This window comes from Phyllostomus discolor, chromosome 7 (genome assembly GCF_004126475.2).
Source record: "Phyllostomus discolor isolate MPI-MPIP mPhyDis1 chromosome 7, mPhyDis1.pri.v3, whole genome shotgun sequence".
In the NCBI taxonomy this organism is placed as follows: Eukaryota; Metazoa; Chordata; class Mammalia; order Chiroptera; family Phyllostomidae; genus Phyllostomus; species Phyllostomus discolor.
In genome coordinates this window covers 66,902,680-67,046,858 of record NC_040909.2, presented here as the reverse complement: position 1 = coordinate 67,046,858, position 144,179 = coordinate 66,902,680, and the positions used below count along the sequence as shown (strand labels likewise).

At 38.9% G+C, this 144,179-nt stretch overlaps 1 protein-coding gene and 1 long non-coding RNA gene across 2 annotated transcripts; both read left to right on the top strand.

Annotated features, from left to right (window-relative positions):
• Positions 1-41,332: 41,332 nt before the first annotated feature.
• On the top strand, positions 41,333-134,981 carry LOC114501732 (RING1 and YY1 binding protein). The gene is made up of 5 exons (XM_028518466.2): positions 41,333-41,480; positions 42,194-42,319; positions 130,297-130,473; positions 130,568-130,666; positions 131,106-134,981. Exons 1-5 carry the CDS (start codon positions 41,449-41,451, stop codon positions 131,356-131,358), a joined length of 687 nt encoding a protein of 228 aa, XP_028374267.1. The 5' UTR covers positions 41,333-41,448; the 3' UTR covers positions 131,359-134,981.
• Positions 120,337-123,801, top strand: LOC118501670. The gene is made up of 2 exons (XR_004904304.1): positions 120,337-121,297; positions 123,120-123,801. It is a non-coding gene; the product is annotated as an uncharacterized LOC118501670 (long non-coding RNA).
• Positions 134,982-144,179: the final 9,198 nt, after the last annotated feature.

The following is a 144,179-nucleotide window of genomic DNA, read 5'->3' as shown; positions in this document are numbered from 1 at the left end:
ACTTGGATAGTCTCCAGATTGGGCTGTGTAAGAAGCCATGTACTTGTTAAGAACCATAGGCAGCTGCTTTATAGAGAACTCTCAAAAAAGCACCTGGCTTGCCCCGGGGTGATTTAAGCTGCACATGACCAGAGACTGAGTGACCAAGTGGAACTTCCCAGCCGAGCTTGACTCGAGCTGTGTGCCCAGAGACTGGCAGATTTGACCCTGGAAATCACAGAAGACCTGGGCCAGAGGCTGGGCAACTGCGAATATTGTGGCCCAGACCTGGTCACCATTCTCTCAAAAACTTGGGAAGGGAGAAAAGCGAAGCCCAGCCCCCCTCTTCCTGTGCCATCCAGGAACACCAGCAGAACTCACTCAACTGGTTTGAAGTCAACAGGAGGCTTATATTTTTTCCTCTATCTTTTTTTTTCTTTGCCAAGTGAAACAATAAGACCTGGAGGAATGAAAGGTCCAGAGAAAGATCCAAAGGCAGATCACAAGGCTAACCCCCCAAACTGAGAAACTGAGGCAAATGTCACTTTGCTATCCCATAAAGCTGTCAATTTATTGTTTATTTGTATTATTATTATTTTAACCATTTATTTTATTAGTATTTTTTAAATTTTTCTTCCTTATGTTTAGTTTTTCTCATTTTATTACTCTGTTTAATTGCATTGTTTGACTGGTTCTCCTTATTCTCTCTTCATTGTATTTTAATTTTCCTTCTTTCATTTCACTCATGTTCTAATAACACACTACTCTTGATCAAATACATTCTATTCTGGTTATCCAAACCATATATTTCTTGCCATATTATTGTTGTCCCAATACTATTGTAAATAACTATTCCATACAATTGTACATACTACACAGCAACCCTCCCTGATCCTACCCACTTCACTATTCCTGAACATTATTATTGTTGTGGTTAACTTTATCCTCTCGCACACTGTGCCTACTTCCTGTCTTTACTCTCACTATATCACATCACCTAACCTTGCACAAGTGCTCTGTTTTCTGGATTCAGCTTACAATCCTCCCCTCCTCTAACAAGAGTCTTATCTCTCTTTCACCTTTTACAAAAAGTGGCTAGTTGGGTGAAATATCACAGTTAACACCATACTTATCCAAAGAATATCCTATCTCTTCTCTACTTGATGGTGCATTAAATCCCATAAATATTTTCCCAATGTCATAACATATTTTGCCTACCCCCTGCCACTGATCACATACAAGAATAGGTGGGAATTGCAAATATCAGTATACTTGCTGGAGGAGAGACACCACCAACAAAGGAACAATCAAAAAGTAAAAACCCAAGTAAAACAGGAGAGCCCATACAAACAGAAGAAACAGCATACTTAGAGCATCCAGACAAGGAGATCTAAGAGACCACACCACTGAACACCATTGAATAACTACCACAGAAGTGCACACTACAAAGACAGCTATCAAAGCAAAATATCAGGACTGCAGAAACAGACAAAAAAGGTCACCTAAAATGGGGAGACAAAAAAAGAACATGCAATCAAAAGAAATGGAAACTCTCCACTAAAAGGTAAATAAAATGGAGGTAAGCAAACTATTAGGCATATAATTAAAAATAATGCTTTAAAGATGCTCAAGAACTCGCAAACAAGTAAAAGAAACTAAGTGAGAATTACAATAGTATGAAAAGGAACTATAAACCATAAACAAAAACCAGGAAAAAATGAACAATAAAATCTCAGAAATAAACACCACACTAGAATGAATTACAAGCAGGCTGGATGAAGCAGAGGATCAAATCAGCGAGCTGGAGGAAAAGGTAGAAAAAAACACCCAGATAAAGCAAGAAAAAGAAAAGAGACTCAGAAAGAACAAATGGGTGGTAAGGGAACTGCAAGACAACATGAAACATAATATCTGCATAATAGGGATACCAGAAGGTGAAGAAGGAAAGCAAGGGATAGAAAACCTGTTTTAAAAAGTAATGATGGAAAACTTCCCTAATTTGATGAGAGAAAAAGTCACACAAATCCAGGAAACACAGACCATCCCAATCAAGAGGAACCCAAAGAGGCCCACTTCAAGACACATCATAATTAAAAAAGCAAAATTCCAAGACAAAGAGAGAATCTTAAAGGCAGCAAGGGAGAAACATGAAATAACATACAAGGAAGCCCTGATAAGGCTGGCAGCTGATTTCTCAATGAAAACGCTCTGAGACAGAAGAGAATGGCAAAAAAAATATTCCAAGTAATGAGAACCAGAGGCCTGCAACCAAGAAGACTCTATCCAGCAAGGTACTCATTTAAAATGGAAGGCAAAATAAGGATCTTCCCAGACAAAAGAAGTCTAAAAGAATACACCTCTACCAAACCAGCTCTACAAGAGATGCTAAATGGACTGCTTTAAGGAAAGGAAGAAAAAGAGTGAGAGAGAGAAGATGATAGGTATGAAATAATGGCAATGAATAAGTACCTATCAAAAATAACCTTAAATGTAAATGGATTAAATGTTCCAATCAAAAGACATAGATTAGCTGAATGGGTAAGAAACCATGACTGACATATGCTGCCTACAAGAGACCCTCCTCAGCGTGAAAGACCTACACAGACTGAAAGTGAAGTGCTGGAACCAAACATTCCAAGCAAATGGACAGGAAAAAAAATCCAGGGCAGCAATACTCACATCAGAAAACATAGACTTCACAAAAAGGGCCATAAAAAGACACCTAGAAGGTCACTTCCTAATACTCAAGGGAAGAATCCAGGAAGAAGACATAAACATTCTAAATATATATGCACCCAACATAGGAGCACCCAAATACATAAAGAAAATCTTGGAAGACTTCAAGAAAGATATTGAAAGCAACACAATTATACTAGGAGATTTCAACACCCCACTGTGAAATATAGATAGACCTTTCAAACAAAATATCAACAAAGATATCGTGGCATTTAACAATGCCCTAGATCAAATGGACTTGACTAATATATATACAGCCTTTGATCCTAGAGAAGCAAAATACACATTCTTTTCAAATGCACATGGAACATTTTCAAAGATAGACCACATGATAGGACACAAAACAAGCTTCAACAAATTCAAGAAAATTGAAATCAGACTTCCAGCAAGATGGAGGAATAGGTGGACGCAACATACCTCCTCACACAACCAAGATTAGAACAACAATAATTTACAGACAGAATAACACTCAGAACTGATAGAGGGTTTATCTGAATGGAAGTCGGACAGCCAAGAAGTTGAAGTAGACCCGTACATCCAGACCTGTAGGAGAAGACGAGCCGGGCGCGTGCGGGGCGGGCACGGGGCTGGTGTGGGTTGGTGACGCGTGGAGGTCAGGGAAAATTTGGTGTGAAAACGGCGCAATGGCCATCCAGGGCACAAGAACGCAGCAGTGATCCCTGAGTATGCAAGGTGCAGCTGGCAGACCCAGTGAGGCAGCGATCGTGGACCAGGGCAGAGCTCGCAGCCCAGGATCCCAGAGAAGGGTCTGAGCCCAGGAGAACAGAACTACCGCCATTGTTCCCTTCCATCCCCGCTTCCGCCCCCACCCCCACATATAACGTCACAATCTAGCGACTGGGGTGCCCAGCCCCGGTGAACACCTAAGGCTCTGCCCCCCACCATAACAAGAGCGACCAGACCAGGGGAAAAAAAAGGAGAGACAGGGAAAGATATGTTTCCAACAGAACAGATCAGTCCCCCAGGACTCATCCTTTTGAGCAACCAAGAAATAGCCAATCTATCAGATGCACAGTTCAAAACACTTGATCAGAAAGCTCATGGAACTGGTTGATTTTGGACGCAATTTAGATAGAAGGATGCAGGTTACCATAAAAGAGATGCAGGAAGATACGCGGAGGAGAGCCAATAGTGAAAGGAAGGAATCTGAGTCTCAAAACAATACAGTGGACCAGAAGGAAGATAGAATCAACCAAGCAGGAAAGCATGATGAAATAATTCAAAAAATTGAGGAAAAGCTTAAGAGCATCCAGGGCACCTTTAAACGTTCCAAATCTGAATTATAGGGGTACCAGAATGGGAAGGGGAAAAGCAACAAATTGAGCACGAATTTGAACAAATAATAAAGGGGAACTTCCCCAATCTGGCAAAGGGAACAGTCTCCCAAGAAATCCAAGAAGCTCAGAGAGCCCCAAAGAAGTTGGACCCAAGAAGAAACACACCAAGGCACATCATAATCATATTAGCCAAGGTAAAAATGAAGGAGAGAATCCTAGAAGCAGCAAGAGATAAGGGGACAGTAACCTACAAAGGAGTTCCCATCAGACTGTCAGCTGATTTCTCCAAAGAGACCTTACAGGCAAGAAGGGGCTGCAAAGAAATATTCCAAGTCATGAAAGACAAGGACCTACATCCCAGATTGCTCTATCCAGCAAAGCTCTCATTTAGAATGGAAGGGAAGAAAAAGTGCTTTTCAGATAAGGTCAAGTTAAAGGAGGTCATCATCACCAAGCCCTTATTTTATGAAGTGCTAAAGGGACTTATCTAAGAAAAGAAGATAAAGAAATGACATGTATAGTAAGAGGACAGCAGACTCACAATTATTAACAACCACACCTAAAGCAAAACCAAAAGAAACTAAGTAAACAACTAGAACAGGAACAGAACCACAGAAATGGAGGGCACATGGAGGGTTAGCAGCAGGGGGGTGGGAGGAGGAGAGAGGGGGAAAAGGTATAGAGAATAAGTAGCATAGAATGTAGGTTGAAAATAGATAGGAGGAGGACAAGAATAGTACGGGAAATGTAGAAGCTAAAGAACTCATAAGTATGACACATGGAGATGAACTAAAGGGGGGGAACGTGGGTGGGAGAGGGGGTACAGGGTGGAGGGGAGAGAAGGGGGGAAATGGGACAACTGTAATAGCATAATCAATAAAATATATTAAAAAAAGAAAATTGAAATCATAGCAAGCATTTTCTCAGACCACAAGGTACTGAAACGAGAAACAAATCTCAAGGAAAAATATCAAAAACACTCAAAATCTTGGAGATTGAATAGCATGCTATTAAACAATGAATGGTCAAGATTGAAATTAGGGAAGGAATCAAAAACTTTCTGGAAACAAATGAAAATGAACTCACAACAATCCAAAACTCACGGGACACAACAAAGACAGTCCTGAGAGGGAACTTCATAGTGATACAGGCCTACCTAAAAAAAGATAGAAACATTTCAAATAAACCACCTAACCCTACATCTAGAAGAACTGGAGGAATAACAAAAAAGACAGCCCAGAGCAAGTAGAAGGAAAAAGATAACCAAGATCAGAGCAGAGTTAAATGACATAGAGACTAAAACCACAATTCTGAGGATCAATACAGGAGCTGGTTCTTTGAAAAGATAAACAAGATCAACAAGCCTTTAAGCAGACTCATCAAGAAAAAAGAGAGAAGACCTAAATAAACACAATCAGAAATGAAAGAGGAGAGATTACAACTGATACCATAGAAAGACAAAGGATTGTAAGAAATTATTACAATAATATTTTTAAAAATTTGAAAACCTAGGTGAAATGGACAAATTTCTAGAAAAATATAATCTGCTAAAACTCAAAGAAGAAGAAGCAGAAAGCTAATAGACCAATAACAGCTGTCAAAATTAAACCAGTAATCAGAAAATTCCCAATACACAAAAGTCCTGGACTGGATGGTTTCACAGGAGAATTCTACAAAGCATTTAAGGAAGAGCTAACCCCTATCCTTCAAAGATTATTCCAAAAATTCCAAGAAGATGGAAGACTCCCAAATTCTTTTTATGAAGTCAGCATCATCCTAACCCCAAAACCAGATAAAGACACAAGGAAAAAAAAACTTCAGGCCAATATTGCTGATGAACATAGGCACTAAAATCCTCAACAAAATATTGTCAGGCAACATCCAGCAATGCATTAGATACATCATACACCATGATCAACTGGGATTCATCCCCAGGATGCAAGGCTGGTACAATATTCGCAAACTAGCAAATGTAATACATTACATTAAAAAAAAAGACAAAAATCACATGATCATATCAATAGATGTGAAAAAAGTATTTGATAAAATACAGCACCCATTTTTAATTAAAACACTAAGCAAAGTCAGAATTGAGGGAACATTTCCCAACATAATAAAGGCCATATAGGAGAGATCTACAGCCAACATCATACTCAATGGGGAAAAATTAAACTCTTTCCCACTAAGATCAGTAACAAGACAGGAACAAGACAGGTTGCCTACTTTCACCACTCCTATCCAATATAGTATTGAAAGTCCTAGCCACAGCAATCAGACAAGAAAAAGAAATAAAAGGTATCCAAATTGGAAAAGAGGAAACAACACTGTCATTGTTTGCAGATGACATGATAGTATATATAGAAAACCCTACAGACTCCACAAAAAAAACAAAAACAAAACAAAACTACTCAACCTAATCAATGAATTTGCCAAAACAGTAGGATACAAAACCAATTTCAGAAATCAAAGGCATTTTTATACACCAACAATGAAATATCACAAACAGATACCAGGAAAGAAATCATATTTGATACAGCAAGAAGAAAAATAAAATACCTAAGGATAAACCTAACCAAGGAGGTAAAAGACCTGTACTCAGAAAACTACACAACACTGAAGAAAGAAATTAAGGAAGATAAAACAAATGCAACCATGTACCATCTTCATGGATTGGAAGAATTAACATTATCAAAATGTGCATACTACCCAAAGGAATTTACAGATTCAATGCAATACCTATTAAAGTACCAATGGCATATTCCAAAGATATAGAAAAAACACTTCAAAAATTTATGGAACCATAAACGACCCTAAATACCTGTAACAATTTTGAGAAAGAAGAACAAAGTAGGAAGGATCACAATATCTGATATCAAGTAATCAAACTGTATTACAAGTAATCAAACAGCTTGGTACTGGCATAAGAACAAACACTGTAATCAAAACAGCCTGGTACTGGCATAAGAGCAGACACATAGACCAATGGAAAAGATAAGAGAGCCCAGAAATAAACTGAAGTTTATGTAGTCATTTAATATTTGACAAAGGGGGGCAGCAGCATAACATGGAGTGAAAATAGCTTCTTCAACAAATGGTGTTAGGAGAGCTGGACAGTTACATGCAAAAAAAGAAAACTCTATCACCAACTTACACCATACACAAAAATAAATTCAAGATGAATAAATGACTTAAATATAAGTCATGACACCATAAAAGTCCTTCAGGAGAGCATAGGCAGGAAAATCTTAGATGTTCCACTCAGCAATATTTTCATTGATATGTCCCCAGAGCAAGGGACATAAAGGAAGGAATAAACAAATGGGATCTCATCAAATTAAAAGCTTCTGCACAGCTAAAGAAAACAGCATTAAAAGGAAAAGAGAACCAACTGTACGGAAAAACATATTTGCCAATGATAACTTGGAAAAGGTTTTGATCTGCACAATGTATAAGGAACTCACATGACTCCACTCTAGGAAGAAAAGCAACCCAATTAAAAAAATGGGCAAAAGACTTGAATAGACACTTCTCCAAGGAGTACATACAAAGGGGCCAGAGACTTATGAAAAGAGAGTATCGCTAGCCATCAGAGAGATGCAAGTGAAAACCACAATGAGATACCACTTCACACTGGTGAGAATGGCCATCATAAACCAACAAACAACAAATGTTGGAGAGGATGTGGATAATGGGAACCCTGGTGCACTGTTGGTGGGATTGCAAACTGGTACAACCACTATGGAATACAGTATGGAATTTCCTCAGAAAACTAAAAATGGAACTATCTTTTGACCTGGCAATTCCACTGCTAGGATTATATCCTAATAACCCTGAAACTCCAATCCATAAGAACCTATGCACCCCAATGTTCATAGTAACACAATTTACAATAGCCAAGTGCTGGAAGCAATCTTAGTGCCCATCAGTAAATGAATGGATCAAATATGTATGGTACATTTACACGATGGAATTCTACACAGTAGAAAGAAAGAAGGAGCTCTTACCTTTTGTGACATCATGAATGGAACTGGAGAGCATTATGCTAAGCCAGATGGTGAAAGACAAATATCATATAATCTCACCTTTAAGTGGGACCTAATCAACAAAACAAACAAGCAAGCAAAATATGATAAAAGTCATTGAAATTAAGAACAAACTGACAGTAACCTGAAGGGGGAAGGAGGGGATAGTGAGGGGGATGTGAAGGGTTTACAGGAACAACTATAAAGGACACATGGACAAAAACAAGGGGGTTGGAAATAGGGGAGTGAGGTGGGGATGACTGGGTGGTTTGAGGGATGTGGGGAAACAGCAGAAAACTGTTCTTGAACAATACAATTCAAAAGTACTTAATAAAAAAAAGAGGGTAGTTTAAGCAGCCTCTGGGACAACTTCAAGAGGTCCAACATTCATTCGCATTATAGGGGCACCAGAAAGAGAAGAGAAGAGCAGGAAATTGAAAATCTACCTGAAAAAATAATAAAAGGAAATTTCCCTAATTTGGTGAATGAAATAGACATGCAAACCCAGGAAGCACAGAGAGCCCTAAACAAGATGAATGTGAAGAGGCCCCCTCCCAGAAACATCATAATTAAAATTTCACAGGTTAAAGATAAAGAGAGAATCTTAAAAGCAGTAAGTGAAAAGAAGTTAGTTACCTACAGGGATGTTCCCATAAGACTGTCAAAAGAAACTTTCTCAAAAAAAACTTTGCAGGTTAGAAGGGGTTGGCAAGAAACATGCAAAGTCATGAAAAGCAGAGACCTAAAGCCAAAACTTCACCCAGCAAAGCTACCATTTAGAATTGAAGGACAGATAAACAGCTTTCCAGACAAAAAGCTAAAGGAAATTATCATCAGAAAACCATTATTATATGAAACATTAAAGATACTTATTTAAGAAAAAGAAGATCAAAACTGTGAACAATAAAATGACCAAAATATACAAATCTATCAACAATTGAATCTAAAAAACAAACTAAGCAAACAAGAAGAACAGAGACAGAATAATGTATGCACAGAGTGTTTTGGTGGTTGCCAGATGAGCTGGGGGTGTGGGGGAATGGGTGAAGAGGTGGAGGAATTAAGAAGAACAAAGAGGTAGTTACAGAATAGCCATGGGGTTGTAAAGTACAGTACTGGAAATGGAGTAGCTAAAGAACTTATATGCATGACCTGTGGATATGAAAAATGGTCAAGAAAAATACACATGACATAAAGACAGAAGATTAGCCTGAGAGAGTGGGGGGTGCTGTGTGGATGGGGAGCAAAGGGGGAATAATCAGGACAAGTGTACCAGCATAATCAATAAAATATAATTTTTAAAAAAGAAATGAAAAGCACTGGTCTAGAATTTACATCCCCCTCCCCACCCCACCCCTGACTTCTTTGTCATTATTATTTCAACCTGAAGGGTCTGTGACCCTCTGAAGTTAAATTTAACCCAATCTCAACATTTAATTTTCAAGGAGTCCTGGTGTCATTACATAGCACAGTTTCCTGGTGGAAAATATTTCTGCCCTGTTTTCATTTTTTTCTTCACCTTATTTAAAGTTCTAAAAAGAAAAGCCTCATTAATGGAGCCTTCTTTATAATGGACAGGAGAATCCATCACCACCTTGAACTCCTAGCAAAAATGTTATGATAGATAGACATTTAATAAACAATCATCTGGGTGGTGATGTGTATGTGAAAACACAGAGTAAATTCTAAATCTGGACAGAAATGTCACTGATTATAATTCCTTAGTTGTAGGAACACAGAATAAGATTCTTTGTGAGCTCATTCAGGGCAAAAATCTTTCTCAGAAATACAATATAAAACTAAAAGTTTTTAAATTATTCTCATTTTATTGATATCTGAGATAGAATAGTGGTTATAAACATGACTATACATTAAAATAACTTGGGGAGCTTTATTTTAAAATGCCTCTGGCCATACCTCTGGCCATAGAGTCTATTTCTTGAGGTTTTGAGGGTTGGGGCTGGGCAAAGGTATATTTTTAAACACTCCCAGGTGGTTCTAATACACAGTAAAGTTGAACTGCTAAGCTGGAAAATTGTTACTTCCAATTAGAAAATTTGGGCTTTAGCCATATCATAAATATGGACAAAATGGTCACCGACATATATATGTCCAAGTTTAAATATATAAAAAAATATAAACATTATATATTTATATACTTAAATATACAAATATTTTATATATTATAAATATATTTATATTATATTATACATTTTATTTATATTATATATTAAATATGATAAATTTACATATACATATTTTTACATATTTTTAAATTTGGACATATACATGCCAGTGACCATTTTATCCATATTTATGATATGGCTAAAGCCCAAATTTTCTAATTTCTAAATCTAAATTATAATCAAACTACCAGGAGATATAGCCTGAATTGAAATATTAATGGCTGCTGGTTCCAAGTGGTATTACCTTTGTAATGACCATTTCATTCATCATTAATTCTTTCATGTTAGCCAGGTAACATTCACAACATCACGGAGTAACCTAAAATCCTGATAATATATTTGTGTACAGGCTTGTACCCATTACATGGCCACTATTACAATAAAAAACAGAAAATAACAAGTGATGGTGAGAATGTGGAGAAATTGTAACCCATGTGCACTGTTGGTGGGAATGTAAAATAGTGCAGCTGCTATAGACAACAGTATAGAGGGTCCCCAAAGATTAAAAATAGAATTTTCATATGATCCAGCAGTTCCACTCTTGGGTATATATATTCAAGAGAATGAGAAGCAGTATCTTAAAAAGATATTTGCCCATCTGTGTTCACAACAACACTATTCCCAATAGCCAACTGGTAGAAGCACCCAAATACCCATTGACAGGTAAATGGATAAAGAATCTGTGGTCCACACATACTTGGAATATTATTCAGATATAAATATTGATAAGGAATCCTATTACATATAGCATGGATGAACTTGAAAACATTATACTAAGTGAAATGATCCAATAACCAATAAATATATAAATACTCTAAGATTCCACTTATATGACATACCTAGAGTAGTCAAATTCATAAAGACAGAAAGTAGAATGGTTGGTTGCCCGAGACTAAGGGTAGGGGGAATAGGGAGTTGCTCAATGAATATAGAGTACTGTTTTTGCAAGATGAGAAAGTTCTGGAGATCTGATACACAACAATGTGAGTGCATTTAACACTACTGAATTGCACACTTAAAAATAGTTAAGATGGTTTAAAAAGAAAAAAGATTGTAGTTTCTGTCTCAGTTTCTCTCTCACTCTCTTGGTATGCTCACTCTCTGTTGTTGCTCTCTTTCTCTGGCTCTCTTTCAGATCACTCATCCAACTTGGAGGTGAATTTCAGAGACCTGCCAACATGTAAATAAACCCAGAAGTATATCTTTAACTGCCCTGGCCCCCTGCCCCTGGTCAATGAGGCCCCCTTCAGATGAAACTGTAGCTGGATAGACTCATGAGAGACATTGGGTTCAAGGTACACAGCTGAGCTGTATCAGATTGGTGACACATGGAAGATTTGTTGTTTTGCTGCTAAATTTTGGGGTAATTTGTTATGCAGCAATAGATAACTAATACAGAATTACTTACATTTTGCTCAGTCAGACTAAATGCAATGCAGACCCCAACAGGGATCTGGCTACATCTCTGGTTCTCATGATATATAAGTGTATTTTATATATATATATATATATATATATATATATATATATATATATATATATATATATATATTGTGGCAGGCCAAATAATGGGCTTTCCAAAATGTCCATATTCTAATTAATTTCTGGGACCTGTGAATATGTTATGTCACCTGGCAAAAGGGACTTTGCAGATGTAGTTAAGATTACAAACTTTAAATAGGGAGATTATCTTGGATGACCTGCCTGGGCCCAATCTAAACACACGAACCCTAAATGCACAGAATTTTTTCTGGATTATGGTAGGAGAGATTCAAAGTGTGAGAGGAACCCACCCTTGTTGAGGAGGGCAATGCATACAGCATGAGAATGCATGCAGGAACCTCCAAGAAAAGGGAACAGGTCTGGCTGACAGCCAGAGAGGAAGCTGGTACTTCAGTCCTACATCTGTAAGGAACTGAATTCAACCAAAAAACCTGATGAGCTTGGAAGCTGCTCACCCCAGAAGTTTTCAGAAAGGAATGTTGACATCTTGATTTGGCCTTCTGAAACTCAAAGCAGAGAAATCAGTCCAGCCAACCAGGACTTCAGAGGTATGAGACAAAAATTTGTGTAATTTTAAGACACTAAGTTTGGAGTGATTTGTCATGGCAGCAGTAGAAAACTAATATATTTATATGTATATAATGTTTATTGATTTTCAGTACTTTCCTACCAGGTATCACAGCTATGCAGATGGTGCATGGTGTTATCATTTTCTACTCTCTTTCCATGTAGTACCTCTCTGCACTACAACTGAGTGTTCTATGTGTTGTTTTCCAAGGATCTCTATGAAAGAGATCTTTGTTTGGGAGCCTGGCATATGGAGAAGACTAAGTGCCAGGTGCCTTTTTCTCTGAGGCTACTAATCAATATTTACCATTATGACAACTCCATGCATCACTAAATTCAGGCCTCTGTGACCCAGAGCAGTCCCAAAATGCCAACCGATATATAGACAATATGTATATTCCTCAAGTACAATACTTGTTTCATGTACTTCTCTGAATTTAATTTTAGAACTTTGGCAATGGCACAATAATGTTGTTAATGATGTACCAGCCAGCACAGGGTATTCAGAAAGGCTGGGTGGATGGAAGTAGTTGTGTTTATGTTTTGTAAAAAGGTATTTTGGATGGACATTGTGTTTGGATTGTTGACCAGCTTCTACACAAATGGGTGATGCTGGCATGAAGTATTCCTTAAGCCAGCCATGAAAACAAGTACATACCTGGGTGTCCAAGGCCTGAGAGCAAAGCCGGCCTAAAAGACTTTAAAGAACTTTAATTGCAATCTCTTTTATCTACAACTTTATATTTTTTACTTCCCCAGAGTATGTATTTTTCAGGGAACACTTCATAAAGGTCTACCATCACATAAAATGGTGTTGCTCTAAGTAAAAGGTGGTGATAGCCCTGTTTTCCTGGAATTACTCAGATGGTTTCAATTGCCATATAGTTGTTTGAATTAAACACCAAATAGTTAATCTAGTCAGGCTTTCAAGAGGCAGTTATTCTGATTTAAAAAATCATATCCGAATGGCCTTTGGCAGCTTTTTATATACAATTAGTGGGTCCCTCACACTCAGCCCTTCTTAGGAACTAGGGGCATTGATTGCTCAAATACAAAGGGGCTTATTAGAAGGGGAGATTCATGCAACCTCACTGGAAAAAGGGTAGGTCAGCCTCATAGGAACTGAACGGTCATTAGGAACCAAAAAAAGGCTACTGCCTCCATCTTTTCTCATCTCTTTCTGGAGCTACCTGGCCTCTCATCATTTATTTCCTCTGGAATTCTCTGCTTACTAATTGGCATGATCAAGGTGAGAATTTCATCACTTTTATTTCTGTACCCACCATTATGACTAATTTCATCCTGAATCTGCATTTTAATTCATTCCATTTTAAATCCCCAAGGGAGAATTTGATTGGGTTGGTATGGTAAGGTCCAATTAGCTGTACTCGGGATGAGTCAGGGATCAGAAGACACGGAGGGCTGGCCTTTGCAGGTGACAGATGGGGCAGAGAGAAAATGATACATATTTCCAGAATATTTTCTTAACTGATAATAGCAGATGGCTCTTTGCTACCTGTTTTTTTTTTTTAACCAATATGCAAATTCCTTAAGGGTAAGGAACTTCTTCTCATCTTTATCTTTACACCATTCTTACCTCAGTACCTCATATATAGAAGATGTTCAGCAAGTAAAAAGATAAAGCTGGTTGTGTCCATGTCTAGTCATACATACCTCTAATGGTTCTTACCATGATGGCTATAACCCATCTCAGGGTTGAGGCAGGAAGAAGAGGGTGAGTCAGAGGAGTTAGCACTCCTTACTGCTTCCTTCCAGCACTGCTTAGATTAGTGATAGCTTTCAGGCTTTATCCATTTTCCAAGGGGCAATCATAATGTAAAGTGCTTTATACATCATTACCCCATTTATCCACCAGGATAACCCTATGACGAAACTGGAACTCAGAGAAGGTAAGTAACTTGCCCAAGGTCAAAAAGCTCCAAAGTATTGCTGACAGATCTAACCCTAAATCTGTAGCCCAGCCCTCTTAAGCATTGTACTTCTTCCTGTGTTATGAAGGGTTGGGAATGAGGCTGAGAGATGAGGCTAAGAGGAAAGACGTTGGTTGGGCCAATGCCAGTTTTGTGAACTAAATGAAATTGTTGTGTGCTAACAATTTTTTTAAGCTTTTTGAACATGACCATGGGCCTTTCTTTCACAGCTCTGACGTTTTCCTAAACCTCTTCTTAACTAAGTCATTTCAGGCTAAGCTGCAGGATTTAAGTAATTCAACAACACACAAAAAGTTCTCAGAATTTCACTCCTTTACCTTTAAGCTGGGTCAGAATGTATCCTGCAGCTTTCTGCTTTCAAGTCTTAGAAAACATTCTGGGACAAGACCTGGGTCAGAGCTGCCATTCTTTATTGTGCTTTGCACAGTGAGGGCTGACATAAAGACTGCCTTCCACTCACCAAGGCCTGGCCGCAGAGGAAGACGGGCCATATTGAACTCATATCCTAGGGCACCCAATGGGGTCACTGTGGGCTAGAGGCAGCCTAGGATAGATATAACATCATCTCAGATTCCCCCTGCTTTAGGTTTTTATTATGACTTATGATAATGTCATTTCTGGGTAATACCTCTACCAGGGGTGTCCAACCTGTGGCCCACAGACTATATGCAAGAAGAAGAAGAAGCCACTCAGGGTGGCTGTGAATACAGGCCAACACAAAATTATAAATTTACTTTAAATATTATAAGAGTTTTGTAATCACATGTCACAATGCATTTAATGTGTGGCCTAAGACAACTCTTCTTGCAGTGTGGCCCAGAGATGCCAAAAGTTTGGATATCCCTGCTGGCAAGAGGAATTCAAATTCTGTAAGTCATTCTGAAGGGAGAGAGGGGTTGATATCAGTGACTGGAACTGGCTTTCCACATGTTGGTGGAAGGGTGGGTCTCCTCCTTGTCACTTCCTAGCTTGTCCCTCACTTGTCTACCCATAGCCCTTAATCCAAGCCCCAGAAGGCAATCTTAACAGTTTGGGGAATGGTGAAGAAAGAAACTGGAACTTAGTTAGCAAAATGACTATATGAAAACCTAGCCCAGAGCAGGCCAATATTATTCCAAGAAAGGTGGGAATTGCTTTAGAGCTCTTCCCTTCTGAATAAACTGAAAGGCCCTTCACCCAAAACCATAAGATACTGTGGGTGTAGCTTAGCTGTTACAATGTATGTATGATCGATCTCTTTACTCTTGTTTCTAAGTACTGTTAAGTACTCTAACCTGCTGCCATGATTTTAATTATGTATGTTTGCTCATCCTAAAATATATACACCCTGGAATATATTTGGAACAGAATCAGGATTTGAAAAAAAAAAAAAAAAACAGAAGAGTTATGAGTTTCAGGATCTCTCTTCTGCCTTACCCCAGGCTCATTCAATACCTGGAGATATTACTGAATGGGAGTACGTAGGCAGTAAAACATAGGTTAAAAACAATCAGTCTGGAGGGACAGTCCAGGTGGGTTCAGATTTCATCTCTGCCTTTCAGTAGCTGTATAATCTTATACAAATTCCTTAAACATTCTAAACCTTATTTTCCTCATCTGTAAAATAGAGATAATAAAAGTTTCTTCTCCATAGCCTCTTTGTAAGGTTCAGTGAGATGATGCATGTGAATTGGTGAGCACAGAACTGAAAGCATATCACCCATAATGCTGGCTCTTCTTCTCATGTCTCAAGATATGAATCTAAATTCCAGTAAAGAATTTGTTGAAATTTCATGAAAGTTTCTGTTCTCTCTTGTTGAAGGTTCCCTCTTCCCTCCATGTGAGTGCCATCAGAATGTGATCTTTGTGCCCAAAATGTTGTCTGTGTCACTACTATTACCAGAAAGAAGTTCCTAGTGACCAAAATGGGCACTTGGCCCATAAGCACACTTAACTACCTTGTTCTCTAGGTCTCAGAGGTGCAATGCAAGACCAGTGAGCTTGTTAAACAAAAGTGCAAAGCTTGAAGGACCAGCTGTCTGTTGGATGTGCTTTAGTTGCAAAGTTGTGTGGAATATGAAATGCTGAAAACTCAGGACACTGGTATACAGAATGGTCATGGCAGCAAGTTTTTCATTCTTACATGCAATTTCCTCTACCTCTGGGCATAATAAAACTTCCCAGTGGCTTCTTTTTATCTGAAAAGGTAATAGAGAGTAGTCAGTAATAGAGAGTAGTCAGTAATAGAGAGTGCACAGACTTTGGGATGAGGCAGCCCAAGGTTGGCTGCTACTAGCTGAGGGCCTCCAGGCAAGTTATTGACTCTCCACACACTTCAGTTTTTTCCTCTACAAAATAGACATATCAATAGCATCTGTCTGTCTCACTTGGTTTGAGGATTAATTGAGACAATAAATGTAAAGTGTCTGGCACAAAGTAAGCACTCAATAAGTATACTTTATCACCAGCATCATCATCATAATTATTACCTATACCTTGATGTTGCTGAGATTATGATATAAGATCTATAAAGCATCAGCCTTTTTCCCAAAATTCACACTCAGTAAATGGTGGATGTTATCATGTCTTTGTTGTAAATATCAACTCTAAAATCTAATCATCCTTTTCAAAGCTCTCCAAGAGATTGTCCCAGGCTGTAATGTCTTTGTTTCCTCCCTACTCCCCACCCCATGGCTACAAAAGGATAGGAAAGGATGATTTCCTATGGCAGACACTGCTGGCTGCCACCCCAACTGGTAGTCCTCCTTCTTCCTTGTGCTTAGCCCCAGGAGAGGAATCATGATTGGTACAAGTCAATTATGGCAGTTCCATTTACCTTTAACTGTTTTAAGGGAAGGCATGTGATTGAGCTCTGACCAATGGTATATAAAGAGTATAAGTCTTCCAATGGAATGACAAAGGAGTATGAGGTGAGCCTTATATTGGTCTCTGACCTCTTTCTTTCTACTTTAGGTACTGTCTAGTGTCATGTGAGGATATAATGCTTGGAGCTTCAGCTGACATTTTGTGACCATGTTGTTACCAGGATGACATGTATAAGATAGCAGAGCAGGAAAATAGAATGAGTCCAGATTCTTAATGGCATTGCTAAGCTGCAAAATTGAATGTTGGGCTGCTTGCCTCCAAAACTTTTTTTTTCAGTACATAAAAACTCTTCTTATTGTTTGTCTTATAGTTAATCTGGTTTTCTGTACTTTATTGATATGCTCTTTTTCTGTTTGGAAAATGACTGCTATTCAAATTCTGCCCAGATATAAAGACATTCAATCCCCATTTTTTTCCTCCACCTTTGGGTAATCAACATCTTTAAATAAATTCCACAGTCACCATTATAGTGAAACTGCTCTTGAAAAGGTCACAATGACCTCTTGATTGATGTGTCCAACAGGTTCTTCTAACTTTGCATCCTGCTCAACCTCTACTTCACTGGACAGCTCTTTCTTATTCTTAAAGTGAGTCCCTCTCTTGGTGGGAGTACTGCTCTTTCTACCACTCTGCTTCTGCCTCTGTGGTCTCTTCTCTTTCTTCCCCTTAATTGCATATGATCTGTTGGGAACTGCCCTGACTGGTATCAGAAGCTGAAACCCCCACCTAGGCTAAGGCTAAGGGAACACCCTTGGAACCGTAAGCCAGCAAGGAGACAAAAGCTTATCTCCCTGGAAGGAGTGCTGCTTCTGCTGCTTCATTTATAACTGACCCCCAAAGCTTGGTCAGTTAGCTAAAGATGGGTAAGATTCCCCAAGGGGGGGACGACCTAAGACAGGCAAGATGACGTGGGAGGCCCCCCAAAGAAGGACTTTGGGGGCTACAGCAAAACGGGGTGATGGACCCTCGCTCCTCGGCTTTGACATAGCCTGAGTTCTCATTGTCTGGGAGAAAATCTCCTTATCTCTTGGTTGCCTTAGTTCCCTTGCTCCACCTAAGCCTGAAACAATGACAGGGTGGTGCAGCTCTGTGCTGAAAAGGGCGGATTCCCCGGGTGATCAGGCCTAAGAAAGAACATGTAAATTACTGTGAAACCTTCTTTGTTTAGAATGCTCTCAGTTGAATGAGAAGGGTCCAAGGAGGAAGTTAGTTTGTTCCTCAAAGTCTTACAGCTCTTTGACCCTGACTCAAAATGGACCTGCAGAGTTCCTTGTTATCTATTGTTCCTTACTTCCCCCTAATGAGTACTGTACTTAGACTGAATTATTATGCAAAACAAGCCCAATAAAAGTGGGTTTGTACGGTAAATTGGTGTGCTCCCCACTAGAGGGGGTGGACATTCTGTCCCTACTTCTCCACAGAAACTAGTCTGTCTCTGTGCATGTTTTTTCTTGTGTTTCGACGAGCCATCCGAAGTGTTCCGTGATCACTGCTGGCCGGTGACCCACGCATCAATGATCCCTAACTTTCTGCCCTTTGTCTTCTCATCTCACATTAAACTTTTTTCCTGAATGCTTTCTCCATATCCAAGACTCTGATCATTACCCATGGGTCCCAGTGATCCCCATATCCACATCTCCAGTGCAAATCTTCTCTAAGCACCAGATTCACCATTTTCTCTGTGAACAGGGCATATCTACTTGTATATCCCCACAGGACCATCAACACCATATTTCTAAAGTGAACTATGTCCCCTGCAAATTACTTCTCTTCTATAATACTTGTCACCACTCACACTAGCCCTCAGCTGGAAACCTCAGAGTTATCCTAAACAATTCCTCTCTCCCAACCTCCAATTAATCAACAAGCATAAATTGTCTCTGTTCTCATGAATCTGCTGCAGCTTCCCCATATCCACGGCCACTGCCTGCATTCGTCATCTCTGTAGTGCAGAAGGCTCTCACATGCCTTCCATCTCTTCCTTTTTAATCATATGCATTGCTGTTAGGGTGAATTTTATAAAAACAAATTGAATTGTATCTCTGGATTTAAAATTTGCCAAGAGGGTAGATGTGTGTGTGTGTGGCGGGGGGGGGGGGGGGGGGTTATTAGCCTGTCATGCCTTCCAAATAAAGTCCACACTTCCTAACATGGCACAGAAGACCCTCTAGTCATTTTAAGTACAGGCTAGAATTTGTGCGTCATCTCCTACCATATTCCTTCCCACCTTCCCTGCATCCTGTGCTCAAGCTCCTGCAAACTCTTCTTTCCCTCAACTACTCTCTCTGATTACATGCTTGACCTCTTACTCCCTAGCATTCTGAACTCCCAGCTCACTCCAGTCCTCAAGTCAAAATGCACTTCTTCCCCAAAGCATTCCTTGAGTCTAGCACTAGACCAAAGTTTCTCCATCTTGGCACTATTGACATTTGGGGCTGGATAATTCTGTGTTGTGGGGGCTTTCCTGGGTAATGCAGGATGTTTAGAAGCATCTGCCAGTCACCCTCCTCTCCCAGTTGCAACAACCAAAAATGTGTCCAGATGTTGCCAAATGTCTTCTAGGGTAGGCAGAATTGTCTCTGGTTGAAACATTGAAGTAGACAAAGTCCTCTTCTCATCACCTCATAGCTTTCTGTTCTTCCCTGATGATAACACCCATGGCACATTTTTTCCATATTTTTTTTAGATTTTATTTACTTATTTTTAGAGAGAAGGGAAGGGAGGCAGAAAGAGAGGTACTGATGAAACACTGTACCATCAGTGTTAACACTGATGATAACACTCAGTGAAAGAAACACTGATGTGTGAGAGATACATTGATTGGTTGCCTCTCGAGTGCCCCCAACTGGGGACCTGGCCTGCAACCCAGGCATGTCCCCAAATTGGCAATCCTTAGGTTCACAGGTCAGCACTCAATCCACTGAGCAACACCAGCCAGGCCATGGCACATTTTTGAAGTGACTTGTGTAATAGTCTCATCTGTTTCAACAGACTATTATCTCCAATAGGGCATCTCCCCAGGTCTGGCACCCAGTATGCATGCATTCTAGTGTCACAAAAAAGTGAGATCCACAGTGGGAATGATATCTGACATCTGTATAGTGCCCAGTCCAGTACTAGCATGTAATAGGGCTCCATAAATATTTGTTCAGTGAAGGAAAGGTTGATCCCATTCAAACACTTCTTCCTCTGTGAAACTTTTGTTAATTATCTTAGTCAAGATTAGTCTTTTCTTCTCTTTACCCCATAATATTTTGCACATAGCCCTGTCTTCCAGAATAATTCAATTTGATAATAATTATAACCAATTTGTTAATAAATGTTTGTGAAAATTAAATCATGCTCTATCTTCAGGCTTCTCTCTAGAAACAGAAAAACTAGATCCCATCTTGTGACCAGGACTTTCATGGTCTACCTTTTCCTTATGCTGGCCCTGGCTGCTCACAGCCACACCTGCCACACATGCATACCCATCCATTTTCCTCAGCTGATTTCACAGAGAAGGAATGTCTCAGAGCTGCTGAGAACTAAGAACCCACTTTCACTGCATGCTGCCATGTTGCCTTGCTCTTCCCTGACTGTGCTCCCAGCCCTGGTACTGAATTCTGAGAGGCCTTAATAGCATCTTAATAGCACAATGTGATGTCACTCATAGAATCTCCCAGGAATGGGAGACCCACTTCGACAGTGTGCCCAGCACCTGATGATTTGAAGTGCAAGAGGCTACAGTGGTCTCCACAGCAAAAAAGAGCCATAACACTATTTTTTTTATTTAAAAAAAAAGCACCTTTAAATTTTCCCTGGCTGGGTGGCTTAGTTGGTTGGAACATCATCCCATACACCAAAAGATTGAGAGTTTGATTCTGTCAGGCATGCACACAAGGCAACCAATCAATGTTTCTGACTCACATCCATGTTTCTCTCTCTCTAAAATCAATTTTAAGAATCCTTGGGTGAGGATTAAGAAGAAAAAGAACTTTAAATTTTATTTTTCAATTACAGTTTACATCCAGTATTATCTTGTACTAGTTTCAGATGGAGACGTGATACTATTAAAGTGAACAAACATTCAAACTTGTTTTCAGAAGAAGAGTTCAGCACTCAGAGAAGAGCCAGGTAGCTGTTTATGCCCAGTAGTTGGGTCACATGCATCCTTTACACAAAGGCCTATGGGGAGAAGATGCTGAAGTTAATATTTATATTTGGTGTGCAACTCTCCACATAAATAAGCCCAGTGTTTGGTTTGAGGTTGACTCTGTAAACAGCTAGGCCAGGTGCAGACACACATGCTGGACCTTTGAACTCTGTGTCTTGCAATCCAGATGTTTGGTGTTCTCTTCTACCATCTTCCATGGGGAGCTCTGGACAATAGACTTGGCCCCAAGCCCACTTTCCTTGCCAGAGTCAAGAAACAGTAGCAGCTGCAGCCTTGCTAGTGTTGAGGGATCAACCACTTCGGAGTTGAGCCAGCTGGGAGGGGAAGTGAAGAGCAGCAAGGAGGTCATGACATTGACCGTGCTTAGCCCCTACCTATGTTTCGATTACTTGCAGGGATTCTGCAACAGAAAAAAAATATTAGGCTTTTAATGACAGCCTGGACAAACATGATCTGTATGACCAAAGTGGTCTCAAAGGCAACTACTATCATTTATTAATAGAGGATTTGCTAAATTGTCTGGTTCTTCTAGGATTTTCCTATTCCCACACTTTGCCTCAAAAGTGTGCATAGAATAAGGATTTGAACTTTTTTAATTTAATGTGAAGCACATATGTTGTTTGGGTTTTATTTGTTTTTACGGTTGCAAAATATGTAATATAAAAATGATCCACATAGCAATAAAATGATAATGTAAACACAAACCCTCCAAAAGGATAAAGGATATTTCTAATGAAAGAAAATAGCCACCTTTGGTTTATCCACAAAATAAAAATGATGCAGAGGAGCTAGTACATTCACATATTGTGGAATACTATTGTTTACTGTTCTACAACTGCGTATTTTTGAAGCATCTCTTAAAACGGGAGTTTTCAAAATGAAGCAGCTCCTGGCATAGTGAAGAGGACGTTGATGTTTGCAACTTGAATTTCCATCTTGACTCTTGACCCCAGCTTCCTGACTTCCAGCCACAATATCACTCAAAGTGTTCTTGTCAAGGGTACCAGTGGCCTTCTAATTGCTAAATCCAAAGGGCACTTTTCAGTCTACTTCTGACCTAACCTGTCTTCAGCAGAAGGCATACTGCCAACTCTTTCCTCTTAGAAATCCTTTCACCTGTGCTTTCAATAACACCAGATGCTCAGGGCTACTCCCAGCTTTCCCCCTCACTCCTTCCTAGACCCTCTGTAGGTGGCTCTCTTTCTTGACAATAGCTATGAGAAGCTGCTGTGGGCTGAAGTCAGGGGAGGTTTTGTGAGTATTTTCTTATTAACTCTTTCCAGCAACCCTGGGAAGTAAGACTTAGTGGTTCCACTTTACAAATAAGAAAAGTGAGGCTCTGAATGATTAAAGGGATCCTCACCCAGGTCATACTGCTAGCAAGTAGCAGAACTGGAATTCCCAATCACATCCATTTGAATTTATAGTCAGGTTCTCAGCTATTTCATGGTCATTTCTCTTCTTCCGGTAGCCCTTTAAATAGGAGTGATCTCTGGAGTTCTGTGTGGCCCCTTTTTCTTCTTTCTGCCCCTGTCCCTATTGGTTCTCATCCTTCCTTTCATGCACCTCTCTGATATCTTCAGCCAAAATCTATCATCTGATCCTCAAATCCATCTGTTTCCAAGTTATCTCTATTTGTGTGTAACACCGTCACCTTGTCAACTCCCCCACTGTCAGTCCGTTCCTGATGATTGACCAAAATCATGAGTGCTTAAGGCGTGGGCATGTGGCCCAGTTCTGCAGTCAGACATGATGGGGGAGACTGCTAGGAATGTCTAGAAGAGCTTTTTCTCCTTCTTAAAAAGATACATTAATTTTTTACAAAAACATTAGTTTTTGTTTTGTCCTCTAGATGTTGTGATATTGGAGGGGTGACAACCATTTGCACCACTGAGGGTTAAGTTGAATGCAATAAGTGAAAGAGCTTGGATCCCTGATGACAAGCTAGTTGTATCTTATTGAAAATAGGGCCTTCATACTATGTTAAACAATACATTTTTTCATTGTCTTATGGGTTTTTATTTTGTAGTTGATCTTCCTTTCAGTCAAAAGCCTCCTAAGTGACACATCAAATTCATCATATCCACACCTCAATTCCATATCTCCTCTTCTAAACAGCCTCCCCTCCTATGACTCTGTATCTGTTAATGTTATTGTGATTGACTCAGCAACCATCAACAGTCTCCTTGTTCTTTGCAGTTCTTTGCCACTTTTACTGGTCTTCTGCCCCATTCGCATTCTGACCCCAGCCACCACCATCTACATTGCTCCCAAAGATATTTTAAAAACTCAGTACTAATCCTGCAACTACCCTGCTCAAACCGTGTCCATAAGCTACCCTTATCTTCAAGATAAAATCCAATGGACCCGAATGGTTTGTAAGCTGCTTTAAGACAGAGTTTACCTCTCCAGCCCCTCCCCTCCACCACTCCACGTATACGCTAAGTTCTAGCACACTGATATACTTGTGGTCTACCAGCCACTACTCCTTAATGTTACTGCAGGTGTGGTGCCCTGTGCCAGGGATGCCCTCTCTGACTAGTCTCCCTGGACAATCCTGGCTGACCAGTACTTTTCAATGCACCTTGGTTTGCCTCTGGTACAACACAGCAGGCATAAATTTCAGGCATGCCAGAAATATCTTTCCTTATTTTTATCTCCCTCCCCTTGATTTTTATTTTGAATTCCCTTCTCATCTCACAGTCAGTTTGGTGCTTCCCATGTCTCCAGTGGTGTATCTAAGTTCTAGACTCTCTAGTGTCAGCTTGCTGAGGGCAGTGTCTGTCTGGTGTCAGAGCCTCTCTTCATCACAGATTACCATAGGACTGGTTTCTTTTTCACGGCTCCTTCAAGTCCAGGGGTCATCTCGACAATGCCCATTCTATGCTGGGTCCCTGGAATCATAAATATAACCCCTCATCACTTTTTTTTTTTTAAGATCTTTTTTTTTTTTAGAGAGAGAGGGGAAGGGAAGGAGAAAGAGAGGGAGTAAAACATCAATGTGTGGTTGTGTCTTGTACCCCTCTACTGGGGACCTTGCCCACAACCCAGGCATGTGCCCTGATTGGGATCGAACCAGTGACCCTTTGGTTTTCAGGCCTGTGCTCAATCCACTTAGCTACACCAGCCAGGGCATCTCATTACTCTTGCTTTGAGGGCTTGCCACCCTTTTTGGGCTCTATTTGCTGACAGGCCATTCTGCTCTCTGTTCCTCAGCCCCTCCTTCTCAGTACCTCCTTGCCTTCTCACTGACCCCGCCAGCAGCTGGGAAGACTTTTCTTGTTCAGAAAAAGCACTCCTTTCCACTTCCTTCTTCCAAACATCTGTCTGTCCTCCACTTTCTCTAAGGAGGGATTAGGATGATGGAACACAAGAGGCAAAGACTGAGAGGACTTTTTGATTCCATTCTAAAATGTTTCTTCCTTAAGACAGAGAACACAGGCCCAGTACACTGCTTGGGAAAGGGAACAATACCAGGACACAAAAGAACATAGAGGGATGATTGCCAACCCCTAACCCTCAAGGCCCTCTCTACCCTGCTGTCATTATCTGCTTATGTGCCCATTTCTCCCAGACTGCATTCTAGGGGCCAAGGCCTGCTGTGTTCTTTATCTTAGTATTATTAGCACTTGGTATCTGGCACATAGTCAGTGCCTCACAAATAGCTGTCAAAATTAAAAATAAAAGTAAGAAAACAGTGGACTTTGACCTGAATTCAAGGAGACCTCAACAAATACTGCCAAAATTGCCTTCTTGCCCTGCCTTGTGTGGCTCAGTGGATTGAGTACTGGCCTGCGAACCAAAGAGTTACTGGTTTGATTCCCAGTCAGGCACAAGACTGGGTTGTAGGCCAAGTACCCAGTAGAGGTCACGCAAGAGGTAAGCACACATTGATGTTTCTCTCCCTTTTTCCTCTCTCTCTAAAAATAAATAAATAAAATTAAATTAAAACAACAACAACCCTGTCTTCCTAGTTGAATGACATGGGGCAACATGAGGAAAGGATCCCAAGATGAGGGGAGGGACACAGTGCTTGTCAGAGTTCTGTCATTTGTCCATTCCCCTCTTCCTAGCTTTCCCAGGTTCTGGCTCAATTTTACCATCCCCCCTCACTCTTCAAGTGGCCCAACCTTCTATATCAGATGCCCCTGCAAATTCATTTTGTGTGTACACAGATTTTTGCTCTTAGCCCACCAGGTGTACTCCCTCCTTCCCTCCAATTAATAGTTTTTTAGGATTCTTGAGTTCCAGGGATTCAGTATGTGATTAAGTACAAAGAACTGAAATTATGGTTCCATCCCACCATGACTGTGGGATGTTGGACAACTATCTGAGTATCAGTTTCCTTACGTGAAAAACAGGAAAAACTAACATTATTACATTTTTTAGAGACTGGGCTCAGGAGCCCAGGTCTCCTGGGTTCAAATCCCAGACCTGTGACTTTCAATGTTACTTGCTCAGGGCAAGTAACATTTTTTGTCCTACTTTCCTTATTTATCAAAGAGACCTCATTATAGAACGTACCTCACAGGGTTGGTTATTGTTAGTATTCATTGAGTTAAAACACCTTAACTGTTTAGCACTTTGCCAAAGTAAACACTCCATATATATTGGTTATTATTCCACAGGCAATGTCTCTTTAGCTATACACAAAATTTGGAATATGTGTATTAATTTGCTTGGGCCGCCATAACAAAATACCACAGACTAGATGGCTTAAAAAACAGAAATTTATTCTCTCACAGTTGTAAAGGCTAGAAGTCTAAGATCAAAGTGTCAGCAGGGTCAGTTTCTCTTAAGGCCTCTCTCCTTGACATGCAGATGGCCACTTCCTTGCTGTGTCCTCACATGACCTTTCCTCTGTGCATATATAGCCCTGGTTTCTCTTCCTCTTCTTATAAAGCCACAGTCAGATTGGATTAGGTCCCACCTTAGTGGCCTAATTTTAGCTTAGTCACCACTTTACAGGCTCTATCTCCAAATATAGCCACATTCTGAGTAACTGGGGGTTAGGCCTTAATCAATTTAAGGGGGAATTCAGTCCATGACATTAGATGTTCCTATAGGTGACCATCTTTCTTAATCTAATTAATTAATGAATCCCAGGTTTTTTGGGTTCTAGGAATTCTATTTGTGGTAATAGTAGAAAAAAATCTGGAATCAGAAAAGTAGGTTTTGAGCTCAGTTTTTAAGCCTGAGTTTCAAACCTGCTCAGAGTTCTATGACCTTGGGCCAGTCATATGCCCTATTGGAGCCTCAGAAACTGTCCTCTTCCTGAGGAAGATATGGCCACTTAAAACAACTGTGGCTGTGAGGGTAACGGGCAACAATGTGTGTGAAAGCATTCCATAATCTCCACACCCCCGGGTTTTTGCCTCTGAACTCAAAGCAGAAAACTAGATGAATTGTCTTGCCTCTCCTTTCCATCCTCTGAAAGTCTATGACTCTGATTCTAAGGGTGGAAATTCAAGTATCAAGAACCAGCTACTAGGTAAGGAATTTCTGGGCTCAAGGCATCAATAGGTATTATTGAGTCGATGAAAGAAATCATGCCATTATAGGAAACCACGCCCCCAACTCTTATATATTCCCAAGGCCCAAAATGGAGCAATGCCCAAGTGTATCATTCATTCCCTGTGTTCTGCCATATGTGGCATGTCTACTTTGGCAAGAACTCACAGTACTATGGACTTAAAAGCTAGGTGTGTGTGAGCCAGCAAACCTCCCTATGTTTAAGAAGACCCTGGGATACTGTATCGGAAAGGACCCCTTGAACTTCCCTGTCTGCTCACCTTTCTCAGACACTCTCCAAAACTGGCTGATTCCTTTTCAATAACAGTGTGCTTTAGAAGTAGCATAGTGAAGAGAGAGTTTAGGGATGAAGTTGGGAAGTCAGATGCTGAGAATGTATTCAGATTTTGACCCTGATTCTGGGCAAATGACTTCACTGACTCAGTTTCCTAATCTATCAGATAGAGTAGGGTAACAAGGGGTTTTACTCACTGAGTCATTTGGGGTAATATATATAAAAGTGCTTCATTCATTCTACAAATAATTTTTGTGTTCCTGCTATGAGTAGGAACATTTACTATACTGTTCTATTTACTAGAGATACAGAATGTCACAAAACAAAATTGCTGCCCTGATAGAAATTAAATTCTAGTGGAAAAGTCAGGCAAAAATAGTAATAATAATAATACATCACGAAATGCCAGGTCATGATAAAATATTAAAAAAATAAAGTAGAATAAGGAATGGCACTGACTAGGAGTGATGGAACATAAAATGTCTTAGTCAGGAAGTTCTTCCCTGAAGAGGGAGCAGGTTAACAGATGTTTGGATGAGGAGAGAGATGTGGTCATGAGAATTTCTGGGGGGGAACAGGTGGAAAGGCCCTAGGTGTGGCCAGGCTTGGAAGAACACCACCCTAGGTCAGTGTGCCTGGAACTGACCAGTGGATCTTGAAACTGAGGGTCAAGATTTTGAATTTTAATCTAAGTGTTATGAGAAGTCATTAGAGGATTTCAACCAGGGGAGTGACTTTGTCATATACATCTTAAAAGGACCCTGTGACTGTATGAGGGAGAGATTTTAAAGAATCATAGTAATAACAAAACCGATGGCCAAATATTTCCAGCTCTCCAACTCCAGGGCATATGGTGGGCTACACTTTCTGTTGCTGAGTGGGAACATGTAACTTTGACCAATGATCTATGAGCAGATATCACAAGTGTCACTTCCAAGCCAAGCAGTTAATTGTCAATGTGAAATCATCCCAAGCTCCTGTTTCTGGTTTCCTAGTTACCAACAATGTTCAGGTGGAGGCTGCTCCTTCAGCCTGGGTGTCACGGGGAGGAGATATGGGACAGAGCTGTAGTTGGCCTGCAGTGAACATATCACTTCAGTGAGAATTCAACCTCTTCAAGGAAAATCAAGAATATTTTGGAGTCATAACCATAACATAATCTAAAATTTCCTATCAGGTTCAAGGAGCAGGAGAAGCAGGGAGGCTAACTAGGAGACTGAAAGATGATCCTCACCTGGAATGCAGTGACAGCAACAGAGATGAAAAGAAGAGGTCAGATTCATTACACGCATGTATAGTGAAAGCCAAAAACAAAAGATTTGCCAATGAACTAGATGTAGGGTATAAGGGAAAGTGAAGAGCCATGGACTCCAAGGTTTATGACCTGAGTACTGAAAAGAACACTCAGAAAAGTACAGAATTACCCACAGTGCTGGAAACTACAAAATGCTAGCTCTTGTGGTTATTACTGTTAAGAGAGCAGGCAATATGGAATATAGAAGCTTGGGGACCTCTTCATCCAGAATGATTAAAAGTCAGATTTATTAAAGTGCGATTTATATACAGTAAAATTTCTTTCTTGTGGCATATAGGTGTAAGATTTGACAAATGCATTTTGCCTTGTAACCACCTCCAAAATCAACATGTAAATTCTTCCATCATCTCCCCAAAGTCCCTTCTGCTGCTCCTTCCTTTGTAGTCAAAGCCTCTCTCCACCACCCCTCACCTCTAGAAACCACTGATATGTTCTCCATCCCTATAGTTGTGCCTTTTCTAGAATGTCATGTAAGTAGAATTACAAACTCTGTGACCTTTTAAGAGTGTCTTCTCTCACTTAGGATAATGAATTTGAAACTAATGTGTGTTGCACATGTCAATAATTTCTTCCTTTTTCTTCCAAGGGATGGATGACCCAATTTTTGTCTATCATTCACCACCAGAAGGCCATTTGGATTGTTTCTAGCCTTTGGTGATTATAAATAAAACTATAAATATATGAATACAGGTTTTTCTGTGAACATGTCTTTATTTCTCTTTGTAAATTTCTATAAGTGGAATTACTGGCTCATGTGATAAGTGTATGTTTAACTTTACAAGAAATGGCCAAACCATTTTCCCAGAGGAACTGTACAATATTGCACTCCCATCAACATTGTGGTGACTCCACATCCTTCTCAGTACCTAGGATTGTCAGGATTTTTAAAAAATATTTTATTTATTTACTTTTAGAGAGAGGTGAAGGGAGGGAGAGAGAGAGGGAGAGAAACATTAATGTGCAAGAAACACATGGATCAGTTGCCTCCTGCACACCCCCAACTGGGCACCTGGCTCACAAACCAGGCATATGCCCTGACTGGGAATCAAACCAGCAACCTTTCAGTTCATAGGCTGGCACTCAGTGCAATGAGCCACACCAGCCAGGGCAGGATTTTTTAATTTAAGCCATTCCAAACTGCAGTAATATCTCATTGTGGTCTTAATCTGTATTTCTCTAATGAATAATGATGTTGAGCATATTTTCATGTGCTTATTAACTATTAATATATATTTTTTTGTGAACAGTCTACTTAAATCTTTTGGTCATGTTTTCCTTAGATTGCTTGTCTTCTTACATTCTAGATATGATTCCTTTATTAGATTTGCATAAATATTTTGCAAATATTTTCTCTTAGTTTTTCACTTCTCTTTTTCATTTTCTTAACAGTGTCCTCCAAAGAGCAGAAGTTTCTCATTTTGATGAACTCAAAGCTACCAACTTTTTCTTTTATAGACTATGCTTTTGATTGTTTAAATTTTTGTCTACCCAAGGCTACAGAGGTTTTTTTCTATATATTTTTTTTCTAGAAGTTCTATAGTTTTAGGCTTTACATTTAGGTCTGTGATCTCTATTTTGAATTAATTTTTGTAAATGGTGTGAGGTACAACCCAGGACAATCTTGACTGGTGATATTTCTCACTGTGCAAGAAGCAGATCAATAAAACTTCGAATCTCTGATAAGCATGTGCACAAGTGGCTTTGCAGCTGGTTGCAAAACCTGGTTAAGATTCAAACCCAGATGGTCAAGGAAGCTCCACCTCTCTTTGGCTCCAGGGCTGCTTCTTTACAAGTGACTTCTACCTTTACTGTCTGTCTGCAGAAGTCTCCAGTGACACTAACACAAACCTGAGTCTCAGTGATATTAAGCACAAGCCAGATTCTTTTTTTTATTTTTAAATCATTTTTTCAGTTAATGTACATTATTATATTAGCTTTAAAAGTACACCCCAGTGATTAGACATTACATAACTTACCAAGTGATCATCCTGATAAATCTTCCACCCAACTGACATCATATATAACTACGGCATTATTGACTATATTCTCTATGCTGTACTTCACATCCCCATGACTATTTTGTATCAACCAACTTGTACTTCTTAATCCCTTCACCTTTTTCACCCACTCCCCAACCCTCTCCCACCTGGCACCCCTCAAAATGTTCTCTGTATCTATGAGTCTATTCCTTTGTTCATTTATTTCGATTTTTAGATTCGTTGATAGATATATATTTATTGCCATTTTATTGTTCATATTTTCTTCTTCTCCACCGTTGTCTTCATCTTCAAGAAGAAGAACCTTTAACATTTCACAGAATACTGGTTTCGTGGTAATGAACTCTTTTAACTTTTTCTTGTCTGGGAAGCTCTTTATATGTTCTTTGATTCTAAATGATAGCTTGTTAGGTAGAGTAATCTTGATTGTAGGTATAAGTTTCTGTTGACTCATAAGCTGACAGTCTAACCCTTCTTGGTAACTAACTACATTTTTCTTGCTGCTTTTAAAATTCCCTTTTTGCCTTTAACCTTTTGCATTTTTATTATGATGTGTTTTGTATAGGCCTCTTTGGGTTCATCTTGTCGGGGCTCTCTGCGCTTCTGGACTTACGTGTCTATTTCCTTCATCAGGTTAGGGAAGTTTTCTGTCATTTTTTCAAATAGGTTTTCAATTTCTTGCTCTTTCTCTTCTCCTTCTGGCTTCCCCATAATGTGAATGTTGGTGTGCTTGAAGTTGTCCCAAAGGCTCCTTACACTGTCCTCATTTCTTTGGATTATTTTTTTCTTTTTGCTATTCTGATGGGGTGTTTTTTGCTTTCTTTTTTTTAATTTTTTTTTATTTTAATCATTGTTCAAGTACAGTTTTCTCCCTTTTACTCCCAATCCAGCCCACCCACCCAACCCTCCCCACTTTTTTTGCTTTCTTATAATCTAAATCGCTATTTGATTCTTGGCTTTATCTGCTCTACTATTGATCCCCTGTAAATTATTCTTCATTTTAGTTAGTGTATCCTTCATTTCTAATTAGTCCTTTGTTATGCTATTGAGGTTCTCACTATGCTCCTTGAGCATCCTTCTAAACAGTGTTCTGAACTCTGCATCTAGGAGATTGCTTTTTCTGGAGGTTTGTTCTGTTCTTTTATTTGGGCCATGTTTCTTTATCTCCTCATTTTCACAGCCTCCCTATGTTTGTTTGTGTGTATTAGGTAGACCTGCTGTGTCTCCCTGGCTTGGTAGTGGCCTAATATAGTAGGTATTCTGTAGGGTCCATAACACAGCCTCTTCAATCACCAAAGCTGGGCACTCTAGTTGTGTCCCACTATGTGGGCTGTGTACCACCTCCTCTTATAGTTCGGCCTTGACTACTATTGGCATTTCAAAGAGAGGATTTACCCCCAGGCTGATCAGCTGCAAGGACTGGCTTCCATCAAGGACCATTGACCTCTGACCACCCTGGAGGGTTAACTGTATAGAAGCTCAGCCCATGGAGCAGGGCTTATTTCAGTGAGGCTCTGGCACCTGCTGAGTCCACCCCTTGAGTGTGTCTTTTGTGGAGGTGGTTGGGTGGTGATGCTTCAACATGGTGTGAAACTGTCCACAGGGTATGCTGACTCTGGGGCCTCCCAGGAGGTACAGCTCAAAGTCAGCTGCTACCTGTGTTCTGCCCGGGACTACCCATCATGAGCTACAAAGCAGTATGCAGATGGCTGCTACTTGTGCTGGGCTTACATGTGCCAGGCAAGGCCAAACTATAAACCAAAGCCAGCTGTTACTAGTGCTGGACCTAGGGCCACCTAGGGGCACTCTGAGGTCAGATGCTGCTTGTTTGAGAGATTTTAGGAAAATCTGAAGCATGAGCCAAGACAGGCCATTTATATGGAAAAGCCATTGGAAACAGCTTGGGGGGCGATACACAAGTTGGGTAGGGACAAACCTGATTCTTGAAGTGAAATGACCTAGGTTCTCCCCAGTTCCTTGGATACTCCAGGTAGATAGTTGCTTCAAGAAACAATGTTCTCTGTTAAACCACTGAACTAACATTCAGTACAAAGCCGGGCATTAACTGTTAGCAATTAGAATAAAAATCTTAAAGATTCCTAGTTACTGTCCTTCTTGGGTGGCTTTTTTAGCCACCAGATGATAATATTTTCACCTTCCTCTTACCCTCAATAACACTGGCTCTAATATTTAATTAAAATTATTTAGATCTTGGTTACTTAAAACTTGAAGAATGAAATTGGTAAGGCAAGAGAATGTGAGGAAGTCAACACGGAATTACCAATGTGTGATTTGGCCAATTGAGTACATCTTAAGAAAGACAACTACCATCTACTATTGCCATCACTCCATTAAAAACGTGGCATTTAAATTACTCAACCATCTTGGGGGATGTTCCCTCTCTCTCTCTCTCCCTCTCTCTCTCTCTCGCCTATGCCTTTCCCCAGTCCTTTCTTTCCCAGACACATTCTCCCTGGAGTACCTGCACCTTTCCCAATCTCCTTGCTCCAGGTTGGTTCTTTGCCCTCATTTCTCCTAAGCTCCCAGGGCCCTACTTTCACCTCTGTAACTTGTTTCCTGAGTTCACATTGCTCAGCTGGCTCCTTTCTTCTATGGCTCGCTTATTCTACCTCTGTGACTTTCTAAATAAACTTTAATTTGTATTTGAAAAAATAAAAATATATATATAATTATAAAAAATAAATTACCCAACACTTGAAGAAAAGAAAAATATAGGGGAGGACATAATCTCCAAATAAAAGTATTTCCCAAGAATCAACTGTGGGTAATTTACTTGTATGTAGGAAAGTATTTATACATTTATGCATTAGTTTTCTCAATTTGGGCAGATTGGTAAAAATGCCACCCCAAACTACATTTTGGTACTCAGACCAAAAGAAGATGTAACATGGGTGGGTTGCATAAGCCCTGAGCTATTTGGAGAAAGCCTTTTTACTTGTTAACTTTATTGGGTTTTCCTAAAGTTCAAATCCAGGTCTTAGTGAGCCTTTCTGTTTTCTGCCTGGGAGTAGTACTTGCAAATTTAAAGTCAGGAGGAAGCTGAGTTGATAGTGATCCACACCCTTATTTTGGTAGTCATTAGTAGGTTTTGCCTTCTTGAGTAAAAGAAAAGAGGGAAGCCCATGCAAGCTGCACTTCCTGGTCTATTTCTCTGGCCAATATAAAGGTTCTCTCACTGCAAGGGGTCTGCATTCTCCCAGCATCTCATTCACTAAGGCAGACCACAGACAGTACAAGGTAGACAAATATTCTTGGGAAACTCATCAATGGTGTGAAGGAAAATGTGGTGTTGTAATAAATCATAAATTTCTAACTGGGCAGTAATACCCCAGGCCTATAATTTCTTAAGTGAAAAGTTTTTAAATCAGCTCTGTCCATTTATTGTTCTTGAGCATCTAGGTTAACACACCTTTGAAATGTCAGAATACCCCTCAAGAATATATAATTTTAACTATCTTGTCATCCAATCCCCATCTTGCTTTTTCTCACTTCCACATACTCTTTCTTATGTTCTCACCTTAATTCCAAATGCATAAAAGAAGCTGTAAACTGTTATTCTCCAGAGCATTTGAGATCTTGCTTCCAGCAACTGCTGTCATTTTGGGCTCAAATAAAGTCATAAAAATTCTCTACAGGTTTAGATTTTTCTTACTGAGACAATGGCTTCCATGCATTCAGGATCAAGATCGAATTCCCAGCTAAGCCTACCCTCCCACAGAATCTAGTCAGAATCTACCTCTTCAGCTTTATATCTCCTTTCCCTCAGGGCTCTGGTCACAGCTACTTGCCTTCAGCTCTTCCCAAAACACCACATCTGGAAGCAATCTTCCCTTCCCTTCTCCTATGCAATCTTAATTTTCCCAAGGATCCCTCCATCCCTTACAACCCTCATGACTTTCTAGTAATTGTCATGATCATAATTAATTAACTGTATAAAGTTTGGCTTCTCAACTAGAATGTTAACTTCCAAAGATTAGGAATCAAGTCTGTCTTGTTTATCTGATCTTCTAGTACCTAAAATGGGGCATTGCACCTAGATGCTACTCAATAAAACACTATTGTATTTTTAAATTATATTTTATTGATTACGCTATTGCAATTGCCCTAATTTTTCCCCTTTATCTCTCCTTCACCCAGCTTCCCCCAACTCCCAAAGGCAATCTTCACACTATTATTTATGTCCATGGGTCATACGTATAAGTTCTTTGGCTCCTGCATTTCCTATAATGTACTTTACAACCCCATGGCTATTCTGTAACTATGAATTCATACTTCTTAATCCCCTTACCTCTTCATCCATTTCCCCACACCCCCCTCCCATCTGGCAACCAACAAAATGCTCTCTGAATCTATGATTCTGTCTCTGTTCTTCTCGTTTGCTTAATTTGTTTTTTAGATTCAGTTGTTGCTAGATACTGTATTTTTAGGACTATAAGACGCACTGAACCATAAGATGCACCTAGGTTTTGCAGGAGGAAAATAGGAAAAAAATTTTTGAAGCAAAAAATGTGGTAAAACACTTAATAACCTGTGACCCCGCTCCACCACCACACCCCACCCTCCCCCACACACAGCAAGCCAGGTAAACTACATTTGGACTATAAGACACACTCCCCTTTCCCCCAAAATTTGGGGGGAAAGTGCATCTTATAGTCTGAAAAATACAGTACTATTTATTGTCATTTTAGTGTTCATAATTTTTATCTTCTTTTTCTCAAATAATTGCTTTTAACATTTCATATAATAATTGTTTGGTGATGATGAACTCCTTTAGTTTTTTCTTGTCTCATAAGCTCCTTATCTGCCCATCAATTCTAAATGATGTCTTTGCTGGGTAGAGGAATGTTGGCTATAGCTCCCTGCTTTTCATGACTTTGAATATTTCTTCCCAATTCCTTCTAACTTGCAACATTTCTTTTGAGAAATCAGCTGATAGTCTTGCAGGAACTTCCCTGTAAGTAAGTTCTTTTTCTCTTGCTGCTTTTAAGATTCTCTCTCTATCTTTAACTTTCAGCATTTTAATTATGACATGTCTTGGAGTGGGCCTCTTTACATCTGTCTTGTTTGGGATTCTCTGTGCTTCCTGAACTTGCATGTCTATTTCCTTCACCAAATTAGGGAAATTTTCTTTCATTAGTTTTTCAAATAGATTTCCAATTTCTCGCACTTTCTGTTTTCCTCCTGGCACCCCTATGTTGGAATGTTTGAGGTTGTCCCCGAGGCTGTTTACAATATCCTCATTTTTTTAATTCATTTTTTCTTCTCATTGTTCTGATTGGTTGTATTTTGCTTTCTTATGTTCCATATCATTGATTTGATTCTCAGCTTCGTCCCCTCTACTGTTGTTTCCCTGTAAATTGTTCTTTATTTCAATTAGCGTATCCTTCATTTCTGATTGGATCTTTATGCTGTTGAGGTCCTCACTAAGTTCCTTAAGCATCCTTATAACCAGTGTTTTGAACTCTGCATCTGATAGATTGTTTACTTACATTTTTCTTAGTTCTCTCTCTCTCTCTTTTTTTTTTTAGAGTTTTGATCTGTTCTTTCATTTGGACCATGTTTCTCTGTCTCATCATTTTGGCAGCCTCCTGAGTTTGTTTCTATGTATCAAGTCAAGTTGCTTTAACTCCCTGTCTTCATAGTGTGCCCTAATATAGTAAGTGTCCTATAGGATCCAGTGGCACAGCCTCCCCTATAACCCAAGCTGAGTACTCAAGGTGCACCCTTCATGTGGGCTGAGTACACACTTCTCTTGTACTTGATCCCTGATTGCTGTTGACAGGTCAATGGGAGGGATTTACCCAGGCCAGTCAGCTGTAAGGACTGCCTGTGGCAACTAAGCACCAGCCTCTGCCCTCTATGGAGAATCATTTATGCAGGGGCAGGGTAGTGGTGCTCTGATGTGGTCTGTAGCTGTCCACTGGTTTTGCAGGCTCTGGAGTTTCCTGAGTAGTACAGGTCAAGGATAGCACCTCATCTGTGTTCTGTCTTGGGCCACCCTGCCTCAGCTATAAAGCAATCTGAGATAGCTACAACTTGTGCTGAACTTGGAGATTCCCAAGTGAGGTTAAGCTGTGAATTTAGGGTAGCTACTGTGGTGCCAGACCACTACACTTAGCAAGCAGTTTGGGGATCTGGGGGTTCACTGAGGCCAGCTGTTGCTTATTTGGGAGGATTTAGGAAGTTGTGAAGCATTAACCAAGACCTGCCATTCATATGGAAAAGTCACTGTTAACAGTTTGGCTGTTGTTGGTAAGTAGGCTGGGATGGAGTCTCAAGGTAGGGTAAACAGTGTCAGCCAGGTTGATGGAATCTCAGCTATGGCACCTACCTGCCTGTTCCTTGGCTCTGTGGGGGGAGTATTCATATAGAGGACAATGGCCTCTACCCACCTTTCTGTCTATGAGAAAGCTGTCCCTCAGTTCTTGCCTTGATGCTAGACACTTCAGTTCATCCCTGTATGCCACTGGTGCCTTTCAAGCTGCTATCCTGGTGCTGGAGCTCAGAGAGAATAAGTCTTAGTAAGTTCACTGGTGGGTTCTTTAAAAGTAACTACTTGGGATTCCAGAAGTTTCTTCCTCCAACTCAGTCCCTGCTGGTTTTTGCAGCCAGGAGTTATGGGGACTTATCTTCCTGGCACTGGAACCCAGGGCTGGAGTGCCTGATGTGGAGCTGGGACTCTGCACTTCCAATATATCCTCCCCAAATTTCTATCCACCACACATGGTTGTGGGTCCAGCCTGTTCCTCATCTCTGACCCTTTTACCAGCCTGGATAGATGTGGTTTCTTTAACTCTGCAGTTGTTGGACTTTCATTCAACTAGATTTCTGATGATTCCTGGTGATGGTTGTTCTACATTTTAGTTGTAATTTTGATGTGGTTGTGTGAAGACATGAGCTGTGTTTACCTATGCTGCCATCTCGACTGGAAGTTCCTAAACTGCTATTGTGAAATGAAAATATTTCATTTTGGGGGTGGAATGGAAAGAGAGAAAAAATCCTTGCCATTTATGGAGCTTATGTTCTACTGGGGCAATTCTGCTAAACAATGTAAAACTCTATGGTGTGTTAGATGGTGATAACTGGTAAGGAGAAAAAAGTAAAATAGTAAAGGGGGACATGAGATATTAGGCTATGGGCTGATGTATAAAATTTTTGTACTGGTTGACCAGGGCAACCACACTGAAAATGAGGCTTTTGAACAAAGACCTGAAGGAACTGAGGCAGGTAAAAACGTGGTTATCTGGGTAGGGGGGGTGGGGGTGGGGGAGAGCATGTCAGGCAGACAGAACAGCCAAGTGTAAAGGCCCTGAGGTAGGAGAGCAACAGTTTGAAGAATAGCAAAGAAGTCACTGTGACTAAAGTAGAGGGACTTGGACAGAATGTGGTCTTTAAAAAAATATATTTATTTATTTATTTATTTTTAGGAAGAGGAGAAGGGAGGGAGAAAGAAAGGGAGAGAAGCATCACTGTATAGTTCCCTCTCCTGTGCCCTTTACTGGGGACCTTGCCCACAACCCAGGTATGTGCCCTGCTTGGGATTCAAACCAGTGACCCTTTGGTTTGCAGGGCAGCACTCAATCCACTGAGCAACATCAGCCAGGGCAGAATGTGGTCTTTTAATCTGGGGTATGTATCAGTGGAATCACTCACATGAGACACTTCTTGGGTAGCACTTCTAACCAGCATCTGTTTTTAAACCATGGGTTTCAAATAAGTTTTAAAGCAGTAGAAACCTGCCTTCAAATGAAACATGAAGTTGAAGTTCAAGATAGGATTCAGAGGAGCAAGGGAGGGGCTCTCTGTCAACTCCCACTCATCTCTGCACAACACACTGGTTCAAGGCAACACTGTAGAGGGTTTGCCCTCCTCCCTCAGCTCAGGTTGAAACCATGACTCTAAGAATCATAGTCTGCTGTTCTGCTTAGAGCCATGCTATTCTGCATCACACTGCTTCAGAAGTAGTCCTGTCTGGCTTCTGCCACTATAAGGAAACTTTCAGTAGATGATTTACCTCCAACGTGCAAATGAAACGAAAGCCTCTACAGTTACAACCACATGGTAATGTGTGTGTCCAATGTGTTCCTAGAAATTAGTTCTCTATACTGGAACTTCTTTTTTCCCTAAAAACATTTTTTTAAACTATGTCTTTCTTTGAAAAGGTAAAACAGGCCACAGATTTAAAGACACACTAGAAAAGTCAACTTCCTCTAAATGAGTAAATTAGCTTGTATTTGAAATGGAATTCTAGACACTTAAGCAAACAAACAAAAATGAACTACTGATGTGGACAACAATATGGATGAATACCACAATTATTACGTTGAGAAAAAGGTGCCAGCCTTATGAGTACATGTTATATAACCTGTATATATGACATACAAGCAGGCAATGCTAGTCTTTGGTAATAGTTAAAATAGTGGTTACCTGCAGGGAGGGGATAAAAGGATGAAAATGTTCTACATTTTGATCTAGGTTGTGGGTACCAAGGTGTAGTAGATACATATGGGCCCAGCACACATAATGCCCCATTTTTATTACAAAATTATAAGCATGTAATTCTGTAACATAACAATATCACACTCAAGCACACCATGATATTTTAGGTGAAATGTTCAAATTAAAACTATAAATTCTTACACCCATATTATTACCCCACCAACTACATTCAAGCAGGTGTTAGTTCTGCCACACCCTGTATGTAAGCCCTGGCTGAGTAGCTCAGTTGGTTAGAGCATTGTCCTGTTACACCAAGGTTGCAGGTTTGATCCCTGGTCATGGCACATACAAGAATTAACCAACGAGTGCATAAATAAATGGAACAATAAATTGATGTTTCTCTCTCTCGTCAGTAAATAAAAATTAAAAAAAATTCATGGGCCTTCTTGGGTAGCTTACTTGGTTGGAGATTTGTTCACTAAAAAGGTTGAGGTTTGATCCCTGGTCAAGGGACATACCTAGGACGTGGGTTCAATTTCCCCTGTACCTTTGGTGCATCTGGGAGCCAACTGATTGATGTTTCTCTCTCACAAGGATGTTTCTATCTCTCTTCTCCATCTTCTATGTTCCTCTCTCTCTAAAATGATTAACCATATCCTCGAGTGAGGATAAAAAATTCACAGAGCTGCAAATGATTTGTGCATTTTACTCTACATAAATAATAATAAAGTCAATCTTTTTCCCACTACCTGTAGTTCCCAGCTTCACAGTTCCTCTCCCCAGAGGCCACTCCCACAGCTGGGATTTTTTACCACCCCTTTTATCTCAGTACCTTCACATCAGGGGAGGCATCCTGGGAGCATGCCATGCAGATATGAGAAGCCAAGGCTGTGGGCACTGGAGCCATGGCTTGTGTGGCATGCTCCTTGGCTTTCTCTGGCCCCTTTGGCTCTTTGCCCCATGTCTGCTTCCTTCTCTTTCTCCTTTACTCCCTCCCTTTCTGAGAAGACAAGTGGCAGAGAGAGTGTCCAGGGGGGCTTGTTGACCCTTACTGAGTAGTGCTGTCCCTTCTGGTCCTCTAGGGTGTATCTGCTTATGAAGGACAGCAAGTGCTAATCAAGCTTAGAGTTGACACATCCCCTCCCTCTTTTTATTCACTGGCTTCTGATCCTTGGACTGATCCTAAGACTTTTGGCTCCCTGGGCACTCAGTGTCAGCGAGCTTCCCACTTTGCGTTTGCTTATAAATCAGGCTTATCACAGTGAATGCTGAGGACCAGTCTTATCTTCCCTCTACACCCTTCTCCCCACCCTCAACCTCAGGAAGCATTCTTTGACCCTTTCCCTACCTTTACTCAGGGCTTCACCCCAGCCAAGCCTTTTATCTTATCATCTGTGGTCCTGCTCCTACTAGGACTCCCCAGTGCCTAAGGGCAGAGGGACCTGAGCCACATTTAAGTCAATTTAGTAACCATTTTTGGAGCAGGGAAGAAAGGATCTGCACTTTCCTTGTCAAGAATCTTCTAAAGTCGAGGAAATGGTGCACAACCCAAGCCCAGTTATGGCAGTTCTCAACCCAGTATTTTGTATTGGTCCTTCCAAAGTGTCAGGCACTGACCTGCATGCTTTTCGTGCATTATGTCTCCAAATTTTCCAGTCCTAGAATTGTTTTGAAGATGAAGGAACTGAGGCCCAAGGTTTGACTGCTGGCACGTGGCTGCCAGGAATCCGACTACTTCCCTACAGAAACGCCCTATTTTGGCTCTGGGTGGGCTACAGAGGGAGTTGGCGCGCTGGAGCTCAGGGTCCAGCCTTGGGAAACCTTTACTTGTGCTAAGCCCCTCTGCACAGTTCCCTCTAGCGCCAGGGGCGTGGGTGGGGCTTTGGGCTTGAGGCGGTGACTTAAGGAGAAGCAGATACAAAGCTGGGCCTGGCAGAGGAGCTTAAGGGCCCAAGCGAACACAGGCCTACCCAGCCCTGCTGGCTCGCCAGCACTGCAAGCCTCGAGGCGTAGGAATCAGCGCGATTATTGCAAGCCCTAGAAGCGCACGTAAACTGCTGGGACCTACTTCCCTGGGGCGACTTCGGGGCCGCCACACTAGGCCACCCTGCGGTTTCAGAAGCCCACCACCGGCTCCCGGGCTTGGCCACGTGCTCCCAGCCAGGCTCGCACGCTCCACCGCGCCGGACAGCAAGGAAGCCAACAGCAACGCGCGCCCTCAACGAGCACACACTCCAGGGCACGCACAAACACAACCCGGCCCAAGTCCACCACGCCCCGCCCTCACCCGCACCCCGCCTTTGCCCCGGCGACTCAAGCTGCTGCCTTCTCATTGGCCGCACGGAGCGTGACGCGAGGCGCCCGGCCCCGCCCCTCGTCAGTCACTCGGCGGAGGCGGCGCTGTCGGGGACTAGTCTTGTCCGTGGACTGGCGGCGGCGGCGACGGCGGTGGCGGCGGCGGCGGCTGGAGCTTGAGCCCCAGCGGCTGAGGGCGGGTGCGCGCGGGGGAGGGAGGGGGGGTCGGTCAGCGACGACTTCCCCAGACGGCGTTTCTCCTCGGAGCGGCGCCGGTTTCGACTTTGTGGGGGCGGGGGTCCAGCCCATCCATGACCATGGGCGACAAGAAGAGCCCGACCAGGTACCTGCTTCAAGCCAAGGGGCGGAAGGGGAGGGAGGACTGGGGGCGGCGGGGGCCTACGACGACTAGGCCCCGGAGCCACCCTGGGCGGGGGGGGTGGGGGGGGGAGGCGCTGCTAAGATGGAGATCTGGGGGCGGGGGTAGGCGGCCACCGCAGCGGCGGGAGGCGGTGTCGCTTCGGCTCGGGGCCGGCGGCTGTGCGCCGCAGCCATGGCGGCCCTCCTCCGCGGCCCTCCGCTGCCGCCGCCACTCCTCCCAGACAAAGGGAGATTTAACCAGGTGGGGAGGGAGGGAGGGCGGGCGCGAGCCTGGGAGGGGAAAAGAAGAGAAGCGACCGGCCCAGTCACCCCTGCCGGCCTCGGCGGCCCCTGCGCGCCCCCTCCAGATCTGGCTGCGGCTCCTTCCCGGCCCCCCCTACTCCCCACAAGGCCCACGCTCTAGTCCACAAGTCCGCCCGCTTCCTGCGCCCGCCGCGGCCCTTCTCCAGGAGCCGCCACTGGAGGCCACGCGGCCCAGAGGTTTCGAGGGGCCGGTCGTGGCCCCAGTCCCTCTTCTAGTTACAGAAAAGGGAGGGTGGGTGGTCATCTGAGCGAAGTTTCCAGCTCTGCGAAATTAAGACGGCTCACCAGCGCTTGTGATTTGTTATTCCCCCTTTTTCCTGCTCCTGTCTCTTCCCTTCCCCTTTCTCCTCCTCACTACCCACTCCTCCGAAGGCCAAAAAGACAAGCGAAACCTGCCGCAGATGAAGGCTTTTGGGATTGTAGCGTATGCACCTTCAGGAACAGCGCGGAAGCCTTTAAATGCAGCATCTGTGATGTGAGAAAAGGCACCTCCACCAGGTACCTGAAGATCTGTGTTACCTTTTGTTACAGGACTTTTTTTTTTTTTCCTCTTAGAGTGGGAGAAAGGGTAGCGGGCTATTCATTTTGCTCTCTTCCCCACTTGTTGATTTTGACTTTTTCTGCATTTCTGGGGTGGGTGATGTGTGGTTTTGGTTGTATTTGGTGTTGGGTGCAAAGCCTCATGTTGAATAAATGTGGGAGGGAATTTTTTCAGGTTTTCGTCGTATTTCAGTCAGATACTGAATTTATTTTATACTTGTATCCATTGGCTCACTGGTACTGGCTCAAAAAGAGAGGAAGCAGTACTTTTGCTGTGGACAGTAGGACAGAAGACCTTTTTGCCATGCACAGAATGTTTTTGATTTGCCTGTCTTGAATTATTTTTCTCTTTTGAGAAATTGAGTGATGGTTTTATAGTAATGCTGGTTGTGTTTTTCCTGTCTTGAGCTGCAAATGTCCGTTATTTTCCTGCACTTGAAAGTAAACGTTGAACTTTGATTTTTAAAAAGTGCATTTTTTGGAAGGCTGAGCTGTTTGTCTTTCCTGATTAGCTTATGGAAGATGATTTTGTAAAATTGTGAAATGAATAGCGTGACTATATTGAAGTTTGTGTTTAAAATTTTACTTTAATGAAAATAATGAACATTTCATTTTGGTGAAGGGAGTAAACTGCATTTGGTATCAAAGTGAGATGTACTAGAGTAATATGTCAAAGCTCATTTTGTAGTCTTTGAATCCTCTTAACATATCTTGAATTTGTTTCATTGATGATAGAGTTTGAAGTTAAGCTATTCTTGATGTCATATAATGTTCAGATATTGGTGTGTGTGTGTGTGTGAGAGAGAGAGACAGAATGAGTAAATTCCTTGGTTTATCCTTGAATACATAATTTTGATTGCCAAAATTCTCATTTCATCAGGTACTTACTTCTATTTGAATTGGTGGCATTTCAACATGGCTGTTAGTTTTAACTGGGTATTGTTTTTTTTACTAAATGAATGTGCCTGTTAGGATATCACTGCTTTATTTATACCTAGGATTAAATATGATATTGGGCAACCTAAGGATTATAACTCAGAGATAAGTTATATTGGTTCAGTTACTGATGGAACAGTTCTGTAAATTCCACTACCTCTGTAGTAATGAGATCTTTGAATAAAAATACTCAAAAAGTGAAGATACTTCACCATAGTTTCTAAAGTAAATTCATGTCAACTTTTTAATTATCATAAGATAGACTAATTTAGTTAAAGTAACACTCATTGTGGCTTAATTGATTCTGTTTTGCTGTCCAAAACAGGGAATTCCATTAAATGGCATAGAAGTTTAGAAATGTATGTTATTAAAAGCAATAGCAGTTATATTTTATTTATGAGTAATTTTTTGTTTTTACATGTAGAATCCCTCAGAGGCCATAACTTTTTATTGTGGTTTTGCTTTGAGTGTTACCGTAGATAATATTCAAGTAAATGACTATGAAACTCCTAAGAACTTGAAAACTTCACTGGTGAAAGGAAACTTAGGTCAAATTCAAAAGTTACACATGATGTATTGCTGGGAACAATTATGTCATATAATGAAATGCATTTCAATTTTTAAATATTAAAAATCTGACTCAACTTTTTGTAAGCACGTGGTAGATTTTGACTTTAAAAACAATATGATTAAAGTTTTTTCAGAGTCTTATGATAGTGAAATTGTCTTTTAAGCAAACATTAAATGCTTAATGAAAATATTTTAAAGTCTGTTCAGAAACAGGATAGTCACTTAGGGATCTTTTTGTAATTTTTTGGTGTTTGTTGTTGAGTAGGTTTTGAACACAGATTTAAGAGCTCTGATAACTTAAACTCTTTATCAACTTATGATGCCTAGACTAAATTAGTATCAACCTAAATTTGTTTTATTTTGGTTATTACCAATATTTTGGTATTTTAGACCCATTCTAGAAGTCATCAATAATTGAAAGGCAAATGACATTTGTGCTTCATGCAGAAAGGTTACTTTCACAGGTTTCCATTTGTCTTATCCAGTCTATTGGTTAATTTCTCTGCTCCTAGTTACTGCTCTCTTCTTTTCCTGGGCCCTTTTATAATTTTCCCTACCTCAAAGGTTTGACATTTTTTGGCTTGTAAAATGTTTTAATGAGACCTGGTACTGATGGCAGTAGAAAGCTTGTTGCTGGGTTTTGGGTGGTGGGTAATATGCAGAAATTTGTGATTTTTAGAATAATATCTAAATACTAAAAGGATTTTTCTAACCTGTTGACTACCATAGGAATTGGATTTTGTTTTTTTAAGCTGGTGTTTGGTATTAGAACAGTGTAGCTGGTTGGCTAACCAGTGATCATTTTTGAGGTAGTTCATCATTCTTGCCATAATTATTGCTATCATTTATCAGTCAGCCAAAGAAGTCAGCGTTGAATTAGTAGTAGTCCAGTAGGAGACACAACTGTACTTACCCTCTGAGGATAGAATTAATATTCCTTAATTTGTTTAGGAAAATATTGCCACCTATCCAAAGAACATTTTTAAGTTCCCAAGATGTGAAAGCCACTACTCAAGACATCGGGGAGGGAAAGAGGGCGTTAAAGGTTGGTAAGAAATGTACCAAAATGATCACACTCCAAGTTACAAAGTCCCTAAGAGGGGCATAAAGAGATGTGAGAGGTTGGCACAGTTTGGCTTAGGGATCAGTTCGGAATGCCCCTCCCCCTATTTCTTCGGGACAGGACAATTGATTTCTACAGAATAACTTGCCACCTCTTCAGTACTATTGCTGTGTGTACCAAATACTTTTAATTCTATAGGTGGAATCATGAAAGAGATTCAGGAGGTGTTTATTCTTCCTTTTGGAGCAGCATAGCAAAATGAAAGGAAGGTCAGAAACCCTTAAAGAACATATTAAAGAAAGAAGGAGGGAATACTTAATAGGCTACTTGGAAGTTCAGTGGAAAGTAGAGATCTCATATTTTGGATGTATTGTGTCAATTATGTGTTAGGTATCTATCTCTTGCTGGTTATATTTTTATAGCTTTATTAAGGTATAATTTATACACCACAAAATTCACCAATTGTAAATGTATAATTCAGTGATTTTTAGTAATTTTAAAGAGTTGTGCAACCATCCCTACAAATCAATTTAGAACATTTCCATCTCATCATGTGATTTCCTCTTGCCTGTTGTGTGATATACTTTTAAGTATTTTTAGCACTAGTACATGGAGGAGTCACCTGCAGTTGGGAAAGTTGCCTCTACAACCCCCCACCCCCATGCTGCTGTACTCTATGCTCTTTCAGGCTAAAAAAATAAATAAAGGAAGTGTGTATGTAGGGTGGCAGTAGGTGGGGAAGAAACACTATCCCTTCCTAGGTAATAGCTAGTAGTATTTCCCAGCCCACTTGCCAATTTCATGAAAGAGGATACCAGCTTTTAAAAGAAAAACAACCCACAAATTTATCAGTTTATCTAATCATTAAGTTGAAGTTCTGAGTGTTAGGCAGAATAACTTTTAGACTTGGTGATAAATATATTTTACTTTTGGTCTTGTAATTTCTTTGAATGCAGTGATGTCTTGATAAAATTACCAAGATGTTGCTGATTAATGGTTCTTTGGTAATAGTGCTGCATCTTGACCTTCAGCTACTGCTTAAATTGCACTCACTTGAAAAATTGGAGATATTTTGCTTTGGGTAATTACCATAGATTTAGAACTTTTCACCTCTAGATTTTGTCATGGTGTTGAGTTGAAATCATGTTTTATTTAATCCCTGATTATTTGAATACTATTCTTCTGAAAAGTGGTCTCTTTTTAGAGATTTTCCAGACAAGTAAAATTGAAGAATTTACTTTAGATGTGTAATAAATATAGCTTAATCAGAAAGTTGGTACCTAGGATGTTGAATTGGAAGTTGATGCTCAGTTGTTTTGTGTGGAAAATATTTCCCTTGTTCCCTGATTCTTTGCAATTGAAACTCTGGACTGTTTCTCCCCTTAAATTCACATACCTGTACTGACAACTTAAAGTCTCTTTGGTCATGAAGTGCTTTGGAAGTTATATGGGAAGACACACATAATTATTAATAATGTCAAAGTTTGGATTTTTGCTGGAAGCCTCAAAAGCACATCTTCCTGTAATACTTTTTAGATTAGGCAAACTCCCAGAAAGCAGAGGGAGTAGATACCTAGCCTGCAGCAGAGACAGGCCTTTTCAAGGTCCTGGGTCATCCACCACTGTGCTTTTGCTCCTTAGGTCATAGTGATGTTTTTTTTAAATCCTCATCCAGGGATATGTTTATTGATTTTTTTTTTTTTTTTTTTGAGGGAGAGAAATGATGTGGGGGATATCGATGTGAGAAAGGAACATCAATTGGTTGTTTCCTGGATGTGCCCTGACTGGGAATTGAACCCATAACCTTTTCTTTTTGGTGTAGGGAATGATACTGAACCAACTGAGTCACCCAGTCACACGTTCAGGGCCATATTGGTTTTGTTATAGTGTTTGTCTTTCATATAATTTCTTTATAAAATACATAGAAAATTACCTGTCTTGCAAAGTATCAAACCCTTCAGCCTCAAAACTGTTACAAAAGCTGGATCAATTACTCTGACCCAGAAACAGGGTGATAATTTATTTTGTACTTGCTATTACATTGAACCTACTGATTTATTGGTACTGACTTGATCTTTTGTATACTTGGTGACCTTAAAGTAAATTACCTGAGTAGTTGTGGTTATTTGACAAGTTTTTATTGAGCACACAGCCATGTGGGTTATGGCTACAGTGGTATAAAGACAGATAAGGTCTTGTTCTCACAGAGCTTGAAATGCTATGGAGACAAAGAAAACATAAATGAGTAAACAAAAACTAATTTCAGCTGGTGAAAAGTGCTACAAAGAATTTTTTACAGCAGCATGGGGAACTTTAGAGTAATGAGAACTGGGTGGAGTGACTGCTTTATAGATTGTGGAGATACACGTTTGCCTTTTTAGAAAACACTAATGCTGCTTTCTTTTGGAACAAGAGAATAGTTATTTTTGTAAGGTTTTTACCTGTACCATTTAGCTTATTAAGAATGGATTCAGTTACATATTTTTTAATGTGACATAAATTTACTAATTGCTTCTGTAGATGTTGAAGAAATTTTAAGATGAATTAAAAACTTCCTTAAGTAGCTATAGTTTACCAAAATAGTTAATCAGCACTGATTCAATTCAGTAGTACTTTAGGTGACTGTAGGTCTCTAAATGTCTGCTTTTCATCTTGATCTACTAAAACATTCTGCAGTCTTTTTGGCTCTTATTTTCTCTTTTGCCCTATTACCAGGGTCTTTTCACTTTGTGGCATCTTTCTTTATAGTCCTCATCACTGGTGCTCCCCTCCTCTTTTTTGCCTGGTGATATTTAAGTAAATGTTTTGAAATGTAGCATACTTAACAGAGGCAAATAAATTGTAAGGCTTGAACTTGCACAAAGTGAGTACTCATGTGTAACCAGCACCCAGATTAAGAAACAGAACATTATGAGAACCTCAGGAGGAGCCCCTTGTGTACTCTGTAGACACTCCCCCTACCCCAGCTACTCTCTTGACTTCTAACTGCAGAAATGAGTTTTGCTTGTTTTTGAACATTATGTAAGTAGAGTCATATGGCATGTATACTTTTTGGTTGTACGGCCCATCTCATTGTGGTTTTTGCTTATTTTACCAGACCTGTTTAATCCTAAGAATATTTTAGAGCTCACGTCTTTTCATGCAAACCCTTACAGGAGTACATTCTAGAGATAGGGTGTCTTTTCAACGTCTCTTCGTCACCTTCATGCTTGAACACAAAGGAACAAAACTTGGTGTGTAGAACTTTTTTCTAGAGTGCAGAGATAGAGTAAACTTTGCTTCTCATTGGTAGTATTGTTCAGTAGTTATTTTTATTTCAAGGTGTGTTGGTTAAATAGACAGAAAATTCCCACTTTCAAAGAACCTAACAAACTTGTTGAAAAGATAAGACCATAAAAAGATAACTAATGATGTAAAGCACTCGATCTGAATGAATTTCACAGTACCCATGGAGTGAATGAGTACATGGTAGAGAACATAAGAGTCCTTCAGAGGTAGAGATAGTCTGTAGGAGTTCATTGAGGGATGCCTCACTCAACCTAGGATTTAAATTAGGCCTTTATGGTTCTTGGATGTAGGGTTTACTCTAGTCTAATGGCTGTTCAGTCTGCAGCCCAGGATGGCTGTGAATATGATCTAACACAAAATTGTAAATTTACTTAAAACCTTTATTTTTTTTTTTGCTTATCAGTTTTCGTCAGTGTTTGTGTAGTGTGTGGCCCAAGACAGCTCTTCTTCCAGTGTGGCCTAGAGACACCAAATGGTTGGGCACCCCTGCTACAAACTGATGCAAGTTAATTACTTCTTTGCTTCCTCCTACCTACTTAATAACTATACTCTTTCAGATGTCATCCATACTTATCTTCACAGGCTAGCAATCCCCCAATATTGTTTATTAACCACCTGTCACCACCGAACGCACACATACACATGACAAAAATCTAATTGGTTCTTGGGCCTCTCCTCTTGGACAACTTAAATTATCTCTTGGTTCTAATTGCCATTAGGATACAGTCCAAATCCTGATCATCACAATGGACTTCTGATTTGGTCCTTTGGAATTTCTGGTAGCAGCCTGCTATCACCCCATCTGCCCTCCATACACAATGTATGCATCTTTCATGCCAAACTGTTTGGTGCTTTTGAACCAGTGACAAGGATGTATTGTTTCCATACCTTTACACATTCTGTTTCCTGGATTTTTTCTGAAATGCTTTTTCTTTCCTTTTGTGTCCTGGCTGACTCCAGTTTATCCTTCTGGATGTCTCATGGAGCCTTTCCATCATCATCCTTGATTTATACCTCATGACAGTTGAACTGTATATTCATTGTATCACCTTTGTTGTTGAGGCAGGACCTTTCCTTTCATAGCTTTATTTTGCTATGTCTGTTACCATGTTTGACACTTGGCAGTGGGTTAGTAAAAATATATAAGATAAATGAAGACGAGGGTTCAGTGGAGTCCCCTTTAAAGCTGTACAACTTAAGACTTCTAATAAATATTTGTTCATATTAGAGCTTGTGTCTTGTGTATGTGAATATTACTGGGTTAGAGAAAAGTTGTCTTTATGAAGTATTTCCTTAAAAGTAGTATTCCTTCCCTAGCTGGAATGGCTCTGTTAGGCATCCTACAAACCCAAAGGTTGTGGGTTTGATTCCTGGTCAAGGCACATGCCTAGGCTGCAGGTTCTGTCTCTGGGGTGCCTACAAAAGGCCACCAATCAATGTTTCTCTCTCACATTGATTGTTTTTTTCCTCCTCCTTCTCTCTCTGTTCTGTCTCTACCTCCCTCCACCCCCCAAATAGTATTCCTGTTTTTCTGGTTTTGTTTTCTAAACATATACTAGAAATGAAACACAGAACTAGAACCTTGGAGGCTGTAGGCCACAGGTAGCAAATACAGGCCCACAGGCCAAATCTGGCCCTCTAACTTGTTTCTACCTTGCGGTATCACCGAGCTCCTTGCCCCTAGTTAAGGAGTAGTTACATTTATACTGTCCTAAAATTACAATCAGCCCTTTGAAGGCAACTGCAAGGCTGGTGTGTCCCCTGGTGAAAATGAGTTTGACGCACCTGTGTAGGCAGTGCATTTCAGTATTTCCTGAAGTGGTTTCAGCTTTAGAGCTTTTAGCACACACACCTAAAAAACAGTAACTGTAATGCTCCTTAATCCTTTCTGTTTGCCCATTTGATGGTTTAAAGAAACCAAAAGTCATATTGAAAAGTCTGGTAGTAAAGCAGAGGCCCATTTTGTTGTACAAAACCAATTTTGAGGTGTAATAAGAAACTAGATGGGTATACTTGTAAGCTGGCACCGAATGGCTACAGGACATTTTGGGTTTTAACAATGTCACACTGTCCACTTGTGTAAGCTCTTTTGTGTCAGTATACCCATAACTTGATAGTTGTACCTTGTACATAGTGTACATTAGTATTTTGTTTAGTAATTTGGATGAATTACTTCTGTTAAGTTGAAATCTTGACTCACATTTTTTCATTTATTTAGCTATAATTTCACTTCTATGCAGTAATTGATACAGACTGTGGTGTCAAAGGTCAATTCTCCATAAAGGCAACACAGATAAACTGTGTTACTCAGAAATCGTGAATAGTTGAAATCACAGGGTAAACAGTGCAATTTTTATTTTTTAATAGGATTAGGATTTTCCCCCTCTGTCAATTTAGAAAAATGTACTTAATTTTTCCTTTATTTGGGAAAAGAAACTAGTGGAAGGGATATGTAAAGTGCATCTACAGCTTTCTCAAAACATTTTTCTCTAAGAGCATTAGGAATACAATTTAAGATGAAACATGGATAGTCTTTGAGAGGGACAGGAAATTAAGGATGGTAGAGGATACCAGTTTCATTATCATATTTGGTCTTAAAACACATCAAGTACATGGTGATTAGTCAAAGGGAGAAAACAAACCTGGTGACTGCTTTCTAAGAACAGATCAGATTTCATATGCAGGTTATGAAGTTTATGCACTGTTCTTCATTCTTTTACCAAACTAAAAGTTGTTTAATACTTGAAGTGCTACAAGAATATTCAAGGTTGCAAGAGATTGGAATTTAACTCAAAGTACATTAAGTCAAAACAAAATTTAAAAGTGAATTTACTGGCTCACATGGCCAGTAAATGACAAGGATACCATTTGAACTCAGAATCAAATGAATAACTGCAGGAAAGAGGACCCCTGTCACTTGCCCAATTTCTGGACCATTTTTGGTTGCCTGGAGGTTGGGATGCTCTGATTGGCCAAACCAAACACATCTGCAGGATCTGTTACTTGAAGGGAGGTGGGACTCTTAACTAGATGGATAGAAAGTAGCTGCACTAGCTTAGTATTACTCTTTGGTTTTGTTATTGCATTAATACTCATGATATGTTCAGCTCTAAATTCCAACTATAATTAATTTCTTACTCTAGTACCTTGTTAATTTTTATCACATAGAAAAAAGATTGTCGATGAACAGTGGTATAATTTTTAAGATGCTGATGTTCTATAGGTTAATTTCCTGTATCATTATACATGGCCAGTGATTCTTTGTCCTTTATTTTAGTTATGAAGGTAATACCTTCTTATTACAGAGAATTGCAGGGAGGGGAGGTCACTCAATCCTGCCATCCAGAATTATTTTTACTTACTGAGCCATTTATTTGTCACTGAACCACAGATATTTAAGAAACTATGTAGTTTTCCATGTGTTGTGCTTTAATATGCTAGTTCATTGAATTTTCAAAATGATGTAGGTGGTAGTTCCATGTGGAAGCAGGGTAATCAGGCAGTGTGTAATATGAAACAAATAGAGTCTCTTGATTTAAAAAAATATGTATTCTGATCTGTTTATATGATTCATTTTGTATTCTAAGGAAAAATTTTGAGGATACTTAATGGTTTTAGGATTTGTATTTGTAGGAAATAAGGCTAAAATCCAGGTTACAGTTTTCTTTTTGGATTGTTTCCATTTAAGGAATAATGAAAATTTTGAAGAATAATTAATATCTGTAGCATAATTAACTTTCCCAAATTTTTTATTGAAGAACAATTATGTATACAAGGCGCCTTCAATTTAATGTTTTTATGCTGTTTGTTTAGATTAGTGGTTCTCAAACTTTAGTATGCATCAGATTCACCTGGAAGGTTTGTTGAAATACAAAGCTTGTTGGAATTCTGGGGTCCAGCTCCCAGAATTTTTGATTAACTAGGTCTGGGGCGGGGCCTGAGAACTTGCATTTCTTACAAGTTCTTAGGCGATGTTGATGCTGCTTGTCTGGGGATCTCACTTTGAGAACTGATGGTTTAAGATGACCTTACATTCTCTCTTAAGAGAAGCCAGCCAAGCTTCCAAATGAAGCCAATGACAGTTTTTGATGTTGGTTGTGGAAAATTATGTCTTGGCATTTCAAACTTATGATTTGTCAAAGTGAAGTTACAAGTAAGTGATCAGCATTCTAGGGGCCATTCTGAAGCTGGTATGAAATCTGATGCCTTAACTGTTAGTACATCATGTGAAGTGTGGGAATGTTTATAAATTGGGTTACTATATCAGCTAAACTAGTATCTTTTTTACATTCTAAAATCAGCTGTTAGCTTACATTGCTGACATTTGCATTAGATTTCAGATATATGTATTTTAAAATCCTATTTTTATCATATATTAGAGAGACAAACAGATCTTTATAATCAGTAAATCAGCATTCCAATAGCATGTTGGCAAAGAACATGAATAGGTAATTCATAAAAGAGTACAAGTTAAGTTAGGAAAGATAAATATATAACCTTCCCATTTCTCAAGTAAATATAAAATAATATAGCATATTTTGGGAAGTCAAATACTAAATATTTAAAAAAATTTGTAAGTCTGGGAAATGGACATTTTCTCATGGATGCTTCATGGGTGGGTAAGTTGATTTAAATTTTCTGAAGTTCATTTTGGTGGTTGGTATCAAATTTCTTTAAAATATTTGTGCCCTGGTCCCAATAATTTAATTTCTAGGAATTTGTGTGATCTGTATGTAAAAGTTTCTGTGTAAATACAGGTATATTAATTGCATCATTATTATAACCAAAAATAAAAATTGCCTACATAAGAATCAGCGAGAGTTGTTAAAAAGTGTGAAATAGTCATGAATATTTTGCAGCACTCTCATTGGGGATAGGAATGTAAAATGGACAACTCTGGAAAAGAGTTCAGCAATTTCTTACAAAACTAAACATTTACTTACCATATTACCTAGCAATTGCACTCATAGGTACTTATCACAGGGAAGTAAAAACTTACGTTCACAACAAACCTGTTCATGGCAGCTTTGTTTATAATAGCCTAAAATGGTGAACAACCTAAACGTCCTTCAGTAGGTGAATGGCATGTTCATGCCATGGAACACTACTCAGTGATTAAAAAGGAGCAAACTATTAATACATACAACTGTCATGGGTCTCAGGAGCATTATTCTGAATGAAAAAAAGCCAATCTCAAGGTCACATATATTCTTGAAGTGACAAAATTACCCAGAGAGAACTGATTGGTGGTTGCCAGGGTTTAGGGCTTATGTGGGCTGGGGAAAGGTGAGTGTGACTATAAAAGGGTGGCAAGAAAGAGATCTTTGTGGTGGTGAAAAGATCTGTATCCTTTTTTTTTTTAATGTTGTTTAATACAGTTGTCTCCATTTTCCTACCATTTCCCACCACCCACCCTCAATCCTACCCCCAGATCTGTATCTTAATTGTGGTCTTGGTTACATGAACCTACATGTGTGATAAGATGGCAAAGACCTGTATACACACACATTGTACCAATGTCAGTTTCCTGGTTTTCATGTTGCACTACCATCAAGGAGATGCAACCACTTCAAGGAAACTGGGTGAAGGATATGTGGGACCTGGTATGATTTTATAATTTCCTATAAAGTCTATAATTATTTCAAAATAAGAATTTCAGAAAGAATCTGTAATCAAAGTTAATGTCACAATAGAAAAAAGCAAGTTACAAAATGATAAGCAGTATGATCCCACTTTAAGTAGCATTCAAACTATAGTTGTTAACCACCTAGAAGTAATGACTGATCAAAATATTGATTTGAGTGGTGGGGTGATGGATTCTTTTTTGTGTGTGCACTTTTCTGTAATTTCTACAGGGTGGATGAGTTACTATCATTTTTGTAGCCCAAAAGACCAGTTTTCCTATGAGGGCATTTTAAAAAATGATCTAATTATGGAATATTGAAATTTAAGTAAGTGGAATTATATTTTTATTGTGGGATTTTAAAGTCTGTTAATATAGATTACACTAACTTGGTATTATAACAGCTATTAAGATTGGAAAGCATCCGTACTCTAAAACATGTTGTTTTGTAAATTTAAAATTTTTTTGTTCTTTGTATTTATAGGATATCCTGTATGATGTTGTGTATCAGTGCTGTCCAGTATAAATATATGCATTGCAAGCCACGTGTGAATTTAAAACTTTCTAGTAGCCACAGTAAGAATATAAAAAGAAGCAGGCGAAATGAATTTTAAGAATACATTTTATATTTAATCCCACTATATCAAAAATACTATAATTTCAACATGTAATCATTATAAACTTGCAGCAAGATGTCTCCCGTTCTTTATTTTATACTAGGTCTTCAAAATCTGGTATGTATTTTGCAATTACAGCTCAATGCCAGGATTTACTAGCCACATGTGGTTAGTGGCTACCATATTGGAGAGTAGTTGAGAGCCAGGTCTTCTGTGTCAGACCTGCTCTGCCAGCGTGCAGAGGTGTAACACCAGCTCTGCCATTTTCTATCCTTGTGACCTTGGGCATGTTACTTGAACTTGTGCTTTAGTTTTTCATTTATGGCTAATGACTTCTTCACAGGTGGTGGGTATTGTAAGTGTTAAATGAGTGAATGTGTGTAATATGCTAGGCACAGGACTTGGCACAGAATACATACTGTAAACAATATACAACTGTTGGTAATGTTATTTTCATTCCAGTAGAGTGTGTTTTGGATTGAATGACTAATCATTCTAAAGACATGACTGATTCTTTATAATATTACCAGTGGATACATATATAAATAGTACATGAGATAATCTTTATATTATGACTGATGAATAGACAAATACCTGAGCACTCATGTACAAAAGACTGCACCAGTCACTTGAACTTTCTGACTGTAAGTCTTGAGATAATGCCCTCAAATACTATGTATTTGCATAGTACTTTACATTTTCCATGCCAGCTTTATATGTATTTTCCCAATGTAGTACCCAAAGCAATCCTGATAGGTAGTCAGTATTCCAACTTTAATAGTTGAAAAAGCTGGGGCTTAGAACAGTGAAGTGACTTAGTTGATTTCATACTGAGTAGAATAGAAGAAATAGAAAGGTGACTTAACTAAATGGACAAATTAGTATGGTACCACAAGTGTTGAAACTGCATTCTTTTGATTCTTTCCCTTCCACCTTTGCCTTGTCCAGGGCCATTTGAATTAGAAGAGGGAGATAACATGTCAGTTGAATAGCTACCTTAGAATTATCCTTAGATTATTAGCTTAATCAGATCACATATGGTGTAAAAAGTTAACATAAGCCTGTATAGATTATTAGTTGATTTATTTGGCTTGTTGTAATGTTTCTGTTTATAGTGTTCATCGTTCTATTTCTTGGTTAAATATGTCCATAAAAATGGGCTGAGAATATCTAATATATGCTAACTGCCTTAAAACCAGATTCTTTGAAGTGCTGTTCATCACTTGACTTATTCAGAAAACTACACAATTCTTTCAAAGAAAATTGCATGTCACCATCACTGTCAATGGTGAGAGATAGTGAGGTTGTGAATGAGTGACTCTCCCAAGATAGGGAGGGGTTCAGTGGAAGGCACTTGTCTCCTGGGCAGAGTTAGATGTAGCATATGTTTTAGGTGTTCATTGTTCGTGTTCTAATATGTAGATTCTGCTTTCACTGTTATACATTGTTGGCTTTATGTCCAGTTTCTTCTCCAATTACAAAAGTTGACATGATATTCAATTTATTGTTGAGTACTCTGGGACAAAAATGTATGATAGTAAACTATCAGCTCTATTTTTTAAAGATTTATTTATTTATGTATTTTTGAAGATGGAGAGAAACATCGATCAGTTGCCTCTCATACATGCTCTAGCCAGGTACCAAAACCCCTACCCAGGCATGTGCCCTGACCAGGAATCCAGTTGGTGGGGCAGTTAGGTTTGCAGGACCATGCCCAGCCAATCCACACTGGTCAGAGTCTCAGCTAATTTTTACAACTACTTTTGGTGTGCATCAATAATCTGTATTTATAACAAGAATTATATTTTGGTGTTCATAACCAGAGTGATAGGGGGAAGTAGGTAGGTAGTGTGTTCTTTGCCCCTTGGTTCTCTATTTTTTTGGATCTTTTTTTCCCCCTTCAGCTCAGCATAATTTGCCTGACAATGTCTCTGTTCCTTTCTACTCAACTTTAACTGTAGATTTAGGACTATAAATCTTTTGCAAAGAACCCATCAGAATCTTATACTAAGTACTTATCATTTCTAAACTTGGTGAATCTTAGCCACATAAAATTCTGCATTGGTGTTTTATTGAAGGGCTGTTGTGAAGATTGTGGAATGTAGCTATCCTGATTGAATTTTGGGGTGGAATTTTATCTAATACAATCATGTTTCAAAGATTTCTGTTTTGGCAGCGGGGATCTCAAATGCCTAGGATTTCTTAAAAAGTCTGACTGCAAACAACTTCTGTTACTGCAATTATTGTGAATAAAAACTTCAAAAATAATCTCATTGTAAGATATTATGTATGTACAGATAGATGTGTATGCTAAGTTTGGATTTTAAAATGTGGGTTGCAATTAATATTTGAAATGTTTTGAAATTTCCAGAACTAGGTGATTTCTGTGTCTCCTTTAGTTCTAAAATACTGTGATTTGTATCAGTTCTGGGATTCAATAAATATCAATAAAAAATGACTCAACTATCACAATGCCAAATTACTTATCTGGAAACATAGAAAATAGTTTATTTGTAATTTCTCTTCTACCCCAAAATATATCAGTAGGTATTTAAACATTTCAGGGTCTCTAAGTAGGAAAGCTTTATTTTTCAAAATATTTTGGTATTATAGAGTTTACATGTAGCTGGTTTCCTTATTTAAGTTATAGTTAATGGTTTTATTTTGAAATTCTATATGTATGGGTAACAAATCCTTCTGTCTGACTTTTCCCAGTCTAAGAAATTGAATTCATTACAGACCAAACAAAACACTATAAGCAGGGGTGTCCAACCCACGGGCCCAGAATGGTATGAATGCAGCCTAACACAAAATCGTTAATTACTAAACACGTTTCTGGTCATCAGTTTTCTTTAGTGTTTGTGTATTTAATGTGTGGACCAAGACAACTCTTCTTCCAGTGTGGCCCAGAGACCTCAAAAAGTTGGATATCTGTGTGTGACTATACAGATTGTTAGATTGTTATTAATACTTGAATAAGATTGTTTAAGATAAGGGCTTCCCTTCAGAACACCTGGTATGGAAGATGAGGGTTTCTAAAGTACATATGGGTGTACTGCAGCCCTAGGGATGTATTTACTTAGTTCTTGTTATATTACTTAAAAGAATGACTCTGGTTCATCTTTTTTTTTTTTTTTTAATGTTTGTGTTATTGAAATGGTTACTGCTTGGATCAAACCCTAGAGCAATGCTTGGTTGTACTAAAGCAGATGTACACTGGTCATTTTTCATGCCTCGCAATTTTGAACAACTTTTACTGAATGAGCTAGGTGCTGTTAAGTGTAACACAGATTGAGAAGGAACGTCATTAGTTAATAGGAAGAACAGTGGGACACTGCTCATCAAAAGCTTCATTGATGATCTGCATCTAATCCACTAATAAAGATTATAAGGGCCAACATTTAATAGGCCTTTAACATAGTACAGGCACTATGTTAAATCCATTTCATGCATTCTCATTTAACCCTTGAGTCTGTGATATTGTACATAGATACACCCCCATTGTACAGGTAACAAAATGAGACCTAGAGCAGGTGTGTCCAACCTGCACCCCAGGATGGCTATGAATGTGACCCAACACAAAAGTGTGTATTTACTTAAAATATTACTTTGTTTTATTACTAAGTTTTATTAGATATATACATTTTCTATATTAGTGATTACAAACTTGGGAACTGTTTGACAGTTTTAAAAGATTATCTACAGGGCCACTGCATAATTAGGGTTATTATGTGAAGACTTTTTTGCTTGTCGGTGGTGGCAGATATCAGGAAAATTATGCACGGACCTTTGTTTTTGCTCATCGGTTTTCATTAGTGTTTGTGTATATAACATGTGGCCCAAGACAACTCTTCTTCCAGTGTGGCCCAGAGATGTGAAAATGGTGGACACTCTGATGTAGAGTTTATTACTAACCCAAGTTACATAGCAGAGTTTCTAGCTTCACAGGATTGCCTGTTTATTGTTTCACTTTAGGTTTTTTTCCCCCTCTGATAATGGCATTATTATCTGTATAGCTTCCCAATCTATAGACTTCATTTTAGACATTCATCCATAGCAAACAGACAGAAAGGGGAATGGGGAACCCTTGTGTATTTATTTATGTTAAGAAAGTAGATCTTAAACATTCTCTTCACAAGAGAAGAATCTATGTATTATGATGGATGTTAACTAGACTTATTGTGGTGATTGTTTCACAGTATGTACAAATAGTGAATCATTTTGTCGTACACCTGAAACTAATAAATAATATTCATATTTATGCAGTATAAAGTTTTTTTGAAAAAACACTTGGTAAATGACTTGGAAATAATGCCACACTGGTTTACTTCCTCCCTTTAGTTTCTATTTTTACTCTTTGCATAGTTTTTTGTACTCTTAAGATAGGTCTCTCAATTATCTCCCTGTCAAGTTCATACCTGCTTTACTGCTCACATCTGAGATAGGAATAGATTATAAAATAGAATTCTTCGGAGGCAATGTTTTAGAAGGTGATCCCTCTCAGGAGAGCTCTTAAAGAATGCCTTCCTCTTAAATTCCATTCTGTTCTGTGCTTGCTGGCTTAAGGCTGTGGAAACAGAGCTATCTCAGCGAGTTTGTAAAACAGCAACTATAGAGACTAAGAGAAGACCTTTCTAGACTAAGAATATAGCTTGGAGGAGGTAAAGGTGGATTAAAATTGGCAATATCTTGAAGTGTATATTTTTCTTTGAAATTTTGCAGCTGACTTAGGACTTAATTCTTAGTAAAGGATTTTCCAAGAGGTTAACTGCAGAAGTTTTTTAACTTATTAATAATGTAGATATTGAAATTTTTTCTATTATTTTTTCAGGATTGAAGTCCTAGATGATCTTTCCCTGTAGGCTGGTACTGTTTTATAAATGAAGCCTTAGAATTGTATGTTAGTATTTTTAGAACCCTTTGACCTCATCATGAATATTATGAAAGAATATATTTCTCATGATAAGTTGGATGTTTTCTTAAAAAGAGGATTTGTTACATTTTAAATTAACCTATTAGGTATTATTTGCTGGAGTACGAACTTTGAGAATAAATGAATTGTCAATGAAAATAGAGATTAATGTTGAACCTCAGAGTTGGTTTCTAAGTAGATATTATATGGAAACTTTTGCTAATACCTAGTTTTTAAAAAGTATTTACAAACTCGAAATGAATAAATACAATAAATAAATTAAAAATGAATAAATTCAGTACATAGCAACCAGGTTGTTCCCTCAATGGTGATCTTTCACAAAATTTAGTATTAGACCTAATTCCAGTAGTTATATCAATTAATGGTAGCTTGAGTCATTTTGAAAGTTGTACTTTATTTTCAGAATTTGAATTAATTTTATTGATAATACAATCACAGAAAATTGGTATAAGGATATAAGTTTGTCTCAGTGACCAGTATAACCTTTAAAGTATACTTTTTAGTTTTGTTTTGTTACCACCGGAAGTTTATTTTATTTCCACTTGTGATTTTGTAAAGTAAAAATGTCGTAATTACCCTGGCTGGTGTGGCTCAGTGCATTGAGCCCCAGCCTGTGAACCAAAGGGTCACCCGTTGGCATCCCAGTCAGGGCACATGCCTGGGTTGCAAGCCAGGTCCTCAGTAGGGGGCTCAGTTGTACTTAATTCAGCTTTATTAATTCTGCGTCAACCACATATTGATATTTTCCTCCCTGTCTTTCTCCTTCCCTTCCTGTCTCTCTAAAAATAAATAAATATGTACTCATTATCTTTTTCTAGTTCTCCTTTCCTTTATCTAGGCTCTATAGTTTTATATGAAATACTGCTTTAGAAATGAGATTTTTACTTGTAACTCTTCAGTACTACTGTCTTGTCTATAAAGTGGAATTCAGATTTACATTAGTATTTATTGTTCTCTGACTTCTTAGTAATAGGCAGTGTCGAATATTTTGGACGTTTTTTGTGTCATTGTGGCTTTTCTACTCCTAGTGGTAATGAACCAAATTTTCAAGGAAAGAGGTATGAAATATCTAAAGGTTCTAACTTTGATTTTATGCTGATGTCTACTACTTAGTTTTTCGTTTTAAAACTCTTTTATTGCTATGTAATTGAGTACATGTATCTGAATTTTAGAAAGTAAGATACAGTATGTGGTTTTCTTGTGTTCCTTGTGTTCCGTCCTTTAAGGAATAGACGTCAACTGATGGATTGTTCCTTAGGAGTTAGAATATGTGTAGCAGATAAATCAGACTTTTTATAGTTCTGTTCTTGAGTATATAATTTGACCTTCAATTTGGCAGATACTAGAATTAAGTTGTGGAATACTTTTTACTGCATATGAATGAACACATTTTTAATTCTTAACACTGGCTATTTAGAATCAGAAACAGAATCTTGTTGGCCTCTCCTCTGCTTTATATTTGAAAGCAACATAGGAATGATGAATGCAGAGCAATTGGCTCCAGTTTCCAGTTTTCTTACATGACTTAGAATTTCCTCATCTAACCTTAAAATTCATTTCAGTCATTAGTTTCGACTGTTTCATCACCACCACCAACACCTTCCCCCTCTATGGGGGGGGGGGGGCGGAGTGTGGAACCAAACCCTAGAAATGAATAAAAGGCTTCTGGCAAATAAAAATTGATTTACTGTTTTTTTCTTTACCTTTTGTGTTTTAAGACTTAGAGATTCGAAAGTAGGGAAAGAAGCCCCACTTCTCCCCTTGTCCAACTGCATGAAAACTTTTAGATAACATGAAACAGGAAAGAGCTAACTAGGTAGATAACTAGGTATATAATTGAGTTTTGAGTAAACTCAGCCTGGTTGTGTTACTTTTCTTTCACATCTTTTCTTGTGTTGGACAGAAAAATGTTTAGACCAGATACTGGTGAGATAAGGAAGAAGAGTAGGGTTACTCTACTGTAGGGAATATGAGAAATAGCTTAGTGACCTCAATTACTTGAGGTTGTAAACAAGCTAGATTTATGATGTCTTCTAGTCAGGCAAACCACTTTATGCCATGGTGAAACTGGGCCATACATATTGTTTCTGAAGAGATTCATGTTATAATTTCTAGGGTGTGTGTATAATGTATTGATACTAAATTATACAGCTAAAGAGTTAGGCTCTATTGACAATTAAAATTACTAGGAATGAAAACACAACATTTTGAAAATACAAGCTAGTGAGAAAATACCTTGCTCTATAACAGTTTGCTCTATTTGAAGCACTTATAGAATACATTGTCAAGTAGTAATAAACAACTAGAATTTTATCTCCTGATAATTGAAATATGGTGAATAGTAATTCTTATATGAAGTGAATTTTGTACACTAATGTATAATTTCTGTATTACTTCATCTTTGTATTATTTAATCCTCTATTCTTCATCTTTGTATTATTTAATCCTCTATTCTAAGGAACAAAACAAAATGTTTTGCACTGCAGTCAGGAGAAGAAGCATAATATTTGTACTTAATTCAGTTTTATTAAAGTAGAATTGGCATAGAAGAAACTTGAAATACTAACCAGAATAACCACCAAAAACAAGATAATGATCCTGTCACCCTAAAAATTTTTCTCTTGCCTCTTAGGAATTCATTTTGCCCTTTTCTGCCCCTAAGGCAACCACTAATCTGCTTTCTGTCAGTATTGATTATTTTGCATTGTCTTGACTTGTATTGTAAATGAAATCATATGTACTCTTGCTTCTTTGGTCATCTTTCATGTTTATGTTGATTCATCCATACCCATTCTCTAATACTACATTGTATGTGTATTCTGCTGTTTGTTTATCCATTCAGCTGTTTGACAGACTTCTGGGTTTCCACGTTCTAACTGTTAGAAATAAAGCTGCTCTGTGCATTCCTGAACAAGTCTTTGTGTGGACATATACTTTCACACTTCCCTGGAGTAAATACCTAGGAGTGGATTAGTGGTTCTGTTTAACTTAACTGCCAAACTGTTCTTAAAAATGGTTTTTATCATTTTAAATCCCCAAAGCACTGTATAAGAGTTGGGATTGCTCCACATCCGTGCCAACTCTGATGTGGTTAGTCTTTTTAATTTTAGACTGAGAAAGGGTATCTCATTATGGTTTTAATTTGTGTTTCCTTAATAACTATGTTGAGAATGTTTTCATGTACTTATTTGCCATCTGTATGTATTTTCTTTTTCTATATTCCTATATGTTTTCAAAGTCTTTTAAACAGCAGACTAATTTTGATGAGGCCCAATTCATTATTTTTTATACTTTTTACTTTTTGTATCATTTAAGAAATCTTTGCCAAATCCAATATTACTAAAGGTTTTCTCAGATATTTACTTCCAAGTTTTTACTTTTACCTCCTACATTTAGGTTTTTAGTCTTTTTTGAGTTATTTTAATGCAAATTTGTAAGGATGAGGTAAGTTTTTATTATTTATGGCTATATAGTTTTTCAAGCACCATTTATTGAAAAGATGATTCTTCCCTCATTTAGTTGCCTTGGCATCTTTGTCAAAAATCAGTTAGCTGTATATTTGTTCACTCTTTCTGAACCTACTTTGTTTCATTGACCTATTTATCTTTTTTTTAAACATGGGTACTGTTGTCTTAATGTAGCTTTATAATGCCTTGTAATCAGAGAGTATAAGCCTTTTAACCTTGTTCATTCTCAAAGTTAGTGTTATTTGGCAATTCTAGATCCTTTGCATTTCTGTATAAATTTCACAATCATCTAGTGAATATCTATTTAAAAAAGTGTGCTGAAATTTTAATTGGAATGCATTGAATTTATAGATAAAGTTAGGAAAAACTCACATCTTAATAATATTGGATTCATTGTTCTAATCCTTGAACATGATATAACTCTCCATTTATTTGTCTTCTCTCAGGAATGTTTTTGGGTTGTCAAGTGTACCAGTCTTACATATCTGTTGTAAAATTTACCACAAAGTGCCTAACATTTTTGATGCTATACAAATGTTACTGCTTAAAGTTTCACAATTTCTGGTTGGTTGTAGCTCATTTATAGAAATAGTATAACACCTTACTCCCTTAAAAATTAGGAACAACACAAGGATGTTCACATTTACAACTTCTATTTAACACTGTACTGGAAGGGTTTGCCAGTGCACTTGGCAAGTAAAAATAGTAACAACAACAATAACAATAGCATCCAAAGTAGAAAAGAAGTAAAACCACCTAATTCACAGACATGACCATCTGTGAGAAAAACTCTACAAAAACTACAAATGCTGTTAGAATACTTAAATTTAGCAAGGTTCCAGGATACAAAATGTATAAAAATCCAAGTTACACTACATGGGAGAAAGCTGACATTCTCAAAATATCAAAATATCCAAATCAATAAAGTTATTGGTAAAAATGAAAAATGTGTTTGAATGGAGTTTTTGGCCAACCCAATATTAAGTATGGTATTAGCTATAGTTTGTTCTTTTGTTTTGGTAGGTTGCGGAAGCTCCTTTCTATTCTAGCTTGCTAAGAATTTTTATTAAGGAATAGATGTTAGACTTTGTCAGATACATTTTTCCTCCTGTCTGTTAAGATAATTATATGGTTTTTCATAGTTAATGCTGAAGTACATTGGTTATTTTTACACTTGTAAACCAACTTGCAGTCGTGGGATAAATCGTACTTTGTCATGATGTATTCTTATGGCAGTAATCCATGTTGGATATGTTTGGTGGAATTTACGAGTGGAGTCATCTGGGCCTAGAGTTTTCTTTATAGGTATTGGGTTGGCCAAAATGTCCTTTTAGTTTCTTTCCTAAAATAAAATACACACTTTTTAAAATTTTCACGAATAGCTTTATCGATTTGGATATTTTGAGTATGTCAGCTATCTCTGTGTGGTATAACATTGATTGTTCTCAATTAATGTCTCAATTTGATTGCTATCGGCCTAACTGGTTTACCCCACCTTGGAGCATCATCCCAAAACTTCACACACCACTTTTGACACAGTACTTTCTCCATATACTGCACATATTTTCTTTTTGTGTTTCAGTTGCATTTTTACCTTTCTTGAAATAATGAGACATAATATGCCAAAAATGTTGCATATTTTCCTCCATCTTCAGTATTAAAATGGCTACACAAAAATTCACCAATTTCAATTTTTTTTTTAATGTATGCTGATATGACAGCTGTTGCAATACAGTCTAACAAAATTGTTTTGAATGAGGTTAAAGACAACTTAGTGCTACTAGAGCCATCTTATGGGGGGAAAACCAAACTTTTTATGCAACCCAATAGATTTTTAATTACAAATTAAATTTGTTTAAAATGTATAGGAATATTCAAATTGTTTGTTTTTAGTGAACTTTGGCAGTTTCTGTTTTTCAAGAAATGTAGGATTTTGTCCATTTTGTAAAATAAAGTTTATACTATTCTCAAGTTATATTTTTAGTATCTGTAGAGATGTCACCTTTCTTAACTCCTCATTGGTAATTTGTTCTCTTTTTTCCTGATGAGTTTGACTTACCAGGATTTTATTGCGTTCAACAAGCTTTTGATTTCACTGAGTTTTCTTTGTTTCACTTTTGTATTTCATTTATTTCTAGTCCCATCTTTACTATTGATTTTCTTTTGCTTATTTTAAGTTTTATTTACTCTTCTATCTAGTTATATAAGGTATAAATTGAGGTAATTTTTTGAGAATTTTGACTTTCAAGTACAGGCATTTGGTGCTGTAAATTTCTCAAGTATTACTTTAATTACACCCCATAAAATCTGATAATGTTGTGCTTTCATTTTCATTTAGTTCAAACTACTTTCTACTTTTCTCTTTAATTTTTTTAACTGGTACATTATAGTCATGTGCCCCCTCATGACCAAGGTATATTCTGAGAAATGTGTCTAGTAATTTCATCATTATGCAAGCATCATAGAGTACACTTACACAAACATAAATGGTATCGCTATTGTACTTGTATATACTATACTTTTATACAACTGGCAGCTCTGTAGGTGTGTTTATACCAGCATCACCACAAACAATGTGAGTAATGTATTGTGCTTCATTGTTAAGACAGATGTGATGTCACTAGGCGATACTAATTTTCAGCTCTATTACAATCTTAAGAGACCAACATTGTATATGTAACCTGATGTTGACCAGGATGTTGGTATGTGGTACATGACTCTATTTAGAATTATGTTGTTTAGTTTCCTTTTTTCGTTGTTGTTGTTGTTGTTTAGAATTGTGTTGTTTAGTTTCTGAGTATGAGGATTTTCCAGATAAACATTGTTGTGACATATAATTTATGTATTATTAGATGTATAAATATTTTAGAATTAGTTTTTTAAAAAATATATTTCATTGATTATGCTGTTACAGTGGTCCCATTTTTTTTATCCCCTTTATTCCCCTCCACCCTGTACCCACCTCCTACCATCATTCCCTCCCCTCTTAGTTCATATTCATGGGTCATACATACAAGTTCTTCAGCTTCTCCACTTCCCATACTATTCTTAGCCCCCCGCCCTCGTCTATTTTGTACCTATCATTGTGCTTCTTATTCATTCCCTCTACCTTTTTCCCGTTCTACCCCCACCTTTCTCTGCTGATGACCTTCTATGTGATCTCTATCTCTGTGATTCTGTTCCTGTTCTAGTTGTTTGCTTAGTTTTTGTTTTTGTTTTTTTAGGTTTGGTTGTCAGTAGTTGTGAGTTTGTTATCATATTACTGGTTGGAATTTTGGTTGTCATCTTTTTCCTAGATAAGTCCCTTGAACATTTCATATAATAAAGGTTTAGTGGTAATGGTCTCCTTTAACTTGACCTCCTCTGGGAAGCACTTTATCTGCTCTTCTATTCTAAATGATAGCTTTGCTGGATAGAGTAATCTTGGATGTAGGTCTTGGCCTTTCATGACTTTGAATACTTCTTTCCAGCCCCTTCTTGTCTGCAAGGTTTCTTTTGAGAAATCAGCTGATAGTCTTGTGGGAACTCCTTAGTAGGTAACCGCCTCCTTTTCTCTTGCTGCTTTTAAGATTCTCTCCTTGTCTTTAACTTTGGGTAATGTAATTATGATGTGCCTTGGTATGTGCTTCCTTGGGCCCAACTTCCTTGGAACACTGAGCTTCCTGGACTTCTGGAAGTCTGTCTCCTTTGCCAGATTAGGGAAGTTCTCCTTCATTATGTTTTCAAATATGTTTTCAGTTTCTTGTTCTTGCTCTTCTCCTTCTGGCACCCCTATGATTGGGGCATTTAACATTATCCCAGAGGTTGCTAAGCTCTTCCTCATTTTTTAAAAATTCTTGTTTCTTCATTGTGTTGTGGTTGAATGCTTATTTCTTCTTTCTGCGCCAAACCGTAGATTTAAGTCCCAGTGTCCTTCCTCGCACTGTTTGGCTCTCTATATACTTTCCTTTATTTCACTTTTCATAGTGTTCCCTTTTTCCTGTATTTTGCAACATACTCAGCCATTTCTGTGAGCATCCTGATGACCAGTGTTTTGAACTGTGCATCCGATAGGTTGGCTATGTCTTCATCACTTGGTTTTTTGTTTTTGTTTTTTTCTGGAGCTTTGATCTATTCTTTCATTTGGGCCTTACTTCTTTGTCTTGGTGGGCCTGTTATGTTGTATGGGGCAGGGCCTTAAGTATTCACTGGGCTGGCCAACCCACTTTGCTGCATTGTAGCACTGTATGTGGGGGAGAAGTCTGAGAAGGAACAGTGCCACTTGCTCAGCCCTCTGCCGGCTTTCAGTCACTCCTCCTGCTATCCACAAACAAATTGGGCCCTTCTGGTGCTGATTTCTGCGTGGGTGGTTTTGGGTATGTTATAGGACTCTATGGATCTCTCCAATGAACTGACCCATGGGGCTGGGAATTTCTCCTGATGCCTTAACCCCCACAGGTGCTTTCAGCCAGAGGCTTTGACTTTATTTCCCTGCACTGGAACCCTGTGTTGCACTGTCTCGCTCCCCAGTTGTTCTTCTTGGTTTATCTGCACACAAATGTGGGACCACCCACTCCACCAGCAGCCACCTTGCCTGCCCCAGTGCTCCAGCCTCAGCTTTGCCCTGAGTCCTCTCCACCCCAGCTGCCCATCTCTGCCCCTCCTACCAGTCTGGATGAATGTTTCTCCTTTAACTCCTTGGTTGTCAGACCTACATACAGTTCAATTTTCTGGCAGTTCTGGTTATTTTTTGTTTTTAAATTTGTTGTCCTCCTTTGGGTTGTGTGAGGAGGCAAAGTGAATCCACCTACACTTCATGTTGGCCCGAAGTTTCTAGAATAGTTCTTGATGGAGCATTTTGTTATTATGAAATGACTTTTATCCTTGGTAATATTATTGCTCTGATACCTACTTAGTCATGTATTAATATAGGCACTCCCTTTTTTGACTAGGGTTAGCATGGCATACATTTTTACATTTCTGTGTGTGTGTATCTGTATTTGAAATGGGTTTCTAATATATAGTTTAAGCTATATATAGTTGGGTTTTGGTTTTCTAATCAAATATCTAATATTCTAATCAAATATTCTAATTTTTGTGTTTAAATTGTGATGGTAAGACTGTTTATATTTAGTGCAATTATTGGTATGACTGGCTTTAAATCTACTTGTCTTGCTACTTGTTTTGTATTTTTCCCATTCATTCTTTGTTCCCCCTGTTCTGCCTTTTTTTGGATTTTGTTAACCCCACATATGTCCCTCTTAACTTCTTAGCTATAACTCTTTAGTTGTTTTAGTGGCTGCTTTTCTATACATCTTTAACTTATCACAGTTTACCTTCAAGTGATAGTATATTTCTTTACATGTAACATAAGAGTCTTGTAGTAGTATGCTATACCTTTCACTGAACTAGCCTTTGTGCTTTTATAGGCATATATTTACTTACATTGTAATCCTCCACAAGTTAACTTTTGCTTTGTGTAGTCAATTATCTTTTAAAGAGATTTCAAAATATAATGAAAAATCTTTTTTTTTTTCCAAAGACAGAGTGAGTTTAATGAAAATTTGTATATTTCTTTTTTTTAATTTTATTTTAATCATTGTTCAAATACAGTTCTCTCCTTTCTACTCCCAATCCAGCACCCTCTCTCACCCCTCCCCACTTCCCTCCCATTACCACCCTCCCCTTAGTTTATGACCATGTGTCCTTTAAGTTCGTTCCCGTGAACCCTTCCCATTGTCCCCTGAAATTCCCTGTACTCTCTTCTGTGGGTACTGTCAGCCTGACCTCTATTTCAGTGTCTTTGGTTATATTTTGTTGTTTCTTTGTTTTGTTGTTTAGGTTCCTGTTAAAGGTGAGATCATATGGTATTTGTCTTTCACTGCCTGGCTTGTTTCGCTTAGCATAATGTTTTCTAGCTCCATCCACGCTGTTGCAAAGGGTAGGAATTCCATTGTGTAAATGTACCATAGTTTTTTGACCCATTCATTTACTGATGGGCATCTTGGTTGCTTCCAGCATCTAGCTATTGTAAATTGTGCTGCTATGAACATTGGGATGCATAGGTTCTTTTGAATTGGTGTTTTAGTCTTCTTAGGATAGAGTCCCAACAGTGGAATCGCAGGGTCAAAAGGCAGATCCATTTTTAGTTTTCTGAGGAAGTTCCATACTGCTTTCCATAGTGGTTGTACCAGTCTGCAGTCCCATCAACAATGCACTAGGGATCCCTTTTCTCCACAACCTCTCCAACACTTGTTGTTTGTTGCCTTGTTTATGATGGCCATTGTGTCTGGTGTGAAGTGGTATCTCATTGTGGTTTTAATTTCCATCTCTTTGATAGCTAGCGATATTGAACATCGTTTCATGTGTCTTTGGATTTTCTGTATGTCCTCCTTGGAGAAGTCTCTGTTCAAGTCCTTTGCCCACTTTTTAATTGGATTCCTTGTCTTCTTAGAGTGCAGTCTTATAAGTTCTTTATATATTTTGGAGACTAAACCCTTGTCTGACGTATCATTGGCAAATATGTCTTCCCATACAGTTGGTTCTCTTTTAATTTTGATACTGTTATCTTTAGCTCTACAGAAGCTTTTAATTTTAATGAGGTCCCATTTGTTTATTCTTTCTTTTATGTCCCTTGCTCTAGGGGACAAATCAGTAAAAAAGTTTCTGCGTGAAATATCTGAGATTTTCCTACCTACGTTCTCTTCTAGGACTTTAATGGTGTCACGCTTTATATTTAAGTCTTTTATCCACCTTGAATCTATTTTTGTATACGGTGTAAGTTGGTGCTCAAGTTTCATTTTTTTGCACGTAGCTGTCCAGTTCTCCCAACACCATTTGTTGAAGAGGCTATTTTTATTCCATTTTATGTTGCTGCTTCCTTTGTCAAATATTAATTGACCGTAGAGGCTTGGGTTTATTTCTGGGCTCTCTGTTCTGTTCCATTGGTCCATGTGCCCGTTTTTATGCCAGTACCAGGCAGTTTTGATTACAGTGGCCTTGTAGTATAGTTTAGTGTCAGGTATTGTGATCCTTCCTACTTTACTCTTTCTGAAAATTCCAGCAGCTATTTGGGGTCATTTATGATTCCATATAAATTGTTGAAGTGTTTGTTCTATGTCTGTGAAATATGCCATTGGTACTTTAATAGGTATTGCATTGAATGTGTAAATTGCTTTGGGTAGTATGGGCATTTTGATGATATTAATTCTTCCAATCCATGAACATGGTATATGTTTCCATTTGTTTGTATCTTCCTTGATTTCTTTCCTGAGTGTTATATAGTTTTCTGAATACAGGTCTTTTACCTCTTTGGTTAGGTTTATTCCTAGATATTTTACTTTCCTTTTTGCTTTTTCAAATGGGATTTTTTTTTATCTCTGTTTCTGCTGTTTCATTGTTGGTGTACAGAAATGCCTTTGATTTCTGGATATTGACTTTGTATCCCGCTGTTACGCCAAATTCATTTATTAGGTCCAGCAGTTTTTTGGTAGAGTCTATAGGATTTTTTATGTATACTATCATGTCATCTGCAAACAGTGACAGTTTTGTTTCCTCCTTTCCAATTTGGATGCCTTTTATTTATTTTTCTTGTCTGATTGCTGTGGCTAAAACTTCCAATACTATATTGAATAGAAGTGGTGAAAGTGGACATCCTTGTCTTGTTCCTGTTCTTAGTGGAAAAGATTTTAATTTTTGCCCATTGAGTATGATGTTGGCTGTAGGTCTCTCATATATGGCCTTTATTATGTTGAGGAATGCTCCCTCTATTCCCACTTTGCCGAGTGTTTTTATCATGAATGGGCGCTGTACATTATCAAATGCTTTTTCTGCATCAATTGATATGATCATGTGGTTTTTGTCTTTGCTTATGTTTATGTGATGTATTACATTTACTGACTTAACTGATATTGAACCATCCTTGCATCCCTGGAATGAATCCCACTTGGTCATGGTGTATGATCTTTTTAATGTATTGTTGGATGCGGTTTGCCAGTAGTATGCTGAGGATTTTAGCGTCATTTTCATCAGTGATATTGGCCTGAAGTTTTCTTTCTTTGTTGTGTCTTTCTCTGGTTTTGGAATTAGGATGATGTTGGCCTCATCAAAAGAGTTTGGGAGACTCCCATCTTTTTGGATTTTTTGGAATAGTCTGTGAAGGATAGGGGTTAGCTCTTCCTTAAATGCTTTGTGGAATTCTCCTGTGAAACCATCTGGTCCCGGGCTTTTGTGTGTGGGGAGTTTTTTGATTACTGCTTCAATTTCTTTTGTTGTTATTGGTCTGTTCAGGCTTTCTGCTTTTTCATTGAGTTTTGGAAGATTATATTTTTCTAGAAATTTGTCCATTTCATCTAGGTTTTCAAATTTCTTGGCGTACAGTTCTTTGTAGTAATTTCTTACAATCCTTTGTATTTCTGTGGTATGTGTTGTAATCTCTCCTCTTTCATTTCTGACTGCGTTTATTTGGGTCTTCTCTCTTTTTTTCTTGATGAGTCTGCTTAAAGGCTTGTTGATTTTGTTTATCTTTTCAAAGAACCAGTTCTTGGATTCATTGATCTTTAGAATTGTGCTTTTAGTCTCTATGTCATTTAATTCTGCTCTGATCTTGGTGATTCCCTTCCTTCTGCTTGCTCTGGACTGCCTTTGTTGTTGTTCCTCGAGTTCTTGTAGACGTAGGGTTAGGTTGTTTGGAATGTTTCTAACCTTTTTAGGTGGGCCTGTATCGCTATGAACTTCGCTCTCAGGACTGCCTTGGCTGTGTCCCATAAGTTTTGGGTTGTGAGTTCGTTTTCATTTGTTTCCAGAAACCTTTTGATTTCTTCCCTAATATCATTCTTGACCCATTCATTGTTTAATAGCATGCTATTTAATCTCCATGATTTTGAGTGTTTTGGGTTTTTTTTCCTTGGGATTGATTTCTAGCTTCAGCCCCTTGTGGTCTGAGAAAATGCTTGGTATGATTTCAATTTCCTTGAAATTGTTGAGGCTTGTTTTGTGTCCTATCATGTGGTCTATCTTTGAGAATGTTCCGTGTACAGTTGAAAAGAATGTATATTTAGCTTCTTTTGGATGGAGGGCCCTGTGTATATCAGTAAAGCCCATTTCATCAAGGGTATTGTTCAACGCCAAAATATCTTTGTTGATATTTTGTTTGGAAGATCTGTCCATTTTTGATAGTGGGGCGTTGAAATCTCCCATTATAATTGTGTTGCTGTCCATATCTTTCTTGTAGTCCTCTAAGATTTTCTTTATGTATTTGGGTGTTCCTATGTTGGGTGCATATATGTTTACAATATTTATGTCTTCTTGATGGATTCTTCCCTTGAGTATTATGAAGTGACCCTCTGGGTCTCTCTTTATGGACCTTTTTTTGGAAGTCTATTTTGCCTGATATGAGTATTGCTATGTTGGCTTTTTTTTTTTCCTCTCCATTTGCTTGGAAGATTTGTTCCCAGCCCTTCCCTTTCAACCTGTGTTGGTCTTTTATCCTGAGGTCGGTCTCTTGTAGAAAGCAGATATGTGGGTCATGTTTTCTTACCCATTCAGCTATTCTATGTCTTTTGATTAGAGCATTTAATCCATTTATGTTTAAGGTTATTATTGATAGGTACTTATTCATTGTCTTTTATGTATATGTGTTCCTTTCTCTCTTTTCCTTCCCTTCCTTAAAGCAGTTCCTTTAGGATCTCTTGCAGAGCTGGTTTGGTCGAGGTGTATTCTTTTAGACTGCTTTTGTCTGGGAAGCTTCTTATTTGGCCTTCTATGTTGATTGAGAGCCTTGCTGGATAATGTATCCTTGGTTTCAGACCTCTGATTCTCATTACCTGGAGTATTTCTTGCCATTCTCTTCTGGCTTGAAGTGTTTCCATTGAGAAGTCAGCTGTTAGCCTTATTGGGTCTCCCTTGTATGTTACTTTCTGTTTTTCCCTTGCTGCCTTTAAGATTCTCTCTTTGTCTTGAAATTTTGCCATTGTAATTATGATGTGTCTTGAGGTGGGCCTCTTTGGGTTCCTCTTGATTGGGACTCTCTGTGTTTCCTGGATTTGTGACTTTTTCTCTCATCAAATTAGGGAAGTTCTCCTTCATTACTTGTTCAACTAGGTTTTGGATCCCTTGCTCTTCTTTTTCTCCTTCTGGTATCCCTATTATATGGATATTATTACGTTTCATACTCTCTTGCATTTCTCTTAATCCCTCGTCATTCTTTCTGAGCCTGTTTTCTTTTTCTTGCTCTTTCTGGATGTTGTTTTCTACTTTGTCCTGCAGCTCGCTAATCCGACCTTGTGCTTCATCGATCCTGTTTTTCATTCCTTCTACTGTGTTCTTCAGAAATTGTATTCTTCATTTCCTCTTGACCTTTGTTGGGAGTTTCTGTTTCCTTTTTCATGTTTATATAGTTTGCAGTGAGATTGATGTTGTTTCCCTCTAATTTCTGAAAGCTCATTGTGAGTTCATTGAACTTCCTGGTAATCATTGTTTTGAACTCACTATCTGATATTTGAGTTGCCTCTATTTCATTTAGCATTTTTCCTGAGGCTACCTCGTTTCCCTTCAATTGGGGGTCGTTTCTTTGTTTTCTCATTGTTCGTGGGTTTCTTCTTTTTTCTTCTTGTTTCTTAAATTGATCTGTTCTCATTCCCTATAATTATGGTGTGAACTTCAGTGGTAGACTATTTGTGAGATTCAGTGGTGCAGTCTCCTTCATGTGTCCTGGTGTTCACAGCTTCCTCGTACTCTTTTTTTGTGATCATTTGGGGGAGTAAGGCAAAATGGTTTAAGACAGCAAGACAGTCAACTATGATAATTACATTAGTAACCTGTAGAGAAGAGATGGGTTATCCTTTGGTTCCTTATCGTGTTCACCGTGATCCTCCACCCCACTATCCACGTTTTAGAAAGGATGGAAAGAGGTTAAGACTCTTATTGGGGATGAGAGGATTGTTAGTTGAATCTAGAAAGCTGTGAGGCTGTGGGAGGTCAGATTCTAAGGTAGGGTTGGATTAAAGATTAGTACATAGGAGTAGTGTGTAAAAGAATAGAGACAACCCCCACAATAGTATAGTTCAGAAAATTGCAAGGTGGGCTGAGATCAGGTAGGGGTATTGAGTAGTATTTACAGTTGTATGGACTAGGTCTTATTAACAGTAACAGTAAAGTGACAGTCTCAATGTAGAATTGATGAGATCTAGATAACAGGAATAAAGAGTATAGAATCTTGAGAGGTGTATTACTGGAACACATGAAGAATAGGAAATTATCAACACATTGTGACTGAGATACCAGGAGGAACCTATCAAATGACAGTATAACCAGCCAAGCAAAGAAGATTATACAGAAAGAAAAAGAATACCGAAATATTATTAAAATAAAAAATGTTGGAAAATTGAGAAAAAGATAATACAAATTTACAGTAACTTACAAGATTGAAAAAGAGAAAGGAAAGAAAAGCAGAAGATGTAGTGAAGGAGAGAGAAATTTGGAGTGGAAAGAATAATATTAGGATGAATGGTAGAGAAACATAAGGGATTGCGAGGTATAAAAATAAGAAGAATTGAAAAATAAAATGTCACATAAAACACAAGATAAAATCAATCAACCAACAACAGCCACAGAAACAAAACAAAACCAAACAAAACAAAATAAGAAAAACCTCTTGTTGGTTTCTAACTGGCCAGACCAGTTTTTCTGATCTTGCTGGCTTCAGCTGGCTGAGGGACCTTTGAAATGCTTCTCTCTCTTCCCAGCCAGATCTCAGCAAGACTGTCAGGTACCCTGGGCGCTCCCGAGCACACTCGCTCTAGAGCTCACTGCCGCGTTCTTCCGGACTCTGGGGTTCTGCAGGGTTCCAGCTCTATGATCTCAGAAGGCACCCGAGACATTTTGGGATTCCCTGCACCCTCCTTGGGAGTCGTAAAAGCGCGCGGGAGTCAGGCTTCCCGGTGGAGCGTGCGACCCTTCTGGGTTCACAGCAAGCGGGAGTCAGGCTTCCTGGTGGAGCACGCGACCCTTCTGGGTTCACAGCGCGCACGAGTCAGGCTTCCCGATGGGGCGCGAGCGCAGCCCCTCCCAGCTCTTTGTTTTCCACCGATCTCCACCCGGACCGGGCTAGGGGTGTTGGCGCCTTTCCCGACCAGGGGCAGTCGTGTTGGCTGGAGGCCCTCACTTCTCCCAGGTCTCTGGGTGGGTGTTTATAGTCCCTGGGCGATTTTTTTCCCAGACCAACTGGCCAATCTGTTCCTTCAAGCAACACGTTCTCCCCTGGAGTTGCTCAACCCTCGTACTCGGGGGAGGGAGTAGTGACTCCACTCTCCCAGGAGCCCTGAGGCAGATCCGGGAGCACCGGGCCTGGGGACTGCACACCCCTAGACCCCACGCTGTTCCCTGGGTCCCTTTTGTCCAGAAGCAGGCTCCTTACCGTCTGGTTTTTCAGTGATTGCAATAATTTTTGAGTTCCTGCTTTCAAAAGTGACTCGGTAACCTAGTCTACTTGCTCTGTTTCTCCACCTATCCAGGAGTTTCCCTCCTCTTCACAGAAGCCGAGAAAAACGCTGCCTAGAGTAAAGCCGGCGTCTTCCTCCCAAGCACCATGAAAAATCTCTTTTGTTTTCCCACATATTTACCATTTTGGGTGCTCTTCATTCCTCTTTGTAAATCCAGATTTCCATGTGGTGATATGTTCCTTCTGCCTAAAGGACTTCCTTTAACATTTCTTATAGTGCAGGTCTGCTGGTGGTTGAATTTTTTGTTTTGTTTTGTTTTTTATGTCTTACAAATTTAATTTTGCCTTCAGTTAACAGATTCATTAAGATAAAATTCATATAGTATATGGGCTATCCATATGTAGATTGTGTAATTTAGTGTTTTTTTTTTAATATTCACAGATTTGTGATTCCATCAATACTTCCCCCCCATCCCTCAAATCCATGCTTTATAGCTCTTACTTACCCTTTTGAGTGCTCCAACCCCTGCCCCACACACTCATCCCCAGTCCTACAGAACCACTAATACACTTTTTTTCTCTGAAGATTTGCGTGTTCTGGTTATTTCATATAAAGGGAATCATAGAATATGTTATCTCTTGTGACTGGATCCTTTCACTAGTATAAGGTTTCTAAGGCTCACCTTGGAAATGTGTATGTTATTGTATGCATCAATGCTTCATTTCTCTTTATAGCCAAATAATACCCCGCTGTATAGATGTATGCTACATTTTGTTTTATCTATCCATCCATCAGTTGATGGGTGTTTTGAATTTTTCCATCTCTTGGCTATTTTGAATAATGCTGTCATGAAATTTGTGTGCATTTTTTTAAGCAGACAGATGTTTTAATTTCTCTTAAATATATAACTAGGATTGGAATTGCTGGACCACATGGTAACATTTTGTGGTTTGCCATACTATTGTTTCTCAAAGTAGCTGCACCATTTTACATTTCCAACAACGGTGTATGAGGCTTTCAGTTTCTTCCCCTTCATTTAGAAGATGTTTTCAATGGGTGTAGAAGTCTAGGCTCAGTTTCGATTTTAGTACCTTGAAAGAGATTTCATTGTCCTCTGGGTTACATCATTTCTGATTAACAGTATGCTGCCATTCTTACTCTTTGTTCCTCTATAAAATGCATCTTTTCTCTTCACTGCTTTTAAAGATTTCTCTTTATCACTGGTTTGTGGCAGTTTATGATAGGACTTGGTGTAGTTTTCAAGTTTGTTGTGCTTGGGGTTTATTGAGCAGTATTTTCCTTTCTACTTAAAGCTCAAATTCTATTGGGCAATAAAGAATATAGTTATATAAAGTGAGGTACTGGTCAATCTGCTACTGGTAAGAAATAATATCATAGAAGAGCTAGAGTGCTTTGAATTGCCTTTGGTTACTTTCTTACTCCAGAAAAAATTTCTTTAGATTGCATTTTAGCGATAATTTTTCCCAACATTATATCCAAGAAAACTAAAATTCAGTGAGGTTTACTGGCCCAGTGTCATGGAGCAGATTAGTAATATTAGAATTTTGACTGGATTTCTAGGCTACCCTTTTCCTCTTCCCATCATTTACACCATCTCTGATAGACCAAACATTAGGAAGATGGCTAGAGGTATGCCTTTGAGCTCTTAACACAGTAAGATTGTTGTTGTGCTCTATATTTCTGGGTTTCTTTAACTCTTAAGATTCACAACTATGGCAGGTACGTGTGTATTTCATAATGAAATCACAGTTTCTTCTCAATTTCCAGTTCCCATTTTCCCCCATACAAATACTTATGTGAAATGTTTTCTTTTGTAATTATAACTGTCTTAGACTTTCAAAATGTTGTAGAAAGTCTGTTATTTGGTTTACTTGATATGGTTATTTGATACAAGGGGGCTTTGTGGTATGCATTTACTTTTCTCTTGACATGTTTTCTGTATCACATTCATAGTACTTCCTTTCCCTTTGTTTTTAGAATCCTTCCATTTAGATTATTCTTTTTGATGACTTTCTTGCACTTGCAGTATTTTTGCAGTGGTGGAATACCTTACATGTCTTTATCTTTTTTGAAGCTTATCCAGTAGGTTGTACATTCCTATGCATTTGAAACAGATTGTTTAATAATGCAGGAAATGAGGCTATCTTGTCTTGCAGTGTTGAGGTTTCATGAAACTGGTTATATGAGGTCCTCAGAAGGCTATTAGAAGTATGTGATGAGTGGAGTTTCTGAATGCAAAACTTAAATATTAAAATATTTCAGAGAAAATACTTAAAAACTTGACAATTTTTTAAAAGTCAGATTTATTGAGCTATGTAAATATTATAAAATTGACCCTTTGGTATACAAGTCTGTGAATTTTGTTGAACTAAGTCTTGTAATTACAATCTAGAAAAAGAATATTTGTGTTGTCCTAAAAAGTTGACATTTTGCTCTCTCATCAGCAGTTTAGGAATTCCAATTTCTGTGCATCCTCCTCACTACTTGGTATTGCCAGTTGTTTTGTCTTTAATATAGCCAATCTAGTAGTAGGTGGCATCTCATTGCTGTTTTAATTTACATTTCTCTAATAACTAACCATAAGCCTCTTTTCATGTGCTGATGTGAATAATCCATGTATCTTCTTGATGTGACTCCATACTGGCCCATTTAAAAATTTTGTTGGTTAACAGTTCTTTATCAGATACATGTTTTATAAATGTTTTCTACTAGTCTGTGGCTTTTCATTTTCTTATAGTGCTTGGGGGGGTGTAATTGGAGGAAGGTGGTCAAAAGGTGTAACCTTTCAGTTATAAAATAAGTATTAGGAATGTGGTGTACAACATGATTATAGTTATCCCTGCTGTATGATACAAAGGGCAGCTACGAGAGTAGATCCTAAAAGCTGTGGCCACAAGGAGAATATATATACACACACAAAAAAAAGTGGCTATATGATAGATGTTACCTAAATATTGTAATCACTTACAATATATATGTCAACCATCATGCTGTACACCTTAAACAGCTATGTATGTCAATTATTTCTTAATAAAACTGGAAAAAATAGTGTCTTTTACATAGCAGACATGTTTAGTTTTTATGAACACAATCCAATATATCAGTATTTTTCTTTTATGGTTTATGTTTTATCTAAGGAAATCTGGATCATAAAGATTTTTTTTTTTTGGTTTTCTTTTTTAAAAAATTTTACTTTTATTTTTATCCTCACCTGACAATATGCTTAGGGGGAGAGAGAGGGAGAGAAACATCAATGTGAGAGAGAAACACAGATTAGTTGCCTCTTGTAGGCATCCTGAGCAAGGATTGAACCTGCAACCCAGGGATGTTCCCTGACCGGGAATTGAAACTGCGACCTTTTTGTTTATAAGATGATACTCCAAATAGTGAAGCTACATTGGCCAGGGCTTAGAATTTTTCTAAGTTTGAGGTTTTACAATTACCTGTATGATCTATTTTGAGTTAATCATTATTTTATGGATAATAGCTATGGATGGAGGTTCTTAATTATTACAAACAGATATTCTGATTTGTTGACAAACTCTTTTTTATCTATCTAATGACATTGGGATTTTTGTTGAAAATCAAGTGACCATATGTGTGGATATGTTTTTGGACTGTTGTTCCATTGAGTCTCTCTCTGTGTCTGTCCTTTGGCAGCTGCCAAAACCACATTGTCATTGACTACTATAAGTAGTCAACGAATTCAGGTAGCAGCAGTCCTTCAGCTTGGTATTTTTCAAAATTGTTTTTGACTATACTAGGTCCTCTAGTTTTTCATGTAAATTTTAGAGTTAGCTTGTCAGTTTCTATGAAACTTTCTGGGATTTTGATGTGATTACAATAAATCTATAGATCAGAGCTATTTGGTAGCAATATAACTTTCTGTAATGATGGTCATGTTTTGTATCTGTACTGTTCAGATATGGTAGTTACTAGCAACATTTGACTATTAACTACCTAAAATGTGGATAGTGAGACTGGAAATCAATTTCAAATTTTATTTGATTTTAATTTGTTTTTTGGAGAATTGATTTCTTAAAAATAGAGTTTTCCAATCCTCAAACACGGTATATCTTTATATATGCTATTTTAAATTCTTCTGTATTTGTTAACTGTGATATTAGAATGTTGAGAAGGTTTAATCTTTTGGACATACTTCCTTGAGTTATACTTTGAACTGGCAAAGTTCAAATTATATAATTTGAATTGGCAAAGTCAGTCCTTCCTTCCTCTCCCCTTCCTTCCCCCTCTTTTCCTGCCTACTTTCCTTTCTCACTCTGGGATATGTTTGTTGATTAGAGAAGGAGAGGGAAACATTGGTGTGAAACAAAAGTATCTATTAGTTGCTTCCTGTATGCTCCCCTACCTGGAATGGAAGCTGCATCCTTTTTTGGGGGTGGGGGCAGTGTACAGGGCTCAGTCCTACTGAGTCACCCTGCCAGGGCATAAGTCCTTAAGTCCTTTCCTTTGATTTTTTTTAATAGTCTCTTCTCATGTTTTCTGTTCTTTGTCTTTTAGTTGTCTATTTGGTTCTGGGTGCAAAAGGTCTATAGTATGTGCCCATCTTGCTTTTCTTTGTATCATTAAAACTGTCAGGCAATGTTAAGATTTTTCAAATGGGTCCTTTACAGCTCCTTCTTATTTTTGAAATGGAGACCCTCCATTTCACCTTGACTCTCATCCCTTCTTTTCCTGGTGACCAGCTATTCATTCCATTTGAAGACTTTCTGGGTACCAGTAGTAGGTCTCTATATGCAAGAGACCGAGCTTTGCACTCTTTAGGTGGGGATGGTGGATGGAGATGAAATCTTGTTTTCAAAAGATTGAAGTATAAGGAGGACAGTTTATTGTGAATGTTCTTTCCACTAACTAAATGCTCAGGTATCCTGTCAGATATACTTTTTATGTCAAGATGCTAAGAAAACAGGTTGGTGATTTGAACTTGTTTCATGAATGTGGAATTTCCTTTTTGAAGATTCTATTTATTTTTAGGGTGAGGGAAAGGGAGGGAGAAAGAAAAAGAGAGGGAGAGAAGCACCAGTGTAAGGTTGCCTCTCACACCTCCCCTATTAGGGGCATGGCCCATACCCAGGCATGTACCGTGGGAAGTTCAGCCTGTGACCCTTTGGTTCACAAGCCAGCACTCAATCCACTGAGCCATACAGCCAGGGCTAAACCTGGACTTTGTAACGAAAGATGTGCCTGTTTGTGTGTCTTATAGTCTTGAATGCTCCATCCATATAACACCAGAGAAAATACTTTTCTGATTGTTGAGATTGTTCTTTTGTGCTGTGAAAATTTATAATCTACCTCCAGAGATTGTTTTATGTGACTTCATATAGAAGTTCTAAGTGCTGAATCTCTGTCCTACTTTTTTACCTCTAGTTAATGATTTTAATCACAGCTTTTGTTAGGTCTATTTTTTTTTTTTTTTTTAGGAAAAGGTTTGTGCCTCACAGAAATAATATATTACAAGACTTCAACATAAGTTAGCCACACATGTTGTGATATAGTGGTATTCCATAGAAGTAGTAGTGCATATATAATATGTTGGGTTTTTTTAAGTCTTGAAGTAATTATACATTCATATATGAGAAATACTGAGAGGAAATCTCATATACCCTTTATCCTGTTTTACCTAATGGTAATATCTTCCCTTATCTGTAGTGCAATATCACACCCAGTAAATTGACACTGATACAATCTACAAACTGAGTAAGATTCCTCTCCTTTTACTTACTTGGACCTGTGTGTGGAGTTGTGAGGGCAGTGGTGGAAAATATGAGAATGCACATCTACATTTACATAATGTTATCTATCACATGTGTGGTTTGTGTATTGCTGTCATAGTCAAGATGTAGAAGAGTCCCATCACAAAAATGCCTCTTGATACTGTTTTATAGCCACAGTCACCTCCCGTACCACCAGCTTCCTTAGAAACTACAAAATTTTCTCCATCTCTTTATTTTCTTCATTTCAAGAATATTGTGTAAATGGAATCACATACACAACCTTTTGAGATTTTTTTTTCACTCATCATAATTCCTGTGAAATCCATTCAAATTGTGTGTATGAGCTGTTTATTCCTTTTTATTATTGCTTAGTGATTGGTATCCCACGGTATGGATGTACTACACTTTTAACATTCACCCATAAAAGGACATTTGGGTCATTTCCAGGTTTTGGCTATGAATGAATAAAGCTGCTATAAACACTTGTGTACAGATTTTTGTGTGAATACAAGGTGGAGCAAAAGTAGGTTTATCATTGTTCATATAGAAAATAATACAATAATTAGATAGTAAGACAGGAATAAACTCTATATACTCTAAGATAAATGCCTAAGAGTGCAGTTACTGGGCAATGCATTGAGACTAGAATATGGGTGCTGTGTTAGAAATTTCTAAACAACATGACTTAACATGGGGAACTTTGACCATCTCTAGTTTCCTTTAATTCTAACAGTTTAAGTTTGAAAACAATTGTTTATTGGTAAATAAAGGATAAGGTATAAGAATATTTTGACAAGTAAATTAACTTCAATATTAAAAATTTTGAGGGAGTTGGGTTGTTAGTGTTCACTTTTAACAGTTTTCTTACATTGTAATTAATATACTGTACAATTCACCTATCAAATAATTCTGTGAATTTTTTTAACTTAAACAGTTGTACAGCTATCATCATAGCCCAATTTGAAAACACTTAAAGAACTTCCAAAAATTCCTTTGTGCCTCTTTGCAGTCAGTCCTCACTTTTCATATCCAGAAATTTCGTATCAGTGGGATCATTCAGTATATAGTCTTCTTTGTTGGGCTTCTTTCAGTTAGCATACTGTTTTTAAGGTCTGTCTACCTTGCTACATTACTACAGTTCACCTGGCATAGGTAAACTACTTTTTCTGTATTTACCAGTTAATGCATTAGGATTGTTTCCAGTTTGTGTGTGTGTGTGTATGCATTGTTATTTCTCTTCAGGTAACCTTAGGAGTAGATTGCTGACTTAATGTGGTAATTGTATATTTAACCTTTTAAGAAAATGTCAAACTGTTTCCAAGTGGTTGTGCTATTTTTATATTGATCACCAGACGTATGTGAGAGTTCCAGTTTCTCCCATGTTAATCACTAACACTTGGTATTGCCTTTTTGATGAAGCCTTGTTAGTGGGTATATTTTGGTGCCTCACTGTAGTTTTTTTTTTAAGTTATATTTTATTGATTATACTGTTACAGTTGTCCTGATGTTTTCCTCCTTTGCCCCCCTACACCCAGCACTACCCATTCTCTCAGGCAATCCTCCACACCATTTTTTATGTCCATGGGTCATGTGTATAAGTTCTTTGGCTACTCCATTTCCTATACTGTATTTTACATCCCTGTGGCTATTCTGTAACTACCTGTTTGTATTTCTTAATCCCCTCACCTCTTCACCCATTCCCCTACACCCCCCTCTCATTTGGCAACCATCAAAACGTTCTCTGTATCCATGATTCTGTCTCTGTTCTTATTCGCTTATTTTTTTTATTAGATTCAGTTGTTGCTAGATATGTATTTATTGTTCATAATTGTGATACTATTTGAGTCCGTTTAACATTTCTTATAATAGTGGTTTGGTGGTGATGAACTCCTTTAGTTTTTTCTTGTCTTAAAAGCTCTTTATGTGCCCTTCAATTGTACATGACAGCTTTGCTGGGTAGAGCAGTATTGGCTGTAGGTCTTTACTCTTCATGACTTTGAATATTTCTTGCCAGTCCCTTCTAGTCTGCAAAGATTCCTTTGAGAAATCAGCTGACAGTCCTATGGGAACTTCCCTGTAGGTAACTATGATTTTCTTTGCTGCATTTAAGAATCTCTCTTAATCTTTAACTTTTGGCATTTTAATTATGTCATGGAGTGGGCCTCTGCGTGCATCTTGTTTGGGAGTCTCTGCTTCTTGGACTTGTGTGTCTATTTCCTTCACCAAATTAGGGAAGTTTTCTTTCATTATTTTTTCAAATAGATTTCCAATTTCTTGCTCTTTCTCTTCTTCTAGCACCCCTAAGATTTGAATGTTGAACCTCTTGAAGTTGTCCCAGAGGCTACTTATATTGTCCTCTATCTTTTGGATTCTTTTTTCTTCTTGTTCTCATTGGTTGTTATTTGCTTATGTTCCATATCATTGATTTGATTCTTGGCTTCATCCACTCCACTGTTGTTTCTCTGTAAATTGTTCTTTATTTTAATTAGTGTATCCTTTGTTTTTCTGACTGGATTTTTTTCTTTACTGTTGTTGAGGTTCTCACTAAGTTCCTTGAGCATCCTTATCACCAGTATTTTGAACGCTGCATCTGCTGGATTATCTCCATTTCACTGAGCTCTTTTTTTTGGAGTTTTGATCTGTTCTTGCATTTGGGCTATGTTTCTTTGTCTTCTCATTTTGGAAGCCTTGCTGTGCTTGTTTCTATGTTTTAGATAGAGCTGCTTTGATGCAGTGCCTTGGTTGTGTGGCTTAATGTAGTACGTGTCCTATAGGATCCAGTGACACAGCCTCCCCTATCTCCCGTACCGGGTAATCCAAGTGTGCCCTCTGTGTGGGCTGAGTACACCCTTCTCTTGTAGTTGAGCCTTGGTAGTTGTTGGCAGATCAGTGGGAGGGATTTACCCAGGCCAATCAGCTGTAAGAATTGACTGTGACCACCAACCTCCATCCTCTGTGGAGAATAGGGTAGGGTAGTGGTGCTATGACAGGATCTGTAGCTGTCCACTGGGTGGGTTGGCCCTGGTGTTTCCTGGGTGGTGTAGGCTGAGGTCAGTATTTTGCCCTGGGCCGTCCTGGCTGCAGTAAAGCAATCTGAGATGGCTGCTACTTGTGCTGGGCTTGGAGACTTCCCAGGTAATGCCACGCTGTGAATCTAGGCTGGTTGCTCCAAGTGCTGGGCCTGGGGCTTGCTGAGGCCAGCTGTGCTTGCTTGAGAGAATTCAGAAAGTTGTGAAGGCTGAGTTAGACCAGCCAGTTATATGGAAAAGCAGCTTGGGTTGGGCAAAGTCTCCAGAGATCTCCACTGGCAGGTCAAACATTGTTAGGAGGTAGATGGAGTGTCAGATAAGGCTCTGGGTTGTCAGTTCTGTGGGAGGAGGGTTTAGAAAAGAGAGTGGCCTCTGCTCACCTTGATGCCTGACACACAGTTCCTCCCTGTGTGCCTTTCAAGCTGTTAACCTGGTGCTGGAGCTCAAAGCAAGTGAATCTGAGTGGGTGAATCCACGTGTGGGGTCTTCAAGAGGAACTGCTTGGGGCTTTAACAGTATTCCACCAACTCAGTCCCTGCTGGGTTTTGCAGCCAAAAGTTGGGAGACTTAAGTGGGGACTTACATTTCTGACACTGGAACCGTGGGCTGTCAGGCCTGGTGTGGGGTAGGATTTTTTGCTCCCGAGATAATCTCTCAATTTTTATCCACCACATGTGGGTGAGGGACCAGCCCATTCTGCTGTTGCACCCCTCCTACCAGTCTGGATGGATGTCATTTCTCTAATTCTGCAGTTGTCAGACTTCCATTCAACTGGATTTCTGACCGTTCTGAGTGATGGTTGTTCTATATTTTAGTTGTAATTATGACGTGATTGTGCGAAGAGGCGAGCCATGTCTGCCTGTAGTGCCATCTTGATTGGAAGTCTACCTCATTGTAGTTTTAATTTGTATTCCTCAAAGAACTAATGATGAACCTTTCTTGTACCCATTTTAAAAACTGGGTTATAAGCCTTTTTAGAATTATAAAAATGCTACTTGACCTCACCTGGGTCAAGTAGCATAAGAAGTAAAAAGGCTTACTATATTCTGGTAACATGCCTTTTTATTTTCTTACTGATATTTTTGCAGAGGAAACGTTTTTAAATTTGATGAACTTCAATTTCTCCTATTTTTTTCTTATAGAAGACATTTTTTAAGAAGACAGTTTTACCAGTGAAAGAATGATATATATACATTATGAGTTGACTTTATTAGTCTGTTTATAAAGCATTATTGGGTTACTGTCTTGTTTTCTTGGTTTTTACTTTTCTTACCCCCGCCCAACAAAAAAAAAAATAACAGATACTGGTATCTATGTTTTTGCCCCATAACCTCTTGTGGGTTAAACCTGTGATTGGTTTTGCCTTATTACTTCATATTGGAAAGGCAAGAAATATTTTTGCCTTAGACTTGTTAAGGAATCTTCTTGCAGAGCAAATAATACCCCCCCCCACTTTTGTGTGTTTGTGTGTGTATATACCTGTTATCTGTCATCATTTCATTTAGAACATATAACAGAAGAAATAAAAATGCTCTTCAATTTTTCATTTTGTAAGGTTTTTTTATTTAACTATATTTTATTGATTATGCTATTACAGTTGTCCCATTTTCCCCCCTTCACTCCCCTCCACCCTGCACACCCTCTCCCACCCATATTACCCCCCCTTTAGTTTGTGTCCATGTGTCATAAGTTCTTTAGCTTCTACATTTCCCATACTATTCTTGCCCTCCCCCTGTCTACTTTCTACCTACCATCTGTGCTACTTATTCTCTGTACCTTTTCTCCCCTTCTCTCCTCCTCCCACTCCCCTGTTACTAACCCTCCGTGTGATCTCCATTTCTGTGGTTCTGTTCCTGTTCTAGTTGTTTGCTTAGTCTGTTTCTCTTTTCGTTTTAGGTGTGGTTGTTAATAATGTGTGAGTTTGCTGTCCTTTTACTGTACATGTTTTTGATCTTCTTTTTCTTAGATTAAGTCCCTTTAACATTTCATATAATAAGGGCTGGGTGAAGATGAACTCCTTTCACTTGACCTCACCTGGGAAACACTTTATCTGCCCTCCCATTCTAAATGAACGCTTTGCTGCATAGAGCAGTCTTGGAGGTAGGTCCTTGCCTTTCATGACTTGGGATAGTTCTTTCCAGCCCCTTCTTGCCTGCAAGGTCTCTTTTGAGAAATCAGCTGACAGTCTGATGGGAACTCCTTTGTACGTAACTGCCTCCTCCACTTTAATCTTGGCTAATGTAATGATGATGTGCCTTGGTGTGTTCCTCCTTGGGTCCAACTATTTTGGGACTCTTTGAGCTTCCTGGACTTCCTGGAGGTCTATTTCCTTTGCCAGAATGGGGAAGTTCTCCTTTATTATTTGTTCAAATAACTTTTCCACTTATTGCTCTTCTTCTTCCCCTTCTGGTACCCCTATAATTTGGATGTTGGAACGTTTAAAGATGTCCTGGAGGTTCCTATGCCTCTCCTCATTTTTTTGAATTCTTGTTTCTTTTTTTCTGATTGGATGTTTCTTCCCTTCTGGTCCACTCCATTGATTTGAGTCCCAGTTTCCTTCCCATCACTATTGGTTCCCTGTACATTTTCCTTTATTTCACTTAGCATAGCCTTAATTTTTCTTTATCTATTTTGCAATCAAATTCAACCAAATTCTGTGAGCATCCTGATTACCAGTGTTTTGAACTGTGCATCTGATAGGTTGGCTGTCTCTTTGTTGCTTACTTGTATAATTTCTGGGGCTTTGATCTGTTCTTTTGTTTGGGCCATTTTTTTGTTTTGACGCACCTGCTTTGTAGTGAGGGGAGGAGCCTTGGGTGTTCACCAGGTTGGGGCAACACAGTGGCTGGGATGCTATGCTGTATGTGGGGCAGGGGGTTGTAGGGGGAATCCATTCCCCCTGAGGGGGAACAGTGGTGCTTGCTCTGCTGTCTGCCAGATTTCAGTCTCTTTCCCCACTTCCTCCAAGCAAATTGGGCCCTTCTGGTGCTGATTCCCATGTGGGTGGGTTTGTGTATGTTTTAGGACCCTGTGGGTCTCTCAAAGGAAATCTCCTGTGAGGCTGGGAGTTTCTCCTGCTACCTCAACCCCCCTAGGTGTGTTCAATGGCGTTTTGAGGCTTTATTTCCCCAAGCTGGGACCCTAGGTTGCCCAGTCTGTCTCGCTGCCTAATTTCTCCTGGTTTATCTTTGGGCGAAGGTGGATCTGCCCATGCGCCTACACCACGCCCCTCCACAATCTGTTGCCTAGCTAGGTCTGACAGCCACTGCCTTGCATGCTGGGGTCCGCCAGCTACTGCTTTGCTTCGACCCCTCTATGCTCGGCCACCTGACCCCACCCCTCCTACTGGTCTGGATGAATGTTTCTTCTTTAATTCCTTGGTTGTCGGACTTCCATTCAGTTAGATTTTCTGTCAGTATTGGTTGTTGTTGTTGTTGTTGTTGTTTCTAAATTTTTGTTGTCCTTTTGGTTGTGCGAAGAGGCACAGTGTGTCAACCTATGCCTCCATCTTGGCCGGAAGTCCCCCATTTTGTAAGTTTTTTAATGTAGACTTTATTATTGCAAGCTTTTTAGATATTGACATCTGGAGATTTATTACAACACTATAATTCTAGCTGAAGAGACATCAAATTTTTGTCATTTTTTTCCTCCCTTCATGCCTATATACATAATTTTTTTCTTCATTTGCTATTGGTTCACTAGTAATAAATTATCAAAGTGAGAGCGAAATCTTGAGTAGATTCTTTTTCTTTTTTTTTTTTTTTTTTTTGTAAAGGAGGAACTTTGATAAAGGAAGAAATGCAAATTGTACACTTAATTGTAGTTAGATGTCTTACCCAGTCATCTTAATATGCAAAAGGCAACACAGTGATAACACTTAATTGAAAGTGAACTCTCTGGGGTGGATTTCACAATGAGGATAGAAGTTAAGGAGATTGAGTGGGTTTTTTTTCATATGCTTAGCAATGCTTTGCATCACTTTTTTAACACTCTCCCCTGTGCTGAACAATCTTGGCTTTGGGGCACTGTGTAAATATGTATGTACTGCAAGCCATATAAGTGACTGATAATGAAGATGAGAAACTAGAGGGGCCTGAGATCACCTCTCAGAACACAATAGCATGAACTAAGTAGTACACACTAGCTAATTTATATGTATATTGTGTCCTGCAAAAGCTACAAATTTTTCTTGCTAGGAAGTAAAAGGACATAGCTAAACTTGGTGATAAGATTGGGGGAGGGGAAAAATAAGAGGCATTTAGGTGTTGCTTCACTGGAAATATTCTATTTGAGAGAATTCTGTGAGGGAAACTGTGGCATGTGGCATGTTGCCGGAGTAACATAAGCTTTCGTGGAAGATTCCTTCCATCAGAATTAGCTGTGCCTTTTTGCAAGGTTTCTCCTTTGTTTTATCTGTACACAATTATGTAGAGGATTTTGAAGGTGGAATGCCTGTTTATGCAGACATTTAACTATAGTTTTTTTTAAACAGTACTCCTGATGCACAGAAGTGAAAAATGGAAAACTGGTGTAATATGCACAATATAGTCTTTTAAACATTTACTCTCTTTGAGTTTGTCGGAAAGGATTTCAAGTACACATTCATGCCTTCTATCGTAATGGGTCCTGCTGGGTTAACCATAAGTTTTTTGTTAGGCTGCAATTAACAAAGCAGCACCTAGCTGTATAGGTAGTCTGATCTGGTCCTCTTACCAGCCACACTTTACTATCTGTTGCTATTTGTTGGTCTAGAATTTGTCATCTGGGCTAGGGTTGACTGGTTTCTCATTTTTTAAAAATAAATAAACTGTATTAGGTTTGTATTCTCCGGTATCTATATATTTTGAAGTTTCTGAATAGATCATGGCAAAAATTGTTCATAACTACTGTTAAAACCTGTAGCACAATGAAATTAAATTACTTTGGCTTAAGCCAAGTAAATTCAAACTTTGCTTATACCTTCCAATAAAGCAAAGATGTTAATGGTGTACTTTGCCACATCTGCCTCATGGTTGCCTTCAAAGGGCCAAGATAATTCTAGGACTGTATAAATACGACTACTCCTTAACCATTAATGAATTGAAATTACATTCGCCCCTTTGAAGGCAACCTTGAGGCTGATGTGGCCCCCGGTGAAAATGAATTTGACACCCCTTGACTAGAACATCAACAGTACAGTAGTAAACAAATTTAAAAGTATTTCAGACTTTTAAAAGTTGACACGGAAATACCAGATAAGCCTAGCTATTATAATGCACGGTCAAGTGAGTATAAATGCTAACTTTAGGAAGAATTATAAAATAATGCTTTTTCTTCTCCATCACTGCAATTGCTATTATTGCTCCATTATAAATCCCTTTTGTTTTGAAGTAGAATATGTTGGTTCTACTAGTAGAAAAGAGGACAAGTAGTAAACTGGCAAGTGTCTGAAAAATCTTGAGCTCAGTGCTACCTCTGCCTGAGTACCATATGCAATTCTGGGCAAGTCACCTAAACCTTCTCTGGCTTTTGTTCTCTGATATGTACAATGAACAGCTTATACTTTTTAGATCTCAGCAGGATTGTAGTTTTTTTTAATAAAGCTGTGTTGTAAATAAATATACTATCTGCGATACTTAGTAATTATTTGCAAATATTTTACAGACTGGAAAATAACATACCTTACTGATTATTCCATTTTCAACTCTGAGAAAAAAATATAGCATCAATGGAAATCATTTACTGGTTTTCATATAAGGGCACAAACCTCAGGTTGAGTTATCTCTACTGTCAAAATGTGGGCATTGGCACCAATTCAACTCCAACACGAATCCCCACTTTGAGATGCAGAAAAGAAGGAAACTATTCAGTATGAACAGCTTATTTGTGATACAACGCAGCTGTGGGGGACAGCTCAATTATGAGACAGCAGTACTATGGCTCTGAGATGGCCCCAGGGCTAGATAACTTTGCTTCACTCCTTTTTGTTCAGCTGCCAGGGAAATGCAGTCCTCAATTTTAGAAAAGGAAAGAAAGTGCCCTCTCAAAGCTGGGGGGGGGGGGGCTGACTTATATAGAGAAAAGTCCCTGCTCCTGGGCCCAAAATGGTCCATCCTTATGTAAATGAACGCTCCAAATATTCACAGTTTGGTGCAAAAATCACTGTCCTGATTGGTTAGTGAAGATACAAATGGGAATATAACCATGCATCTCCAACTGGCCAGGGAGAGTCTTTAGTTCTATTGGTTGAAATAGGATTCCAGGAACTCTCTTAACGGGTTGGCTCGACTGCAGGAACACAGTGCAGGCAGGCAGTTCAGTGCAGGCTTTTCCCTGAAGTGCAGTTTGCATAAGAGGCCCCTGGTTTAGCAGTGGCTGCTAGGCTCTATTTATAAATTTGAGCCCAGTTAGCCACCAGAGGCCTTTTCAACAGGTGCATTCATTCTTGGGGTCAGTAATATGTACTGTGTTGTAACTGCAAAGACAGATTTCTTAAACCAGGAGACTTTCTTAACAGGTTTTGAGATAATTGAGTTCTGTTGCTGTTAGACTTCCATTGGAGATAGTGAATCACCTTCTCCCCTCTGCATTTATAATTGTATGACTCTGTATATCCTTGGGAGAATAGAGAAAATAATCAGTGGTCTCATTTTTTGTGTAGTGTGGTTCAGGTTGAGAAAGACTGTGGACCTAGAAAAATACAGTGATGTAATCTATTCTTATGTGAGTTTACAGATGCAAGACAAATCTGGCAACAAAGATGTTCTTTGTAATTGACACATCGTCCTTTTCCCCATATACTTTTTGTTTCCCTGTAAACCCAGATACTTAGTGAACACCTACAGTCCTCACTATCACTGGTACTGGTGTACTTTGCACATATCTTTTGGAGTTCCCCATACTTGTTTGTCTCTCCCTTTACATATATTTTCCTCGCTGGGGATATTCCCTTTTTTATTCACCTGAGTAGCTGAGTGAAGACTCCCTAGTCATTTGTTTATTCATCGCTTAAAGCAAAGTTGGTATTCCCTCTTTTGTACCACAATACCTAGTATCTTATTCAGCATCTTTCACTTTTAAAATGTTCTCACCACTGATAACCTTATACACCCCCAGAGGGTAGACTTATCTCCACCTAATGTATGTTGGTTGAATAGTGAATAATTCATTTACACTCTCATTGTGTGATGATAGGCATGTATAGTAAGGTTTTCCACTAGTAGCAACAGCAGCAGTGTATCTTGGCACCAAATAACAGAACACTCAAATGAGCTGAACCCATAACTACTACTACTACTGGTATAATGACATTGAAACGTGTCCCGAGTGCTGTACGGCTATTATCACTAAATACAAGTATGTAATTAGTGGCAGAGAACAAGTCAATGAGGCCTTTTTAAAAAATGGATGGATGGATTTAGAATAGATAAGGTGGATAGCTAGAGTTTCAAAGGAGTTATGCACCCAAAAGACGCAAATGAGGTTGCCTTTGTTGTCGTTAGTTAGAAGGTACCATCTCTGGGTCTCTCATAGTTTTCTTGTTTGGGAAATTGTTTTAAGAAAATAGCTTGAGTATGTATGAGCAACTGGAAAGGAGAAAGCAACAATATAGAACTGTGAAGTGCAGGGAAACCAAACAAATCTAGGTTTCTAGTTACCACTTTTTTTGTCAATGAGACATGTTAGTAAATACAGTGGAAGTTTAGTAAATATTTCTTGAGTGAACTAAAAATTGAGGCTTCAGGATGTAATTAACAAGAAAGACACTATATATTGAATTGGGGGGGGGGGGGCAGAAAGAGTAGCCCAGCTAAAGGTACCTCTGGAGAACTAGAAGTGCTACTGAATATACTTGGGAACGGATTGTGAAGTTGAGAACCCAGATCTGGCCCATAGTGCATGTGGGAACTTGTGCTGCTACTTTGGAGGAAGGGAGTTGTATAATTAAGTAGTGGCAGTGGAAGAATAAATCTTCCCACTTTTTGTGATAAATTAAAGAAAGGGCACTAAGTTTTCTATTCTTGTGTGCCAGCCTTCTTTATAATATCATATATATCTGAAATGCCTTACATTAGCTTGTCAGATTCTTCAGTAACTCGAAATTTGAATTACGTAGATTTCTATAACATCAAGAAGTGTTCAGTTGCTCTGTAGGAGTTGTTATGATTTATTGCAATAAACTGCCATTCATCCTTTACCCTTTTTTTTTTTTTTTCACTAATTCAGTGAATGTGCTCTTTAGCTTGTATCCGATATTTTGGTTTTTACTCTGAATATTTTGTGTTGCTTAATAGCTCATAATCTCCAAAAGGGAATTGTAATAGCTTTCATTTGTTTAGTATTGGTCTCAGTCCAATGTAAACAGGCTCACTACTTTAAATAAAGTTTTAGTAAAAAGTAGTAATTTAGTGTAATGTTTTCTGTATGTTCTAAATTCCATCAATTGGTGAAATACTAAAGATAGAGGAAATGGTTTGGGGAGTATTAAATTACTGAGTTTATAGAGATAACTTTTAAATACCAAAGAGAAACATGTTTGGAAAGGATGCCTGATGCATGATAAAGTAATTCTGCATTATTTTTTCAGTCCTAGGATTTATATCATGTTAATTTTTTAAACACAAGGACATATTGTTGTCTTAGGCTGATGATGGAATAGAACACATTTCCAAGAATATAGCCATTGTTAGAAGTACTGGATGATGTATTTAAGTCACCTTTCCCCCATAGTGTAACTGTTTTGAGAAAGAAGGATATAAAAATCTGAATGAAATGTGTTTTAAATTATATCATCTAAAGGTGGAATGAAATCTTATTCTTGGATTGGAATTAAAGAAAAAATTCCACGTACGTTTGAAAGTTACAGAAGCTTAGAGTGGAAAGACATTTGCTGAGCACACATTATTTTTTATTTCTTTTATTCATTCAAGACTCTCCTTAAAGGTACTTTATACTAAGCTGACAATTCCATATGTGTTATATAGTTAAGGTACAATGCCAAGTATTCAACCTTTAGCTGACAGGAAATGAAGTCATTAAGAAGCCCAATATTCCATTCTTGTATCAGCTTTATACTGTGGTCAAAGGAACTAGGGAGAGTTGTGGGCATCAAGTGGAGTAGGTAATGAAAGGCACTTCTGCCATTGGTGTGAGACTCTTTCAGTGGCCAATGACTTCACATAATGAATGGTGCCTGGGTGGTGTGGTTTACAACTGGTAAAATTTCATTTTAGAACTGAAAATTCTTAGAGCTTATTTTTCTCACTGTCACTTATATTTGTTCTTAGGATGGGTTTAGTTTTAAAATGTAGTGAAAATTTCATTTCATCTTTTGTTAAAATCTCCTTTATGCTTTGTATGTTGACCTGGTACAGAAGAGATGAGCACAGATAATCCAAAGTAGCCAATGAATATAAAATTTAATTTGGAATAATAATAAACATTGTCTTTGTATATAGATGGTAGTAGGGGTAGATCCTATTATTACAGATGTCACCCGAAGGTCACTGGTGTTAATTCAACACCATCAGGAATCCCCAATTTGGGATGCAGTGAAGAAGGAAGCTTTATTCAATGCAAATAGCACACTGTGAAAATAGAATTTAGGAGGCCCTGGGGCCAGGCATCCCTCTTTCTAGTAGACAGCCCTGCTCTGCACTGGCCTGCTCCAATGAAACATGTAGGGCAGGGGTGTCAAACTCATTTTCACAGCTGGCCACACGAGCCTTGCTGTTGCCTTGAAAGGACCAAATATAATTTTAGGGCTGTATAAATGTTAACTGTTAACTCCTTAACAGTTAAGCGAGAGCTTGGCGCTCCTGCAGGGTAGAAACAAGGTGCTGAGCTGAATAAAACAAGGTGGAGGGCCAGATTTGGCCCATGGGCCTTGTGTTTGCTATCTGCAATCTAGGGAAACAGTCTTCACTCCTTTGTGGATATGGAAAGTGTGCTCTCAGAGTCAGGGGGGCTGACTCATATAAAGAGAAGTTCCTGCCTCTGATTCCTCATTAGTCTGTCCTCATGCAAATTAGGGCTCCAAATTCTCAAAGTCAGATTGATCCAAAATGCACTGTCTTGATGGGTCAGAATGAAGCTGCTCTGATTGGTCAGTGAAGAAGCTGATGGGAATATAGCAGCTCTGATTGGATGGGGAAAGCCTCTATCCTGTTCTTTGCGATAGGACTCCAGGAACTCCTTTGAAAAGGATGGCTCAGGTCAGCAGGAGCACAGTGCAGACAGGCAATTCAGGGTAGGCTTTTCTCTCAAGCACTGTTTACAGTACAGGAGAGGCCCATATTTATAGAAATGGCTGCTAGGCTTTTGTTAAAAAAAATTGAGTCCACTTAGCCAAAGGATCCCTTTTTGGTAGGTATCTTCTTTCTCGGGGGTCCATACACAAAACATTGACTAGCATTTTTCTTATGTAACAAAACACTAGCTATAACCAAAGTCTGTCTACTTATATTCAGGCAGTTTTGATAGCTTAGGAGTTGAGTTATAACTGTTAACTTGCTTATAACTTCAGAAGCCATTTTCAGTGCACTCCTCTCTAATTTTTTGAGATACTGTGGATTAGTGTTCTAAGTTTGTCAAAGCTTTTTGCCTGGGACACAAGTGAACATGAATAAAGTAGTTCTTTTTCTGCTAGTGGTAGGGGTGAGAGTTTCTTTCTCTCTTGGGCAGAAGTCAGCCAGTTGCCTTACGGATTTTACTCCCCTTCCACAAACTACAGTTTTGACTAGAGTATTCAAGACTGATCTGCTTACTTACCATCACAGTGGTTTTATTGTTCCAAATCAGTACCTCACTCTACCCCTACTCCATTTTTTTATTCCAGTTTTCTTATTTGAAAGGTTGTGGGAAGGAAGTGTGTTCTCCCTGAGATTTAGCTACTCAGATGCGTTTGGGGACTGCAGCGGTTGGGATACACTGTTGGGGGGGGGCACTGCAGGAAGTGGATTGTCCACGTTTAAGGAAGGATTAAGAGAAGTGCACAGCTATTTCTGAGGAGAGCTTTCGCTAAGACAAATGGTTCTCTACCCAGACTTCACCTTAGAGTCTCTTGGGGATCCATTTAAAAAAACTTTCTCCTAGGTGAGCTTCGTGTCAGACCCATTAAATGAATAACACTGTTGATGGGGCCAGAGCATCATTGCTCTTTGAGAGCTCCCTGGTTGATTCTAATATTCAGTCAGATTTGAACATCATTGATCCGGAGGGTAGGCATGGATGAGAATCAGCAATAAGTAGGATGGTCTACCAAGCTGCTATTTCTCTAGCAACTTGTGTATATTTTGTTTAGCATTTTAGCATAATCCTAATGATGTATGTACCTTTTCATTAAGCAAATAAGTTTTAAGTTTCCAACTATATAGTACTGTAGTAGACAGTATATGGAATTTATAGTATCTGAATACATGACCCCTAAGTTGTAATGTTGATCTAGTCTCCTTCTTGCCCTTCCTACAACAGGCCAATTTTCTGTGTTTACCCTACATGAGACTGCCAGTTGTCAATTCTTCCCTCCCTCCATACCTGGCTAAACTTCCTCACCCCAAAGCCACTCTTTAAAAATATATTCCTATGGTTGCTGTTCTTTAAAAACACTTCCTCAGTTGTAATTTTCTGTTTGTGTCTGATTGATTTTTTTTTTTTTTTTGCTACTTTGTCTTACTATTTAGACCAAGCTCTTAAAGAGCAGGAATTGCCTGTTTTATGCACCATTGTATTTTTAGCATCTAGCACAGTGTGTGAGATATAGCATATTTTGAATGAATGAATGAATGAATAATGTAAGGCACTGGATAAGAATTACATTAGCTATATGTATTTATAGAACCAACTAAAATAATAGAGCTCATAGGAACTTAAAGACTTCTGAGTCTATAGATACTCTGTTGGACAGGAGCAGTCAGGAAAATCTTTGAAATGGATAATGGAAGTAGGGAGCAAGGGGAATTGAATTGTCAGGTTCAGGGGTGAGGGGAGTCAGTAGCCAGACCTGCTTGTTTAGGGCAGCAATTTTCAACCAGTGTGCCACAAGAATTTTTTAAATATGTAATACCTGACTATTTAATCAGAGGCGCAAATCTCTTTTTTCTTTAGATTGCCCCTCTCCCCCAAAAAGACAACAGCCAACATAATAGCCATCCAGTGTGAATGAATCAAAATTATGCCTATTTTTGTCAGATCAGCAAAAAGTATATATTTGGGGGGTGCTGCAGAATCTCATTAGTTTATGTGTACTATGGGATAAAAAAGGTGAAAGGCACCGGTTCAGGGTATAGTTATCAGGCTGGGAAAAGGCAGGCATTAGGTTAATGTTACATTGTGGACTTGAGGTTTTTACTTCATATATAGTTGAAAGATACTAAGATCTTAGAGGAAGAATCAAAACAGTATTTTAAAAGACGAATTTGGCATTAGGGTAGAGGCTAAAGTAAAAGAGTCAGAAGGGACGGGAGTGTAATACTGATTTTGAGGGTTCCGGAGCCCCATTTGTGCTCTATTATGTTTGTTCTGTTTGGAAGGGAGAGCATTTGTGCTGAGATTTTGTCATCTCTGAGCTTTGCCAGACAGACAGGAAGGAGTCAGTACAAGAAACCTGTGGAAGAGGAATAAAAAGTGATTGCATTTTTAAGGAATTGTTACTAAATAGTAGCAAAATTTGACTGAAGTAGTGTGGCTTTTCTGGGTGGATTTATTTTTTTAAGAGATGGGGAAAATCCATACCTTTTTAAATTCAGTCTTGACAATTTCTGAAGCAAACCAGATTCTTTGATGCTTCTAATAACGAATGAATCTTAGGACAAATTTCTAATACTTAGGAATGTATTTTTACATATCTATGAATATCTTAGGATATTTATATAAATTTTATAAGGAAGGCAGTGTTATGGAATTACAAAAGCAAGCCTACTGTACCCAGGAGTTAGACACTAACATTAAACCTGTGGCAAATTACTGTCTACATTTTATACTTGTCATCTGTAAAACAGAAGAAATTAGACTAAATATTTTCTAAGTGGGAAGAACCAAGAGAACATAGTCTGGACTTACTTCACAGCTGAAAAGAAAACATATCGTTACACATAAACCAAGGAAAAAAGATGATCATGGTTGGCTTTTTCCCCCGCATTAATTATTCCTGTTTTGAATTGTCCAGGGAATAAAATGCATTGGGATTTATCATTGTTCTTTGCTAATGACTGGCATTGCAAGAAGCCTAAGCCTCTTTAGTGTTTCAGTACACAAGAAAGCATTGGCAAACCCAGAATATTCACAGTAGCACCCTGAACACCTTTCTGCAATCCTGGTGACTTCCTCTTCTGAAACTTTTCTAGACATAGATCACTTTATGTGGCCTGTCATGTAGAACTATAGGGGGTTGGTTTAATACTCGTACTGAGGTAGACTCTCTAAATAGAAAAAAGAAACTGTCTGTAGCTGCCTCTGCTGTTCACTCCACAAGGCAGTGGATTATCTGGTTTTAAGTGCCTCTTAATAGTTGTCATGCTTTAGCATCTACCTACACATCTAGTTGCTATTATCTAGGACCTCATTAGAAAATAACTCCTTTAACTGATTCTTCTCCCTAAAATTGTCCCCCCCCCAAATAAAAATACTGATATTAAAGGAAGATTAGAGAGACTACTTAGTCCATTTTTGTTTCTAAACTCTCTTCCTTAAGGATCAAGAGACTCTAGAGGCTGTTGTTATCCAGTGGTTTTCAGAAGTACCCACGGACCCTGGAAAACTAAGAGCTAGAATTCGAATTTAACTATAGCAGCACTTTTCAACTGGTGTGCTATGGCAGGTACATGGGTGCACTGCAAGTATTTTTAAAACTGCAGTACCTGACTATTTAGGCATGGGCACTGTCCTCTTTTCCCTTAGATTGTCAAATTAAAAAATGATGGCAGCCAACACAACAGCCATCCCATGTGAATGAATCAAAATTACACCTTTTTCTGTCATTGGCAAAAAATATATTTTTGGGTTGCTGCAGAATTTTTGTGAATTTAGAATTTTATGTGTACCACAAGATAAAAAGGGTTGAAAATTGCTGAACTGTAGCAACAGTGTTGCATATTCTTTTTTCCTAGTCTTAGTTTTCTGTATTTTTCATTAACATTGATTTTTTTATATAAATATTTAAGATTAAAAATTTTGCAAACAATCTCACTCTTTGTGCAACACAGTGGAGGGAGAATAACATAATGGTTACATATTTTTTAAAGAAATTACTTTTTAAATTTTATTTATTTATTTTTTTTTGAGAGGGAAGTGAGGGAGGGGTGGGGGAGAAACATCAATGTGCGCTTGCTGGGGGCTGTGGCCTGCAACCCAGGCATGTGCCCTGACTGGGAATCGAACCCGCGATGCTTTGGTTCGCAGCCCATGCTCAATCCACTGAGCTACGCCAGCCAGGGCATGGTTACATATTTTTAAGTACCAAACCAGCTCATGAAATACTAGTTTCATGTCCACTTTTTACTTTGAAACATTTAATTCTTTCCTTTTCTTCTCTTCAATCCCATTAAAGTAATATATGGAATAGTTTTATTGGCAAGAAGATGATTAGCCGTGGCACAGCACTAAATTTATTAAATAGATTTAAGAAAGTGTAAGTTTTCTTAGAACATTGAGTGTTCCTAAGGCACTTAATATTTTCAGTTTTACTTAAGTATGTATATTCACAACATCTAAAATATTGAGGACTTTAAACAGTACTTGGATTCAGACTGGATCCTAACCTGTCACTGGATGCCAAGATAGGATAATGAGGGCTTTACTAAATGCTCTCCACCACCAAGAAAGAGACCATGTAGCCAGGTGAGTTGCAAGACTTTATAATTTCATAGTGAGTATCCAGCTATTAATTTGTAGCAGATAGAGCTTAATTCCCTTTTTTTCCCAATGGGGGTTTTCTGGGTGATTGATCAGCTCACCAGACTGATTTTAAGTGCTTTCAGTGATATTTTCACTTTAAAGAGAACATTCAACAAGAAGCTTTTATCAGGTGGAAAAAGAATTCTGAGAAGATTAATGGGTCTATAATTTTAGAGACAAAACACTGTCTTAAAGCAGATTAACCAAGGAGATTGCCATTCCCTTTAGAAAGCATTTCACTGGCTTCTTAGAAAGAGAATTTTCCTAATATGAGAACCTAAGCAAGTGTAGTATTTTCCAGACCTTAATTTCTTTTCATTTCCTTGCCTCCTTTTTGGTATAAGCAGTGTTTACCTACCAAATAATGTCAGCTAAGTAGAAGGAATTAAATTATTTTAGGCTTTTTCATATTTGTTTTAAGTGTAAGTCATGGGTTTTTGTCATACAGAGGAATCAGATTCAAATTCTAGCTCCATCATGTGGAATCTCTATCCCAAGAACACAAATGACTGGGCAAAGGTTGAGCAGCTAGTCACAGAGGGACTACACATTGGAGGTTTCCTATCATATTGTTATGAGGGCCTAATTAATGAGTAACCTCATTCCAACCATCCATTGGTCCAAATAAGTTGTATTTACAGAACTGCGTGTACTTAAAAAATAATACTAAATTAGGAAACCTCTAACTTGTGGAATTTTAAAGGCAGAGGATGTGATAATGACAATAGTTGAGGATGAATTGTATGATTCCTTGCTGTATTGGGTACTCAGTATGTCATGTTTGCTGCTCAACCCCTGACTTGTTTATAATAAATTTAGTTGCTATAACATTACCGCCATCACCATCTTGCCTGTAGTATTCTGACTGAAACAAATTTGGATTTCTTCCAGTTTGCCAGCAATGTGTCTTTGTTATTAAGACTGTTGAGATGTTGTTAACTTTGGAATGGCAAGCCTTGCTCTCATATGAAAAAGCAGCTATCCTGTGTTGCTCTTTTATTGAGATTTACATAACGTGCAAACCTATGGGGAAGTCATTTGAAATATAGAGACTGAACCCTGGCCAGGTGGCTCAGTTGTTTAGTGTATTGGTCCAATATGCCAAGATTGCCAGTCTAATCTGTGGTCAGGGCACATACAAGAATCAACCAATGAATGCATAAGTGAAACAACAAATTGATGTGTTTTTCTCTCTCTCCCTTCCTCTTTCTCTAAAATTATTTAAAAAGTTTTTTTAAAGAAATAAAAATACTGAAAGTTTTGGATTTGCTTTACTATGAGAAACCATATACTTTTTGTAGTCTACACTCTAGTCAGCAAACTGTGGCCCACCACTTGTATTTTTAAATGGTTGTTAATGGAAGTGTCTACATAATCATTTTGATTTTGCCTCTTGGCCTACAAAGCCAAAATAGTTTGCTGACCCCTGGTCTGATGGAATGCTGTATATTAAATATTGACAGTATTTGATTTCATGTCTGAAGAATTGAGTATGAGGTCAGGGCTGGCTGGGTTACTTTGCATTAATTGTTTCACTTCCGGATTCCTCAAATTAATTATGTTTAGATAATGTGGAAGGTTTGTATCTATTATGAGTTATCTATTGCTGTATAACACATCCCCAAAATAGCAACTTAAATATTTCACACTTTTTTTTTTCAGTGTTATTGAGAGAGAATTGACAAATAGTACTATATAAGTTTAAGGTATATAGCACGGCATGACTTAACTATATTGCAAAATGACTACCACGTTTAGTTTAGTTAACATTCCTTCATCACCTCATTTAGTCCCCCTGCCAAAAAATGTTTGTTTGTGATGAGACCATTTAGGATTTACTTTCAAATATATTACTCAGCAGTGTTAACTATAATCATCATGTTTTACATCACATCCCCATTTAATTACTTAGTTTTACAACTGGAAGTTTGTGCATTTTGACCACTTTTATCCAATTCTTACCCTTTTTTAAGAGTAATGAATTTATGAGTGGTTTGGGCTCCAGGTTCCTAATGAGGTTGTAGCAAGATGTTGGATGAGATTGCAGTCACCTGAAGGCTTAACTGCGGCTGGAAGATGGACTTTTCAAGGTGACTTACGTGATTTTGACTAAGACTTCAAGTTCCTTGCTGGCTGGGAGCAGGCAAGGGAGGAGGTCTTAGTTTACCATATGAGCCTCTTCTTCAGACTTTGTAAGTGTTCTCATGACATGACTCCTGGCTTCCCCCAATGGTCCAAAGGAGAGCAAGGAAGAAGCTGCAGTGCTTTTATGTATAAACTCAGAAATCACTTAAGTCATATTCCGTTTGTTAGATGTATGTTATTTAGTGTGTTTGGTTCACAGTCAAGAAGAAATTTAGGCTCCCTAGGGGTTTTTTTTGTTTGTTTCTTGTTTTTGTTGTTTTTGTTTTTTAGTGAGAAGTATCAAAGAATTTGGACAAATTTTAAAACCGGCATGATGTCTTTCAGTGGTGATAGTGGTAGAAGCAGGGGGTTGCACATGCTTTGGGAGGTATGGATGGAGTCTGTTCTTGTGTGATTGGGTTACATGAAGTATATTAAACGTTGGCAACTTTTCTAGATAAGTAATAGAATGAAGGTGTATGAGTATGTATCTTTTAGGTGGAAGTACGAGTACTGGTTTATTTGGATGGTATGTCTCTGTGTATTTTATTGGTATCAGAGTATGTGTATGTGAAGAACCTGTGTATTTGAGGGATGTGTGTGCTTGTGTGGGGTGGACTTGAGGGTTGCTTGAGGGGTGTGGACAGATAAATGTATGTGTCTGTCCAAAAGAGTATGTGCTGCTGGTGTGTCTGAGTTGAGGCTGAGGTGGGGTGACGCTGAAGTTTTGCTTTATATGAAAGGAAGGCTGATTGGTGGGAAAGGGCAGATTGAGACTCATTTGGAGGCCTCCAGGAGAGGTTACATCTCTGCTTTTGGGAGCTGCCTTTGTCCTCAATTGGGATTATTTCATTACACACAAACACATAAATGTATGCACATGTATCAGTTTTATATGGATGACTTTGCTACACAAGCCTGTGAAATTCATCTTACCCAAGCCACTCCATTTTAGTTTGCCCCTATCGGTTCACTCAGGGATTTGCTTCAGGTCACCAAACTCTTAATAAAATCATGTTTTCAGAGTGGGCCCAATGGATTTAGCTATGAGGGAGATTGACCAAATCTTTGTATTATAAAGACTTATTTCCTCCTTTTGGAACATATTTAAAAACAGTTTTTGAGTGGACTTTAAAGTGCAGATTTTGAATTCAGAGCTATTTTTCAAGGTGTCAAAGGAGAAAAGAAACACATCTCTCAATCCTGTAATATTATAGACATTGGCAATCTCAAGGTTTTAAATAATATTTTCCAGAAGCTCAGATTTTAGAAAAGAATGTGAAAACTGTTTTGGATCACAAAAATATTGGGTTGGCCAAAAAGTTCATTTTTTCCTGGAAAATAGCTTTAATGGTACTTAGTTGTCTTTAACTGCATTCGAAATGGTTGTTAGATTGTATTGTGACAGCTGTCATTTCAGTGTTCATTAAAGAAAAGCTTATCAAAATTGGTTACTTTTTGTGTAGCCATTTTAACATTGAACATAGAAGGGAAAAAGCACTTTCAATATATCATGCTCCATTATATCAAGAAAGGCAAAAACACAACTGAAACACCCAAAAAAAGATTTGTACAGTATATGGAGAGGGTTCTGGGACTGGTCGAAGGTGTCAGAAGTGGTTTGTGAGGTTTCATGCTGGAGATGTCTCCCAGGATGATGATGCTCTTCGGTCAGGTAGGCCAGTTATAGTTAACAGTGATCAAATTAAGACATTGATTGAGAACAGTCAGCGTTATACTATGTGGGAGATAGCCGACATACTCAAAAATAGTTAAATCAAGCATGGAAAATTGTCTGCACCAGCTTGGTTATGTTAATCATTTTGATATTTGATATTTTTAATAATCATTGTGATATTTTCCACATAAGTGGGAAAAAAAACTTCTTGGCCACATCTCTGTATGCAGTTCTCTACTTAAACGTAATGAAAATGTTCTATTTTTAAGACAAATTGTTATGGGCGATGAAAAGTGGATACTTTACAATAATGTGAAATGGAAGAGATTGTGGTGCAAGCAAAATGAACCACCACCAACCACATTAAAGGCCGGTCTTTGTCCAAAGAAGGTGACATGTATATGGTGGGATTGGAAGGGAGTCTTCTGTTATAAACTCCTTCTGAAAAGCCAAACAATTACTTCCAAGAAGTATTGCTCCCAGTTAGACCAACCAAAAGCAACACTTGACAAAAAGCACCCAGAATTAGTTAACAGAAAACACATAATCATCCATCAGGATAATGGAAGACAGCATGTTTTTTTGAGGACCAGGCAAAAACTGTTACAGCTTGGCTGGCAAGTTCTGGTTCATCCACTGTGCTCACCAAACATTTGCACCTTCAGGTTTTCATTTAATTCAGTCATTACAAAATTCTCTTAATGGAAGAAATGTAAATTCCCCAGAAGACTGCAAAAGGCACCTAGAACAGTTTTTTGCTCAAAAAGAGAAAAAAAATTAGGGGAGAGGGTGTATAAAGAGACTAAATGGTAATTGGGCGAAAATATAAAAAAGGTTAAACTTTTTTAAAAACATATTTTTTTTTTGGGACGTGGAATTACACAGTTGCCTGAAAGATGGCAGCAGATAGTAGAACAAAATGGTGACTACATTGTTCAACAAAGTCATTAGTAAAAATGAAAAAGGTGGTTTTGCTTAACCTAAAGAAACTTTTTGACCAACCCAATAAAGTACACAAGGCAAAACTCTATTTAAAATGGGTAACTTAAAAATACAAAATCTGTGTTAATTCCTCTGTAATAAGAGGCACTGATGAGGCCATAATGGAGAACGATGGAATGATCTTGGATGTGGATATTACATTGCACCTTAATGGAAAAAAATGTAGGTGACTGTATTTATGGAGGAAAATGTAGAATGGCATTTGTGTGTGGCCATTTTCGGTCATTTTAATTTAACCAAGTTTTTGGATACTGTTCAAGGTATAACCCAACTTAGAACTTAAATGCTGAATCTTCAGTTCTTGTAGTTGATAAAGAGAAAAATGAGACAACTTGAACAGAAACATCCTGAGATTCTGCAAGTTCCAGGTGGGATTTTAGCCATCCATCTCTGTTGTTCTTGCTTGTTTGTGTATGAACTGGTATTTCCTGATCCAGTTGTAATCATGGGATCTACAAATTTTCTGAGATTGCATGCAGACATTGATTCTTGTGTGTGCACTTTTTTCCTGATTAGGTTAGTAGTTTTTATCACATTCACAAAAGCTTCCAAGAAAGACCCCACCCACCCATGTTAAGAAATAGTAAAGAATTTAGATACAGATACTTTCTTTATCTAAATTTCTTTAGCACTTAAACAGGGAATAGAAATGTTTCAGGGACACAAGTCTTGTATTTTTGTGGGAAAATTTATTATTGTAGATGTCCCATAATTCCTTCCACTAACCCATGTTTTTGCTTTCTTTGTCTCCTTGAGCTGCAAAACAACAGAACAGAATGAATGCACAGCATTTTACGGATAGTACTTTTCCTGGATCACTTTTAAATTTTTTTATTTTTTTAAGGTAATTTGTAGATAATATTAGCCAACCTCCTAAAGCTTTAGGATAACCGTTAATGAAGGTTAACTGTTTTGGAGACGGTAGGGAGTGGAGATCGAATCTTACTTTATAATAATAGAGTATTTTAAAATTAATTCAGTTTTATTTTTAAGCATTGTTATCTTTTTGTAGTGGTAACTACTCTAGGTAAGTATTCGGTGATCATAGGAGTAAATCATATCACACCTTGTTTCGCCTGTTATGGTACATCAGTCTCCTATATTTTTTATTTTTTAGAATTTTTTTAACGATACTATTATTTTTAGAGAGAGGGAGAAAGAAAGGGAGACTAACATCAATGTGTGGTTGCCTCTCGAGCACCCCCTACTGGAGACCTGGCCTGCAACTCAAGTATGTGCCCTGACTAGGAATCAAACCAGTGACCCTCTGGTTCACAGGCTGACAGTCCACTGAGCCACACCAGCCAGGGCCCAGTCCTCCCATATTTTAACCTTTTTGAAATGGTGACACATACTAACATTGTTGATATTTTACTTGGTGTGAGAAAGTGGTAGTACAAACATCACTGACCCTTTGTTACAAACTGGGAAAATATTTTAGGAATCTTGGTTAGCCACTTACCTGGTTGCTACTTATGTGGAGGCATATTAAACCCAGATCATGGGAAAATTGCTCATTCTCTCAAAGCCAGCTTACTCACCTATAAAATAAAGGAAAATTTTCATTATCATGAAAAGTTACTTTTGGAGGTAGGCTCACCACTGTATCACTAACACCAACTGAAAAAGTTACTTTGAAACTAAGCATAAGGGAGAGTATCCAGCATACTCCAGCAGTCTCTGCAGATATTCTATCTCTGTAGAGGTTTCCCCCCACTATCTGCAAGTAGAATATTCCAATTAAACCTTTCTTAAGTTGAAAGTCACAAAACAAAGAAGCAATTATCATTAGCTTATATGGAAATTTTTTTGAGCCATAACTTCTCAGAGCAACACTTTTTGTACATGCATCAACCCAGTCAAACAACACTTTCTTTTTTCTCCATTACTGGATATGGACTAAGAGACCACTTTCTTATCAACAGAATCAACAGTAATTTCACCAGCTTTCAAGATTACTTCTCTCTGCATATAAATAGTGTGAATGGTGGGCGCTTACAGCTTCAACCACACCCAATGTATTGTATGCACTAAGATCAAAACACTTAATTACATCCAGTTTTATGCCAAGCATAACACTCTTATAAGCTAAGCTCTCTTAGGCTTTGTGATACCTTAGGACAGTGTCGCCAAGGATGCACAAAATAAATGGAGATAAAGCATAGATGCTCACACAGTTCAAAACCCTGGCATCTAGATGCTGAGATGCTAAGCTGAGTGTGGCTCTCAGGGAAGGAGCTTGGCAGGGCCCTTCTCACTGCCAGGGGTATATGGTATACACTGTTTCTGTAATGGCTGTGGTAAAACAAACACTGAAAATTATTTCACTTTTCACCTTTCTTCGTAAAACTGAAAATCTTCTTGGGATTTCTTCTGAAATACTAATGTAGGTCTTTTTTAAAAGCAAGTAGCATATACAAAAAAACTTCCAAAATGAGGGATACCAGTATTAGCATTCTTAGACAGCATTTATAATGCAGCTGCAATAAGATTGCCCTTGGAATTATAATGTGTAAAATGTGAAACTCATTGTTGGTTAGTAACTCACACTTTTTATCACTTACCACATTTTGGAGTTAACTTTTATTACTAGAAAATAGGAAAACATGAACTACAACTTCCTTTAGGTTAACAGAGAGAATTCCATCTTCATCCCACTCTCCTCAAAAGAGAAAACACCCGTCCTCATACTTTAGTTCAACAGGTGAAACAGATGGAAGACCGAAATAAAACCCTACAATAGTAAGAAATTCAGTGTGTATAAACCAGGAAAACAAGCAAAACCAAAGAAGATTGGGTGATCAAATAAATGTGGAAGCATTGGGTAAAGACAAAGTTCAACAGATTTAACAATGTAATTCTTTCGGTCTTTAATATTCACTGCCTATTTTGAACCTTACAGAGAATACTGTAAGGTAGGTAGGTTTCTCAAATTTATTTCTTCAAGAATTTGCACATTGCCAAGCACTACTTAACAACTGCTCTGGGTTTCTGTAAAGTTGTGTTATGACTACAAGGGCAAGCTAGATCTTTAAAGGTTTCAAGATCTTGTTTATTCCTTACAGTCCATTTGAAGCCTCTTTGACAGGAGGCCTTCTCCCCCCTTTATTTTTCAGCACACCAACTGTACCTGTTTTCCTCTTTGCACAAAACTCTGATATACTTTGTACTTTTTTGGTATTTATCCTGCTGTGGTTCATTATGGTCTCTGTCTTACCTATTTTCATTTTCTTACAGCACCTAATAGGGAGTCACTTTTGCATTTAGGAGACCCCTACATGTGTATAGATTTGAAACTCCATCCTCCCTGATAAGGAACACAAGCCAGAGGCAGGCACCTTTTTATTTTTCTTCTTTTTCTAAAGCACTGTTGATTTCCTCTCTCAATAGTACAGCTGTGCGTGGACAGAACTGGGGCTTCCAGCAATATCCTATTGATCCACAGATGGGCTTTTCAGGAGCTTAGGTGCCACATGGAAGCTTGGCTGCCAGCCCCCTTTGTCCAGACTAGTCATTGCAGCCTGTGGATCTTGGACCATGGATAACTACCCACAGATCTACAAATTAGATTGGGGGGATTGCTCTGTGCTATACCTCCCCCACAGTTAAACTACTTACTATTCTCCTTATCACTTCTCTATTTTTAACATGTTTATTTTTCTTAACTCTATGGGATAATTTGTTCAGTTTTGCCAACACCTAATCATCAAGGTTCTAAAGTAACTGAAAAAGTTGAATGAAACTAATTGTTATTATTCACAACAAATAAATTAACATGATAATATAATTTAGAGTTTTGTGTTTTTGTAAAAGTTTAGGAATTTTGCTGATTTCTTCAAGAGAAGATGGGTCATTTGTTGGGTAGGAAACACCTCTTCTGTGATTAAAATATTAATAATTAGACTGCTCTGTCTTCACCCATATCCCTATCAATCAAAAATATATCTCCTAGCTGTTGTTTAAAGGGGGGGATTTTAGTCTTAAATTACTGTATTGTCATTCCCATAGTTTTTCATACTTACAGAATGAATACAGTTACTGACGTTTGTGTCATCTTGAAGTTTTCCTTACCGGATTTAAGTTGGGGACATTCATACATGTTGCAGTAACATGTCTGTAGCTTGCTTATTAAGAACACTTAAGTATAGGAAGACATTTTAAATGTGTTTTTTATGATTGATTGATTTAATCCAGTAATAACTCAATTACAAGAACATTTCTTTTAAGGACACTTGGAGGAGATGCTGAATTAGTGGTCAGAAATCGAATGTGCCATAATCTGCTTTTGAAACAATTATATTCTCAATCCTAGCATATTATTTTAAGTACATTTTCGTTTCCCAGAATGAGGGCTGAGTGTGGGTGTGGATGGCTCTTACGTTAACAGTGAGAACAATGGACAGCTCCTAGGATAACAGAAATGGCTTGACTGGCGGACAGTCCATACCATAAAGCCGATGGCATAGCTAGAGAGGGCTGGAGCAGCTCTACATATTTCTCCAGGGAATCTCACTGGAATAGCAGACTTAAAGGAATGAATCGAAAGGCTAAACTGTTGTCCATGTAGTATTCAGTAATATGAGGAACATGGAGTACCATTTTTTAAAAGTAATTTATAAAAACTATTTGGCACTGGACAGATTTACTTTTTTGGGAAATTCACTCATGAATCACCAGTGGTGCTCAATAAATATAGGATGGCAATTAATGCTTGTCATTTTTTCTTTTTAGAGTATTTAGGTAGTATCCATCAACCTTCTGAGACATATCTTGGTATAAAGCTTGGAAAAATACTTCTTTGTTTTTACTAAAATGAAAGTTTTTAAAACTTGAGTTCACTTTATGAATATGTATATGTGTGAATGTGAAAACCAAAATGACTCTTTTAGACTTTGCCCCCAAGTGTCTATTTGGCTAGTTCCAACATTTTATTCTCAACCATATTGAGAGATGTAGGATAGGTATTCTCTCACTTTTAATTAACAGTTGGGACAAGTGAGACTGAAGACTGGTTCTTTGTTATAAGTCATTCGGCAAATTGATAAGAACAACTAGGGCTAAAATTTCACTTTCTTAACACCTGTCGCTCTTCACAAGACCAATTACAGTCAGATAAAGAAAAACAGCAAGCAGATTATCTCCATAAATATTGCCATCCTCTATAAACCAATAATCTGATCTCAAATTCATTATTAGAATTTGCTGAACCCTTCAGATTTTCATTCTCTCATCTGTAGTGCTACATATCCCTCCAGCTATCCTTTCCAGTTTGTCACTTACGTACTGGTTTTTCAAAACCTTGATCATTTGGGTCAGTTGGGTAATTTTTAAAAGTTAGTTGATAGTTTTTGAAAAGCAGTTTATGTTTAGATCAGAGTCTAAAAAACCTTGTTTCATTATTGTGCCTGGATTAGACAAGTAATTGTCTTTTTACTTTCATTCTTTTCTTCCTGAGTCTTTGTACCTCAGTTAAGACATTGAGACACTATCTGGGAATGACTTCTGATTTATGTATTTTTAACTTTTCAAAATGGACACAATTTAAACACAAAAGTTAGAGAATAGTCTCCCTTCCCATCATCCAGTTTTGTAAAAGTCATCAGCAAAAAGTTGGCTCAACATCATTGTTCATTGGGGAATTGCAAGTTAAAATAACACATTGAGATTATACTGTATACCCACTGGAATGGCTCAAAATAAAACACTGACCCTACCAAGTGTTGTTGAGGATGTGGAACAGTTGGAAGTCCCACACTTGGCTGGAGGAAAGTAAAATGGTACAATCACGAGTTTGGTGGTTTCTTTCAAAGTTAAATATACACTTGCGGTAGGTATTTTAGTGAAGAGAAGTGAAAACATATCCACACAAAGACTTTACACAAATGTTCAAAAAAGCTTTATTCATGATGGCTGAGAACTGGAAACATCCCAAATGTCCATCAATAGGAGAGTGGGTAAATAAAATACACAGCAACACAGATGAATCTAATAATTTTTTTAAAGGAGCCGAAGTATTACAGGAAAAGTTTATTCCCCCTTTTAGAAAATTGGCCAGAATCTCAATTCTATAATGCTATATGGAGTACTATGGATTTAATCTTTTTTCTTTTTTTTTAATAGTTGATTGATTATGCTATTACGGTTGTCCCATTTTCTCCCCCTCACTCCCCTCCACCCTGCACACCCTCTCCCACCCATATTACCCCCCCTTTAGTTTGTGTCCATGTGTCATAAGTTCTTTAGCTTCTACATTTCCCATACTATTCTTGCCCTCCCCCTGTCTACTTTCTACCTACCATCTATGCTACTTATTCTCTGTACCTTTTCTCCCCTTCTCTCCTCCTCCCACTCCCCTGTTACTAACCCTCCGTGTGATCTCCATTTCTGTGGTTCTGTTCCTGTTCTAGTTGTTTGCTTAGTCTGTTTCTCTTTTCGTTTTAGGTGTGGTTGTTAATAATGTGTGAGTTTGCTGTCCTTTTACTGTACATGTTTTTGATCTTCTTTTTCTTAGATTAAGTCCCTTTAACATTTCATATAATAAGGGCTGGGTGAAGATGAACTCCTTTCACTTGACCTCACCTGGGAAACACTTTATCTGCCCTCCCATTCTAAATGAACGCTTTGCTGCATAGAGCAGTCTTGGAGGTAGGTCCTTGCCTTTCATGACTTGGGATAGTTCTTTCCAGCCCCTTCTTGCCTGCAAGGTCTCTTTTGAGAAATCAGCTGACAGTCTGATGGGAACTCCTTTGTACGTAACTGCCTCCTCCACTTTAATCTTGGCTAATGTAATGATGATGTGCCTTGGTGTGTTCCTCCTTGGGTCCAACTATTTTGGGACTCTTTGAGCTTCCTGGACTTCCTGGAGGTCTATTTCCTTTGCCAGAATGGGGAAGTTCTCCTTTATTATTTGTTCAAATAACTTTTCCACTTATTGCTCTTCTTCTTCCCCTTCTGGTACCCCTATAATTTGGATGTTGGAACGTTTAAAGATGTCCTGGAGGTTCCTATGCCTCTCCTCATTTTTTTGAATTCTTGTTTCTTTTTTTCTGATTGGATGTTTCTTCCCTTCTGGTCCACTCTATTGATTTGAGTCCCAGTTTCCTTCCCATCACTATTGGTTCCCTGTACATTTTCCTTCATTTCACTTAGCGTAGCCTTAATTTTTTCATCTAATTTTCAACCAAATTCAGCCAATTCTGTGAGCATCCTGATTACCAGTGTTTTGAACTGTGCATCTGATAGGTTGGCTGTCTCTTTGTCGCTTAGTTGTATTATTTCTGGAGCTTTGATCTGTTCCTTTGGGCTTTTTTTTTTTTTTTTTTTTTTTTCCTGTCTTGATACGCCTGCTTTGTAGTGAGGGGAAGAGCCTTGGGTGTTCACCAGGTTGGGGCAACCCAGTTGCTGAGTTGTGACACTGTGTGGGGGAGGGGTCTGAGAGGGAACAGTGGCGCTTGCTCTGCTCTCTGCTGGGTTTCAGTCACTTCCCTTGCTTCCCCCAAGCAAACTGGGCTATTCTGGTGCTGATTCCTGTGTGGGTGGGCTTGTGTATGTTCTAGAACCCTGTTGGTCCTCCAACAAACTTGCCTGTGAGGCTGGGCGTGTCTCCCAGAACCTCAACACCCCAGGTGTTTTCAGTCAGCGTTTTGAGGCTTTATTTCCCGGTACTGGAACCCTGGATTATGTGGTCTGTCTCGCTCCCCAGTTTCTCCTGGTTTATCTGTGTGCAAGTGTGGGACCGCCCGGTCTGCCAGCCACCTTGTGTGCCAAGCCCCTCCTCAATCCGCTGCCTTGCTGGGACCGCCAGCTGCCGCCTTGTGCTCCTGGGGTCCACCAGCCAACACTTTGCCACAAGTCCTCTCCACCCAACTGCCCAACGCCTCCCCTAATACCGGTCTGGATGAATGTTTCTTCTTTGACTCCTTGGTTGTTGGACTTCCATACAGTTCAATTTTCTGTCAGTACTGGTTGGTTTTTTGTTTCTAAATTTTTGTCCTTATTTTAGTTGTGCCAGGAGGCACAGTGTGTCTACCTATGCCTCCATCTTGGCCGGAAGTCCTCTAAGAAATATTTTGCTTAGTGAAAGTAATCATACACAGTGAAGATCATATGCCATATAATTACATTTATGTGGGACTCCAGGGAAAGTCTAATTTAATCCATAGTGACAAAACAAATTGGTGGCCTTCTGAAGCTGGGAATAGGGACACAAAGGAACCTTGATTGGGTATTGTGATTACACTGCTATATGCATGTGTCAAAATGTAAACTCAACTCTTAGAACTATGTGTATTTTGTTTTCTCTAAATTGTACCTCATTAAAATTTATCCTGTACAAAAATTGGCCAAGTCAGCAAACCTCAGCACTCATTTGTTACTCTTTATAGCCCTCTTGTTCATGTGTGTGTGTAGATGGAGGAGAGAGCCTGCAGTTGTAAGCAAAAGCAATGAGTGATTTTAGAGGTACTGCTAGCCTTTAGTTCTTTCAGAGCTGTGGAAAGGGCTAAAGTCATAAGGAAAGGTTCTTTCTTTCCCCCACTATGGGCTATAATCTTATTTGGAACATGCTTCCGCTCCGGTGCCCTTTTTCCTGGGCAGAATACCTCCAGATTGTTACAGAGTTTGAAATCTTTTCTTTCCTTCCTGAGAATACCAGAAAATACATATTATATTCTAAGACCACTTCGTGTAACCAGCATCTATCAGCATTCCTCCTGGAATTTTTACCTCTGACTGCAAAATGTGAGGGTCAAGTATGTCTTTAGAACATTAGCAGTTTTCTGTTGAGGCATTAGGTTAGTGAATACATTCTGGAAAAAAATGTACTCATTATGAGATCCAGAACTCCCACTTTCTTAGACACCACCCAGCTTTTGTTAATGGTTATGCTGTCTGGAATATAAAGCTAATTGGGATAGGATGTAAGGATTTATCACTGCACAACTGAGAAGTTAGAATATTTTATTCCTTTTATAGCTGGTCTGTAATGGTTTTCTTTTAGTACTACAGTGCTTAGGAATGTAAAATAGCCTAAAGAATATTATGTGTTCCTAAAAACTTCTCAATTCTAAGTGCTAAAAAAAGGATTGGGGCCTATTGAAAGACTTCAACCTGAAGGAAGAGCTCCTGGTGGCAGCTCCAGTGGAGCAACTTGAGCCACAAAAGAAATAATGGTAGTGTAACCAGGCAGCATGGCGCCTAGCCATTTGTTGCTATGTATACACATAACACAAAGATTTGTGTGGAAGGAAATAGGTTTTTATTAACAGGGTTTCCAATTTGAGGGGCCTGGGAGCATTCTTGCTCTGAATAAATCCTTCTCTACTGCAGTACACAAAATATGTCTTCCAAAAAGATCTCTAATCAATGCCACACCCAGAAGTTCCTCATTATTGTTTATTTGTCCTTCTGGAGCTTAATCCAGCTATGCAGACAGGTCTCCATCCTCTCTGGGATATGCATTTGTGGGTTTCAGAGTCACCATTGTCTTGCAGCAGCAGCTCCAATGCTGTCTAGGACCCATGTGCCATGCTGCACTGGGTTGTAGCATCTCAAAGGCTGAGGCCCAGTGAGACTCTGCCTCCTGGGACTCTGCCTCCTGGGAGCTGGCTTCCAGTCATGCGGGGCCTAAGCCCCATGTGGGCCCAGCATCTCCCATCTTAAAAGTGTCCCTGTCCATGCTCCCCTGCTGGGCAAAGCAAGAGCCCAAGAAGCCAAGATAGGGAGCCTCTACTGACCTGCTGTTTAAAAGTCCTCTCCCAGAATTCCATGTGCTCCAGACGCCAGGCAGAATGTCCAGCTTTTCAACCAGTAAGGGCCAGTGTTGGCTAAATTTGCCTTTTCCCCTCTTCCAGCCACCATGTTTATTAGTAAGGGGGAGTTGCTTTTGTTTACAGTTTGCCTACAGCAAACTCTCTGCTCCAGTGGCTCCTCCCTTTAGAGAAGGCAGGCAGCTTCAATCTGCTGCCTGGGCAGCTCTCCCCTTCCCTCTGCCTTCTCCTGGCAGGAGGGAGAATAGCCTTTTGTGCCAGATTGGGGTTCCTCTGGACTGGGGTCTTCCCTGTTCTCCCAACAATCTCTGGTCTGATCTACCCCATTTCAGTAGCACTGGATGTTAACTTATAGGGTAAAATAATCATAAATTTATACATACAGATAATTGTATGAGTAAACAGGAGAGCAGAGACAACTCTTACACGAGAATTTTCAAATAGCAAATGGAGATGGAAAGGAGGAACTAGAAAATTGCCATTAGGCCAAAACAAAACATAAAACAGCAGTAATTTTTGTAGAATCCACGTTTGGGTGCTAAAGTTAGTGAGTGAACATTTGAGGGAAAACAGCTTATTTATACATGTAGTCTCAAAATAATCTCTTCTGAGATGTTTATTAAAGAATAGTAACATTAACGTGAAACCTGACAGATGCCACCATAGCCAAGTGATCATGGTTAACATCACCAGTAATAAGATATAGAAACATCATGAACCTCTTAATAATCATATCCCACTTGATGCCACAAGCGCTTATTCTTGTGATAATGTGGTTTATGAAAAACACCTGAGAGGGCATACATCTCTGCTGTGTAATTGTTAAAATGTGTAACCTCATTCTGACCATAAGAAAACATCAGATATACCCTGGCTGGTGTGGCTAGGTTGGTTTAGTTGGTTGGAGTACTGCCCTGTGAACTGTACAGTTGTGGGTTTGATTCCCAGTCAGGGCACATGCCTAGGCTGTGGGTTTGGTCGCCCATTGAGGCATCAGTAAGAGTCAACAGTTGGATCTCAATATCTCTGTCTCCCTCCGCCCCCTCCCGCCCACACACACATCCCATCCCTTACCCTCTCTAAGCATGTTCTCAGGTGAGGAATTTTTTTTTAAAGTGTCAAGGCTATTAAAGACAGACTGAGGAGCAATTGTAGACAGGAAACAAAAAATGAGGACAGAATGTGATGTGGGAGCCTAGACATGACACTGACACAGAAACTGGTGAGAATTTTTTTTAAAAGTGTTCAGATTAGTTGACAGTAGTGTAAACTAAACCAGTGTTAATTTTCTGGTTTTGATAATTATACTATTTTATATGAGATGTTAACATTAGAAACTGGGCGAGGAGGTATACAGGAACTCTGAAATTATTGTAGTTAAAAATTAAATGTTTAAAATTTATTTTCAGAATTCTAGAAAAACATGAGAGAAATCTGTTTTATCTTTGCAAATTAGTGAGACATTCAAGAAATCTTTGAAGAAAGTAAACTTGTAGCAACCTAGTTTAAGAGAGAAAAAAGTCCTTTTCAAAGACCTTTGAAAGTCATTTGTGGAACATAACATCCTTACCTTGTTGCAGATGTATTACAACTCATGCAAATTGGCTTAGTTGGATACCAAAGGGAGATACTTAATGAGTGGGATACCAACTTGAAAACTTCTGATATCGGAACAATGGCACATGTTTGCACGTATGTACTATGCCATCACCCCAGTTTATCCAATATCCCTTTGTATAAGCTTGGGATTTAGGTATATCTTTGTAATTGGAGAGCTTGCTGGTAGTGTGAGATTCTCCCACTTGATGGTACAGTACTTACTCTTGTGATAATGTGGTTTTTCTATGTAGGGTAAAGTAAGCTTTGAGAAGTCAGTTGTCCCTACCCATAGATCTTTTTACTTTGGGGGAACAAAAGGCCAAGAGCATTTCTGAAGGACTTAGACTTCTAAAGAATTTTGTCCTAGATCCTTGGACATAGCTAGTTAAAAAAAAAAAGGCATTGTGGAACAGAAGGTCAAAACCTGCTTTTTTCATACCTGTATGGTTGTGAGTGTAGCTGGGATATGTTAAAGTAGTTGGGATATTTCAGTTGGGAGCAGAGGTGGGTGAGTAATGGGTATATGTGTAATCTAGTGAAGGAACGGAAGAGAAATACCTTGATTGGCAGATTCAGAGACCTGTTTTTAGTTTTCATTTGCTACAGCTTGTTTTCCTTGCTTTCATTGGCTTCAGTTCATTTCCCTTCTTAAGATTCATTGGGTGGGCAGTGTGGATTAGTGCAAAGAGCATAGACTTGGGTTAAATTCCCCTTGCTTGAGCTTTCTTTTCACTGTTGGACCTTTAGACTTTGGTTCCTTCAATAACTTCAGAAAGTTATGAGAATGGAGACCATTCAACATGGTGCCTCCTTACAGGAAGCATTCTGTTACCTGTGAATCTTCTTACTTTTTTCCCCTCTTTTAAACTGGGAGCTCTTCTATCTCTGCATTTGGATGTATTCATTGGTACCCTTTTATGTCTTAAGTCCTTTTGCTGGGGAATGGTAGTAGAAAAGATGAGTTATACAAAGTCCCTCACTTCTGAGGCACAGAGAGACGTTTAAGCACAGCATTATAATGCAATGTGATGTTACATGCTGATGTGGCATCTGCTGTCTGCACCACCTTATACAGAGGACATATATCTTTGTAGCCAGCATCAAGTGAGCCACTGTCAGGAAACAAGCAATTATTTTGAAGCAAGTTTGGGAAGTACAGCATAAAGTTTAAAGGGTCCGTTCTGCCTCAGATGTTCATAATCGAGTAGGCAGAGGCAGATAAGCAGGTAAGACATTATAATATAGAACATTAAGTAGCAGAAGTATGTCAGGGTGGTTATGGGAAGCCCCTCAGATTTGGCCACAAACTGTTATTTGGCAGGAGAAATTGGGAAAATGGTGGCATTTGAGCTGGGTTTTAAAGTAGGTATAGGTTCTGCACGTGACCTAAGAAGCTTAGGGATCAGCAGATAAGTGACTGGTAAAGTATCTTTTGAAAAGATAAAGTCTTGGTGTGGCTTGAGCTACAACTCAGAAGCAACCTGGGGTGGTGAGTAGAGGAAAGGTGAGCCGGTGAGGAATGGTGGAACTAAATTGTGAGGATCCCTATTAGATCAAACAAGGATGTTAAGTTTACTTCTGTGAGCCTTAGTTGATGGCAAAGGTTTCAAGCAGAGAAATAAGCATTAAACTTTCTTTTTTGGACCTATGGCTTCAGTAGTGTCATGTTAGATAACTAAAGGGAAGATGAAAAATGACCAGATAGGACATCGTGGTGGATGAAGGTGTTTAGTGCCTAGTCTAGAAGGAAAATGGACAATGAAGATGTAGGAGTGATAGTGACCCTAAAATACAACACTACTTAGACTAAATCCTTATCATAGGTCTTTTGCTTGCTGAGGATTTGGTCAGAGTTGTTTGTTCTTCAGTGGACTTGGTTTTGTATAAAAGCTGAGGGAGATCTAAAGGCACATTTATTATGGGACATTTTGAATGACCACAATAAAAGGAAGGAAGCAAGATCTATAGTCTGTGGTTGAAATACCTTAAGACCACTTCTTGAAAGTTATTCTAGTGCTTACTAAGTTTGAAATGCCACCGCCCACCCCGAATGTTTTCTTAGTCTACAATTGAAGGTGAGGCTGCTTTTCATGTTTCCTTTTAGAAGTTTTGCTGAGAAAGAATTGAAGCCTTCTAAAGAAAGTCTCTTCCTATGATATGAAGCAAACTTGCACAGTAAAATATTTGGCATGATGTAGGGTAGCAGTTCACAAGCTTCTTGGTCAGAGGATCCCTTGCACTCTTTTAAAATTATTATGGACCCCAGGGAACTTTTGCTTATGTCAGTTATATCTATAAATACATCCCATACCAGAAAATAAAACTGAGAAATGTTTAAAACACAAGAATATACAAACATAAATTTTATTAGCTGTCATAGCAGTGATATCATGAGGTCTTTGGAAAATAAAAGGCTAGTAATATCTTACAATTATTATGGAAAATAAAATGATTATGGAAGCAGGTATGGCCCTGTAGACCCCTCCTGAAAGGGTGTCGAGGGCCGTTGGGAGTCTCTGAACCACATTGAGAACTACCGGGCTGAGATATCTGTCTATTGCTGCCAGGTTGGCTTTTAAAAATAGATGTTTTTGTTTTAAAAAATCTAAACCACTTGTAGCTCCTTTTACTTAATGAATATATGTTCCTGAGCTGCAGAAAAGTTGCAGTGCCTTCATGTAGTGGTGCTCAATTTCAATTATATGTTAAGTAAGTGTGATTTCAGGGCATAAGAGACATTTGAAAAATGATAATTTTGAATCTAGAGTTGAACATTTCAGATTGTTCTATTTATTAAATTAAGAATGATATGTTAGTTCTGTTGGAGCCAATTGTATCTGGTGAGTGTGTATAGTGCCGTGTATATTGTACAGTTGAAGTCTCATAGCTTCTTAAAGGCATCCTCTTTTAAAAGGAATATCTACAAAACCAAAATTCTGTCATACTAAAATATGCAGAAAAATTGGCAGTTATGTCCATGAGGATCTTTAGTGCTGCTATTGCTGCTACACAGCATAGTTAACATCAGGAAGATAATGTGAAGGATTTCTGCCTCTAGAACCATTTCTGGACGAAGGCTTACCAGCCTCTTGCATTTAAATATCTTCACTTCCTAGTGGCTGAGAAAGAGTGGTGTATGCATCCATAGCTGGAAAAGTGCTTTGAAGCATGTATATTATTTTTAAGATCAATTATTTTGTTGAACATCTACACATTCTGTGTACACATATTATGACAAGAGTTAAGTACACTTTACCTAATTTAATCTTGACTTCAACCTGTTAAATTAGGTGTGGCCCCATTCCCATTTCAAGTAATTTACCTGAGTTAGTAGTAGACCCTGGATAAAAGTCCAAAGGCTGTCCTAACTCAAAGTCTATACCCTCCTTATCATTTGTGAAGGTGACAGGGGGAAAAATAGGTGGGAAAAAGGGATGACTTGGTTGTGGGGGAAGGTTGTTTGTGTGTGTGTGTGTGTGTGTTTGTTTGTTTTTAGTGTATTTTATTGATTATGCTATTACAGTTTTCCCAGTTTTTCCCCCTTTATCCCTCCTATGCCCTGCATCCCCCAACCCTCCTTATCCCGCCCCCCCTTATATGTATAGCCCATGGATATGAACTAAGTTCTTTGAATTCTGTTTCCTATACCATTTTTAACCTCTTCCCATCTATTTTATGCCTACCAATTATACTTCTTATTCCCTGTATTCCCCCCATTCCTCCCCTCCCCCTCCCCACTAAAAACACTCCCTGTAATGTCCATTTCTCTGATTCTGTGCCTGTTCTAGTTTTTATTTTAGGTTCAGTTGTTGATAGTTGTGAGTTTGTTGTCATCTTACTGTTCATAGTTTTTGATCTTCTATTTCTTATATAAGTCCCTTTAACATTTCATATAATAAGGGCTTGGTGGTAATGATCTCCTTTAACTTGGCCTTCTCTGGGAAGCACTTTATCTGCCCTTCCTTCTAAATGATGATAGTTTTGCTGGATAGAGTAATCTTGGATGTAGGTCCTTGCCTTTCATGACTTTGAATACTACTTTCCAGCCCCTTCTTGCCTTCAAGGTTTCTTTTGAGAAATCAGCTGGTACTCTTATGGGAACTCCCTTATAGGTAACTGTCTCCTTTCCTCTTGCTGTTTTTAAGATTCTGTCCTTATCTTTAATCTTGGGTAATGTAATTATGATGTGCCTTGGTGTGTTCCTCGTTGGTTCCAGTTTCCTTGGGACTCTTTGGGTTTCCTGGACTTTCTGGAAGTCTATTTCCTTTGCCAGATTGTAGAAGTTAATTATTTATTCAAATAAATTTTTCAACTTCTTGCTCTTGTTCTTCTCCTTCTGTCACCCCTATGATTTTGATGGTAGAGTGCTTAAAATTGTCCCAGAGTTTCCTAAGCCGTCTCATTTTTTTTTTTTTGAATTCTTATTTTTTCATTCTGTTCTGGTTGGATGTTTATTTCTTCTTTTGTTCCAAATCATTGATTTGAGTTCCAGTTTCCTTCCCTTCACAATAGGTTCCCTGTATATTTTGCTTTATTTCACTTTGGGTAATCTTTGTTTGTTCCTTCATTTTGCAACTGAGCTCAATCAGTTCTCTGAGCATCCTGATTACCAGTGTTTCGAACTCTGCATCAGATACTTTGGCTATCTCCTTGTCACTTAGCACTTTTTCTGGAATTTTGATCTGTTCTATCATTTGAACCATATTTCTTTGTCTTGGTGCACTTGTTATGTTGTAGCGGGGTGGGGGGTGCTTAGGTATTCACCCAGATGAAGCAACCCTCTTTGCTGCGTTGTGACACACTCTGTGGGGGAGAAATCAGAGAGGGAACAATGTAGCTCGCTTGCTCCAACAAACTCTCATGTGAGACTGGGAGTTTCTCCTGCTATGGAAACCCTGGCAATAGTTTACCACTAGCTTTGAGTCTTAGGTTTCCTGTTCAGCCAGCTATGTCTTGTCTGCATAGTCTGCTCCCTTGCTGAGAGTCCTCTTAACCAGCCATGCCTCGCCTGTGCATTCTCTCTGCTTGGTTGCCGGACTCCTAACGTTCTGAGTGATGTATCTTTAATTCCTTGGTTTTGGAGTCCCATGCAGTTTGGTTTTCTGGCACTTGTGGTTGTTTATTGTTTTTAGATTGGTTGTTATCCTTCTTTTGGTTATGCGAGGAAGCAAGGCGTTTCTACCTATGTCTCCACCTTGACCAGAACTCTTTTTTTTTTGTTTGTTTGTTTTATTTTGTCTTGTTTTTTTTTTTTTTTTAAATTGGACAATTGGAGTCAGAATTGAGGGGAAATGTTGCTTGTCTGGTACAGACAGAATGGTTCTCCTGAGTCAAGGATATGTACTGGTGGGAAAGAATAACCTAGAATGCAAACTAAGATCCCTTCAGGTTCACCCAGTAGCTCATTCTAGAAAATGAGCCAAAAGATTTGAGAAATTTGATGAAGACAGATGTTTACATGAGGGAAAGAACTGTTTAGTAAAGAAAATAATGGCAAGAAGAGATGGTATTTGGTGATCAAAGGGAAATTAATGCTGTGCAAGGTCTGATCCTGGCGAAGTTATGTGACAATTGACTTTTTAAATTATCCATTGTATGATGATGATTGTCTTCACTGAGGGTCACAGAGTCACATAGAGTCCTTATAACCCTGGTGTGGCATGGCTAGACACTGTGGCAAAAGCAGCTCCTGGCCATGAGTACTGACTGATCTTCCAACAGCAAAATCAGCAGGTCGGACTAGTGCTGGCATAGGCCTACACCAGGAACTAACAACTAGTGTGAGGTCCTATGTTCCTGCTGTCAGGGAAGAATTAGGTTGGAGCTCTTGTGTGGTTTTGTATTCCCATAACTGAGCAGATTTCTCTAAAGATTATCAGTCCTTTAAAATAAAAGAAAGCACTTACCTGGGAATTTACTTGTAAAGCAAATGATCTACCATATTTCCTCTTCTGTTACTTACTCTTCATTGGACTAGGATACATTGGATTGGTAATTGTTAGCAATGCCTCAGCAGATATGAAAAAGGTACAGAAAATTTTAAAAGGTATTAAAACCCTTTTCTTAAAAAGCTCTCAGCCTAGTATGGTGTAGCTGAAAGAGTATCAGACTGATAACAGTCCAGGGATTCTGATTCTCTTTGGTCTGATTGTTAACCCTCTCTGTTCTTAGTGGCTGTCTAACTTATCAGATTTGTTTTTTTTTTAAATATATTTTATTCATTATGCTATTACAGTTGTCCCATTTCCCCCCTTCTCTCCCCTCCACCCTATACCCCCCTCTCCCACCCACGTTTTCCCCCTTTAGTTCATGTCCGTGTGTCTCACTTATGAGTTCTTTAGCTTCTACTTTTCCCGTACTATTCTTGCCCTCCCCCTATCTATTTTCAACCTACATTCTATGCTACTTATTCTCTATACCTCTTCCGCCTCTCTCCTCCTCCCACCCCCCTGCTGCTAACCCTCCATGTGCCCTCCATTTCTGTGGTTCTGTTCCTGTTCTAGTTGTTTACTTAGTTTCTTTTGGTTTTGCTTTAGGCGTGGTTGTTAATAATTGTGAGTTTGCTGTCCTTTTACTATACATGTCTTTTCTTTATCTTCTTTTCTTAGATAAGTCCCTTTAGCATTTCATAAAATAAGGGCTTGGTGATGATGAACTCCTTTAACTTGACCTATCTGAGAAGCACTTGATATGCCCTTCCATTCTAAATGAGAGCTTTGCTGGATAGAGCAATCTGGGATGTAGGTCCTTGTCTTTCATGACTTGAAACATTTCTTTCCAGCCCCTTCTTGCCTGTAAGGTCTCTTTGGAGAAATCAGCTAACAGTCTGATGGGAACTCCTTTGTAGGTTACTGTCCCGTATCTCTTGCTGCTTCTAGGATTCTCTCCTTTGTTTTTACCTTGGCTAATATGATTATGATGTGCCTTGGTGTGTTTCTTCTTGGGTCCAACTTCTTTGGGGCTCTCTGAGCTTCTTGGATTTCTTGGAAGACTGTTCCCTTTGCCAGATTGGGGAAGTTCTCCTTTATTAATTGTTCCAGTACGTGCTCCATTTGTTGCTTTTCCCCTTCCCATTCTGGTACCCCTATAATTCGGATGTTGGAATGTTTAAAGGTGTCCTGGATGCTCTTAAGTTTTTCCTCGATTTTTTTAATTCTTATTTCATCATGCTTTCCTACTTGGTTGATTCTATCTTCCTTCTGGTCCACTGTATTGTTTTGAGACTCAGATTCCTTCCTTTCACTATTGGCTCTCCTCCGCATATCTTCCTGCATCTCTTTTATGGTAACCTGCATCCTTCTATCTAAATTGCGCCCAAAATCAACCAATTCAGTGAGCTTTCTGATCAAGTGTTTTGAACTGTGCATCTGATAGATTGGCTATTTCTTGGTCGCTCAAAAGGATGAGTCCTGGGGGACTGATCTGTTCTGTTGGAAACATGTCTTTCCCTGTCTCTTCTTTTTTTTTTTTTTCCGGTCTGGTCGCTCTTGTTATGGTGGGGGGCAGAGCCTTAGGTGTTCACCGGGGCTGGGCACCCCAGTCGCTAGATTGTGACGTTATATGTGGGGGTGGGGGCGGAAGCGGGGATGGAAGGGAACAATGGCGGTAGTTCTGTTCTCCTGGGCTCAGACCCTTCTCTGGGATCCTGGGCTGCGAGCTCTGCCCTGGTCCACAATCGCTGCCTCACTGGGTCCGCCAGTCGCAGCTTGCGTACTCAGGGATCACCGCTGCATTCTTGCACCCCGGATGGCCGTTGCGCCGATTTCGCGCCAAGTTTTCCCCGACCTCCGCGCACCGCCGACCCGCACCAGCCCCGTGCCTGCCCAGCTCATCTTCTCCTACCAGTCTGGATGTACAGGTCTACTTCAACTTCTTGGCTGTCCCACTTCCATTCAGATAAATCCTCTGTCAGTTCTGAGTGTTATTCTGTCTATAAATTATTGTTGTTCTAATCTTGGTTGTGTGAGGAGGTACGTTGCATCCACCTATTCCTCCATCTTGCCGGAAGTGACTTAGCAGATTTGTTGAAGATAAAGTGGAACATTAGTCATTTAATAAAAACTAAAGATGGAAGGGAAAGAGCCCTTTTAGTAGCCTGTTTAAGTATGTTTTATATATTTTTAGAGTTTTTAAGTCTTATATTACATTTTAAGGTGTCATGATTATTTTTGTGTGTGTGATTTATCTTTTTAAGTCATATTTTATTTTTCTATTACAATTGACAATACAATATTACTAGTTTCAGGTATGTACTCCAGCAGTCAGACATTACATAACTTCCTAAGTGATCATCCCGATAATCTCATACCTATCTGACGTAAGGTCTCATGTTTATTAATGTTGGAGTTAGAACTCTTCTGTGTTTTGCTCACAGCATTTTCTCCTCTAAGTTATCACTGGTATTTAAAAAATAGAATAAGTTGAGTGTGGTGGGTAAAATGAACAGAAAACAAGTTCTTGTAGGCCTCTTTTCTGAATTAGTCATCAAAGCCAGTAGCCATTCATGTTTAGTGCTGGGTATGGTTGGGATAGACAGACTCTGATACTTGACATTTACATTGCCTTAGAGATAAATCCAAGTGTTGACTAATTTGCAAGTGTGTTTGCAGTTTGATTGTTTATAACTTAGAATACATTATTGTACGCAGACTAGTTCAAACAAAGATCTGATTTATTAACCTCATTGTGGCTTTAACAGCTAACTTTGCAAAGAAAAAAGTTGTACAGTTTATAAAGCACTTTTTTACACATTTGGCCTAGCCAGTTCCCTGAGGTTGGATTTACTGTTATTCCCATTTTATTTTTTAAATATTTTAGTCAGTAGGTGTTATTGCATAATGGACATGCACAGAGTATTTTGCTTTGTTCCAAGCTGGTATATATGTTTGGGGCATCAGAAATGGAAAAATTCAGTTATTGTTGGGTGGGATAAATATCTTAGCCAGACCAGTGCCATGTATACAATGATCTTTTGAGTGCAGGGAGAGGAAAACATCACTGAGAGGCTCCTTGTGATTACAGTACCATAATGTGATCTATCCTAAAGAATTAGGCTCCTGATAGAGTGAGCTGAGTGGAAAAGGCATTCACAGAGTTCTTAAAACTTTGCAATTGCTAATTCTTCAACTAACAAATTGCCAAGGCAAAGGAGGGGTTGGGGAGTTGTAAAAGTAATATCCAAAGAACTCAAGGGCAATGGAAGCTGACTTGAAGACATTTTGTAAGTTGTCGAATACCTCCTTCCTCCCCCCCCCCCCCCCCCCCCCCCACTTTTGATGGATTGGATGAGTTGTCTGGTTTGAGGGCCTTTGGATTTCAGGGCCTTTGTCTGGATTCAGGGCCTTCAGTATTTTAATTGAGAAGTGAAACACCAGATAGAATTCTGTAAGTGTACAAAATGCACAAATGGTAATTTAAGAAGAGCTGGACATAATCAAGGAAAAGATAGGATTTGTCAGAGGTGCCTCCAGCTCTTTGTTGCCTTAACCACAAGGACATGTCTTTGCCTTGTTGCTGTTGTGGTAGCTGGGGGACATAGAAGCACGTGAGAAACCAGTGGTAAGATCTCAGGTTCCCCTGAGTGCACAAGTAAAAAAGGCAAAGGGTATATGGGAGAAATACCTCTTTAAAAATGGTTTGCCTGTCTTCCCCAAAGTGGCACGAGTACACATATCAAAACAATCCCAAAAGATACTGTTTTGTGATCTCCCGTGTGTTCATTCATTTATGTATGCTCAAACTCTGAAAATTTTTCTTCTTTAAAAATTAAGGTGTACCCAGATAAAGATTTACTTCTCTTTTTATGGAATAGACTTTTCTGAGATAGTAGCTGTTTAAATGCAAATAAATAAATATGTTTTCCAGATGGTGCCTGTTATTGCAATTTCACAACAGATTTCCATTTGTAAATGCTACTGAAGTAGCAATAGATCTATAAAATAATTTTAAGAAGACAATTTTTTCCATAAAAATACTCTTTATTTTTCTATTATAGTTGACATACAACATTATATTAGTGTCACTGATTATATAGTGGTTGGACATTATATTATATAGTGGTTGGACATTTTATATATCCTAGGAAGTGATCACCACAGGAGTCTAATACCCACCTTGCACCACACATAGTTATTACAGTGTTATTAACTATGTTTCCATACTGTACTTCACATCCCTATGACTCTTTTGTAACTGTCAGTTCGTGCTTCTTAGTCCCTTCACCTTTTTCACCCAGTCCCCCAACCTCCCTCTCAACTGACATCCGTCAAATTTGTCTCAGTATCTGAGTCTGTTAATTGCTTATTTAGGGTGTGTTAGTTGAGAAACTTAGGTAGTTTTGGAGAATCTAGGCTCTCAGCTCCATATCAAAAAATTGACTTTCTATATGTTGAAATTTCTGCCAATTAAACATGCTATTTACAGTTTGTTGTGTGACACTTAGAAGACTTCATTGAGCAATGTAAATCAGTGGGAAGTAAGTATTTCTCACTGATAAGCAGTTTTAAATATCATGATAAGGGTTCATTCCTTATAGGCACTTGTTCCAAAGGCAGTAGAAAACATTCTTGCTGGCTCCTTCCTGCCCTTTTCTCTTCCCTGAAGGATACCCCAGTAGTCTTCTTCTTGCCACAGTAAAGGTGGTGAGACTAATGAGGGTAATGGGGCTCTTGGGAGGTGTCTAGCTAAAGTGTAGACTGGGATTGACCTGGGTTTTTCATCCAAAGTACCCTGTGCTGGAGTCACATCACCCTTACTTACCCCCAGTCTCCTGTATACACAAACATGCATCAAAACAAGCCTGGGCTTTTGGGAGGTGGAGAGACTCATTTGCTGTTATCTTTGTAAGAGAAGCCCATGGAGAATCCAGATGGATCTGGGTTAAAAATCCCAGCTCAGCGACTTAACATAAGTTGCTTAATCTTTCTGCTTCTCCATCTTCTTAATGTTTGAAATGGCGATAAAAGTTCCTTCTCTAGAGTATGTGCGCCTGTCCTGTGCCGCCTGTGAGTCAACTATACCTCTCCAACTTCAGGCGCAGTTTGTCATGTCTGGTCTGGGGGCTAGCTTCCCTGGCCCCATGGGAGTGAAGTGTGTGTAGTTCTATTACTGGACATTGGCCATTTCCATTCTGCCACATGGTCAGAGTGTATTAGCCTAGAAATAAGGAGGGAACAGATCTGCCAGAACAGTTCGGACACAGTTGCACCTTCTTGCAAGAACAGATCTTGTGGGAGGTCTCACATTGGAGGCCCTTCTAGTTTTCTTTACCTGCCGCTTCCAAGAGGTTTGCACTGCTTTTTGAACCAGTAAGTGTTGGAATGTTCTTTGTTCAGAAACACTGTGTGCCTTTTTAAAATTAATTAGGTATATTTTCCTACCTCATCTGCATTTCCTGACCCTGGGGGAATAAACATGAAAAAGTAGCTGTAATAATTAAAGTAATAAGTGCTCATCTGTTGTTGAGGTTTGTTTATGGAGAAAGGCTGAGTTAGTTACTTAGGATGGAGACATACGACATTTAGAACACAGCAATAATTTTGACAACACAGGTGGATTTAGCAAACACCCCATATTTTTTTGTAAAAATAATCCTGGGTCCTTTCATTTGTGAAATTTTGCCTTGGCTGACCATTAGAGGAGAGGAGTACCTAACCATTCTAGTCAAATTCATTTTTTTAGAAACACATGAGAACATGCATGCAGTTCTGCACTCATGCTACATATTAAGAATTATAGCTCATATTTTACCTTTTGTACACGTAGATATTGTGCTACAGATACTGGATTGTGATGCATGTGCCAAAGAATTCTGAGGATGTATTTGCTGAAGTGTTAGAGAATGCCAGTAGCAGAAACATGCAGTTGAGTGACTCACCCATTGTCCACAGTATGCCCATAGCCTTGGTATACTGGCCTCATTAGAGAATAATCCGTTCTGGATAAGTGTGATGTGTGGCTAGCTGAGAGCTGTAGTATAAGGCATGTCATACTCGTGCCATTAAGGACAATTTGTGAGATACCAGTATGGTAACTTTATTTTCTCTCTGCTCATCACCAGCTATCCCTTCTGCTGTTAGTGCCTGCTGCTCACCAAACCAGGCACCATTTCTAATGTCCATGGTTTCTGAATCTCTTCTCTGATTTTTTATTTCCATATTCTGCCTACAACCCCCTTTTACCTAGCATCCCTCTCCTGTCTCAGAAAAAAAGTGTCCCCATTTCTTTCCCAAGACTTTTTTTGAGTATGTTCTTTATTTCCTTTGTCCAGTGCATTAACCCCTGTCTCTTGTCAACCTATGATCTTTCTGCCTCTTTCAGTGTACTACACAATGTGTCTCCCTTTCCCATATAGAAATCCCCTCGGACCCTTCCAGTAGTAGCTGGGGCCATGTTTTACCTCAACACCACCATTCTCAAAGAAGGCTTCATGCTTGCTCTGTGTTGTTCCTCTGGCAGTTTACTTCCATCATTTTCACAGCCCTGATCCTATGTGGCTTGTTCTTTCAAGAGTTGGCAGCTACTCCTGATCACTAAAGCTTGGGCCCCTGTTCTCAATCCTCATCCTACTTTGTCTTTCTCTGCAGTGTTTGTTTGTTTGTTTGTTTGTCCGATAGATGAATTTATTGACAAAGATGATTGAGATAGCAGTCTTGCCATTGAGGAGTATAGTTAGTTGGTTGGCTATTTAGTGTAACGTAGTAAGTGACATCATAAATGTATGTCCTAGAGTCAGACAAGCTCCTCTTAACTGTGATTGGATGAGCCTTTGATTAAACTGGGAGTTCTCTGGGGCAGGCATTGGGAATACCTGTTACCGTCTCTTTTGTAGATACTCTTAGATTGATGTCCATCTCTGCTCTTGTTTTGGTGGGTTTCCTTGAAGGAATGTACATACCTGGTTTCATTGAAATTCTCCATCAAGGTGTAGTTTTTCATAGTTTTAATGATTGATTCACTGTGTTAACCCTGGCTGAGTCTTAGTTGGTATATGGCACTCTCATTTATTTGATTTAAAACTGTTTGGTAATCCCTGCAGACAGCTCATCTGTTATGTCCCCAGCAAGTGCTTGTGAAGTGTTCCTAGTGGCAATTAATCTTTGTAAGTATTAGCTTAGTTATATTGGGTTGGCCAAAAAGCCGGTGACTTATTTCCGTAAAATAAGTCACATTTTTACCAATAACTTCATTAATTTGGATATTTTGAGTATGTCGGCTGTCACCCACTATTGGCTTCTAGAGGGGACAGGCCAGGGGTGCTTCTAAATATCTTACAATGGATAAGACAGCCCCACAGGAAAGAATTATTTGACCAAAATGTCAGTAGTACAAAGAAACTTTGCAAACCACTTTTGACATGGTCAGTTGGTCACAGCAACTTCTCTATACACTGCACAAATCTTTCTTTTTTGTGTTTCAGTTACATTTAACCTTTCCTGAAATAATAAAGCATCATATACCAAAAATGTTGCATATCTTAAAATGGCTGCACAAAAAAATTCACCAATTTTGATGTTTTTTTAATGCATGCTGGCACGACAGCTGTCACAGTACAATCTAATAAAATTATTTTGAATGAAGTTAAAAACAAACCAAGTACTCTAGAGCCATCATGTGGAAAAAACATAACCGACTTTTTGGCCAACCCAATACTTCTCTTTGAAGGAGTAGAATGTGTTAGATGGCTACTGCTGCCTTTGTTAGAAACTGTAAAAACAGAAAGTTACTTTTCATGTGGGATCCTCTGCACATTTGGGGACCAGGCTTTAGAGTAAGAACATTCCTCCCTTTCTCTCTAGGGATACTTCACATCTGTGTTTGAATCCCTTGCTCAGTGACAAGTGAGGCCATTTGTGATCCAGGCTGAGGTGTACCTGACTGGCGTTCATGGTGTGACACCCCGTGACCAAGGCGTGTATTGATGGAGGCCAATGGGAACCTTGCTCTGAGATTGCACACCTTTGTTGGTATGTTCTCTGGCAAAGCCACACTACCACTGAACCAGTACTAAAATACTCAGAACAAATCCAGTGCCTTCCATGCTTCAGCTCACCTTGATGTGGTTGTGGAGTAAGCATCCTGCTCCCAAGAGGTGCTCAATAATCCAGTAACTGCTTAACTTAATGGGTCAGTGTATCATGTATCTAACAACTCTTCTTTATCTTCTTCCCCAAAAAATGCCAGAATTACTAAAGATGGAAGCTTTATTTTTGTTTTGTTTTCCTAGGTTTGTTTTTCATTTTGTGTAGTCCTCTGTCTTGGGAAAAGGAAAAGGGAGTTATAGGGCCTGCCTGAAGGGGATCGTTACATTGTGGCAGCCAGTCAGTTTCACCTCATGAATGGATCCATTTGGGTGTTTCTTTCTGCACCTTGTACTTGAAGAGCTTATCGTGCTGTACATGTTGATCTAGATGTGACTGTTTTTGAAAATTAATATTATATAGAAACGGCAGATAGGGTTTCCTTTCTTCCTTTCTTTTCCCCTTTGAGTCTGAATGATCAGTCATTGTAAGAAGTGTTTAGCATCACTAAAAATTTGTAAGCGATAGTGTTAAGAGCCCGTGTCAGTTGGAGATGGGTAGGGACATAATGATTGATATCACAATGAATGTATTGTCTAAGATTCTTTATATTGACTTTCAGTCTTCATCCCTTTGGGAGCTAGTACGAACCACAGTTACCTTTTATTGCTCTATGTGTGTTCTCCAAACCAGTCACAGAGCTGCAGGGGAGCAGACCACATTGGAATAATTATATTGAGGAGTGAATATCACTCCTCAATTCTGATTTTATTCTCTTTTCAAGGGATTACCAGTATCCATTTAATAAAATGAGAGTAACCCTCTGCAGCAGGAGTATTTGAAAGCTGTCAGTCTGTATAATCTTGACAGCTCAAAGGAAATAAGTGTCCTCAGCAAGAAAGTGTCCTTTTTTTTTTTATTGGCTGAAAGGCATTTTTACTGCTTTCTGTGTATGTCATTAAAGGCAGTCGTACAGAAAGTGAATTTGAAAGAGGAAAAGTTTTATGGACTCATCCATGCTACAGAGAAGCAGTAATGTAGAAATAGTGCAATATAATTGAGTTTTGAGGTACCAGATACAGAGTAATAAAATAAGAAATTAAGAGACAAAAATAAAAACTGAAAGAAATATTCATAAAAATAAATAAGGATATGTCTTTTCTTGAATGTTGTAGAAAACCTCGAATCAACTCTCAGCTGGTGGCACAGCAAGTGGCACAACAGTATGCCACCCCTCCACCTCCAAAGAAGGAGAAGAAGGAGAAGGTGGAGAAGCAAGACAAAGAGAAACCCGAGAAAGATAAGGAAATTAGTCCCAGTGTTACTAAGAAAAATGCCAACAAGAAAACAAAGTAAGTTCCTGGGTAACTCAGCACAGTATATTATTTTGCAGATGAATCAAAGGTATCTTTAAATGCCTCTCTTGGTATACCTCCCCCTCTTTAGACCAAAGTCTGATATTCTGAAAGATCCTCCTAGCGAAGCAAACAGCATACAGTCTGCAAATGCTACAACAAAGACCAGTGAATCGAATCACACCTCAAGGTATTTGAAACTAGAATAAAATACTGAAGTGCTGCTCTGATTTGCTTATTCATAATCTCCTTATTCATAATCAAGAACTCAGATAGTTTTGTGCCTGTAGGTTTGTAGGCTAAGAAGGGGTAGAGTATGACACTATTAACTTCATACACACACACACACACACACACACACACACACTTCTCTATATCACTATGGTCAAAACAGGAGACAAGATCAATTGATGATAATTTTGGAGTCGTCCAAGGCTTTGCTTACTGAAGGTGTTTTCTGTTATTGTTGAAATTACAGCAGATTTTGTGTTAAAGCTTTGGCATGTGTGGTGACACTTCAGATTCATTGCCACATTGTCATGAAATCTCTGTATTAATAATGTCTGTCAGACATCATTTTTAGTCCACAGCTTGTTTAATTGGCTGTTCCTCTGTGGTATTGCTTTCAGGCCCCGGCTGAAAAACGTGGACAGGAGCACTGCACAGCAGTTGGCAGTAACTGTGGGCAACGTCACCGTCATTATCACAGACTTTAAGGAAAAGACTCGCTCTTCCTCCACATCCTCATCCACAGTGACCTCCAGCGCAGGGTCTGAACAGCAGAACCAGAGCAGCTCGGGGTCGGAGAGCACAGACAAAGGCTCCTCCCGCTCCTCCACTCCAAAGGGCGACATGTCAGCAGTAAATGATGAATCTTTCTGAAATTGCACATGGAATTGTGAAAACTATGGATCAGGGTATGAAATTCAAATCCTCCACCTGCCCATGCTGCTTGCACCCCTGGAGAATCTTCTGTGGACATCGACCTGTTAGTGATGCTGCCAGGATAATTTCTGCTTGCGATGGGCATTTGGCCACCAAGGAATTTCGCACCCTGACAATTACTCTTGACACTTTATGTATTCCATTGTTTTATATGATTTTTCCTAACAATCATTTATAATTGGATGTGCTTCTGAATCTACTTTTTATAAAAAAAAAAAAACAAAAACTGCTGTGCACAATTTTCCATGTACATTACAACTGGTTTTTTGTTTTGTTGGGTGGGGTGGGTTGGGAGGGACTTTTATTTATTGTGTTCACAAACTCCATCCTTTCAGCATATCCTTCTAAGTTTAGTTCTTTCTTCCAGTTATACTATGTACTATCAGTTTTGATATAACTATATATATAAATATAAAAATATATATAAAGGGTTATTTGAAACCAATCCATGGCAACGCTGGTGCTTGATACACTGTGAAGTGAATACAACATTGAACAGTTACAGATCTGGGACAGTCCCTTCTACAAAAGAGCTGAAACTAAATTAAAATCAGTCTTACCTGAAGTGTGTTCCAAACCATGTGGGAACTTGACTCTTTCTCATCTGTCTAAAGAATACTGGACAATATGAAAATATATATTTTTAAACAATGTGATCTCAAATTAAAGACTGCTTCATAGCCTGCATTTGCAATGGAATAACTGACAAATCACAGGTGGTTTGTTGGGAGGTTTTATCATTCAGAAGGAACTAAGCTAGCTCCAGAATGCCAAGTATTCATGTAAATTTATGGTTAAGTGCTCATAAAAATATGGTATTCTATAACTTGAATTCCATCCATTTTCCAGACCCCTACTCATGTCTGGGGTAAATCTATAGATTGTCTCTTTATTTTAGGATTAAAACTATCTAAACTATATTTTTGGTCCATACAAGAAGCAAATCCCTATTTCCACTTCACACGACATTGCATTGATGGTTTTGGAATTGAAATTTGTTTGCCTCGTGTCCCTTCCTTTCCCTTATCCTACCAGTTCAGTTGTAAGCATGTTTTTCCCTTCTTAAAAATCTAGTTTGTTTTACTTAATGAAAATTGTTATCATCCATACATTCAGTCCAGACATTACTCAGTTCTCTGCTATGGGAAGAACTCAAGTGGTCAATGTTTGGAGTGGCAGCAGCCAGAGTTGCAGGGAGAGCTCATACTTCTGAGAACCTGTGTTCTTTTCTTCCTTGACATAAAGAGAGCTTGAGTAGACTGTTTTAAAGTCTATTTTTCACTCCTTTTTTTACTGTATTGCAAACACACAAAACAAAGACCACTAATGATTCCACACCCCACATGTTTAAAATGTTTCATTCTGTTCAGATTTAGTCTCGCTTCTATTTAACTGTTACTGTTCACATCCAGAGTTTATAGACTTCAAGGTCATTTTCAGGCATGGGAATTTGATGTCACCTTCCTTATTTGATCATACTTTAGGGATTCATACAAGGGCAGCTGATTTGTAAGGAAGCACCACATTTTGGTGCGGAAAAAACCTGTTTTGCTTAAGAAGTAACTTCTGTCTGGAGGCAACAAGTTAAAAAAAATTAACAGCTTGATTTGAGTAGCCTTTCACATTTACATTAAAACTCTTCTGTAGTTACCATTGTACCATAATTCAAATTCTGTTCTCAAAGTCAAAGGTTATAAAGCAGTGCTATTTGTTGCTGTGATCCCATTCTAAAATGCATGGACAATGTTTCCCTCTTTTTAAAATAATGCTTGTATGTGGGATGCAAGCTATGCTTATCTTAAATACATTTTTCAAGTATTTATTAATGAACCAAAGGAAATTAGATGCTCTCTGTAAGCATCAGAATATATAATACATAGTGATTTGACTATGAATTTTAAATCCACATTTTAATATTAGTGGGATATTGCAAAGACATTCCTTCTAAAGTTTTAATATTCCTTTTATTAAGGGTCTCAGGGAGGGTAAATTAATCAGCCATATTTATTTTCCAGAGATGTAAGAAATTGCTAAGTTTCTTAAATTAACTTTTTGAAAAGAAAAAAAAATGTCACCAAACTCATAGTTTGCACTGCTTTTTGAACCAATAAGTTTTGGTGTATGCACTTTGTTCAGAAACGCTGTAACTTTTTCAAAATTAGTTTCATGTAAAGTGATTGGACCTCTAGATTAGTGGAAAAAGCTAATTAACCAGCTACTCATAGGCTGCTAATTCGTTGCCAAAGTCTTGGTTTTGGTTTTGCCTCCGTGATAAAACTAAAGAATAGAGAAGAGTGAAGAAGGGAGAATTGCTTTAGAACAGGTGGGATGAAATTGCCATTTTGATAGAAATTGCAGCTGACATTGAAACTTCTTTCAGCAATCAGATGTTATTGGGCTAGTCTTTTAGCTGCCATTGTCTATTCTGTTGAGGTAGTAAGGTGGTAGGTACTTGAGGCTTTTAATTTCTGAAATGATGACATCTCTCAGGCATGTATTCTGGAAATGGAATTCATGTAACTTCCTGCATTTGCATTTTGCCCTACACCTAGTAGGCAGTGTGTAAAAACACTAGTGTAGATTAGAAAAATATATATTAAAAGAGGGCCAGAAATACTTGGTATTCAGTGGCACAGTAAGCAGGTTATAAAAACAAAAACAAAAGCACAGTGTTAACACTTGCAAATTTCCATTTGTTTTAACACCACTCTATCGCTCATGTATGCGCACACACAGTTACCTGACATGCTCTGTTTGAGTCATGCAGTGAAAGAAAAGTAAAAACATCTTGACACACATTTTAATCCAGACCTTTCAGTTTCGGTGTAGTTATTTTAAAACATTGGCAGAAGCTTCTGTGAGTTTAGTTCCACTAAGATGTTTCACCTGCCTTATCAAGACCATTCTCAGTCTACTTTTTAAGCTACCATATCTTAAATTATTGAAAATTTATTAATTGCTGAATATATAATAACCTTTGCTTGTATGTAACCGAAAATGGTTTAAGAGCCAACATTTAGAGTATGACAATGGAGCTGAACAGTTTTTAATGCGCAAGCAGTTCTGTTCTTGTGTATGACTTGTAACCTTAATTTACTGTGTAAAGATGGTTACATTATTCCTTAGCTTTGTTTGTTGGAGACAAATAGAGAATGCTTGTTAAGTATGTCAAAACATAATCTTGTGAATTTTTGTTAATGTATTATACGAGCTATATTTTTCATTTGCCCAGAAAGACAGCTTGTATAACGCTTTTGGAAGTTTCTGCTCTGTAACGTCCTTAGAGCTGACAGTCTTAGGTTTGTTTTTTTCTTCATGCTAAAGTGTCAGTTGGTGGTTTTGTGAACTGGTCAGAAATTCACAGGTCTTAAATGTTTTGGGGAAATTTATATTGGACACTGCTCTTTGTCTAGCAAATAAAAGATGTTAATATATTCCTGTTACTGGCATGTGCACGACTATGTTATTAGAAGCCACTTTATCATTTTCTTGCTTTAAATAGAAATGTCTATTTATGAATTCTGCTTGTAGTTTTTTCACTAATAAAATAGTAAAATTTACATTGAAATCTTTTATTTTGTGTGTGTAGATTTTAGCCTCTAGCCTCCTTTTTGAACTCAGAATTTTTTAATTTACAGAATATTCTCAGTGCGAATAGGAGGCTAAAAACTTGAGTTGTTTATTAAAAGCTAAAGTTGGTTTGCGTATCTCATTACATGGCAGCAGTAAATACAGTTGAACACAAGAATGGCCAAATGTTGAAAGAAAATGAATTAATGTGTTTGAGGGCATCCTTTGAAATAGGCAGCAGGGAACTAAATAAGGGAATAGAGGTGATGGCTCAGTGGGTAATTCAGTGTGTGAAACTGAAAATCCTCGGAAGACAACCTGTTTCTGGCCAACTGCAGTTCTGTAAATTTGTGACTTGATGTAAACAAAAGGCAGTGTCAGACCTGGAAGCCTGCTGGGAAACTGCTGCTGCTTCCAAGAAATATGGAAACCGCTTAAAAACTTCAGGATCCATCCCCAGTTACTCTTCTTTTTCCTGAGTCAGCAGTTGAACTGACACTGAAAGGAAGAGATTATAAATGGTACAGGATCCTAATTTGAAAATTAGTTTGTCCTGGTAAAAGAAAACTTTGCAAACTCCATTCTTGTCAGTGTTTTCCAGGACTGAGTGACAACCTAAGTCTGGCACCTCAGAACTCTTGGGGGTGACGTGGAAGGATTGAAGGGCAGAAGGTCAGGGATCAGATGGTGTCTGATGTTTACCACTTCCCATTGTGGATACAGATACAGTGATGGTACCTCAGGAGTCCCCCATGAGGGTCCCTGCTGCTGGTCACACTGGTTTCACCGTTTGGGGAGGATGGAAGCTGCCTCCCATGCTAGCTAGAGGCATGCAGCAAGATGGTCCCTACAATGGAAGTGCAAGCCTTTTAGAAAGAAGGTGGGTTTTTCCAATTACATGATTGAGAAGGGAGGCAAAGGCTGGGCCCCAGTGCAGATTCCACATGTTCAGACCCCTGCTGAGGAATATCACGGCTATGTGTGACACCATTGTGGTCAGGAGCTCTTGCTGCTGATTTAACTTTGGTCAAAGAGTAAGAAAGTGCCCAAACTTATGCTCTGCTTTCAGCATCTGCCTGAGGCAGCAAAGAAAAGATGAGATGTCGGAGTCCTTTGGTCTATCTGGTCCCTGGCCTCCCAGCAGTTCTGAAGAGCTACTCAGAAACCTTAAAGGTTCCAAGCCATCCTTGCATTAGGATTAAAAATTCTTGTTCAAGATCCTGTTTGTTAATCAGAATCAATCTAATCTGGCTGCCTGGCAGTGTTTGTCAGGAAGAGACAATCTTCCCAGCAGCCTGGGCTGTTATGCACAATAGAAATGAGCCACTGAAGGTTCTAGTGTTTATAGAAAAGACTAAGAAAAGTCTGGGAAGATGGGGTGAGGCTCAGACCCTACACTAAAAGTAGATTCCATGTGTTAAAATCTGTGTAGTAAACCTGCCTTCTCTCCAGGCTTTAACTACGAGGCTGGGGGTGAGGGACCTCAGGCATTGCTATAGTCTCAATTATGCATCCAGTGCAGTGCTAAAAATGGCCCAACAGGGAAACGTTTGTGGAGAGAAGGGCGCAGCCTGAACATGGCCCACTCCTGCAGGTTCTTTTGACTTACACCTGGCAAAAAAGTTAGGCCACTCCCTACTATTATCCTCCCCTCAGGCTTGTGCCAGACATCACTAATCAATCAGTACTCTTTTAGCTGAAGTCAGACTCAGAATCCTCAAAATGGCTGTATGTGCATCACAACCCCTGTTCCTGTGAAGAACTCATTTGTCATTCCTGACTTTGAAAAAACTCACCCAAAGCAACTGGGAACCTTACAAGGCAGTTTTTAATCAACTCTTGAATTGTGCAGCACTCCCTGGACCTGTAGCAATTCCAAGAGAAAGGCTGGCTGAGAGAGAGTTGCAGGAGTCAAGAAATAAGAGAAATCAGTGTCCAACAGTCAACTCCTCAAAAGGCTCAGCTTCCTGTTCAAAAGTGGACCAGATCAAGAGCTCAGTATTGAGCTTTAAATGTGAGACTCACAGGCCGGCTAGCCATGTAGGCTAGACAGGGACCTCCCCAGGCAGTCACACCAGTTTGGTCAGCCTCAGGGACTATCAAATAACAAGGCACAACACCAAAGTGATTCCTAGAAACAACAGCATATATATGCCTTTGGCATGAACCACTGAGACTACACCCCCACCTGGTTAGGCGACCTTAGGGAAGTCAGCCTCCCTAGGCTTATTTTCTCATGTCTGAAACACCCTCTAGTGCCCTGTTCTCTGCTCCAAGGGGCCATGGGCCAGTGCTCCGGTGGTTGCTTGTATTTTAGTGTTTTGAATAATGGGGAGCAAAATTTTTTTCTAAATATTTGTTCTAATGCTTCACAGATTTTATAATTGTTTTATCTTGTTTTTAAATTTTATTTATTTTCTTGACCCAGAGGAAGGAGCAGTTGGTAGAAAGGCCACATGTAAATAAAGCTCAGTGGTGTTTTTGACAACTGCATGGTGTTTCTGTGTCTACAAGTAGTGTTAATGAATATGGCTATTCTTCATTAAAATTTGATTGTTTAAATGTTTACTGTTATTATTAAAAGAGAAGAAGTTTAGAGTCAGTGGGAGAATTAAAGATCTACAGAGTGCCTGGGCACCACCACACAGTAGGAACTTAATAAACGTTAGTTGCTGTGTTACATATATATACACGAACACACACGTATGAGCTTCTTAATAATTGAGAATGGGATTTTGATACTCTCCAGTTCCATCCATGTTGTCACAAAACATACAAATTCTTTCTTCCTGCTGTGTAGTATTCCACATAATCTCACTTATAAGAAGAATCTAATAAACAAAATAAACTAAACAAAATAGAACCAAAGGCATAGATTCATGGGATAGACTGACAGTGGTAAGAGGGCAGGAGGGAGGGGGGACTGCTTGAAAGAAGGTGAAGGGATTAGTCAAGGAGCATATATGCAGGACCCGTGGACAATGGGGTTGGGATTGACTGGAAAGGGGGTGGGCTGGGTGGAGGGGGGGCAAAGGAAAATAATTGGAGCAACTGTAAAAAATATTCACTAAACGTAGAAAGAATGGGATTTTGGAAATTGATTTTTCAATTTTCAGTTATAGTTGACATACAATATATTAGTTTCAGGTGTACAGCCTAGTGGTTACATGTTTGTATAACTTAACTGATCACCCCAATAGATCTAGTACTCCAGAATGGGATTTTTTTGCATTCAGGCATAAATGGCACAAGTTCCTAACAGAAAAGTTAGAGCTACAAATCATTAGATGAGCCATAATGATTTGGCTCATCTAGCCAAATGGGATAAGCCAGCAACAAATGGGATAATAAGAGAGAGAATTATGAGTCCCCCATTCATCTTAAGCAATCAGCAGATAACAATCATGCTGTCAATCATGTGGTGGACAGATGGACCAGTTTTCCCATGTGACCAGCAAAAGGTGAGGACCACTTTGGTGGGCACCTGGCCAGGCTTACCACTTTTCTGTAGAAACTGGTAATCCAGGTAGGAACTTTTGCTCAAATGAATCTGAATAAAATGGGAATGGAGACACATGTGATTGGGGTTGGTGGGAACAATGCTTCACTATAGGACCTCCTTTTATGTTCCCAGCCCAGTGACAGCTCATTGCATTCTGATTCTAAACCAGCTCTGCTCAACATGGTGGGGCATCATAGCAAAATGTATTTAAGTAGCAAAAAATGGCACAATTTATGGGTACTGTTTCACGTGCTTTAAGAGTATTAACTCATTTAATCCTCACACAGTATTGAATACAACTGGGGCAGCAGTGGGGCAAACTGCAGCCAAACCATCCCTATAGCTCATAAGCTAAGAATGGTCTTTACATTTTTACATGTTTTTAAAAAAGTTAAAGAATAATATTTATAACAGGTGAAAATCATATGAAATTCAAATTTCAGCATCTATAAGTGAAGTTTTATTGGCACACAGCCACGTCATGCTTGTTCATGTATAGTTTGTGGCTGCTTTCTACTACTATAGCAGAGGGGAGTCCTTGCGACAGAGACTGTGTGGCCCCCCAGAGCCTAAAATATTTGTTATCTGGCATCTTAAGTAAGAAGTATTTCTGACCCCTGGAATGCACTGCCATCTCCGCACGGTCTGTGAAGAAGGAGGTGAGCACTGACAGCTGTCAGTGGCTGGAAGGGGCCTTGAGGAGGGAGCCACTACCTGCCTGTTTTACCGATGAGGAACCTAGAATGGCAAGGTTAAGGAATTTGCCCAAGTTTACCCAGGTAGTAAGTGGAGGAATCAGAAATGAACCAGAGCTGCCTAATCCATAGTCCTGGCTTTCAGTTTTCATGAAGTTGAAAAGGTAGCTTGCTCAAAATATGTTCCTTGGAACACCATTTAGGCCGGATTCCAAATAAGTTTGGTAAATACTGTTTAATATACAAGTCCTCTTAGAGTTTTAGCCACATTGGCATAGCAAAGGTTCTGAGTTCTGCAAGGGAAAAAAAGCCATTTAACTTTCTTTAACATGGTGTTTTTAAAACTTATTTGACCTACATTCTACCAACTAATATAACTCTAGGGAAAGGGTTAGTAAAAAGACTTGTAGAAAAGACATAGTAGGTACTAACTGCATCTCTGTGACCATGTGAAAATTATTGAGTCTCTCTGAACCTCAGTTTTTTCCCCTGTAGAATGGTGAGGTGGTCATATGGATTTAGTGAGCCAATGAGTTCCTGACTCCTGGTAGACTCCCACAAAATGGTAGTTCCCTGCCACGAGTAGCTTAGGTATCTGTCCCACACACCTGCCAGTTCCTATTGTGTAGGCCACATTTGGAACCACAGTAGCTTTGCAAAGGGATAGTTCATTTCACTGTCAGGTGCCTATTTGGTTACAGATATAAGATTACTCAGAACCATAAAACGGAAACCCCACTACAAAATACAGAAGGTCTGGCATTATCATTGCAAGCAGGAAGATATGCCCAGCTGTCTTCATGCCAACAGCATGGCCATGGCCTGGTGCCATGAGGGAGCTGTGCTCTGTCGTCAGTTCTGGGGAGATGTGACCACACTCTCTGGCTGTCAGCAGAGCTCTCCAATCCTCTCTCAAGTCAGTCATACTCCTCTGGGGTGAGTCCTTCTTGACTTCTTGCACACCAGAAGCCCTTCTTCCGGAAGCAGGTGAGGCGCTGGCAGCCTCTTGGTGGTGCATGTGCACTTCAGCACCTTCCGAAGTCCCCTACCCCCACCCACCCCAGGCTGCTGAGGAGTCAGTCTGTTGCTGGGTTGTGTAGAGGATTGGGAGCCAGCAGTGCCCTGTCAGCCTGGAAAAAGCTGTATGTCTCCTTGGAGGGAAGGGAGGTAGAGTGATACCTGGCACATAGGCGTAGCTAAATGAACAGTATAATAGGAGCATGGAGTGTGGGGAAGCACAACCTCAACATGGATTTTAGAAATAAAATACAAGACCTCATAAAGTCTTCTACCTTGATGGGTCCTTCAGTTAAAAAGTTTGGGTTAGCCTGTTTACTTTTCTGCCCACCCCCCAGCCACATTGAGCCTAGTTTGGGGAGGGCTAAATATATATTTAACAAGGCACGAGTTCCAAGGTCCTGCTAAGTACATCTCCTAGTCCCTAGGAGATGGGAGACAGAACCGGCTGCCCTCCCACACATACTCCTGAATGGGAAAGCTGGTCCTTAGCCTCCCTCTGTTTTTTGTTCATCTCTCCAACCACATAAAGTCAACCGCCCTCAGGAATGCCAGCACCAGCTCAGTCTCTCTCAGGAAGATTGGCATGGCTCACTTGGTTGAGCATCAAAAAGGTTGCCAGTTTTTTGATTCCTAGCCAGGGTGTATGCCTGGGTTGTGGGCTGCCTTTCTCTTTACTATCAGATGTCAGCACATTTACCTTCACTACTGCCCACCCTTAAGTCTTTGCCCACAAGGAGTCCATCCTCGAAATGAGAGTCCTAGCTGACCTCCCACTAAACAGGCACCCTGGACTGTGCACAAACATGACTGGCTTTACATCCAGACAACCCTTGCCCAGTGCATAGCCAGATTGAAACCACCAGGTCTATCTGATTAGAAGGGACTGTATTTGAATATAAGAACAATAACCTCTCCCAATCGTATGGTAAAGACTCTTAATTGCCGCCCAATTTCTATTCTTCCCTTCTTTTTTAGTAATGGAATTCCAATTGTTAGCAGGGCAGATTCCCTTCTGGGATAAGAAAACATTCCCCAGACTCCCTTGAAGCTGAGTCTGGCCATGTGACTACATTCTAGCCAATGGGAAAGCAAGCTGAAGTGTCTGTCATGTCACTTCTAGGAAATGTCCTTGATGATGGGGAGGAAGACAAGACTTTTTTGCTTTGCCTGATTCCTCAAGCTTTCATTCTTGGAACTTGAATGTGATGGCTGACTGACTTCTATCAGCCATCTTGGAGTATGATGTGACCTTAAGGATGAAACCTACCTACTGAGTGGGGGAGAGAAAGGGGAAGGAGGGATTATAGAAATTGGCTTATGTAATTATGGAGGCTGAGAAGTCCCACAGTCTGCCATCTTTGAGCTGGAGACTCAAGAAGGACAATGGTTCATTCAGTCTGAGTCTGAAGGCCTGAGAATCTGGAATCTGATGATATAAATTTCATCCTGAGTCTATAACTTGAGAACCAGAAATGCTGATGTCTGAGGGTATGAGAAGATGGATGTCTCAGCTGAGACAGAGAGAAAGGGAAGTCACCTTTCCTCCACCTTTTTGTTCTGTTGGGGCCCTCAACGCTGGTGAGGGCAGATGTTCTTGACTTAAGTCTACTAATTCAAATGTTAATCTCTTCCAGAGACACCCTCATAGACACACACAGAAATGATGTTTAACTAGCTGTTTTGGTGTCCCTTAGCCCAGGCAGGTTGACAGGTAAAGTTAACCATAATACACAATTATTTTGGGTTTTTCTGTTATTTGCAGATGATAAGAAAAATTCCTAGTGAAACTGATGTCCCAGAAAAATATGTCATGTTTCCCAAGCAGTATCATGTAACTGAAGTTTGAATAGCTTGGACCTATGGACAACACTAGATCTAAAGTCAGTAGATTTAGGATACAGATCCAGTTGTCACTTAACAGTTGGGTGACCTTGACTGACAATGTCAGTCAAGAAATACCTCCCAAAATGGAGGTTGTGTTTAGTCCAATGTACTTTTCTTGATTGCCTACTTTGTGCTAAATATTGTGATCACCTAGAACTGAGTTATAGGGCCTCTGTCCTCTAGTGGGAGATTTCTTTTTTTAAATATATATTTTATTGATTATGTTATTACAGTTGTCCCATTTTTTCTCCCTTGTATTCCCTGCAACCCTGCACCCCCTCCCCTCCCACCAGCATTCCCCAGCCCACCTTAGCTCATGTCCATGGGTTGTACATATAAGTTCTTTGACTTCTACATTTATTATACTATTCTAAACCTCCCCTATTTTGTATCTACCATTTATGTTTCTTATTTCCTGTACCTTTTCCCTCAATCTCCCCCCTCCCCTTCCCCACTGATAGCCCTCCCTGTGATCTCCATTTCTGTGATTCTGTTCCTGTTCTAGTTGTTTGCTTAGTTCATTTTTGGTTTTGGGGTTTTTTTTTTAGGTTTGGTTGTTGATAGTTGTGAGTTTGTTCTCATTTTACTGTTCATATTTTTTATCTTCTTTTTCTTAGATAAGTTCCTTTAACTTTTCATATAATAAGGGTTTGGAGATGATGGACTCTTTTAAACTTGACCTCACTTGGGAAACACTTTATCTGCCCCTCCATTCTAAACTATAGCTTTGCTGGATAGAGTAATCTTGGATGTAGGGCCTTTCATGACTTGAATACTTCTTTCCAAGGTTTCTTTTGAGAAATCAGCTGATAGTCTTATGGGAACTTCTTTGTTGGTAACTATCTCCTTTTCTCTTGCTACTTTTAAGATTCTCTCCTTATCTTTAATCTCGGGTACTGTAATTATGATGTGCTTTGGTGTGTTCCTCCTTGGGTCTGACTTCTTTGGGACACTCTGAGCTTCCAGGACTTCCTGGAAGTCTGTTCCCTTCACAGATTGGGGAAGTTTTTCTTCATTATAAGTTATCAGTTTCTTGCTCTTCCTCTTCTCCTTCTGGCTCCCCTATCACTCAGATGGTGGAATGTTGAAAGTTGTCCCGGAGGTTCCTAAGCCTCTCCTCATTTTCTGAATTCTTGTTTCTTCATTCTGTTCTGGTTGAATGTTTGTTTTGTTCCCTCAGCTCCAAGTTGTTGATTTGAGTCCCAGTTTCCTTCCCTTCACTGTTAGTTCCCTGTATATTTTTCTTTATTTCACTTTGCATAGCCTTCACTTTTTCCTCTGTCTTGCAACCATACTCAACCATTTCTATGAGCATCCTAATGACCAATGTTTCGAACTATGCATCTGATAGGTTGCCTATCTCCTCATCACTTAGTTCTATTTTTGGAGCTTTGATCTGTTCCTTCATGTGGGCCATATTTCTTTGTCTCAGCCCACCTTTTATGGAGTAAGGGGTGGAGCCTTAGGTATTTGCCAAGGTGGGGCAACCCACATTGCTGCATTGTGGCACTGTATGGGGGGGAGGGGTCCAAGAGGGAACAATGCCATTTGCTCAGCTCTCTTCCAGCTTTCAGTCACTTCCTCCACTACCCACAAACAAATGGGGCCCTTCTGGTGCTGATTCCTGGGTGGGTGAGCGGTTTGTGTCCATTCTAGGATCCTGTGGACTCCAACAAACTCTCCTGTGAGCCTGGGAGTTTTTCCCATTGCTGAAACCCCCACATATTTTTTCAGTCAGTGGTTTTGAGGTTTTATTGTCCCACATTGGAATCCTGGGTTTCGTGGTCTTTTTCAAGCCCTAGTTGTTCCTCCCAGTTTATCTGCATGCAAATGCAAGACCACCCAGCCCACCAGTCTCTGCCTTGGCATGCATCCTCTTTGTCCCATCTGCCCATCTCCACCCTTCCTACCAGTCTGAATGAATGTTTCTTCCTTAATTCCTCGGTTTTCAGAGTTCCATACAGTTTGATTCTGGCAGTTCTAGTTGTTGTTGTTGTGTGTTTTTTCATTTGTGTTGTCCTTCTTTTGGTTGTGCAAGGAGACAAAGTATATCTACCTAAGCCTCCATGTTGGCTGGAAGTTGAAAG

Excerpts from the sequence above, each read along its gene's own strand:
- LOC114501732 (XM_028518466.2), top strand. The coding sequence starts at position 41,449 with ATGACCATGGGCGACAAGAAGAGCCCGACCAG. Across the intron at positions 41,481-42,193 it reads GACAAGAAGAGCCCGACCAG|GCCAAAAAGACAAGCGAAAC; the intron begins GTACCTGCTTCA and ends ACTCCTCCGAAG. Across the intron at positions 130,667-131,105 it reads GAATCGAATCACACCTCAAG|GCCCCGGCTGAAAAACGTGG; the intron begins GTATTTGAAACT and ends TATTGCTTTCAG.